The sequence below is a fragment of the Nerophis lumbriciformis genome, linkage group LG09, assembly GCF_033978685.3.
Source record: "Nerophis lumbriciformis linkage group LG09, RoL_Nlum_v2.1, whole genome shotgun sequence".
In the NCBI taxonomy this organism is placed as follows: Eukaryota; Metazoa; Chordata; class Actinopteri; order Syngnathiformes; family Syngnathidae; genus Nerophis; species Nerophis lumbriciformis.
In genome coordinates, this window is record NC_084556.2 from 20,257,025 (window position 1) to 20,386,541 (window position 129,517).

Consider the following 129,517-nt stretch of genomic DNA (forward strand, 5'->3'; position numbering starts at 1 on the left):
TTATTTATATGTAACAGCTGCAGCAAAAAAAAAAAAGGGCAGCATAAAATAGAGTAGATCCAGCAAAAAATTTACACTACAAACAAAGAGAGGTAGCGAACATAGAAGCGGTCAGTTTATAGACAGTTATCATCTATTGCTGTATGGCAAGTGATTATACAGCTGGATGGTGTGCGGAATTAAGGAGTTCTTGAATCGAACACTGGGAACGAAACTGAAGGAGCCTGTTGAAACTAGACACTGTATATTACTGTGCCTTACGTTTTATTACTGGTTGTGGAAATCTTGTCCACCACTGTACTCTGTATGCAAAGGCAAACTGTCCATCTTTAACTGCCCGAAGACTTTCTCGGATCGTTTCTATATATCAATGTCCACCTATCTGTGTTCTTTTGCGTGTAGAGACTCCAGTCATTACAACCTACGCTCACAGGATAACCTCCACATGTTGGTTCCTAGAGCCAACACAGAACTTGGAAAAAAAACATTCAGTTATGCTGCTCCCTGGTCATGGAATGACATCCACAAAGATCTGAGGCTACCAGAATTTATCACTTTGGGAGAGTTTAAGTCCATTTTAAAAGATTGAGAAACCAGTTCTCTTGGGAAATGTATTTGCTTTTAATTTGAATTATTACTTAATCGTTTTCAATTATTCTTGACCTGTTGTGGTATGACTGCTGTTGTATTGTCTTGTTGTAATTATTATTATTGTAACTTTGTTTGTGCCGCCCTCTTTGTCAGGTTGCTCTGGAAAAAGAGATTTTAATCTCAATGAGTCTTTACCTGGTTAAATAAAGGAAATTGAATTGAATTGGAGTATGAGCTCCACTGTCCCTCAATTGTCTGGTAGAGTGGGTGGGCAGGATTGTCCATGATGGCGAGCAGTTTGTCCAGTGTCCTCCTGTCCCTCACTGACACAAACGCCTCCAACTGCGTGCCAATAGTTTGGCCAGCTTTCCGGATCAGTTTGTCAATCTGGTTGAATTCCCTTTTGCTGGTGCTGCTCCCCCAACAAACCACTGCAAAGTACAGGGCACTGGCCACAACAGACTGATAAAATATCTCCAACGGCTTGCTGCACACATTAAAGGACCTAAACTTCCTCAGGAAGGCTCATGCCCTTCTTGTATACAGCTTTGCTGTTGTCTTTCCAGTCCAGTCTGCTGTTCAAGTGGACTCCCAGGTACTTGTACTGCCCCACTGCTGCCACCTACTGACCCTGGATTTTGATAGGCTCCACAGGGGTCATTTTCTTCTTTAAGTCGATGACCAGCTCCTTGGTCTTGTCCACATTAAGGGGCAGATAGTTTGCCTGAGACCTCTCCACAAAGTCAGCGATCAGTGTCCTGTACTCCAATTCCTGTCCCTCTCCGATACACCCGACCACAGCAGAGTCATCAGAGTATTTCTGTAGGTAGCAGGACCTGGAACTATACTGGAAGTCTGAGGTGTACAGGGTGAACATGAAAGGAGACAGGACAGTCCCCTGTGGAGCACCTACACCACTGACCACAGTATCCGACAGGGAGCGCCCCAGTCGCACAAACTGGGGCCTGTCAGACAAGTAATCCGTGATCCAGGAGACAATGGATGAACTGTCACCCATCCTGAGCAACTTGTCACTCATCAGAATTGGCTGAATGGTGTAAATATGCTCTGGAGAAATCATAGAACATGATACTCATAGTGCCCCTCCCACCATCCAGGTGAGAGAGAGGACGATGCAGCAGGTAGATAACAGCTGGTACCAAGCGCTCAGTCTGTGAGCATGAACTGATGAAGCCTCCTCGGATGAGAGGCAAAATGTCTTGTAAGACAAACCAAAAACACAATTTAATGAAAAGTAGGGTTGTCAAAATGAACGCGTACCGGTAATTATTAATCAGATAAAAAAATGTCATGCAATTAACAGAGTGCCTCCTCCAAAGTCCCTGTAATGTTGCTGGGTAATACATTTTGGACAGTTTGTCTAATTAGTGTCACAGACTGCAGGAGCAAACAAGTCAATATGAAAGACATTAAACAGCACGTTGGCCTTCTTCGTGGGAAATTTGAGTACAAAAGAAACATGCCGGAAACAAATATTATACACACACTGCAGGAAAACGTTTTCTTCCTCATCTCCAGCTTAAAATATCACATTAATAACAAACAACGTGGATAAATGTTTGGTTTTTGTGAACATGATTAAAGAGCCCCTCTAATGCTGACAACATTGGGACTTATTTCATAGTTGTGGACCCCTCACTAATGGACATGTACTCTACCAGGGCCACCAGGAGAGCACACAACATCATAAAGGACAGTACACACCCCCAGCACAGTCTCTTCAGCCTCCTCCCATCAGGCAGACGATACAGGAGCCTGAAATCCAGGACTATGAGACTGACAAACAGTTTCTACCCACAGGCCATCAGGCTTGTGAATGCTAACTTGTGAATGCTAGCCCCCGTTTTACTTTTGTCTTTTTGAACAAAAGACAGCTACCATGACCACCCCCGAACTGTGAACCATCACTGTAGACACTTTTCACCTTTGATCACTAAAGACACTTTACTGCTGTTGTGACCAAATGTCACCTCCATATTTATACTGTTGACTGTCAATCAGAATGTGCAATAATGTTATGTTACTTACTGTGCCTTGTATATACATTTTTATTTTTATTTTTTATTTTTAGCTAAGTATTGTGTGACTTGTTGAAGGGTGGACTAGCAAAGTAAGATTTTCAGTGTACGGCAAACCGTCTGTTTAACTGTGCATATGACAATAAACAATCATGAATCTTGAATCTAAAATTATGTCTATAGGTAAAATTCCCCTCAAAATAGACACAATAGCAATTTTAGGCTTGCATAGTATATGTTGTGGTAGCATCTTCATCCCGAATTATTTAAACACAGAATTTGAAGAAATTACAAATATGTCTACCAGATGCATTGTTGCAGGTTGTAGTAATACAACTAAGGAAAGAGCCAGCCTGCATACATTTCCAAAATATTGGAGCATGAGGAAAGTATGGTCCTCTTTAGCCAATTAAACTAGTGCAAAATTGGACGCACCAAGTGAGAAAAGTGTAATTTGCAGTGACCATTTGAATGATTCTGACTTTAAAGAAGATGGAAGTATGGATGGAAAGATTAAAAAAAAAAACTCAAGCCATATTCGATCATTAAAATTAGGAGCCCCCTCAAGGGGAGGAAGACTGAGTCCGAACCTGTGGAAAATGGAGAAAGAAAAGCAGGCCCGGAAATCAAAAACTAGAGAAAAAGATGTTAAGCCTTGTACTATTTAATTTTGCGTCCTATCCTACTGATGTGTTCCTCAAGAGCAGGAAAGTCTGTAAATTACAACTTTTATATTTATTTTTTTACACAGTATCAGTTTTGAAGTAATCATGGACCAGGGCGACAAAAACATGCAAATAAGTAAGTAAGTAAGTAAGTAAATTGTATTTATAAAGCGCTTTTCACAGATAAAATCACAAAGCGTTGGACAAAACATCCATCCATCCATCCATCCATTTTCTACCGCTTGTCCCATTTGGGGTCGCTGGAAACATAGGTGAAGTAAAACAACAATTACATTAAAACAGGGACAACATCATTAAAATAATACAAAGTGGATTACAATTGATAGTTAAAAAGTGCATTAACTAAAAGCTTTACTCAAAAGAGAAGTTTTCAAAAGTTTCTAAAAAGTGTCAACGCAGTCAAAATCACAGAGGGACTGGTGAAAATTGTTCCAGAGTCTGGGAGCTTTAGCCTGGAATGCCAGCTCTCCATGGGTTTTGTGAAATAAGTGATTAAAAAAATAATAGTTTTACATTGCCTCTATCCACACTTTCTATGTGGAAAAATGGGCAATTAATTGTGATTTAATAAAATTAATTTATTTGATGGAGCTAGTAAAAAATGTGTCTTGACTTAAAAATAACTTCTTAAAAAGAGGGATCGCCCAACACATTACTTTACCCTGCAAATTATTTGCCACTTGCCAAGATTTAAAATGTTATTTCTATAAATTTCCCTAGTTCTAAGGTCTAATTTTCTTATTTTTAGTCATTTTACAGCATCATCTTAATGTTAGCATGAATAATTATATTTGGTCTATTCTGCGTTAAAATTGAGAAAATAACTATTCAAATAAGATATGTTAGTTTACTCCACATAGAAAATCTTGTTTAAAAATTCAGCAACATCCAGAGGATGCTTAATTTAAGAATTGCATGTTAAATAATGCTTGTTTTCAGAATAAAGTACTTATTTCAAGATATAGAAATCTTAATTTAGGATGTTTTATAAAGTAAAATTAACTGGCTGCATAGACAGATCATTTTTCTAACTTTTAGTAATATTTTTCCTAAAATCTAGTCTTTTTATCTTATATTATGTCAGCTCTTTTTTGCAGTGTACAGAGTACTGTTGGAAACATCTGTTGTAAGAAAAGGACGCCAAAATAGCAAACGGGAACCATGTGGAAGTGAGACATGCAGATGGAAATCTGTTGACAAAAGCTTTGAAGATTTGAAATAGTGGACATTCTTTATTAGTGGGCATTCTTATTAGTGGACATTCCTTCTTATCGTGGCTTCATAGCAGCACAGGAGTGGACGACTGCTGAGTCCCTATTGGAGTCAAAACAAGTCCAACGGAATCCAAATTTCCTTACAAAAAAGATGTTTTATGACAGCTGGAAAAACAACGTCAGACACTTGAGCTCCCACTTCCGACATCATCACAGATGGCGCTAGTAAACAACTCCACAGGAGAAAGAGTTGAGCTGTGTTTAATAGAACCTTTAGGAAATGTACAGTAATTTGATTCATTTAAGCCTTGTTCTATGTGCCTTTTTGTCTGAGGAGAAATAAAAGGCGACATTCACATCACATTCACTCAATGTGCTTAGTGGCATAAGCTCTCACAGAGAGATTAAGCATAAAGCACACTTTTTTTTTTTATTGTGCAATATGGTGTGGAACATTTCTCAAAAATGACACCATACTTTAAAAAAAATGAGAACATGCATTGAATCAAGTCAGTATAATACATCTAAAGTATGTTTATATTCTGTACAAACTACCGTGTTGTGTTTTTTGGACTCCAAGTGTTTACATTACTCCTCATGCAGCCCCCAAATTGTGCAGAAACATGCAGCAAAGCACTGGCTTTCTTCTAAATTGATGTCAAAGAACTCTGCTGATTATCTATAAACGTTGTCATCGGGGATTTATTTTCCTTTAAAACTTGGCTGCAGAATGAATCAGCGTACTTTATATTGTACTTAACTCCTACGCATATTTTTCAATGACTTCTCTCTTTTTACTGTATTCACTTGCACTGCAAGACACAACCGAGGTATTCAAGTGTATTAGAAGCAGTTTTCAATAGGATGCAGTAGAGTTAAAGTTAAAGTACCAATGATTGTCACACACACACTAGGTGTGGCGAAATTATGCTCTGCATTTGACCCATCACCCTTGATCACCCCCTGGGAGGTGAGGGGAGCAGTGGGCAGCAGCGGTAGCCGCGCCCGGGAATCATTTTTGGTGATTTAACCCCCAATTCCAACCCTTGATGCTGAGTGCCAAGCAGAGAGGTATTGGGTCCCATTTTTATAGTCTTTGGTATGACTCGGCTGGGGTTTGTTGTACCCTACATCAACACCTGCCTGACAGCATTATGATCTTTTGTATAATTATTGTAAATAGCATGATTTGGGTTTTAACATACAATTTGACTTTTAAAAACATCTAGGATAAGATTCTCAAACTGTGGTACGTGTACCACAAGTGGTACGCGGGCTCTAGCTAGTGGTACGCCAAATAATCACTTAATTAAATATATTCAAACAGTGTTACTGTTCAAACTGTGTGTAATATTACAGTGGCCAAAAATATTAACAACCAAAAATATTTAACAAGTATATTTAATACCTCTGCCTTGTTTTTAATGAATATTTAGGACTACTACGCTATTTTAATGTTTGTCATTATGGTGGTACTTGGAAAGCCAAGTGTTTTCTGGTGAAAAAAGGTGAGAGATCCACTGACCTAGGCTACAATTAAAATGACAAAGCAAACAGTAGTGATGCGTAAGTGAGTGTGTGGCACACTCAGTAGCTGTATTGACACTGTGTAGACACTGTTGATGTGTCACGATGGCGCCGACACTGGATAAAAAAAGTCACTACATTAGACCTGGAAATTAAATTAATAGTTAGCGAATATGTTTTTTTATATTTATATATTCTGCACGAATAGCTGTGCAAAACATAATTTGAAACGTTCATATCTGGTCAATGACCCAAAGAGTAAACAGGAAGATAAAATCAAAATAATCCTCAGTAGTTCTATTTAGATCGATGATCGTGACGAAAACCACCACTACTATGACTTTTTTCAGTACGGGTTGTCACTCTAAGCTGAAAGACGCGCCAGTTTTCTGCTTTGTAGTCAAACGACACAGCAGCCTTATCGGTCAAATGTTTTTTTTCCTAAAGGTACACACACATCACTTCTTTGTTTTGTGATGCTTCAAAGCTTCAGTATTGTTTGACCCGTTACTGTCAAACAGTGACTTTAAATAATAGTTTGCCATTATTAGTGTTTGTATTTATGAAAATATGTGGCCCTGCGATGAGGTGGCGACTTGTCCAGGGTGTACCCCGCCTTCCGCCCGATTGTAGCTGAGATAGGCTCCAGCACCCCCCGCGACCCCAAAAGGGATAAGCGGTAGAAAATGGATGGATGGATGGATGTTTGCATTGTATTTATATTTACGCCCACCCATGTTCTGCTTATCCTCCAACATAATGTGTAATATCAAACGTAGATAAATCTGCAATAAAATATATACATAATCATACTACATAGTTATACATTCTTTTTTTTATGTTTAACAATGTAACGTTACATTTTTTTTTGTATTTTTACATATTGAATTATTAGGTCTTTTTTTTTTTTTTTCAATATTACCATATATTACATTGATTATGACCATATTGTTTTATCAGATGACAATACTGTATTTTTAAGTTTCAAATAAATAAATTAAATGAAAAACAATAACAAATAAAGCCTGGCCTTTTTTGATATAATTTTTCTATCCGTAATAATATAAATATTGCAGAATGTCCAAAGAGGGTTTGTTTTGTCATTTATGTCCCAGCTGTGTGACTCGCAGTGATGTTTCTCCGCAGCTTCCTTTGCCGCCGTCGCCTCCAAAGCAGAACGACCACAAGGAGGAGCATGAGGAGGCCGAGAGCGCCCCCTATCAGTCCTGCTTTGAGAGGCAGACTGTGGTCCTTAGGCTGGTACATCACACACGAGGCTTCGCTATCTCCGGCGTTGTTCAGCGCCACCACGCACACCTCGGAGAAGTTCTCGACGGGACCCACGCCGCCCCTTCGCCGCTCCCTCCCGAACCTCTGCCTCTCTTTCCCGCCGACCGTCACGCTGTAGGCCGTCACGTAGGACAAAGGGGCACACCAGCGCACGACCACGTCAGACCCGTTCCAAGCTACGGATTTCAGGTAAGGAGCCTCCGGCGCCACCAGGTGAGACGTAAACCCCGGACACAAGCAGTGATTGGCGGCTGAGAGCTCGGAGCACGGTGGTTGGTTCTCCGTGCAGGGGTTGTAGTCACATCTCTGCACGGCTATTCCTCCTCTCGGAGAAACGATCTTTGGCGGAACAGTGCTCGGTTCGTCCTCGATGTCGTAATAGTCATCCGGGGGGAGCTCCTCGTCCTTGGCGGGTATGAGGGGTCCTGCGGGATTGGACCCCGGCTGGGTAATGGAACTTTTAATGAGAGCCAGGAAGATGATTGTCAAGGGAAAGTTTCTGTTGGCAGCCATCACAGAGCCTGGAAATGGTACAAAGAACACTCATCAGTATCAATATGTACTTATATAGTCACTTTTACAGGAGGGAAATAATCATTTGATCCCTGCTCATTTTATAAGTGTCCCCTTACAATCAAAATAACATGAAATATATATCTACTTGTATTTGACCTATAAGTATTTCATCCTGGGAGGTAGGTAGTTTGGTAAACTCATTATACAAGATTCTCTCTAAATCGTGAATGTTTTGAGGCTGTCCCTTGGCAACTTGAATTTTGTGTTCCAAGTTCTAGAGACGGACTTCTTCTTGAGACACTCCTTGTCATGTTTTGGGTTTTTTCATGCCATCTTCATGTTCATCTCTCCCAAAGCCCAATATATCTGACAGCCAGGATGGTGGTTTTAGGCGTTACTCTATAACTCAAAACACGGCCAGTTGGGTTGAAGCTAAAGAGATTAATTTAGCAATGTTGTTATTGGTGATGGTACTCCATACTCTACTGAGATCATTCACCAGCTTCTACCTGGGATGGGTACTTTAGACATTTAAACGAAACAGAACCAATTCCTGGTAGCTGGTAATCGAAACTCTCCTTCGGTACTGTTCCCTTAGCATTCAAAAAAGCATTTACCGGTATTCATCCTCTGCTTAAATGACCTAACCTCGATTCTGACCTCCTGCTAAACTACCGGCCGGTGTCGCACCTTCTGTTTATCTAAAAAATCTTGGAAAAAATTGTTGCACAACTTCTAAATGAAGACTTAGCGTTTAACAATCTTTGTGAACCCTTCCAGTCGAGATTCAGGGCAAATCACTCTACTGAGAGGGCCCTCGCAAAAGTGACTATTGCTAACTATGAATGCTGATGCGTCATTCATGTTGTTGCTACTTGATCTTGGTGCTGCTTTCGATACCGTCGTTCATTACATTCTATTGGCACGTTTCGGTATGTCAGACTGAGCTTTTTCTTGGTTTAACTCCTATCTCACTGACAGGATGCACTGTGTATCCCGTATTAATGTCACTTCGAAGTATGTTAAGGTAATGTGCGGAGCTCCACAGGGTTTGGTGCTTGTCCCTGTTCCTTTTAGTATGCACTGCATATTTGCAAATAGGGTGTTAACTTTCACTGTTATGCTGATGACACCCAACTCTACATGCCCCTAAAGCTGACCAACATGCCAGATTGTCGTCACCTGGAGGCGGTCTACATGACATCAAACAATGGATGTCCAGCAACTTTTTGCATCTTAACGCTAAGAAAATGGAAATGTTGATTATCGGTCCTGGTAGATACCGGCACTTGTTTAAAGATACCACATTGAAATGTGATAACAAAACAATCGTACAAAGCAACTCAGTGAAGAACTATCCCAACTCTCTCGTTTGAGTCACACATTGAGTGAAACTAAAACAGCCTTCTTTTATCTCCGTAATAACGCTAAAATCCGGCCCATTTTGTCCACCAATAACGCAGAGATCATTGTACACGCGTTCGCTACGTCTCCTCTCCATTACTGTAACGTATTATTTTCGGGGCTCCCTATGTCCAGCTTTAAAAGATTACAGTTGGTAGTAAGAATGTACGATCATATTACGCCTATATTGGCTCACTCGCACTGGCTCCCGGTACACATAAGTTGCGAATTTAAGGTTTTATTACTTACGTACAAAATATTAAATGTTTTAGCACCATCTTATCTTGCTGATTGTATTGCACCCTACGTTCCATCCAGGAACCTACGTTCCAAGAACGCCGGCTTATCCCAGAGCCCAAAAAAAGTTTAGAGCGTTTTCTATTTAAGCTCCAGTACTCTGGAATGCCCTACCAGCAACAGTTAGAGATGCTACCTCGGTAGGAGTATTTAAGTCTCTTAAAACTCTACTGAATAGCTTTTAAATAGACTCTGTTTTAGACCAGTTGACCTGCTGCTTCTCTCTCTTTCTTGCCCCCTTCTCCTGCAAGATGGATACAGATAATTGATGGAGGAAGTGCTAGCTGTTTTAAGTCTTGACCTAGTGTGGACCACTCTTCTATGACCTGGATAGAGACCTCCTACGACCCTCTGCTTGCCCCCAATGAACTGGACTCTCGCATTATAATGAATGATGTCATTGTGGTTTGTGCAGCCCTTCGAGGCACCTGTGACTGAGGGCTATATAAATGAACTTTGACTGATACTTTGAGTTTTAATAAATGTTTGTTTAATAATAAAATCAGTTTTTTTAATTAACATTTAAAACTGAGTAATGATAACTGTGCTGTCCACTTGTTATATATTGTTTTCTTACACTTCTGAGTCTCATTTGTAAGTATTATGTAGCATACTTTGCATACAGGACTTGTTCAGGGTGTACCCCGCCTTACGCCCGATTGCAGCTGGGATAGGCTCCAGCCACCCCTGCAACCCAGAGAGGGACAATCGGTAGAAAATGGATGGATGGACTTTGCATGCAGTTGGAATTCCAGAGACACTAGAGGGCAGTAGAGTATAGGCCGAGCCAGAAAGTAGTCTTTGCTATGAAATTGAATGTACCAGTCTAGTCTTATGTTGAGCCCTTGAAATTGTTTGTACTGTAAGTATTGTACTTATAACACACCAGCCGTTTGATAACATACATATAAGTTGTGATTTTTATTGCCAAAGGTGTTGAAATCGCCATGTAAAATCGCTAATGCTAATTCAGTAGCATGTCTATGGCAGATTAAATATAAATTAACATCAACTCAGCACATTTTGGACAAGTGGAGCCTTACTGTACATTCAAGTGATTTCTATGAGACATACTTGCTTTGTTGGCATTGAATATTGCAACATTATCTAGCGGCAGTCCAACTGAGTCTGCTTTGGGGGCTTGTTTCCACTCCAAATGTTTGAGCCATTGTTTGGTCTGCAAGTGGTCCTGACATCATGGACAACAAAAATGTTGAAATATGGCACCGTTTGATTTTATGTTAATCGATTCTCGTTAGTACAGACAGAATTTGGTCAGTACCTGTATGAAAGTACAGAATTTAACACTAATTCTTTTCCTTTGCCTTTTTCATAAGCATTCTTACCCCACCGAATCAAATCTTGTATGAAGCTCCAGAGCGAAGGCCACTGACTGCCATCTTGTATTTGTTAAAATTTTTAGTTATGGAGCCAACCATATTTTTTTTGTTTTTTCAATCACCAAGCTTCTTGCAGAAAAGACAGGACTAATTTTGTGCTTCACGGGTACATAAAGAATCAGTGGCTTCATGTGGCCCCTTTTCAATCCAACATTACTAGTGTTTGATTTTATACGTTAAATTAAAGGGATTATGATTTTTTTGCGACATTTAAAAAACTTCCTTGTGGTCGACATAACATGTAATGGTGGTTCTTTGGTCAACATTTTGCATAGATTATTCTTTGCAGACTGTCTTCAAGCCGTTTTCCGACCTTCTCACCAGGATGTGTTTTAGGGAGGTTGGACGTTCCAACGAATAATATAACATATGTTACTTTTTGGAAAATTTTAAAATCAATGCTGGTGGTCTTAGTAAGCAATGTGTTTGTGAACAAAACCGCCAATCTCCTGCATCTGACATTAACATCTTACATGTGCCACTAGGATCAATCTTGGGCCCGTTATTATTTAGTAATATTTTAAATAATAAACAAATAAATGCAATTATTATTTGGGCCGGGACATTATAAACGTTTGCTTCTTTCTGTTCCCTTTTGGAAAAACATTTTTTCTTTTTTCTTCTTTTAATATTCCCATTGTTTTTTTATATGACTATATTGTATTAGAAATGCTATATTTGTTTTATTTGTTGAAATGAATACATTAAATTAAATAGTATGTACATCAATGACCTACCAAAAATGTGTCCATCTAATATATAGATGCACATAGATGATGTTGGTCTATATGTGCATACTAAAAATAAGCAGCAAGGCGCAGCTGCTATGTCAGAAGTATTAAGTTGGCTGAATGCTCCCACTTACACCTTAATGTTTCCAAATCAGTGTGTATATTGTTCTGCAAAAAAAAAAAAAAAAAAAAGTATTAATACTTATCCAGATGTATCTGTACTTGGAACAAAACTTAGGGTTGTGCAAAATTGTAAGTTTTTGGGAGTTTGATTCACTATTATCATATACAGTGCATCCGAAAAGTATGCACAGCGCTTTACTTTTTCCACATTTTATGTTGCAGCCTTATTCCAGAATGGAATAAATTGTTTTTGTCCTCAAAATTGTACACACAATACCCCGTAATGACAATGTGAAAAGTTTTTTAGTTTTTGCAAAAAAAAAATTTTTTTTTTAACTGAACAAATCACATGTACATAAGTATTCACAGCCTTTGCTCAATACTTTGTTAATGAACCTTTGGCAGCAATTACAGCCTCAAGTCTTTTTTAATACAATGCCACAGCTCGGCACACCTATCTTTGGGCAGTTTTGCCCATTCCACTTTGCAGCACCTCTCCAGCTCCATCAGGTTGGATGGGAAGCATTGGTTTTCATCCAGGATGTCTCTGTACATTGCTGCATTCATCTTGGTCTAGTCAGGGAGGTGACCAAGAACCCGACAGTTACTCTGTCATAGCTACAGCATTCCTCTGTGGAGAGAGGAGAACCTTCCAGAAGGACAACCATCTCTGTCTCAAACCACTAATTAGGCCTGTATGTTAGAGTGGCCAGAGAGAAGCAATTTCTCAGTAAAAAGTTTGCCAAAATACACTTGAAATATTTTCATTCCATGAGAAACTTGGTCAGATGAGACAAAAGATTGAACTCTTTAGCGTGAATGCCAGGCATCATGTATGGAGGAGACCAATACCATCCCTACAGTCCAGCATGGTGGTGGCAGCATCATGCTGTGGGGATGTTTGTCATAGGCAGGAACTGAGAGACTAGTCAGGATAGAGGGAAAGATGAATGCAGCAATGTACAGAGACATTCTTGATGAAAACCACTGCTTCCCATCCAATCTGATGGAGCTGGAGAGGTGCTGCAAAGAGGAATGGGCGAAACTGCCCAAAGATAGGTGTGCCAAGCTTGTGGCATCATAGTCAAAACGACTTGAGGCTGTAATTGCTGGCAAAGGTGCATCAACAAAGTATTAAGCAAAGGCTGTGACCACTTATGTGATTTTTGTTTAGCTTTTTGGAATAAGGCTGTAACAAAATGTGGAAAAAGTGAAGCACTGTAAATATTTTCCAGATGCACTGTAAGCATCAAGTTAAAAAAATCGGTGAATAAAAAAAAAATTCAAATATATAAGAAAATATTTAACAACAAACTGCCGAGCTTTAATTTAATTTAATGATTATACCCATATTTCAATTACTTTGTCAAAGTTATTTATAAAAACACATTAAAAGTGCTTGAAAAAAGACCCATCATGTATCATCATTGCAGAATACTCCTGAAATACTACCTAATCTTAAAGTATACAAAACTATTAACCTAGCGTCACCTCCTCCATAAACATTATAAAGAGAAATACCAACCGGACAACTAAGTCCAGCACCTGAGGGGACCGTTTAGTGCCGTTTAGAAAAATTGTGTTTGGCCAACTCTCACTTTCCTATGGACCCTATGGATTACAATACCTGTAAATATAAGGGAACGAGCAACACAAGCAGCATTTAATAAGGCTTTGAAAAAAAATGTCTGCTTTAGAGTCAAAATTGTAATCATCATTTATTGACTACTTGTACAAAAATAGAAGTGTTAATGTATATTATGCAATATGCATTTTATCAATTGTTTTATGAATCATGTGAGGTAAGTGTATGGCAGTGAGTGTCTACAACATCAGCTTCCCATCTAAACCTTGGAATTGTAATATTGTGTGTACTATGTTTTAAAATGAGTTTGTCCTATTTCTAATCAACTTGCCAAGGGACAGGAGATTAAAATATATATCACAGATTTACAAGTCAAATGTTCATTATTATGTATATTGTAAATATATTCATATAAATCTAATTTTATATTTCATATGTTTTTATTTGGGGCGGTATAGCTCGGTTGGTCGAGTGGCCGTGCCAGCAACTTGAGGGTTCCAGGTTCGATCCCCACTTCCGCCATCCTAGTCACTGCCGTCGTGTCCTTGGGAAAGACATTTTACCCACCTGCTCCCAGTGCCACCCACACTGGTTTAAATGTAACTTAAATATTGGGTTTCACTATGTAAAAGTGCTTTGAGTCACTAGAGAAAAGCGCTATATAAATATAATTCACTTCACTTTTTGTGGTTTGAAAGTTAAGCTCACACCAATTCAAACATTCCAGACAGTATTGCAGTAGTATTGCACAAGAGGCCCAGCAAATGCCTACACACACACACACACACACACACACACACACACACACACACACACACACACACACACACACACACACACACACACACACCCATGCAGGACACAATGAAGCCCAGTCAGCTGGATCCACTTACGGGAATACTGCAACTTCTACACAACGAATCTCATTCAAACACCTAAAATATCTTTAATTCTCTTCACATAAGTGGTCACATTTTTGTGCAAAAAAAAAAGTTCAGCTGAGTAGAATGCTGAAAACGGAGCTCCTACCTGTTAATGGTGCCGTAGATGCTCGCACTCCTATGAACTCTTGAGGAATCTGCTAGTGTGCCCTCCACTTGCCTGCTGCTCCTATTTATTTATCTGAATCTCCTCTAAAAAAAAAAAAGAAAAAAGAAAAAATCACCTCCTTCTTTTTGCCCTCCCACTCACTCCCCCCTCCCGCTCTGTTAGAGTAAGATGAGTGTGCATGCTATTAGCAGAGTTTGCTATCACTATGAAATCATTGCTGATGAGGCCAGCATGCGCATTACTGCAACATTGTGCACATTTTTGCCTCTTAACGAGCTCTTGTTTGCCTTAAAGAGGAGAAGGCGATTAAAAGAGAATGGCTGCGGTTCATTGAGGGTTTATCATTGCTGATGATGGCTGGTGGCTCACTCGTCTCACCTCAATAAAATGCAGGACTTTGCATGCAACACGACAACTATGTGTAAACTAAAGTTCGCCTGCTCACCAAATCTGGGAAATAAACGTGATCAGACTTGTCGGATGACAGTCTGCAAGGTCGCCTCTCTAAAATGGTTAAAAGGGAGTAAAAAGAGGGATGTTGAGTAATTTGGGCGGATGGAATCTTTGTTAACATCAGGAAAAAACATTTGGATTTTATGAGAGAACTAATAAAAGGAGCATTGTTGATGTCACTTCAACTATCACATCTGTCTTCTCTTATTTTTGGGACATACTCGGGGCTGTGTTGTCTATCTCTCTATCTGCACACATTAATTGGTGTGTGGGTGTTTACATGCACTGTGTGCACTACACAGTGTATCAGATACCAACGTGTATCACTGCTATACAAATAAAAATGTAAAGTCCATCAAACAGGAAATTTGACCTACTTCATAAATGCAAGCAGATGGTTACTTTTAGTGGGTTGTTTTCCACACAATTCACTGTCACCGCGTCAGTTTTTTCCCCGACCACATGTGAATGGCCAACATGGGCCTGCAAATGTTTTCATCCAAAGGGTGACTCAATACAACAAAGCATGTTTGTCCTCTGTGAAGAACAATCATCTGTATTTCAAACGCAAAACACTCAGACGAATAAAACCTGTTCAACTGTGGCGAGGACATCCTGCGCTTTGTAATTTGTTGTCTACAAAATGGCTGCTTATAGTGACCAGCGTGAACACAAGAGAAATACATTATTGCCTTTCGGTTCAGTGTTTTAACGTAACACATTGCACATTTCCACTAAATCCACCTTCATCTACTACTCACTGCCCATTTCATTCATGTACATGTCAATACATAGAGATTACTTTTTATCATATTTTTATTTTATTCATCTTGTTCTATGTGTTGTTTAATTTCATCGTGATTTATTTTTGCTAGTTCATGTTTCATGTAGCACCATTGCACCGAGAAAAAAAAATTAAAAAAATTTGTGTGTGAACCCTCACTGACAATGGAACAAAAAACGTTTCTGATTCTGTGATTAAACATTAGTTTGTTTTGGTAAAATGCAGGTGCAGCTTTCCTCGCCACATTTCATTGCTGTTTTTTTTCCCGTTTGTATCTTTTTTTACACATAATCTCTGTATTTTTTTACCTATTACCCATTTTCAGCCATAAACATGGTTAAATTAACTCAACATATCAACACTACAGTAGTATTTGCTACTATCCTCCTCAGTGTGTTGCTACTTTGTTGAATAGAGAAACTGGAAATTGTGATGGATCATGTTGTATGCATGCATCTACGAAATAAACTCAAACTCAAACTTTGCAGTGGTTTGGAAGCTTGTGTGTCTCTATGACCCTGTGTACTACACCGGAATGGGCTCGGCCCCCAGCTGGTTGCACAGGGTATAGGTCAGACGAAGAGCAGCACCTGGCCCTCCAGGTTGGGGGTTGGGCGTGGGTTGAACAATCCTATCCCAGAAAAAGATCAATGTTACATATTCACATACAAGAAACTCCAAAGTAACTAACGCCCTGGGTGAGGTTGAACCCACAGCTTGAGAAAATGTGACGACAAGTAGTGAAAGCCCTTTGGAAACTACTATGCCAGCGACCGTCATCTCTACCAGGACCACCACTAACATCAGAACATGAAATGTCAGAACCATGTTTGAAATCGGTAAAACCGCTGAATTGATAGAAAGATAGATAGTACTTTATTGCTTCTTTCAGGGGAATTCCCTCAGGAAAATTAAAATTCCAGCAGCAGTGTACAGAGTTGAGATCAAATTTAAAAAGTAAAAAGTAAATAATGGGGGTATAAATGGAAACAAAATAGAAAAATATTACAATAGAATAAAAATAAAAAGCAACAATGAGAATAAAAATATAACAGTAAAATAAGAATATAACAAGAGAAACTAGACAGTAGTGACCATGTTATGAAAAATTATTGCACTGTTATTGTTTTGCATCCCCTGTCATCCTAGTACCCCCCTCCCTCCCAGAGAGGAGTTGTACAGTCTAATGGCGTGTGGGACAAAGGAGTTTTTTAGTCTATTAGTCCTGCACTTGGGATGAAGCAGTCTAGCACTGAACAGGCTCCTCTGGCTACTGACAACGGTACGCAGAGGATGACTGGCATCATCAATTGGCAGCCGAGATGAGACGCTAGAACCTAGCTTTTTGGAAATCACTGAGTCTAGGTGGACAGGCTTTGGTCAGCTATAGCCACTGGGGCGATGGTGCTGTTCTCGAGCCACAAGGAAGCAAATGCGCCCCACAGCCAGGGAGTGGCCTTGATGTTAAAAAAGATGGCACACAGAGCTCTCATTGGATGGTATTTGCATAACCAACCGATTCTTGCTGACTGCTTCCGCTCAACAAACAAGACGTTCAACATGAATATCATCCAAGGCTGTGCCCTGACCACTGAGAGTGATGAGGACATCAAAGAGGATTTCTACAACAGACTGCTGACCATCATCCAGGCATGCCCAAGACGTAACATTACCGTCACCATGGGTGACTTCAATGCCAAGATCAGCAGCAAAAACCAGGGGTAATGGGAAAACAAGGGGAAATAAATGAGAATGGGGAGAGGTTTGCCAAGCTGTGTGCCACTACCAACCCGGGCGAGAGCTTCTTCCAACATAAACGGATACAGTGTCACTAGCCCTTATTACACAAAACCTATCGACTATTTCTGCATTTGGGAAAAAGATCAAAAGCTCTCTTGAAGATGTACAAGTCAGAAGGGGAGCGGAGGTTGCATCAGACCACCATCTTCTGGGCGCCCGCATGAAGCTCAAGCTGAGGCAGAACTGGTCAGGGAAAATCAGCCAAGACCAGAGCATACTTGCCAACCTTGAGACCTCTGATTTCGGGGGGTGGGGGCGTGGTCTGGGTGGGGCGGGGGCGTGGTTGGGGGGCGTGGTTAAGATATATATATATAAGAAATACTTGACTTTCAGTGAATTCTAGCTATATATATATATATATATTTTATTACATATATATATATATATATATATATATATATATATGTATATATATATATATATATATATATGTATATATACATATATATAAATAAATAAAAGAAATACTTGAATTTCAGTGTTCATTTATTTACACATATACACACACATAACACTCATCTAGTCATTGTTGAGTTAAGGGTTGAATTGTCCATCCTTGTTCTATTCTCTGTCACTATTTCAGAACACACACATTATACAAATATACATTATAAAATCAATAAGAAAACGGGAGCTCTAATTTGGGAGTCTGAATTAGGATCAGAAGTTCCTATATAAACATTGCGCACTCACGTCGCCTTTTTGTATTGATTACTGCAGCTGTGCACTGGATTCATTCACAAATACAAACTACAACTCACAAACACTTTAGAGTTAGGCTCCACCATCAGAATGTGTACTTAAACTTATAAAGATCACATGTAAAATTATTCAGTGAGTTGATTCACCAAAACTAAGCTGTTATACAGGAGGAAAAAGCACACAGGACGTTTCAATTGTTCACAGACTGGTCGCGCTCATCAGAATGACAAGACACTTCCGGTCTGCAGGTGATAGCATTCAATTGGGAAGAAACGCCCTACTGCCCCCTACTGACCAATGTGAATACTGATAAATGTGTAATGACAGCTCCAAAAACGAATTCAAACTACAAAATAAAATAAATAAATCAACACAAAAATGTGACACATTATGGGTGGGTCACATATGCATGTACAGTAGATGGCAGTATTGTCCTGTTTAAAAGTGTCACAACATTGCTGTTTACGGCAGACGAACTGCTTTACGGGGGACGAAAACTTGACTGCTGTTGTTGTGTGTTGTTACCGCGCTGGGAGGACGTTAATGAAACTGCCTAACAATAAACCCACATAAGAAACCAAGAACTCGCCCTCGATCATTAGCTGTTTATATTGTGGGAAAGCGGACGTGTGAACAGGCTGTCAACACGTCACTCAGGTCCGCATGGAGCTGGAGGGGGCGTGGCCTCCAGCTCCGCCTGAATTTCGGGAGATTTTCGGGAGAAAATTTGTCCCAGGAGGTTTTCGGGAGAGGCGCTGAATTTCGGGAGTCTGCCGGAAAATCCGGGAGGGTTGGCAAGTATGCCAGAGGTACAACATCACTGCTCTGAAAGAAACAGCTAGGCTACAAGAGTTTAGAACCACACTTTTTAAAAAGGCCCAGGTTCTGCAACAGCAGAACGAGGGGGAGACCATGGATGAAAAGTGGCAGAGCATTAAGGAGGCAATAACATCAACATGTCAGGAAGTGCTAGGTTACAAGAAGCAGGGGAAAAAAGAATAGATCTCAGCAGGGACCTTAGAAAGTATCTCTGAGAGGCAAAAAAAGAAGGCAGAAATAAATAATTGCTGTACACATGCTAGAAAAGCCAAAACCCAAGAATATTATTCAGAAGCAAATAGAATAGTAAGAAGCGGATAAGGGCAGATAAGAAAAATTACATGGAGGCACTGGCAACAAAAAAACTCTCTGGCAAGTTTAGCGGGCCAGTGAGGGACAGAGAAGGAAAACATATTCCAGGCATGCAACAGACATTCTCCATCAAACCTATCCAAGCAGCCAACATTGACCATCTTATAGTCTGTGATGTTCCAACGAAGGAAGAAATATATTAGGCGAATCTAGCGATTGACAAACGGGAAGTCAGTAGGGCCAAACACCATTTCTGCAGAAGCTTTGAAAGCAGTGACCACAGTGGAAATACTCTATCCCCTATTCCAAAACATCTGGGTTGAGGAGGACATTCCATCAGAGTGGAAGGAGGGTGCACACTCCCAAAGAACTACAGGGGGAAAACACTTATTTCAACCCATCCATTCATCCATCCCATCCATCCTTCCATTTTCTACCGCTCATCCCTCTCATGGTTGCGGGGGTGGCTGGAGCCTATCTTCTGTCAACCCCAGCTAAGATATTCAATTGAGTACCCCTAAACAGAATGAAAGATGCAGTTGACCCACATCTCCGAGATCAGCAAGCTGACTTCAGGAAGAAAAGATCATGCACTGACCAGACAACAACCCTGCAGATTATTTTAGAACAGTCCTTAGAGTGGAAGTCACTGATATATGAATTGTATTGACTATGAGAAGTCATATGACAGTGTGGATAGGCAGACCATCTGGAGACTGCTAAAACACTATGAGGTAACAGCAAACAATACTAGTATAATCAGGAAATCCTATGAATGAATGACCTGCAGAGTGGTTCATGGCCAGCATCTTACTAAAACTTTCCAACTGCAACAAGAGTGAGGCAAGGATGCTTGCGGTCACAGTTCCTTTTTCTGTTGGCAAAAGATTGGGTAATGAAGAGATCAACTGCCCAGAAGAAAAATAGTATTCAATGGACACAATTGGATGACCTTGACTTTGCTGATGAACAGGCACTTCTTTCCCACACACGGCGACAAATTCAGGAGAAGACATCTATATTTGCAACTCAATCAGCATGCCTTGGCCTTTTTACATACAACGGGAAGAGCCAGATTCTCAAAGTAAACAATAATAGCATGACCCCCATCTGTCTAGGCTATAGGTGCTGATGTAAATGTTAGTATGTTAGCTTTCCACTAGCTGAAGAATGTCGGGATCCTCTGAGCTGCCTCAGAACACCAAGATCAGGATCTTCAACATCCATGGTGAAGATTGTACTTTTCTACGGTGCAAAGAGCTGGAGAACAATGGTGAAAAAATTCAGTCCTTTATCAACACTTGTCTCAGATGAATCCTAATAGTACACTGGCCGAATACCATCAGTAATTTGGAGCTGTGGCAGCGAACAAAACCGCAGCCTGTGGAGGAAGAAATCCCCAGAAGACGCTGGAGATGGGTTGGCCATGCCCTTCGCAAGCCTGCATCCAACACAGAAAAACACACCCTCTTTTGGAATCCACAAAGTAAAAGGAGGAGGGGCAGACCAAGGAACAGCTTGCGCAGGGACCTGGATACAGATGTGTAGAGGTCTGGCCACATGGGGGCAGCTGGAGAAATTGGCCCATGAGGACTGGGATTACTGGAAAGCTCTTGTTCATGGCCTATGCTCAAAGTTGGGAAATGGCTGTAAGTAAGTTGCTACTATGTGAATATTATTGAATATTATTTAATGTCTGGAGGGCTCTAATATTGTTTAAAAAACATATTTGGAAGGTCGTAAACCGTTTTTTATGCTCTAGCTATGAAAATATTGGATTTATTGTTAATAATTCCTATTTTGCGAAAATTCATTCAACACGGTCAGGCCCAGAACCAATTAACAACGATAAACAAGGGTTTACTGTAACACTGAACACATTTTTTTCCAAATTACATAACTGTAAAAAAAAAAAAAAAAAAAAAAAAAAAAAGCCTTTCAAAAGATCAAATAAAGCTTTAAATTGTTTTAAATTGTGAATAATTTCTCTTGGTTTTCCTTTTATCAAACTAATAGAAAATATTTGGTATTTGGCACTATATACCATTTGACATTGCAAAGGATATTGCATAAAATGTGCCAAGTATTCTCAACTACCAGCAAGTTCATTATCGTGCACATAACAGTAACAGATTGCATGAGTTTTTTGTTTTAACTAATGATATGATGTATCTCAACACACGCTAGAGGTAATATGCAATCAGTAGCACATAGGAGCAAACATTTGTTATTTGTATGTTAAGTAAAGTACATTTGTATAAACTTACCACTTTACCAAATATACTTTTAAATTAATTACATTGAAAACTAATAAAAATAAATCATCAAACTGTCGCCTCGTTTTAGGACTGTACTTTCTGAGCAATCAACAGCGACCTCTAGCGTCATTATTTGCGAACAACACACCATTCATTCAAATAAATGTTTTGTGTCGTTTGTTTTTGAGAATGAGTACAACATTGGTACATTTTGTTGATTGATCGCTGTGTGACAATAATTGACACCACGCCATGGGAATACTTACTAACAACATCCTTAGACTGAGAGACCGACGATTTCACGGTGAATATAAACCTTACATGTAGATGTATGGTTTTAGACGTTGAATGCTAATTTGAGAGCATTTATGATTTCATTATGACGTCAATGCTTCTTAAATTGTATCTTATAAAATGTTACTGATTAAAAAAAAAACATTTTTATTTATAATTATAAATTATTAGCCTTACACTAACTAAATTTTAGATATCTTTTTTTTCAACAAGCACAATTAGTTCAGGAGAACTTTCGGAAATATGAACTGAAGTAAATTAATTTGTGTCATTAACGATACATTTTTTCTCTTTTATTTTATATTTGTTGTTTTATTCGCACCAAGTGTATCAAATTTATTTGGCAGCTCCCGCCATCAGTGTGTGAATGTGTGTGTGAATGGGTGAATGTGGAAATACTGTCAAAGCGCTTTGAGTACCTTGAAAGTAGAAAAGCACTATACAAGTATAACCCATTTATCATTTATTATTAGGAAAGTGAATGCCATATTTTTTAAACACCCCCCATAGATGAAGCTCTTGCCCAATCAGAGTTCAGATAAAGTGTGACGTCATATTTCTGCGACGGGCCTCAGTAAACAGTATCGCTGTGCCAGATTTAAAATGGGAGACGAATATACAGAGCAATGTTTACATCTTTTACGGATACGATGATATTGTCCCAAGTAATTTTAATGAGTAATATATAATTAGTTTACATAAACTGTGTTTTGAGGAATATCCACTGAAACGAAGAGTGTCTGTTGTAGGTAACGTTAGCTGGCTAATGCTAGCGTAGCGTGCGGACCCTGTTGTTTTTGTCATTGACGTCAAGCCAATGGAACAAACGTAAGTGTTGTTACCCGACTCTCACCTTCACTATCGACCTATTCTGATGCCCGTTTTAGTGGTCGTGTTAACAGAGCTGCTTTAAACAAACCAACTAAAGTTAAGCTATGACTACCAGGCGGGCAAGCTTAAGCTACTCCAGCAGCATGAATTTGAATAGTGGAAACCGCAAGCAGAGTATAAACCCTATTCCTGACAGGACCGGGCCAGAATCCTGCTACGATCGCAAGCCAGACAAGGCCGAGTATGTCGGCATGAGTATCACATCGCTGAAATCCCGCCTCGCCCCCACCATTCAAACTGCCATGTCGACTGCTGTTGATACTCTCCTGGGTGAAGTGGTGCTTGTGCTCAACGAGACCCATCAAGAGTTGCTGCACAAAGAACAAGAGAACGAGAGACTCAAACTGCGCCTGGAGGTGTCCGAAAGGGAGTTGAAGACTTTACAGGAGTGTCTTTGCAGCGCTCAGAAGCTGATCGACCAGCTTCAGATCTCATACACCGGCACTCAGAACATCGGTCAGTCGGTTTTTGTAGCATCGCTCGACCGAGACCATCAAAACCCTCGTAACGTGAATGGAGCCGGTGTTGACCTGGGTCTAAGTGGTTCTGTGGACGAAGCACTTCATGGGTTTGAGCCAAGAGATGAGTACAAATTATGCCAGCTGTCTATTCAACCAGATGGTTCTGTCACCAACCATGTTCTGGGCTCTTTTACAACAGACATGTGCACCGACACCAACACACCAGGTAAATAAATACGCTGTACAAAATTGTTAATTTGTGTCTTCAAAGCTATTGTTCTTCATGACGTGTCTGCTTTAGATGACAGGCAGCCCCAGGGTCCGGGGGAGAGTACCAGCTTTGAAATTAAAGTCGAGCAGGGACCAGTTTCAAGCTCCAGTCAGACCAACAGGAAGGACCTGCAGAATGACAACAGAGTGGGTGATGGAGAGCAGCCGTCTCACACCGTGAGCTTCATTCAAGTAGGAGAGGAGGGAGCATCCCAGCATTCCTTCACCCACTCTATGCGTCATCAAAGGCCCATTCGAGAATGCACCAGCGTCCTGCAGCAGGGTGTGTTGGATGGACAAAAGCCACTGGCGAGGACTTCTGGACCCAACAGAGGTGACAGTGTTTCTCAGGGGAGACCTGGAAACTCTGCCGGACCCTCTAGTGTGGACACTGCAGTTGATCCCGCTAGCGATCGTCCACATCATTGCTTAGAATGTGGGAAGACATTCCGTCTGATTTCCAGCCTGAAGAAGCACATTCGCATCCACACGGGAGAGAAGCCCTACCCTTGCAGCGTCTGTGGCCGCCGATTCCGCGAGTCCGGCGCCCTCAAGACTCACCTGCGTATACACACTGGGGAGAAACCGTACTCGTGCTCAGAGTGCGGCAACTGCTTCCGCCACTTGGACGGTCTGCGCAAGCACAGGCGCACGCACACCGGAGAGAAACCTTACGTGTGCTCCATATGCGGGAAACGTCTGAGCCGCTTGCAGCACCTCAAGCACCACCAGCTCATCCACACAGGCGAGAGGCCGTGCTGCTGCCCCTTCTGCAACCGCGCCTTCAAGGAGCCCGCCGCGCTGCGCAAACACATAAGGACACACCGCGAAGAGGGCGGACACTTGCCGGTCACAGCCAGCGAAGAACCGGATACAATTGATGACATTAACAACCTGCACCCGGCAGCTCCTTCTCCCCAGATGAGGTTTGGTGAGTGGGTGCCAGAGGAGGAAGACAACTCAGTTGTTGACTGTGTCTAGAAAGGTAAACACTGGATGATGGAAGACATTTGCAGTGGTGTGTCCCAATCATCTGTGTTTAAATGAGAAATGCTTATTGTTGGATTGACAGCTTCATTTTGGCTGTCTGAATGCGAGGATCTTTTTTAAAAAGCACTAACAAATGAGAAAAATTTTTAATAGACATTTGCTGGCCAAGGCACAGCGATGCAATACTAGCCAATAAGAAGCCTGAAGAAAGTCATTAAGGACTAGGCATAATATTAATATCAGTGAATCAGAGAAAGGGCAATTCTGTCTTGGAAAGTCAGCAAATTGGTACAAAAACTTTTTTTTTTTAAATAACTGATTTTGTATTGTCATTTTTTTTTTCTTGTTGAGGCATTTTTCTGCTTTACGTTCTTAGACGTTTTTAACTTCCTATCGCCGTTGTAGAAAACACATATGTTACAAGTTGGTCAGCTTCTTAACAATCTTGACTAAAAAGTTGAGAACATTGACAATTCTGAAAGTGCCTTGACTGTTTAAAATGATCAATATTGTAATTCTTACCTGGAATCCCTGAAATGTTTGATGGTTTATTTGCCGCCATAATCAATCTAAATGAAACTAAGAAAAGGGAGAAAGCACGAAGCGTTGAATAATTTTGATGTTATTGCACCAAATAAGGTGAATCTCTGTTTCTGTGGGAGGCGGCGTGGCTGGGTTGATAGCGGCCGTGCCGGCAACTTGGTGGTTGCAGGTTCGATTCCCGCTTCTGCCATCCAGGTCAGTGTGGATGTGTACTTGGGCAAGACACTTTACCCACCTGCTCCCAATGCCACCCACACTTGTTTAATTGTACATAATGGGTTCCACGATGTAAAGCGCTTTGAGTCTCTAGAGAAAAAAATACTATATAAATGTAATTCACTTCACTGTTAACTATTTGGCTCATTGACTAGAGTTACACGTTTCATATTCCTTTTTGCACACCTTTTCATTAAACAAACCGTGTGGAGTTTGCATGTTCTCCCAGTGACTGCGTGGCTTCTCTTCGGGTACTCCGGCTTCCTCCCACCTCCAAAGACATGCACCTGGCACGAGTGTGTGAATGGTTGTCTGTCTATCTGTGTTGGCCCTGCGATGAGGTGACCCCGAGAGGGATAAGCGGTAGAAATGGATGGATGGAATTATATTTACCAACTACTCATTCTATTTGCGGGTCATATGTAGTGACTTTTTTAATCCAACAGATGGCGCCTTTATGAAAGAGTCAGCCAGTGTCAGTGCAGTGTCAATACGGCCAGTAAGTGTGCCACACACTCACATAAGCGTCATTTATTCAACACTAACAAATACCATAATTAGAGGTAAATACACACAACACCAACTTTTGTACCATTTTTCCCTTGAAATGCAAGCTCACATTCCAAGTTGTTATGGCGCTTAACTATTCACATGTGTTCACTGCATGTGTTTTCACAGAACTTTTATCATTTTAATTACGGTTTAGCTCTCTAGTATGGCTTTTTTTGTAATTGATCATGTCCTTAGTCCATCTAGTTCCTGACAAGTTTCACTTTCGAGTTTTACTTTTGTGTTGTTTCTACCAGCCCATTGAAACTGCCTAAAAGCTAATATGGTCCAGTACAAAAATGAGGCTTTATAAAGCTAGTAATGATCAAATTGACAAACAAAGGAAAATGCCACCAAGTGTATTTTGATGCTCTTTTATGTTTGTAAATATGACTGTATTTATGTCATTCTGTCTAATGACATTGCATTTGTTGTTCATACTATTGAAAATATAAATATGCTAACTCATAGTGTAAATATACACTTAACTTTTTCCCAAATACTCCATATAGTCTCTTAAAATAATAATGTGTGTCTTTTTTCGTGTATGCTATATTGTGCTCTAATGAGCTCCTGCTATCGAAAATATGCTCCAAATGTAAACTATGTTGTCGTAAAGCCACAGTATGGCTTGTCAAGGTAGAGTTCCCCCCTGATTATACTGTACTTCTACCTTGTATGATCGTAAATAAGGCATTTGAATGAAGCTTTAGGCAAAAAAAACTAGAAGTCTGTGTTTATTGTGAAATTACCTTTCTATGCTTCTGTGCTCAAAATGTACCGTAGTGTATCCCTACCCCCTCCCAACATGTGCATTAAGTCCACTGTAAATGTTTCTAAATTAAAAAGGCCTTATTCATACTTGACCTTTATTGGAAAGACAACTTGTTGCCATGTGGAATTAAGATGCCCAAAGCTTAGTATACTCTAAAATTATCCGATGGTGTCCTTTACAACCTGGATCAGATGTCTCAAGTAACAATGAAAGGACATGGAGAGTTGGTAGGTACAGTACAGACTACGGCCGAAACAGCTCTAAAACAAACAGCAGGCAAGTTGATTAATTCGTATTATTTTCACAATCGAATCATTACTCTGAATGTAACACTTGTTTTTCACCACAGTGCCACCTGTTGGATCTAATGACGCTTGCGTTGGACACAAGTGATGCCTGCTGTAACCTGCTGCTACGTTGAGGTTTGTGTTGTGTTCAAAGACACTCGCCACTTGTATTGATGTGACCCTGTTGCATCACAACTGCTATGCCATACAGATGGTCGCGATCTGTGTAAACTGTACATACACACACACACACAGATCCCAAATAACACCGAAGTAAGAACAGCTGATGTGTTCTTTGGTGTGATTGCAAGTTCAGCACAAAATACATACTGTACTGTTCTGTAGTACAGTCTATATTATCATTTAAACACTTATAAAAAGTTTTACTGGAGTTCTTGCATGTCTGCAACCATCATATCTTCTCAAGGGACAATAGTGTAGAATTAAAACATGTATAGAACTTAGAGTAGTCACTGTACAGCTTGTATAGCAGTACAAATGTACCGCTCTCTGAAAATAACTCAACACTCAGCCTTTGCATTTCCCATTCATCCATCCATTTTTTTCCCGCCGCTTATACAAGTCCGGGTCGCGGGGGCAGCAGTCTAAGCAGAGATGCCTGAACTACCCTGTCCCTGGCCACCTCCTCGAGTACCACCGGGGCGTTACCAGGCCAGCTGTGATACATAGTCCCTCCAGCGTGTCCCAGGTCTGCCCCGAGGCCTCCTCCCGGCTGGACATGCCCGAAAAACCTTACTAGGGATGCATCCAGGAGGACCTTCTGCGTTTATTTTCTAATTGTCCTATATTCAATGTGAGCGCCATTGTTATCCAGCACTGCCTTAATCTTTTTGGGCATGGAATTCAAATGAGTTGCACAGGTTTTTTCTTTCTTAAAGTGTGTTTTGGTTCCTTTACAATACATGTTGGAAAATGACCATGCTGCCCAGTTTACCAAAGAATGTGTATCCGATGTTCTGGCAACGAGTGCTCCCCACTGGAATTCATGCTCCCCATATATGCGCATGCGTATGAAAGTGCTTCCCTTTGGAACTCTTGCTCCCCCTGTATATGCGTGTATACAGGGGGAGCATGAATTCCAATGGGGAGCACTCGTCGCCTAAACACCGGCTCTTTTCGTCATTGTACATGCTGGAATTGATGTTTCCCTCAATTAACCGTGGCTAAGTAGCACTAATGCAGCCCAAACTATGAGTTTACAACCACCATGCTTGACTGTTGACAAGACGCAATTATCTTGGTACTCACTTTTGTCGCGAGCTATTTAGACAATAATATGGGTGTGTTACTGTTGACTCCTTTTCCGTGGACAGTCGTACACCCATACTGCTGTACAAGCTCTACACTGACTACTCTTAAGTATATCCGAATTTAATATTGTGCCTTGAAAAGATGGGTTAAGATGAGATGTAATAAACATGGTTGCTGAAATGTGAGGAATACAGTCCCACACCTAGTGTGTGTGTGACAATCATTGGTACTTTAACTTTAACTTTTTTGACTTACAGTGGTGCCTCGGTTTTCAACGAAAATGTTTTCAAATATCGTCTCGGTTATCACACGGCCAAATATTGCGAGTAACAAACTAACCCACTTCCCCGTGTGTCATCCCACGGAAGCGAGAGCCCAAACAATGAAATTCCACATGGTTTGATGACACAATCTTATGTCATTAAAAAACTATTTTATTATTACACAACATGCCCCCAGCTTCGTCGCCCTTCTATGACATCATCACTGCTTGACATTTATTCTTTGCTAACACAGTCACACCATAAGCCTCTGTGCCTTTTTATTGAGTACGGCTGCAAAATAATAACAATAATCCACCATGGGGCCAAAGAAAGTTGCGAGTAACAGCACTTTGATAAAGAAGGTGGAAAAAAAGAACTCGTAGCAAAGTAGAAGGTTGTGAGGTGATCGTCTGTCTCTCCTCCCTTTCTTCGCAAACAAGAGTTTCAATGAAGCTAAAAGTGATGCGAAATGTTTTATTTACCAAATTTAGCTGTAAGTCATATGCATTCTGCAATGTTTTCCGCGTGTAAAACTATATTCGCGATAAAATGTGTTTTGTGTTAATAGTTTTGGGTGTCTGGATAGCATTAATTGGCCACGGATGAAGCGCTGGCTGTCCAAAGTCGGGACCCGGGGTGGACCGCTCGTCTGTGCATCGGTTGGGGACATCTTTCTGCGCTGCTGACCTGTTTACGCTCGGGATGGTCTCCTTTTGGCCCCGCTATGGACTTGGACGCTCACTATTATGTTAGATCCACTATGGACTGGACTCTCACAATATTATGCTAAATCCACTCGACGTCCATTGCACCGGTCGCCCAGGGGGGGGGGGGTCCCCACATCTGCGGTCCTCTCCAAGGTTTCTCATTGTCCCATTGGGTTGAGTTTTTCCTTGCCCTGATGTGGGATCTGAGCCGAGGATGTCGTTGTGGCTTGTGCAGCCCTTTGAGACACTCGTGATTTAGTGCTATATAAGTAAACATTGATTGACTTACATTACTTATTAGAAAAACGGTTTTGCTTTTCTTACAATTCCGTCGTCAGTCCAGATAATTTATTTGAGATTAAAAAAAATAAAAAAAGCAATACATACATATTCATACTCAGAATAAGCAACAATATAGTTGCGTGCACTCAGGTTACATAGCGGAAGCACCTTGAGCTCAAAAGGGGTAAGTAGAAGTAAACTACTTATGATCGCCTACCCTGTTTTTATATGGTCACATTTCATTTTAGCTGTTGATTGCTTGCATATACAATGAATACCACCATTTTTTACAGAAATCAATATCAAATTCTCAATAACTGTGATTGTGTCGTGTACATCCATGCTCATGCTCATACACCTCCAGTGCGCATGCATGCGCATGCATCCTGCGTGTGTGTGTGTGAGTGTTTTTTCTTGTTTTTCTCTCCTTGAGACATCAACAAGGAAAAGTACCTTCCATATGAGGACCGGTGAACAAATTAGGACTGAAATCATGGTCCCAATATGGAAAACCATTGCATCTAATAGAGCAGTGGTTCTCAACCTTTTTTCAGTGATGTACCCCCTGTGAACATTTTTTCATTCAATTCAAGTACCCCCTAATCAGAGCAAGGCATTTTTGGTTGAAAAAAAGAGATAAAGAAGTAAAATACAGCACTATGTCATCAGTTTCTGATTTATTAAATTGTATAACAGTGCAAAATATTGCTCATTTGTAGTGGTCTTTCTTGAACTATTTGGAAAAAAAGATATACAAATAACTAAAAACTTGTTGAAAATGTATTATAAATAAAGATTTCTACACATAGAAGTAATCATCAACTTAAAGTGCCCTCTTTGGGTATTGTAATAGAGATCCATCTGGATTCATGAACTTAATTCTAAAAATGTCTTCACAAAAAAAGAAATCTTTAACATCAATATTTATGGAACATGTCCACATGTCACAGCTGCATTACTGCTACGCTTTATTTAACCAAGCCTCCATTGTTTTCTACATCGATAGTTGATTGACAATTGGTGCCGTGTGGCACCGCCAGGTAGGGTAAACCATCATGGCATGGGGGAAACTCTGGGTTTATGGTAATGAATGGAATAGCCTACTTGATTTGATATTCAGTTTATGAACTTACATTCATATTTTGTTGAAGTATTATTCAATAAATATATTTATAAGGGTTTTTTGAATTGTTGCTATTTTTAGAATATTAAAAAAAAAATCTCACGTACCCCTTGGCATACCTTCAACTACCCCCAGGGGTACGCGTACCCCCATTTGAGAACCATTGTAATAGAGAATGTCTCATTTGCACCCCTGGTGGGGAAATCTATCAAAATTAGGGTGGTCCCAAAAATTAGGGATTTTTCAAATTGACTGTCGGTTTTAAAAGTGCTCCCTCTCTGGTCAACATATGAAATAACAAGTGTGTGTAAAAATTTTAAGTGTTCACCCTCTGGCCAACATATGTAATAAGTGTGTGTAAGAAATTGAAATGCGCCCCCTTTGGCCAAAATTAATTTAAAAAATAAAATAAATTTGTATATAGAGACATACTGTAATAACTTGAAGTAAATAATGAAGATTAAAAACCAATTACACACAAAACATTTAAAAAAAAAAAATTAACTAAAAGCTTACCTTTTTTATATTTGCAGGGACAAGCGGTAGAAAATGGATGGATGTATATATCATTAATGTTGTAAATATAAATTTTGTTATAACTAGAATTTTTTTTTGGAGGTCTCAAGAAGGGAACAAAAACAAGAATGTGTGTGTGTGTGCGTGTGTGTTTGTGTGTGTGTGTGTGCGCGCGCAGCAGAGCGTAACATACAAAATGTTGTCTAAGTGAAGTTCATACATTGCAGAGATTGTTAATTGTGATCCCTCTTCATTGGCATATTTTCTAAGTACACTTAATGTATACAATCTTTTAAAGTTAGGAAATGTAGTGATACTTTTTAGGTACTCTTCAAGTTCATTCCACAGGTCAACACCACGGTGTGTAATGAACGTGCTCTTCTGGGTAGTACGAACACGCTGTTTCCTGACCTAGTGGAAAGAACTACTAACAAAAACTTAGGCAAGGGCACGCTTCCTGTTCCGCACGGGGCCCATTTTGTGTAAATAATCGCCTGTAAAATGTCAATAACAGGGAGCCTTATATAAGATTTTATTCAAACGTATTCCTAGTCTCCTGATAAAAATATAGTGGCGAATTTCCCTAGATATTATCATTGTTGGCATGTAGCATTTTGCCCTGGACTAGTGAATTATTGCACTGGAGCCGAAACCCTGGTCAGTGATGTGTCAGGAAGATATTCACTTTGTTGTTTATTTTGCACAGATTAAAAAAAAAGAAAAAGAAAGATGAATTCCATCCATCCATTTTCTACCGCTTGTCCCTTTCGGGGTTGCGTGGTGCTGGAGCCTATCTCAGCTGCATTCGGGCGGTGGGCAGGGTACACCCTGGACAAGTCGCCAGCTCATCGCAGGGCCAATTGATTTCTCAAAATACAATTCTGCTTAGAGCTCCAATTTGGCCTGAACAGAGTTACTACTGTACTGTGTGTGGCACAAAAAGTTTATTCAAGCCTCAGTAAAATGCTTCTGTACTGTTTTATATCCTGCTATAGTCCAAGACAACTTTCTTTATGACGCGAGAAACATGTATAATAATACTAAGGTCGATGTAACTACTGTAAACTTGACAAACGTATGCTTTGTGTGTCTACCACATTATATTTGATTTGTGTCCCTGTGTGTTGGCAGTCAATGACGACAAAGAGAAATGTGAGAGCAGCCTGTGAACTCCATGCAGTCATTTCCTCAGCGCCTGGAAAGTAAACACTTTTTTTGGGGGGGGGGGTGTCACTTAACTCTCCTCATTGTCTGACTTTCCCTCTTGACAACGTGACCCTCACCAAATACCGCCTTCCTCCCCGGGGACGACTTTGGACGGCTGTACCAGACACACTTAACTTTTCCCAGGCACAAGAATCACAATTAGATAATGTCACTTTCAGGGGGAGGGGGGCTCCATACTGGGTGTTACGTCATCGCACTAACTTACTCTCTTGAGGTCTTTTCTATTTGCAGTGCACAGCTGCAGCTCTTGTTGTCAGGCCACGTGTGCTCATTGTAAGGTTACAGTTGCTGCTACATAGGTATACCATACAATCGGTATGTGTATCATTGATTACCGCAGTGCAGTTAGTAATATCTGCACTTCACCATTTCAACACAAAGTTAGCCATTAAAGAGACACAAAACCATAAAAGTAAAAGCATGGTTACAAGCAAACCACATCTATTTCAAAACTTGCTCTATGCTTGTGTAGTCTATTTTTATTGTAGTGTGCTGTTGTGTCAATCTGTTTATATGTTGAGGGAATGCGGATGGAAATGAGCCTCCTTGCTATAATCCACATTGTGTTATTGAGTTCATCAATGTCCCTTTTAAATAAATAAACAAAACAAAACTGCAAACTACAAATACATTAATGTATTATTATTAGAGGTGTCAAATTTTTATTTTTTGTAAAATTTTGATTAATCTCATTTTGGAATTTGGATTAACCATGATTAATCACAGATAATTACTTGCTGGCAGAATTAAAATTAGCTTAAGAAAACACACGAATATTTGTACACAAATGCAATTTTATTGTCAGAATGTCATCCAGGAACAATTTTACACATTTTACTTAAACGCCTGTCATTTATCTAAATAAAACTTGGTAACAGTTATATCTAAAGTTCTTTTAAGCTCTACTTTGGAGTGTAAGCATGCATTGATCTGATCATTGACCGTACGGCGGTTAAGATAAAAATACATTTCATGAATAATCTAAGTGTGTTCATAATAATGCATTATTTTTTGTGATGAATCACATCAGTTAACTGGTTAATTTTGACAGCCCTAATTATTATCGAAAAGTACAAACTGTTGGATTTAGTTCAACTTGTTAAAACACTTTTTCTCAGTTGATCTGATTCTCATGGACTTTGAGTTCAATGCACACTTTGAATAGTGTTAGATATTAACACCAGTAGTGTAAGTAGTCTATTTTTACATGTTATGGTGTTTTATAGGGATTTGTTGCACTAGATAGGCTATTGTTCATACCTAACAAACAGAGTTGTTTAGTATGTTTTAGTTTCCATTTACACACTTAATAATGTTGATGGGGAGGTGAATTTTACAACAACCTATAATTATATTATCGGCCGATAAATGCTTTAAAATGTAATATCGGAAATGATCGGTATCGGTTTTTTATTATCGGTATCGGCTTTATTCATTTTTTTAAATTATTAAATCAACATAAAAAAACACAAGATACACTTACAATTAGTGCACCAACCCAAAATACCTCCCTCCCCCATTTACACTCATTCACACAAAAGGGTTGTTTCTTTCTGTTATTAATATTCTGGTTCCTACATTATATATCAATATATATCAATACAGTCTGCAAGGGATACAGTCCGTAAGCACACATGATTGTGCGTGCTGCTGGTCCACTAATAGTACTAACCTTTAACAGTTAATTTGACTAATTTTCATTAATTACTGGTTTCTATGTCATTGTTTTACTTTCTTTTTTATTCAAGAAAATGTTTTTAATTTATTTATCTTATTTTATTTTATTAATATTAAAAAAAAAGTACCATATCTTCACCATACCTGGTTGTCCAAATTAGGCATAATAATGTGTTAATTCCACGACTGTATATATCAGTATCGGTTGATATCGGTATCGGTTGATATTGTATCGGTAATTAAAGAGTTGCACAATATCGGATGTCGGCTAAAAGCCATTATCGGACATCCCTAACCCTTAAGTCTTTGTTACTTACAATATGTTCCCCTAGTGTCCAAATAACTCTAAATTAAGTCTTTGTTACTTAGAATATGTTCCCTATACTAAAGTGTTACCGAATGATTAAAAAAAAAAATTAAGTATATGTTCCTTGCAGCACTGGCATGTACAAATACAATAAGTTGAACAGTTTTATGAGCAAAAAGTAGTCACAAGTGCAGAAGACAGTGATGTGATTTATCATGAGGGTGCAGGACACATGTTGACGTGGTTAGACGTGTGATGTGCATACAGTAAGTACAGTACAGGATATAGTTTATCTTTTTATTTCTTTCCAGAGTGACGTGCGCAGCTGGAACGCGGCAGAGGCCAGTGGTGCGTTCAAGGCTCGCAGTGGAGGTGGGGAAAGAAGTAAGCAAGAAGAAAAGCACTTCTGCTGCACCGCCTGCCTGCCTGGCCTGCAGCCAGACTTTCTCCACAGAGGGTTGGCTCGCTTCTCCTCTCCTCCCTTCTTCTCTCCCTCTCTCCTCTCCTCTCCTCGCCGCTTCGACGCACTCCCGGGAAGCAACAGGCGAGGAAGAAGGGACTTTTCGGGAACTTCCAAACATGCCACACGTTCTTCTTTTACGGACGGACCACGCCAGCACACCTGAGGAGTGATTTTATTCCACCTTGAGGAAATTCCACGGAGTTTTCCCCGTCGTATGTGACGTTCCACTCGGCTGTAGAAGCGGGCGCACCCGGAGCTTTGACGCGGATCGCCCCCCTCGGCTGGTGGGTTTCATGCGTCCGGCTGCGTGAGAGGACTCCGAGAGGGGCACCGGAGGATGCCACGATGCCCTCGTTGATCTGCCGCGTGCTTTTCCTGTGGCTCAGCGTGCACAGGCTGGCGCGGTGCACGGAGCGCGTGTCCACGCGCGAGCGCTTCAAGGTGGTCATCGCGCCGGTCATCTGCAAGCGGATCTGCCTCAAGGGTCAGTGCCAGGACCGCTGCGAGCAGGGCAACAACACCACGCTGATAGCGGAGAACGGCCAGGGGGCGGACACGCTCATTGGCCCGGGCTTCAGGGTCGGTGAGTGAACAACACCAGCTTTTATTATCACTTCTTGATGTACCGTATAGAAATAGGATGTTGGCTTTATTGTTGCATTTTCACCCCGTCAAGCTACTTCAATTGGCTATTTATGGCCATTTTCACACTTTTTTTTAAAATCAAACTTTACATGTGAATCTACAAAAAACGATTCTCGCGATATATATAAAACTTGTAATGAATACAACCTTTTCGTACACAGTACAGGTTACAAACGCTTCCACTTGCCTTATACCAGGGGTGTCTAAAGCAGTGTTTTTCAACCTCTTTTGAGCCAAGGCACATTTTTTCCGTTGAAAAAATCCGGAGGCACACCACCAGCTGAAATCATTAAAAACAAAACTCAGTTGACAGTAAAAGGTCGTTGTCACAATTGTTGGATATGACTTTAAACCAGGGGTCCCAAACTTTTTGACTCGGGGGCCGCATTGGGTTAAAACAATTTGGCCGGGGGCCGGGCTGTATATACATATATATATATATATATATATATATATATATATATATATATATATATATAGCGCACTTTCCGCGCACGCGATGATGTCACGTTATCTATGAGAAAATGCATTTTTAGACAATATGATTTGCCTGAGCGGCTAGGAGACACCGTGAGTAGCAAGCGGTACAAAGTGGATAAGAAAAGACATAAAAAAATAATATATTTATTTTTTTATTTGTATTTTTTTGTACTTGGGACTTCCTGCCGGCCTGATTTTGGACGCTGGCCGTAGTTTGGGGACCCCTGCTTTAAACCATAACCAACCATGCATCACTATAGCTCTTGTCTCAAAGTAGGTCTACTGTCATGACCTGTCACATCACACTGTGACTTATTTTGAGTTTTTTGGTGTTTTCCTGTGTGTAGTGTTTTAGTTCTTGTCTTGCGCTCCTCCTTTGGTGTTTTTTTCTCTTTTTTTTGGTATTTTCCTGTAGCAGTTTAATGTCTTCTTTTGAGTGATATGTCCCACATCTACTTTGTTTTAGCAATCAAGAATATGTCAGTTGTTTTTATCATTCTTTGTGGGGACATTGTTGATCGTCATGTCATGTTCGGGTGTACATTGTGGACGGCGTCTTTGCTCCACAGTAAGTCTTTGCTGTTGTCCAGCATTCTGTTTTTGTTTACTCAGTAGCAGTGTTGGGTTAGTTACTGAAAACCAGTAACTACTTACAGTTACTAGTTACCTTATTTCAAAAGTAACTCAGTTATTAACTCAGTTACTTACACCAAAAAGTAATGCGTTACTGTGAAAAGTAACTATTTAGTTACTTATTTTTTCTTCTTCTTTTTTTTTTACGGCTCCCATTAATGCCCTTTTAACCTTCATTTCAGTACTGTTATTGTACTGGAGAATAATACAGTCTGTTGATCAACTTGACATGCATTTGCATCACTGAACTCTGCTAAGCAATGTGGTCTACATACAACACACAAAGACAAAGATATGTTACAAAGGGCCAATTTATTTTAGGCCAGAACAAATTGACAAAACTATTTTAAATAGCTGCAACATAACATACATAAGTAACAAACCGCATAATAACAACATAGGAAGGCACACATGACATACACTAAGCCTAACCAGGCATTTTTTTCTCTCAAGGAATTATGAAATAAAATCATGTCTTCAGAAGATCAACACTGTAGTGAAGCCCAGAACACTCTACGCATTTCCCCAGTTTTAGTTTAGAGATAAGGAAAGATCGGCCTGGCCCACTAGGATCCCTCTTTATGTTTGTGAACGTTATAGTCTATACATTTAGAGTGATGTGATAATCAAACACTCTAGAAATCTAGAATGAAAGAGCAACAGTATATAAGATAATTGACAGAGTGTGTGTACCTTCAGTGCTGAATGATGAGCAGAGGCAGAGTTTGGAGTGTTTTCTTTAGCTCGCTTTCCATTTTTATGTACTCGCTGTCCAGGTGCCATTTGCCGTTTGACGCCCGGTATCATGCTAATTAGCTGCCTGAAAGCGGTTGACTCCACTGTACAAATAGCCTGCATGTCTTCTAGCACATACGCTGCAATGGCTCTATCAATGTTGTCCTGGATAGCAGTCCCTCTGTTAAAATCCAGCCGCTGTTGCTTAGGTGGAGGTGGAGGTGGAGGTGAAGTGTGTCTCTCTTTACTAGCTTCGTCAAAGCATGTTGCTTTGTAGCTGTTTCAGCAGATTTGAATTGCTGTTTTGGGCAGTAGATAGGATCTTTGATCCAAGACACAACTTACATTTAACTAAAATGTTATTTTCTTTGTGCTGGACAAAAGAAAAGTAGTGAGAATATCTCCATGTTAAGAAACTCGACTATGGCTCCACCATGATGTCTTGTTAGTAAACACAGACACGATATATAGCATCTTTATATATATTTTTGCAAAATATATAATGGCCTCTGCATGTTTAAAAGTTTGGATACCTCTGCCTTATACGCACGCGCGGTGAATAAGTATGGAGATGGCCTAAATACGAATTTTTAAGAATTGATTATTTAAAAAATATATGTACATTTTTTTCGTGAAAGATAATTTTTTGAAAATTATGAATCGATTAAGAGTCAGAATAAATTCAGATATGATGCACTTTTTTGGGGCAATTTTTTGTTTTGTTGGCCCGCTGCAAAATGGCGAAAAAGAAAAAAAAATGTACGGAAAAAAAACACTAATGTAATGAAACAAATCCGAAATTGTGTTACTAATAATTACTAATCATACGATAATCATATGCTGACACCAACTTTTATTGTTAAATATGTATAGCATCTGTTTTTATTTTTTGTTTTATTTTTATATTTAAAATTATGAATCGATTAAGAGTCATAATCAATTCAGATATGATGCACTTTTTTGCAGCACCCCAAATGTTTTGTACATGGAAATTAAATTGTTCAACAATTTTTTATTAATACTTTTTTAAACCTGTCCTGTCCAGCCACATGGGCAAATAATATTGTGGGATCTACAGTAGATGTATCCGCTGTACAGATGTACAGTACTTTACAAAAGAGTAGTGTAGGATATTTCTCTTGTTGCCTTATGTGTGTTTAACTGGATCAGGAGGGGATAGAAAGAAGAAAAAAGTCAGGGAGAGACAACAACAAAAACACAACAACAGAACTACAGTACATCCATCCATCCATTTTCTACCGCTGGTCCCTTTCCGGGTCGCGGGGGTGTGCTGGAGCCTATCCCAGCTGCACTCAGGCGGAAGGCGAGGTACACCCTGGACAAGCCGTCAGCGGATACAATATATACAAATATATTGACCAGTATTCATAAAAAAAATGAATAGTCAAGTACTGGTAAGCAGTGATAATAAAGTATTAACAATGATGTTTCTTACACTACAATTAAAACAATAATGCCAATATAACATAATTAGAACATCAATTTGTAAACCTTCTTGACTGAGCTCCCTCCAGGGCTTGAACTTGGTAGAGCTGCCGTGCAAGACAAGCACTAACTATGCGCCACAGTGGCAATGTTGAGAGAAATTTGCCATTATACACTCATAAGTGAGCAGGGAGGGGCTAGGAATACATTTGAAGAATACCCTTTTCATATGAAGTGCCCTGTCATTCATTAACTGACAATTTACATGCGTTTATTCACGCAAAACGGTGCCCTATACTCACAGCGCATGTTCTGTGTTTAGGAAGGGGCATTTATCGGTTATATATGGTGAGAGAGATGAAACCAAAAACACCATAAAACGAATGCAACTTTCCCATTTGAAAAAATGTTGCCATCACATAAATGCTGCAAGATCAAAAATGCAAAAAAAAAATGCTGCAAATGCTCCAAGCTCCAAAACAAATGCTGGAGAGAAATGCTCAACATACTGAGAGTAAGGATGGGCAATATGGCCTAAAATCTATATCGCAATATGTATGGCAGCATGTTGCGATAAGAATATACAAAGGTATCTCAACTTAAGAATGTTTAAGTTGAGAGCTGTCTCTCTCAGCTAATTGTTATGCTCTAAGTTGTGAGCAAAAACTAGAGTTACAAGCCTCCCCAGCGTTAGTTGGTATAGCGAATGGCACAGTGACCCCCGTAAGATTAGGTCCAAAACATCTGGTTTTACTAGCATTAGTTTATACTGTAGCTAGAGATTGACATAACTTCAGGAAAGAAAAAAGTGAGTGTGAAGAAGAAATGGATGATACTCATTGAATTAAAGAAATACATCATAACATGACCAAACGTGTCGCCAACTTGGTGAAGTAATATGAGCGTGTCACTGCTAGTCTGCACCATACTTAAGCAGAATGAGTCAAACGCCAGCCAAGTATGATTTTATGACTGAAATGTATCCATGAAAAAATATGAAGAAGATATTCTACAACTCTCCAATGTAGACACTGTACTTTATTATTACATTACTTCATAAAACTACTGTAGTTGTTTGTAGTATGGTCATTTCAGGACTATAAGCCGCTACTTTTCCCCCAACACTTTGAATCTTGCACTTTACACAATGCTGCAGATACTTTATGGACTTTTTCCAGGTTCATGAGCCACTTTGGCCAATCAGCGTCAAAATGTGTCAACTGTCCAACCAACACTTACGTTTGTTTCTTGTGTAGACAAAGCAGGAACATCAATGTGTAACAATTGATCTACTCTATATTGGTCAATCGACACGAAAGTCATAGCTCTGCATCGCTTAGATCTACTACTGTTCCGTCTGGGTAATGTAGTATTTATGAATTATGGGTTCTCAGTTTTCTGTGAAGCGCTTTTGAGTGTCTAGAAAAGCGCTATATAAATTTAATCAACTTGTATTATTATTAAAGTGAAACATTTAGCAACACACCGCCATCCTCACTTACTAGTTCACATGTATTTATATATTCATTTAATCTTTATTTATCCAGGGAAAGGTAACTAAGAACATATTCTCAGTTGCAAAGCTGCCCGAGCAAAGAGGCAACATTTGCCTGTTAGAGATGTTAAAGTGTGATTATAATTACTCATTCTCTCTCATTTATCAACAAAAATTACTATTTCTCTCTCAACAGTCTATAAATGTTCTTAACCTGCAGACGGAAGGGGTAAATATGTTGGAACATGAATTAATGTTTAAGATGTAGAAAGTACAGTAATTTGACAATAGGTTTTGAGTATGTACCTTTACTGCCATCTAGTGTCTATGTTTATGTAGTATAAAACAAGTAAAATATCAATACTGTAGTTTTTTCAATTTTTTGTTGAAATCCTTTGCTTGTTAAGGTTACAAATTCATAAAATCACAAGTTGTTTCAATTTTATTGAACAATTTTCTGAAAAAGTTGCTTCGAATCTATACACGTTAGGCCACAACAATCACAAAAAAGCCAGTGAAACCTTATAGGGACTGCTTAAAGGGGAACTGGAATTTAGCCTATCGTTCACAGTCATTATGAGACACATGACGATGGATGTTATTTAATTTTTTTGCATTGTAAATATTAAATAAATCTGATCAAAAGTCCGCTTACAAGAGAGGCTATGGGAGCCGCTGTACTTCGCCTATAAAAGCCCTTAAAAAACAACCAAACACCTCCATTAGGGTTTTATATACATTATGTAAGTATATATGTAATGTAGTAACAGACACATTTATCATAACACTTAATATTTATGTATTTTGATAATACTCAATCACAAAATGTAAATGGGGTATTGTTGGCGGGTTTTGAATGGTTAATTATTTGATTTTATGGGAGAAATATAGGTGCTCTCATTGGACTTTTGTTTACGTTACAATGCACTGAAAAAATGCCATCCGTCGTCATGTCTTTCATAATGATTGTGAACGATAGGCAACATTCCAAAAAAAAGTGCAGTTCCCCTTTAAGTCAACAGTTTAACTCAGGACATTTCCCTGCACGCTTCTCAAGCCAAGTCAAAGAGGATATCTACTTCATAGTCACAATAAAACTCACTAACACACTTTTGCAATATATCCTAGTTTGAATTTACTGCGTAGGAGTTATTTTGGTAATTATATATTAACTACGGTGGGCGACAGCGGCCAACGTGCAGAAAACACTTTTATTTTCGTGAACTCTCAGCATTTCACTCATGCAGTTTTGGGGGTGGGCGTGTGTTTTTGCCATCTGCAGCATTTATCCTGCAGCGTTTATGTGATTGCAGATTGCATTACATTTTATTTTCTGCATTTTCACGTTGCATGTGTTAATCAGTGTTTTTAAATGTTTGATCTTTTTGCCTCTGTCGCCCACCGTAATTAATACAGTACAGTATATCATTACCAAAATAACTTCTAAAGAATAAAAGCCCACACTCCAATATACTGTGTGTTTTAAGTCTGAAGCAGATCATCTCTGACTTGGATGGTGAAAGCTTGCTGGGAAATGTCTCTTTGACTTAAATGGGACCTATGATGACTTAAGATGTGATTGAAAAATAAATAGCTGTGATGTTCATCTTCAAGATACATACTTAAAAAGTGTACATTTTCAAAAGATAAATTCTGATACTTTTGGAGAAGGTGTGGCGTGGTTTTATTTGCAATCTGGGAACGCCTCCACACACAAACTGTAGACAGACAAAAAAAAAATGGTTATAAATTTAACTGTAGAGTAAAATTTACCGGAACTCTACACCAAAGCATATCCAAAATATATTATCTAGACCAGTGGTTCTCAAATGGGGGTACGCGTACCCCTGGGGGTACTTGAAGGTATGCCAAGGGGTATGTGAGATTTTTTTTAAATGTCTGTCAAAAAGAACTGTGAAAAGAAATGCAACGTTGCAATATTCAGTGTTGATAGCTAGATTTTTTGTGGACATGTTCCATAAATATTGATGTTAAAGATTTTGTTTTTTTGTGAAGAAATGTTTAGAATTAAGTTCATGAATCCAGATGGATCTCTATTACAATCCCCAAAGAGGGCACTTCAAGTTGATGATTACTTCTATGTGTAGAAATCTTTATTTATAATTGAATCACTTGTTTATTTTTCAACAACTTTTTAGTTATTTTTATATCTTTTTTTCCAAATAGTTCAAGAAAGACCACATTAAATGAGCAATATTTTGCACTGTTATACAATTCAATAAATCAGAAACTGATGACATAGTGCTGTATTTTACTTCTTTATCTCTTTTTTTCAACCAAAAATGCTTTGCTCTGATTAGGGGGTACTTGAATTAAAAAAATGTTCACAGGGGGTACATCACTGAAAAAAGGTTGAGAACCACTGATCTAGACCATAAAAATGGAGAGTACAATCTCGTGTTGTAACGATACCAATATTTTGGTACCGGTACTAAAATTATTTGGGTACTTTTCTAAATAAAGGGGTCCACAAAAAAATTGGCATTATTGGCTTTATCTTAACAAAAAATCTTAGGGTACATTAAACATATGTTTCTTATTGCAGTTAAGTCCTTAAATAAAATAGTGAACATACAAGACAACTTGTCTTTTAGTAGTAAGTAAACAAACAAAGGCTCCTAATTAGTCTATATGCAGTAACATATTGTATCATTTATGATTCTATTATTTCGTCAACATTATTAAGGACAAGTGGTAGAAAATTAATTATTAATCTACTTGTTCATTTACCGTTAATATCTGCTTACTTTCTCTTTCAACATGCTCTATCTACACTTATGTTAAAATGTAGTAATCACTTATTCTTCTGTTGTTTGATACTTTACATTAGTTTTGGATGATACCACAAATTTAGGTATCAATCCGATACCAAGTAGTTACAGGATCATACATTCATTGGTCATATTCAAAGTCCTCATGTGTCCAGGGACATATTTCCTGATTTTATAAACATAATATACACTTTTTTAAAACGAAAGAAGATGTTGTGTTCCAAAAAATATTGACATAATTATAGTAGTATCGACTAGATACGTGCCTGTACTTGATATCATTACAGTGGATGTTAGGTGTGGACCCACCCATGGCGTTTGTTTACATGTTGATGCCGGTGAGCTGCAGCGTGTAATGAAGCATGTTTAGCTATTCCTCGTCCTGCAGGGATGATACTTGTAGAAACTCACTTTATTTGTCGCCATGGAGGCGAGGATTAGTGATATAGAAGTGGCAACAACACTGCAGATGGCGGATGGACGTTAGACGCTAGCTAGCCGTGAGGGTGTTTCAGTGTTATAACTTCACCTTTATTGTTAGTTTTTAAGCCAAAATGCGTCTGTTCTCCCTTTTCTGTCTACACACTGTGTCTGCTTGTAAGAACTCCCTGATTGTGTGCCGGCGAACATGCTCCTCTGCTCGGGGTGCGGGACCGATATGTTTCAGAGACGTATCATACCAAAAATTATTCATTAGTATCGCGGTACTATACTAATACCGGTATACCGTACAACCCTAGTACAATCATTATATGTACCCTTTAAGTTGTAAGTCGCTACATCCATCCATCCATTTTCTACCGCTTATTCCTTTCGGGGTCGCGGGGGGCGCTGGAGCCTATCTCAGCTACAATCGGGCGGAAGGCGGTGTACACCCTGGACAAGTCACCACCTCATCGCAGGGCCAACACAGATAGACAGACAACATTCACACTCACTTTCACACACGAGGGCCAATTTAGTGTTGCCAATCAACCTATCCCCAGGTGCATGTCTTTGGAGGTGGGAGGAAGCCGGAGTACCCGGAGGGAACCCACGCAGTCACGGGGAGAACATGCAAACTCCACACAGAAAGATCCAGAGCCCGGGATTGAACCCAAGACTACTCAGGACCTTCGTATTGTGAGGCAGATGCACTAACCCCTCTTTCACCGTGCTGCCCTAAGTCGCTACATAATATATGAAAATATTAAGACATATACTACAGTCGTTTCTCGTTTATTGCGGCCATTTGGTTCCAGGCCTTACCAGGGTAAACACATTTCTGCGAAATACAAATATTATTCATAAATGTAATATTTTCATAGTTGGAAGATAAAAACTTTACAACCTTCTACATACATACATTATTTAACATCATTAAATACATCCCTTCTGTAAGAGTATTAGTAGTAGTAGTAGTAGTAGTAATAATAGTTGTTGTAGTAGTAGTAGTAGTAGTATGGGGACGACGTGGCGCAGTTGGGAGAGTGGCTGTGCCAGCATCCTGAGGGTTCCTGGGTCAATCCCCACCTTCAACCAACCTCGTCACATCTGTTGTGTCCTTGAGCAAGACACTTCACCCTTGCTCCTGATGGGTCATGGTTAGGGCCTTGCATGGCAGCTCCCGACATCAGTGTGTGAATGTGTGTGTGAATGGGTGAATGTGGAAATAGTGTCAAAGCGCTTTGAGTACCTTGAAGGTAGAACAGCGCTATACAAGTATAACCCATTTACCATTTAGTAGTAGTAGTAGTTTATTATGAACATGCTGACAAAGTTAAATCAAAATCTAATTTATTTACAATTCATGGTTTAACATGAAGAAGCAGAGCACTCTCCTTCACACATCCTTTTTTCTGACCCATGCTTGGAATAAGAAAGATTTGTCCAGCTATTAGCTAATACTAGCGAGTGAGACACTGAATGTCGTTCGAATTTCACAGGCTTCACTGTGGCATTCGTTATGGCATATATTGATGAGAGAAATCTGTAACTAACTCGTAATTTTTAATTGCAATTTACAACAAAAATAATTTGCAGATGGACGGACGGGTTGCTACATTTTTTTGGAAGGTTGGGCACTTACTGCTGTATTAAAGGGGCCTTACTATGCAAAACCAGGTTTTCTTACCTATTGGTACCTGTTGTTGTGTATTTGAGATCTGCATAAGTCCCGGAAATTTAATTTCAAACCATGGAGGGATGGAGGAGATATTTATAAAACAATCTTGCCTTCCTCATTTGCCCTTCTTGTGATGTCGCTGGTTAGGAAAAACGTCACCGGATTATCAATATATGTTATAAACTTAGAGTGCCTTGCGTGCGATCGCCATTGTAGTCCTTGCTTTGATCAATAAGCTCCTTATTTTTCTCTATCCTCCTGTTGTGGGGCAGACTGGCTCATACAGTCACATGCATCCTTTGTTGTTGCCATTTCTAACAGAAAGTGGCATATAGTTTGAATTTATATCTGTCAGTAGACTCGCTATGGAGGCGCTAAAAACTACAACATGGCTGACGGGCAGAAGACACAGTCAAAGTAGAGGCACATACTGTAAATAAGACCACCCACAAAACGGCGCATCTTGAAGAGAAGGTCAGAAAGCGCTTTAAAAACGGTCTATAAAACATAATCTGTGCAAAATGTTGACCAAAGAACCACCATTACATGTTATGTAGAACACAAGAAAGTGTTTTTAATGTAGAACAAATCATGATATGATCCCTGATTGTAATGTATAAAGTTAAAGTACCAATGATTGTCACACACATACTAGGTGTGGTGAAATTTGTCCTCTGCATTTGACCCATCCCCTTGTTCACCCCCTGGGAGGTGAGGGGAGCAGTGGGCAGCAGCGGTGGCCGCGCCCGGGAATCATTTTTGGTGATTTAACCCCCAATTCCAACACTTGATGCTGAATATAAACTTTATTTATTTATTTTTCCAGACATTTAAACATTTGACAGACAAAAAGAATACATTTATTTTTTTATACATAAAGTCTGGAATGGAATAGGCATCACAAAAAAAACATTAATCACAAAAAAAAATATGAAAAAGCTCCATCATATTAATTGTATATCCTTAGCATCCATTCTCAACATACTTTTTAGTAATTGATCTTTTCAAAATACTTGAACTAAAGTTTTACAGTCTTTTTGCTCTTGGTCCAACTTATTCCATACATGAATCCCAACAAAAGACACACAATGCTGCTTTGCACTCGTTCTCACGTATGTTTTTTTGAAACATTTCTTTCTTTTGGAAATTGTAAACACAGTCTCATTTTCGAAACAATCCCTGAATAAACACTGGTAACTTGTTATTGTTTATGTTATACATAAATTGTGCTATCTTAAAGTCGACCAAATCCTTTAATTTTAATGCTTTCAATTTATGAAAAGCTCTTTTGTTTCTGCCCTGTAAGCCACTTTATTAACAATGCGGATCACTCTTTTTTGAATGATACTAATTGGATTAAGATTGGTTTTATAAGTGTTTCCCCACACTTTTAGGCCATAGGTCATTTAAGGGAGATTCAGGGAACAGTATACACTATATAGTTATTTCATTTAACAGTTATTTTACTTTAGATATTATTGCAAGAGATTTACATAGCTTTTCCTTGATATAGTTGAAATGGGGCTTCCAACTGAGCTTATTATATTTAGGTACTCCTTTAGGTACTCCAATGAATTTTATTTGATTCACTCTTTCTATCATAGCATCATTTATTTTTACATATCTACATACTGTACATCAATGGCACAATTTCCAAACACTATACATTTAGTTTTGTTAACTTCTTTGTATCAAACCACTTCTTTAACATCCATCCATTTTCTAACGCTTGTCCCTTTTTGGGTCGCCGGGGTGCTGGAGCCTATCTCAGCTGCATTCGAGCGGAATGCGGGGTACACCCTGGACAAGTCGCCACCTCTTTATAAATAAAGTTGATTTGATTTGATTTGATCACAGGGCCAACACAGATAGACAGACAACATTCACACTCACATTCACACACTAGGGACCATTTAGTGTTGCCCAGAGGTGGGTAGTAACGCGCTACATTTACTCCGTTACATCTACTTGAGTAACTTTTGGGATAAATTGTACTTCTAAGAGTAGTTTTAATGCAACATACTTTTACTTTTACTTAAGTGTATTTATAGAGAAGGAACGCTACTTTTACTCCGCTACTTTTATCTACATTCAGCTCGCTACTCGCTACTAATTTTTATCGATCTGTTAATGCACGCTTTGTTTGTTTTGGTCTGTCAGACAGACCTTCAAAACGCCTGCCTTACTGGTGACGTTTCACTTCGTTCCACCAATCAGATGCAGTCACTGGTGACGTTGGACCAATCAAACAGAGCCAGGTGGTCACATGACCTGACTTAAACAAGTTGAAAAACTTATTGGGGTGTTACCATTTAGTGGTCAATTGTACGGAATGTGTACTGTACTGTGCAATCTAATAATAAAAGTTCCAATCAATCAATTATTTCAACCGTACATCCTGTCAAAAGCCTAAAGACTGACCGCACATGAGGACGTTTCTGTCTTCACAATAAAAGTGCCGCTCCATAGCGCCTGCGCTTTCAAAACAAGAGTCTCCGAAAGCCAGCGCAAACAAGCTAGCAAGCTACGGAGTTTGACGCCAATATATTTCTTGTAAAGTATATAAAAACGAATATGGAAGCTGGAAACTTTCATGTGGTATTAGACAGAAAGGAGGAACTTTTCTTCTCCTCCATTTGAAAACGTGGACGTTATCATCACATCATCTGATTACAATCAACGCAAGTCATCAGAATCAGGTAATACACCAACTTATATTCTAGTCTTCATGAAAGAAAGGAATCTATATGTGTTAAACATGCATGTATATTCATTAAAACACCTTTAACATGTAAACAAAAACAGCAAAATAAATACATATAAATGATATACTGTATATATCAATGTATATGTATCTATGTATATATATATATATATATATATATATATATATATATATATATATATACAGTGTATATATATATATATATATATATATATATGATATGAGTGTGTATGTTACTCATCAGTTACTCAGTACTTGAGTAGTTTTTTCACAACATACTTTTTACTTTTACTCAAGTAAATATTTGGGTGACTACTCCTTACTTTTACTTGAGTAATACATCTCTAAAGTAACAGTACTCTTACTTGAGTACAATTTCTGGCTACTCTACCCACCTCTGGTGTTGCCAATCAACCTTCCCCAAGTGCATGTCTTTGGAGGTGGGAGGAAGCCGGAGTACCCGGTTGTTGTTTAACAATAATAGTTCTTGTTCTACTGTATCTATTGATGTTTCTAGATTGTTACCACAACTAAGTATGTTTGTGTCAAGAGGGAATAAAATCAAATGTAATGTTTTTGAAACTAACCAAAGGTCATTCATATACATAAGGAACAAAAAAGGACCCAAGACTGACCCGTGTGGAAGCCCACAGGTCACTGTCAGCAGCTGGGAATCAGTGCCATTAATGTGGACATACTGGGATCTGTTCTTCAGATAAGTCTGGAGCCAAGAAAAGCCCACACTTCTAATCCCATATCTGTACACATTTTTTTTAGTAACAATTCATGATTCACTGTATCAAAAGCTTTAGTGAGATCTAGGAACACACCAACAGCATATTGTTTAATGTTTATGGCAGGGGTCCCCAATCTTTTTGACTCGGGGGCTGCATTGGGTTAAAACAATTTGGCCGGGGGCCGGGCTGTATATATATATATATATATATACACAGGTAAAAGCCAGTAAATTAGAATATTTTGAAAAACTTGATTTATTTCAGTAATTGCATTCAAAAGGTGTAACTTGTACATTATATTTATTCATTGCACACAGACTGATGCATTCAAATGTTTATTTCATTTAATTTTGATGATTTGAAGTGGCAACAAATGAAAATCCAAAATTCCGTGTGTCACAAAATTAGAATATTACTTAAGGCTAATACAAAAAAGGGATTTTTAGAAATGTTGGCCAACTGAAAAGTATGAAAATGAAAAATATGAGCATGTACAATACTCAATACTTGGTTGGAGCTCCTTTTGCCTCAATTACTGCGTTAATGCGGCGTGGCATGGAGTCGATGAGTTTCTGGCACTGCTCAGGTGTTATGAGAGCCCAGGTTGCTCTGATAGTGGCCTTCGACTCTTCTGCGTTTTTGGGTCTGGCATTCTGCATCTTCCTTTTCACAATACCCCACAGATTTTCTATGGGGCTAAGGTCAGGGGAGTTGGCGGGCCAATTTAGAACAGAAATACCATGGTCTGTAAACCAGGCACGGGTAGATTTTGCGCTGTGTGCAGGCGCCAAGTCCTGTTGGAACTTGAAATGTCCATCTCCATAGAGCAGGTCAGCAGCAGGAAGCATGAAGTGCTCTAAAACTTGCTGGTAGACGGCTGCGTTGACCCTGGATCTCAGGAAACAGAGTGGACCGACACCAGCAGATGACATGGCACCCCAAACCATCACCCAACCATGCAAATTTTGCATTTCCTTTGGAAATCGAGGTCCCAGAGTCTGGAGGAAGACAGGAGAGGCACAGGATCCACATTGCCTGAAGTCTAGTGTAAAGTTTCCACCATCAGTGATGGTTTGGGGTGCCATGTCATCTGCTGGTGTCGGTCCAAAATATTCTAATTTACTGGCTTTTACCTGTATATATATATATATATACTGTGTATATATATATATATATATATATATATATATATATATATATATATATATATATATATATATATATGTATATATATATATATATATATATATATGTATATATATATATATATATATATATATGTATATATATATATATATGTATATATATATATATATATATATATATGTATATATATATATATATATATGTATATATATATATATATATATATATATATATATATATATATATATATATATATTAGATATATATATATATATATATATATAATATATATACTGTGTGTATATATATATATATATATATATATATATATATATATATATATATATATATATATATATATATAGCGCACTTTCCACGCGCGCGATGATGTCACGTTATCGATGAGAAAATGCATTTTTAGACAATATGATTTGCCTGAGCGGCTAGGAGACACCGTGAGTAGCAAGCGGTACAAAGTGGATAAGAAAAGACAGAAAAAAATTATATTTTTTTAAATTTATTTTTTAAATTTATTTATTTTTAATACTTGGGACTTCCCGCGGGCCTGATTTTGGACGCTGTCGGGCCGTAGTTTGGGAGCCCCTGGTCTATGGTATTGATAGTTTTTCTACAAGGTCCACTAATGCTAAGGTAGTGGTCCAATTCTGTCTAAAACCCTACTGCTGTTGACAAATAATTTTTAGCTTTCCTATATAATTGAATAATCTTTTATGAAATATATTTTCCAGAATCTTTGAAAACTGAATAGAAATTGATCTATAATTAGTGAATTCCTGTTTATCACCAACCTTGTGAATAGGAATCACTTTTGCAGTCTTCATTCCTTCTGGAAAAAAAAACCTGATTGTAATAGTGTTTCTGACTTTCTTTATCAAAATGCTGCCATTCGTAACTTTCTTTGGCCCCGTGGTGGCTTATTTTGCAATATAACAAGCACAGAGACAGAGTCACCAACGAGTGGGATTCGTTGTTTGTGCTCTCAATACCGCCAAATCATACGAAAACGGAATAGTTTGTTAGGCGCAATGTTTGGCAAAAAAACAAAAACGGGGCAAACATTTTTTATTAAAAACCGAATCATACCACAAGTGGGGCGAAAGCAAACCGTATTTATTTTAGCTGATACCACTCGCTCATTTTGTTGAAAGCTCACACACAGCCATGAACACCCAATGAATGATAAAATAAGCTTGAGTTCTCTGCACTGTGGCAAAATGTTCCCGTATCGCCCTTTAATTGCGCAGCCAAGGCTCATTACATAGCACATAAATGCACTCTTAGATCTATACTTTTCCCTCCAGTGAGGGAGCAGCGTCTGCTTGGCGTGAGTGGAGTCTTTCTCCACTCCATCAAATCAACTGTGGCCGGGCACGGAGCCTAGCTGTCTACTTGTACTTGCCCTGCCCTCAAGGGACTGCACTCCTCACTTATAGTACATACTACATGTACTATATGTCCCAACTAGATCAGATAAAAGGGAAAAAAGTCTTAATAGTGGAAGAGTGAGCCATAAATGATAAACATGGTCCAGGTAAGCAGCTGTTAACCATTAGTCAGTGTGTTCCTTTATTCCGTCATGGTAATAAAATATAGTCTAATATCGTAGTAAAACAAATACTAGTCTGACATATCGGATGACAAACGACCCTGAGTGTATGTCTCTATGCATATACTCTCTCTCCGTCTGTGGAAGCCATTAGGGAGTGAACCTACCTTACTACAATTTTTCCATGATGAAGATTGTTAGCATCTCTGACAAGCAGTGTGTGTTCAGGGTCGTGTTTCAGATATTTGAGACATCATTTTCCCCTCTTCAAGTCGCTTTCATTTCCTTCAGAAGTTTCAGGGAAAAAGACCAAAATTATCCATTTTTGCATTCTCCCTGTACCCCCCCTCCGAAGAATCATGTCACTCGCCCTTGTGTTTATTTCTGCGCAGCTGCTGTAACAATAACATGCTGCTTACACTGGAAATATATCAAAGCTTTTTTTCAGATAAGCATCAAAACGTTTATTACATTTAGCAAGAATGTTTCTAGACTGTGGAATGCTTCACATGTCAAAAACATACATTGTTAACTAAAAGAGTCTGTTCCAGGGTCAAGCTGTGGTCATCGTAACACCTTTATATAACTATACAGGACATGTTTTAAGTAGCATCTAACCGTTCATAGCTATCACACAAATGAAAAAAACAGAAGAAACTAACTCTGTACTAACCAGCGTTAACTGATGTGGAGGTCAGGCATGACTACACATGCCTGGGAGGTGATTATTTTCCGGTGTCGTGCGAAATTCTGTATCCCTGAAATATTTTGTATCCCCTTACGCGGGAGCGCGCATGGGGCCAGAGCTCTGTGCCTTGTTCAGTGTTGTTAGCGATGTCAATAATACAAAATGTGGATTTTTACGATCATGCTTTGATTGTCAAAAATGTTCTTGGCGTAACATGTGACATTCCTACCCGAATAAAAATTTAAAGTTAAAGTACCACACTAGGTGTGGTGAAATTACCCTCTGCATTTGACCCATCCCCTTGTTCCACTCCCTGGGAGGTGAGGGGAGCAGTGAGCAGCAGTGGTGGCCGCGCTCGGGCGGACAGGTACTTTTTAGAGACGTATAGTACCGAATATGATTCATTAGTATCGCGGTACTATACTAATACCGGTATACCGTACAACCCATGGCGGCATGGCGTAGTGGGTAGAGCAACCGTGCCAGAACCTGAGGGTTGCAGGTTCGCTCCCCGCCTCTTAACATCCAAAAATCGCTGCCGTTGTGTCCTTGGGCAGGACACTTCACCCTTGCCCCCGGGGCCACTCACACCGGTGAATGAATGATGAATGATAGGTGGTGGTCGGAGGGGCCGTAGGCGCAAATTGGCAGCCACGCTTCCGTCAGTCTACCCCAGGGCAGCTGTGGCTATGAAAGTAACTTACCACCACCAGGTGTGAATGAATGATGGCTTCTCACTTCTCTGTGAAGCGCTTTGAGTGTCTAGAAAAGCGCTATATAAATCTAAGTCATTATTGTCATTATTATAACCCTACTACAGAGTAGACTCAATTCCATGTTAAAAAAAACCAAAACCAAAAAAACCATACATATTTTATGCCAGAAAATGTGTCCCACGTACGTCATTCAAGCTATGTACTAACATCATGTGGATTATATGTACAGACTTGGCATTGTACAAAACTTGTGAATTTATTAATGACAAAAAAAGTTAGTAGGTTATACATAATATTCCAGCATATTTCTGTGCTGCCATAAAATGTTTCCCCCCTCTATTTTCCTAAATTGATGTACTAACATCATGTGTTTTATTCTGTAGATCAGAGGTCCCCAAACTTTTTGACTCGGGGGCCGCATTGGGTTAAAAAAATGTGGCCGGGGGCCAGGCTTTATATATATATATATATATATATATATATATATATATATATATATATATATATATATATATATATATATATACACATTGTCTTTATAATCCGTTTTGTCATTTAACATCAATTAACATTGATGTTCATCAACATTTAACATTGTCACGTTATCGATGGAAAATGAATTTTTAGACAATATGATTTGCCTGAGCGGCTAGGAGACACCAAGAGTAACAAGCGGTAGAAAATGAATTAGAAAAGAAAGATTAAAAAAAATAAATTAAAATAAAATAAAATAAAAAAATTAACTTGGGACTTCCTGTAGGCCGGATTTTGGAAGGGGGGGGGGGGGGGGGGGGGATCCGTCCCGCGGACCGCAGATTGGGGACCACTGCTGTAGATACTTAGCATCATCAACAACAAAACTTGTGAATTTGGACTCATGTTATTAATCCCAAAAAAAGTTAGTAGGGGATACATAATATTTATAATCGTTGACATCGCTAATAACACGGAAGTGCTGCCGCTGTCTGAACAAGGCACAGAGCTGAGACTGTACATGTGTTTTGGGAGGAGATCAGAGATTGGCTGAGAAACAAGGGTGTGGAGATGTCCCCATTCTCTGTAGAAAAGATCAAATTTGGTATTTTTGTAAACGACTGTAACATAGAAATGTTTGTCATCATTATGCTCAAGGCAAAAAATGTTCTACATAAATGTTGATTTATGAAAGTAAGGCCTACATTTTCTAATTGGCTTAATGGGTTACAATTATCAATCAAATCTTGGAGAATGATTAAGAGTACAAAAGCCGTTAAATTGATATCCTTGTTAAAAACATTTTAAGTGATTTAGGTAGTCCTTTTTGTCTTTTTTTTTTTAATGTATTTATTTATTTTTTTCTATTATAATTTTTAAGTATTATTACTCTATCTGTATTTGCTTTTGTTTTCTTTCCTTGATGTTGAAAGTGCCTTGACTTTTGTGTGAATTATAAATGCATGTTTGTTGTTCAATGAAAATAAAAATAAAAATAAAAAAAGGCACAGAGCTCCGCCCCCATGCGCCCTCCCGCAGTAGGGGATACAAAATATTTTAGGGGAAACTAAATGTCTTGACTAGAGATGTCCGATAATATCGGCCTGCCAATATTATCGGCCGATAAATGCTTTAAAATGTAATATCGGAAATTGTCGGTATCGGTTTTCTTATTATCAGTATCGTTTTTTGTTTTTGTTTGTTTTTTTAAGTTAAATTAACATAAAAAACACAAGATACACTTACAATTAGTGCACCAACCCAAAAAAACCTGCCTCCCAAGTCTCCCCCACACTCATTCACACAAAAGGGTTGTTTCTTTCTGTTATTAATATTCTGGTTCCTACATTATATATCAATATATATCAATACAGTCTGCAAGGGATACAGTCTGTAAGCACACATGATTGTGCGTGCTGCTGGTCCACTAATAGTACTACTACTCAGTGGCCTAGTGGTTAGAGTGTCCGCCCTGAGATCGGTAGGTTGTGAGTTCAAACCCCGGCCGAGTCATACCAAAGACTATAAAAATGGGACCCATTACCTCCCTGCTTGGCACTAAGCATCAAGGGTTGGAATTGGGGGTTGAATCACCAAAATGATTCCCGGGCGCGGCCACCGCTGCTGCTCACTGCTCGCCTCACCTCCCAGGGGGTGATCAAGGGTGATGGGTCAAATGCAGAGAATAATTTAGTGTGTGTGACAATCATTGGCACTTTAACTTTAACTTAACCTTTAACAGTTAATTTTACTCATTTTCATTAATTACTAGTTTCTATGTAACTGTTTTTATATTGTTTTATTTTCTTTTTTATTCAAGAAAATGTTTTTAATTTATTTATCTTAATTTATTAATTTTTAAAAAAAGGACCTTATCTTCACCATACCTGTATGTCCAAATTAGGCATAATAATGTGTTAATTCCACGACTGTATGTATCGGTTGATATCGGTATCGGTAATTAAGAGTTGGACAATATTGGAATATCGGATATCGGCAAAAAGCCATTATCGGACATCCCTCGTCTTGACCCATCCATCCATCCATTTTCTACCGCTTATTCCCTTTGGGGTCGCGGGGGGCGCTGGAGCCTATCTCAGCTACAATCGGGCGGAAGGCGGGGTACACCCTGGACAAGTCGCCACCTCATCGCAGGGCCAACACAGATAGACAGACAACATTCACACTCACATTCACACACTAGGGCCAGTTTAGTGTTGCCAACCAACCTATCCCCAAGTGCATGTCTTTGGAGGTGGGAGGAAGCCGGAGTACCCGGAGGGAACCCACGCAGTCACGGGGAGAACATGCAAACTCCACACAGAAAGATCCCGAGCCCGGGATTGAACCCAAGACTACTCAGGACCTTCGTATTGTGAGGCAGATGCACTAACCCCTCTGCCACCGTGCTGCCCTTCGTCTTGACCCCTCAAATCAAAATGTTTGAAGTACAGAAAGTATATTTTAATATACCCATAACATGTACTTATGACACGTTGACAAAAGTATTCGCAGTGGCGTAGAAATCCAATAAAAAAGGCACACGCTACAACACTCGTATGATATAATCTTCCCTTTTTTTTCTGTCCCTCCGCTGTGTCAGAGGCTCCGCGAGCCCGCCCGCACACACGAAGACACACACGCCCCTCCCCTCAGCCCACAGTAAACCAGTGTCGACCAATGAAAAACGAGACTAAAAGTTGTCAGAAACGAAATCCAATCATATTTAGTTACGTCATGTAGGTAGGTGGGATATATTAAGAATGTATCCAATCACAGGTCTTTGATAGAGGACTTTATGACAGAGGGTGGGAGTTAGCGACAAAGGTGGGCCAATCAGATGCTTTTCCTTCTGAGATGAGGAAGTTGAAGTTGTCATCGGCAGCGCCCAAACAAAAGTGTGGATTTAACATGTTTTATCTACATTGTAATATGTGAACACAGCTATTTGATGCTATCAGCAGGCGAGCCATTAATTGGGACATGGACACAACTGTGAGTTAAATCTGTGTGTATTTGCTGCTTCAGGTGTTCTGTCGAAATATATAATATCAGTTGCTATTCCCGTTTAAACGGTGATGTAAACAAATATGTAGGCTACCATTGTTGGCATCAATGTGGACTTTCTCACACTGTAAGTGTCTACATGCACAATGAAGTAAATATGATTTAAAACAACAGGGGAACTGTTGACCCCCTGTTAGTTGCTACAGTAAAACACAACTTGGAAAACAAAAACATTACCATGTCAAGAGTGTAGGCAGTGGCAGTGTTGTTAGGTTTCTCTGTCTAAATAAGAATAATGCAGAAAGTTTGAGGCATGATGCAGCTGACCTGATTGATTGATTGATTGATTGATTGATTGAGACTTTTATTAGTAGGTTGCACAGTGAAGTACATATTCCGTACAATTGACCACTAAATGGTAACACCCGAATAAGTTTTTCAACTTGTTTAAGTCGGGGTCCACTTAAATTGATTCATGATACAGATATATACTTTCATATATACTATCATCATAATACAGTCATCACACAAGATAATCATCAGGGTGTATACATTGAATTATTTACATTATTTACAATTTGGGGTGTGGAGGAGGTGGGGGGGGGGGGGGTGTCAGTGTAGGTCTGACTTGTAGGATATGTACAGCAAGTAGTGGACATAGAGAGAGAGAGAGAAAGATCAGAAGGCATAAGAAAAGTATCTACATGTGATTGTTTACATTTGATTATTAACAATCCGGGGAGGGTGTTAGTTTCGGGTTGAAGTTGCCTGGAGGTGTACTTTTATTGCGGTTTTGAAGGAGGATAGAGATGCCTTTTCTTTTATACTTATGGGAGCGCATTCCACATTGATGTGGCATAGAAAGAGAATGAATTAAGACCTTTGTTAGATCGGAATCTGGGTTTAATGTGGTTAGTGGAGCTCCCCCTGGTGTTGTGGTTATGGCGGTCATTTACGTTAAGGAAGTAGTTTGACATGTACTTCGGTATCAGGGAGGTGTAGCGGATTTTATAGACTAGGCTCAGTGCAAGTTGTTTTACTCTGTCCTCCACCCTGAGCCTGCCCACTTTGGAGAAGTGGGTAGGAGTGAGGTGGGATCTGGGGTGGAGGTCTAGAAGTAATCTGACTAGCTTGTTCTGGGATGTTTGATGATAAACTAGTTTGAGATTGTTTGTATTATTCAAAAGACTACTGTACCTTTCAATCTTGTAAATATTGACTATTGTGTGTGTGTAGTCCTACTAAAGGTTAAATACATTTTAAGAAGTAGGCCATCATGTTAAGATAATGTTGCGGTGGTTGATAAAATGTGGATGAAGAATACTTTATTTGATTTATTTTACTTTCATTTTTTAGTTTCCCTCCTGAGAGATTGCTACTTTGTTGTGGTTAACCTAGTCTTCAGGTGGGACGCCCAAGTTGTACAGGTGTGATGGTAGAGGCCTGACAAAGGGCAATCCTCTTCTCCAGCTTGGAGTTGGACACACAGGTCATGATTTACTAAAGGTTTGCGTGTACTAAAACGCGTGCAAACTTGATAGCACACGAAAAGATAATCTACTAAATGTGTGCTAAATGGATTATTTCTCTTCAGTGAGCAGGCATCCAATCCATTTTGCATCCCTATCTTCATTAATATGAAAAATATGCTGATTATCAAAACGGCCACAATACTGGGAGAAGAAAATGCAAATCTAATTATTTATCACAGGCAATGTGATTTCGCAACCCTCCTCACCATTTTGAAAGCACTATTTTGAGTTTTATTTGGTAAATGTGAAAACACAGCTGCAGGATCAGTACTTGTGCTGCACAGACACGATAATCTCCATTAAAACATTCAACATAAAAATGTTTCTTATATGAAAAACAACTTTTTGAAGTATGCATTTTTGCGTATTGAGCAAACTCAGCCTCTCCCATGCACATTCAGCGGTAAAAAAAAGAAAGAAGAAAGAAATGGTGTCGATGTAGATGCAGCGCACGACTGCTTCTAAAATGCCCATAAAAAGTGGTAGATGTCTCCTGCATGTTTGAAAACATAACAAAACGTCACGTCATGATAACATGAATGTGCAGTAAATGAGAGTGTCTCCGTGGTGATGCCTCATGTAGTACAGGCAAAATCCTCATTTAAATAAGGCAGTCTGCACCACTTTTCAATTACACACATAGTCTTAGTAAATCACACACAACACATCCACTAATAGTACATGCTATTTTATGGATTGCACACGCTGTTTAGTGCGTGGTATTTGGATCTTAGTGAATCAGGCACTTAGTGTAGCTAACAACCAAATTATATGAAGAAGGCAATGTTACTACTTATTATAACAGAAAAAACGTGCTAGAGCAGCATGTACACATGATGCCCCGCTCACATTTTTGACTGCCCCCTCATATATGCCTCCATGTTCTCTTCTTTTTTTTCCTGCCTGATTTATTCAAATCTAAATACCACGCGGTTATTGGCGTGTGCAATCTATGAAATAGTGTGTACTATTAGTGGGCGTGTTGCGTGTGATTTACTAAGACTGCGTGTGCAATTGGAAGGTGGTGCAGACTGCCTTATTTTAATGATAATTTTGCATGTGCTATATGGGGCATCACCTCGGCAACACTCATTTACTGCACATTCATATTATCATGCTCTTACCTTCGACGTTTTGCAATGTTATCAAAAACGCAGGAGACATGTACCACTTTTTATGGGTATTATAGAAGCAGTCCTGCAGTGCATTTACAATGAAACCACTCTTTCTTTCTTTTTTACCGCTGAAGGTGCGCTCATTGGAGAGAGGCTGCACTTACTCCTCAAGACGCAAAAAAATTAATACTTAAAGAAGTATTTTCATAAAATAAATATTTTAATAATGTTTATAAAATAAATATTTTAATAATATTTTTTTTGTGTGGAAAAAAACAAATGTTGAAAAATACAATTGGACACCAAAACGCATCAATTTAATTTGTTGTAATTAACCCTTTAAATGTGCTGTTCGCAACTTCCTCACAGTTAAAAATTTCAAAGCTTATTTTACCATCAGTGGTTTAACAGAACACATTTGTTTGACAATTGTCTATATTTTTCACAATTATAAAGTTTATGTAATGACATTTTTTACCGGCCCAAATCAAATGATGTTACGGCGGTCACTCAACTGGTCTTGTCAACATGTACGCGCAGGGAGTGCATGCTCACATACAAAAGCAGTCCAAGTGAAGCAAAGAACAATTTGCAGGCATGTTGTAATGATAGAATATACATTAAATGACAGCTAACGCTCAATATCCAAATTGCTATTATTAGCTAACAACACCAAGCGCTATTGCGCATGCGTACGTACGTAATTACTTCATTAAATACGAGAAGCCGTAATAAGAAGGCGGGATATACTGTGTAAAATACATTGGAAAGTTAGCACCCTCTAGGCATTTGTGTAAATGTTGCAAACAGCCCCTTTCAGTCCTCTAGCAGCTATATAATTATAAAATGGTGTTGCTAAATGGATTTGTCAAAAAAAATATTATTTCTGACACACTAGTAGGACGGATGATTCTCGTTTGTCCATCGTCTGTCTTTTGCAGAGCGAGCACTGATTCTGCAGCCATGTGTGTAACTGTCAGTTTGCACATCCCTATTACATGTGTCAAGTAAAATGCAAACAGTGATGAGTGTTGATCAATCACATTGGGTGCACTAAATAATTATATTTGCATCTTCTCCTCCCAGTGTTGTGGGTATTTTGATGATCAGCGAAGCCAAATGGATTGCATGCCCTTTTCCGCTCACTTAGCAGACACAATCCACTTTGCACACGATTAGTAGATCAGCTTTGTGTGTGCTATCAAGTTTGCACGTGCTTTAGTACACACAAACCTTTAGTAAATTAGGTCCTTAATGTTCATTCTTTTTATCTTATGTGATTGCTTTGTCAGTTATTTAGATAATTAGTAAAATAGCTCAAAAGACTATTGGTGGATTTTCATTAAACTTTCTGGAAATGTCAAAAATGGGATAGGGAACAAGTCTTTACATTATGGGGTTGATCCAGATTATTTCTAACTCTGTTACCTTATGTTTTACGAGCTTCAACTTCTGTGTGTGGTCACACCTACTCCCATAGAGACAAAGATAGTGGATGACTGACAACAGGGTTCACTTAGTTTCTTTCATTCCACTGTAGATTGCTCAAAAAGTTGTGTGTACATTTTCATTAAACTTTCAAGAAATTACAGAAATTGGATAATATATGTCTGCTTTCACAACACATCAAAATATGCTTTTCAAAGAGGGTATTTCAGTGTGTTGTCTGTGTATCAAGAAGACTCTTGTAAATATTCAGATTAGCTAAAGCTACTAAAGTAGTTCCTCAACTTACGAATAAATTTGGTTCTGTAACAGAGCTTGCGAAACATTTAAATCTCAAATCAACGCCTCGCATTGAAATGAATTTAAATCAATATTAATACATATTGTATTAAAAACAATACAACCGAATATATTACTAACAACTACGATAGTTTCATGAAGTAATGTAATAAAAAATGGACAGCATTGGACAGTAGACATCTACTGTGTCTCCGTCCAGCTGTTTCTCCGTCAGCAGCTTCTCTATATTGTCATGGATAAATGTCTGCCGTTCAGATATTATTTTAACATTCTGCTTCATTATGATGCAGACTAAAAGTGATGCACTCAAATTGCTTTGCCAAGTTGAGTACACGCTGGGTCATGTTTTTGATGACTTTAGGGCTGCAACTAACGATTAATTTGATAATCGATTAATCTGTCGATTATTACTTCGATTAATCGATTAATAATCGGATAAAAGAGACAAACTACATTTCTATCCTTTCCAGTATTTTATTGAAAAAAAAACCCCAGCATACTGGCACCATACTTATTTTCATTATTGTTTCTCAGCTGTTTGTACATGTTGCAGTTTATAAATAAAGGTTTATAAAAAATAAAAAATAAATAAAAAAAATTGCCTCTGCGCATGCGCATAGCATAGATCCAACAAATCGATGACTAAATTAATTGCCAACTATTTTTATAATCGATTTTAATCAATTTAATAGATTAGTTGTTGCAGCCCTAGATGACTTATTTCTCTAATTCAATCAATATTATCCGCTTTTTCTCCTCAGCACTGTCCTTTCTTCCTTTCTAGGGTTGTAAAAACAAAGTTAAGTTGATCTCTAGCTATAAGCTAATGCTAGCGAGTAAGACCAGATGTTTTTTTGCAGATCTGTGACATTTCCTACGCCAACTCACAGCGATGATAACATTTTTGCTTTCAACTTTAAGCAATTAATCAAGAGGCAACTCTTATCTCAGTACACTCTTAAGTTGATGTACGCTGTGAAAAACCCATTATACCTACGATGTAATATTGTAAAAAATCATTGAACACATTCTTTAAATAAATAAAAATCTACCTCAACTGAGGCGCGAACCTTAACACTAAATGTTTTTGTTCTGGTACACTAAACACTTGACCACCACAAAGTGGTGACTGTTAAATCTTTTTACCATGAATCCTCGAAAATTAATCCAATGACAATGTCTGAAGTATTTGCATAATTGTATCAGTGTAATCTCCTTTTTAAATTGCTTTAAGTGAGAAGTTGCATGCTGTAGTTGTAAATTTGGATTCTGCTTTACAGGCACACTGTACTGTATTTAATGACATCATGTGCAGAGTTCATGGTGTTGTTTCCAAGTATAAATATAGAAGAAAGAGGGTTCACTATCAGCTCAGGAAAATAAAACACTACAGTCCCTTTAATGTTATTCCAAGGAGCTGTGATTTACTAGCCTGACGTGGCGTTCAACTCGCAGACAAGAATTATTATTTCATTCATATCCTGCCGGCTCTTCTCCTGTTGATGTGTTAGTGTCACATTTTGCAGCTGCTGTGTCAAATAATTCGAGAGTCACATTTTAAATTCCTGGAATACGCTTGGTCATTGCAAGGTGGAAAGTGCTCCTGTAGAAAGCACCTCCGCCTTGCTTTTGTCATCCAACAAAAGAAAAAGAAACGTCTCCTTTGCTGAGTTGTGGCTACAGCCGAAGGAAGGTTTTGTCGTCACTCGGCACATGAGATGTGTGTAGTTTTGTGCGAGGGGCTGGAATGTGTGCGTGAGTGGACGAGTGGAAATTTCTCTCCCTTGTGTTAAATCGGCGGCGGTTATAGAAGCAACAATATGAAGAGTTTTCCATATTTGTGACGTGAGCTCAGCCTGACCTGCTTGAGTGTGCAGAAATAGCATGCAGCGTGTACAAAGACCATTTGGGCTGATTCATGCCGAGAAGCACCAAAATATTGTTTTGTTACTTTCTTTCCTTTTTGGAGCTCTGCCAGCAGATAAATATCACCTCATGGCCATAATTTGATAAAATGTGTTTTAAGAGTCAACATCCTTGCTTTATTTATTATTTTATTTAGTGCAGAACTTCCAATGCTGGGATCCATGTTGTTTTTGAATGTGTTTTTAGAATCCTCGATGTAGAATCCTATTAAAGTGTGACTTTGTAGGCTAAATTGCACATATAAAGCAGATACAGTCAAAGGAGCCTATCCCAGCTGTAACCTGTGATATTTCTACATGAATAAATGCTTCTGATATTCTGTACATTACATATTGTTCAAGATAATGGTCTTCATATTTCTGCATGGCAATGTTAGAACCTTCCCTATCAAGTAATAAAATGTAATATTCAGGCTGCTCATCATTCTGTAATTGAGGACTCGACCAGAACATGTAATACAATAATTTACACATATTCCTCAACTGATGTAGTAGCATTTCTTCAGGTGCAAATATCACAGAATAACATTACAAAACATATCTTACAAATAGGGATGGGTACCTTTTCACATTTAAATCCTACGGTACTCACGGTACCTGGGAATCAATACCGGTACTCAACGGTACCAATTTTTGGTACTTTTGTGTGTGTTCATGTGGTAAAAAATATTTATTAAATCTTAAAATGTTTAAATGTAACATATTTATTTTTCTTTATCGATTGACCATCAAATATATCAAAACAATATCCTATTACTTGTATAGTAACATGTTTGCAATTGTTTTGCAAATGTCTTCAACATAAAAACACTTAACTACAACAATGCAGTGTTATTTTCTTAGTATTGGCCAAAATAAAACCTGGATCCATGTACTCCTTTTTTTTCCATCTGGAAAATATGTGATGGGGTCCATGGAGGCAATTAAGTTACAAACAAATAAGTAAAATAGGATGGAGAAAAATAAAGACCAATTTTTTTTTAGTTTTTCAAAAGTATTAAACTACAAATAAAGTGATGCAAAAACTTTACATTAACATTACAAAGTACAGTACAAGGAACGGAACTGATTATAACTATTGCAAGTTAAAATGCAAAGCTAACGTATTCTAATACAATAGACTTTTTACCTGGAGCAGATGTGGAGGATGATGATGTCGCTGTTATCGTCACCAAATTAACGCCATCTCTTCCCCGTGTTGTTGGCTGCAGCAGAGTCGCTAGAGGTGCCAAATGCAGGAGTTGCAGCTGTACATCTAACTTGGTTGCACGCTTCAGCCATGAGAAAAATCCTGGTTTGACCAGGTGCTTCCTCACATTGACCGCCCCTTGCGGTGATTTTGGCGTCAAAAAAGCAGCGAGCATAATCTACGTCGCCATCGCATTTGGGAAAGACGAGCCCCACTTTAGAGTGTTTTCTATTTGGCATGGTTGGGTTTTTGTCATGAAACATTGATGGGTTGCAAGATTACTAAGAGCATGTCCACTTCGGAATCGCCTGTTTTCTCTCTCAGCAAGTACTCGCCACTCGCAGGTGCTGATTCAAACAGACGTGACGTCACGCGCAACCCAGGCACTGAAACTTGGCACCGCCGGTTCGTACGTGAATCGGTACCTAGTAGGATGGGCTGGTTTTGGTTGGTGCCAAAAAACTACCAGATCCGGTGTCAATCCCTTTTGACAAAGCATGATCGTAGTGTAAGACATTTTTATTTTGTAAATGTAGTTAAACCGGATGTATAGCGTCGCGCTTTTATTTTGAAGCCAGAAAAGTAATTGGTTTGAGAAAGTGTCTTGACATGCTTTCGATATTGGATCGACTGTTGCAATAAAAAAAAAAGTCTCCTTTCGACTTCCTGCCGACCGTCTTTCATTTCTGTTGAGCATTTATGTCATCTTACTTACTAAATCAGTCACAGTCACAATCTAAATGTTATGTTACCACTGCACCTTAAAGGGGAACATTATCACAATTTCAGAAGGGTTAAAACCATTAAAAATCAGTTCCCAGTGGCTTATTTTATTTTTCGAAGTTTTTTTCAAAATTTTACCCATCACGCAATATCCCTAAAAAAGCTTCAAAGTGCCTGATTTTAACCATCGTTATATACACCCGTCCATTTTCCTGTGACGTCACATGGTGATGCCAACACAAACAAACATGGCGCATAGAACAGCAAGCTATAGCGACATTAGCTCGGATTCAGACTCGGATTTCAGCGGCTTAAGCGATTCAACAGATTACGCCTGTATTGAAACGGATGGTTGTAGTGTGGAGGCAGGTAGCGAAAACGAAATTGAAGAAGAAACTGAAGCTATTGAGCCATATCGGTTTGAACCGTATGCAAGCGAAACCGACGAAAACGACACGACAGCCAGCGACACGGGAGACAGCAAGGATGAATTCGGCGATCGCCTTCTAACCAACGATTGGTATGTGTTTGTTTGGCATTAAAGGAAACTAACAACTATGAACTAGGTTTACAGCATATGAAATACATTTGGCAACAACATGCACTTTGAGACAGCCCAATTTTCATCAATTAATATATTCTGTAGACATACCCTCATCCGCTCTCTTTTCCTGAAAGCTGATCTGTCCAGTTTTGGAGTTGATGTCAGCAGGCCAGGGAAGCTAGGGTCGATATTCTTCTCTTGATCATCTTCGGTGGCATAAGGGACGGTGTGAGCCAAGTCATCCAGGGGCTTTAGCTCGTTCGTCTGCGGGAACAAACTGCCGCCATAGCTTGCCGTGCTACCGAGGTCCTTTGTCCCTGAATTGCTCACACACTCCGGCAGATTCAATGGGGGTCTGGCGGCAGATTTCTTTGACTTTATCGTTGGAAATGCATCTGCTTTGAGTGTCGCAGGATATCCACACATTCTTGCCATCTCTATCGTAGCATAACTTTCGTCGGTAAAGTGTGCGGAACAAACGTCCAATTTCTTGCCACTTTCGCATCTTTGGGCCACTGGTGCAACTTGAATCCGTCCCTGTTCGTGTTGTTACACCCTCCGACAACACACCGACGAGGCATGATGTCTCCAAGGTACGGAAAACAGTCGAAAAAACGGAAAATAACAGAGCTGATTTGACTCGGTGTTTGAGAAAATGGCGGATTGCTTCCCGATGTGACGTCATGTTGTGACGTCATCGCTCCGAGAGCGAATAATAGAAAGGCGTTTAATTCGCCAAAATTCACCCATTTAGAGTTCGGAAATCGGTTAAAAAAATATATGGTCTTTTTTCTGCAACACCAAGGTATATATTGACGCTTACATAGGTCTGGTGATAATGTTCCCCTTTAACCGTAAAACTAGAGTTATTTATCCTGATGTCGTTTTTAAAAAAAAAATTTTGTCATGTTTTTGATCAAATAAACCGATTTGTCTTGTTAGTTTTTATTGACATAGACGTCTGTATTTATAAAGCCTGTATAAAATACATTTTAATACTCACATACGGAATCAAATGACGATCAAATTAAAAAAGGTGTATTCCAAGTGCATGTTATTATTAAAAACGTTAAGATTCTGTCAGAAAGCTGAGTAGTGGGGGTGGTGGCAATCATTCAATGATATAGATACATTTTTATCTAGTAATACAGTTGCAAAATCTGTCATGTTCATTTGTAAAATGAAACAGTAAACCACTCACACAGTGGCCACTCACTCACTTGGGATCTACTGGATTGCAAGCAGCTATGATGCAATACCAAAAAAAACCATAATGTCAGCTGTGGGATTTAGAACATTTGAGAGAATTTTTTTTTAATATGATTAATTTTATACATTTCCAGCATAGTTGAACAGTTATTTTTGTCAAATGTTCCCAAATGTTTTTGTCACCCCAGAGGCATCCCATCCATCATCATTTTACAACACCTTTTAAAAAAAATATATATCCTGTTGCTCTGCAATCTGTGTTTCTGTTGACCTGTTATGTCAGGTCTGGGCTGGTCTCGCTGAAAATGGACCTCATCATCATTAGCATATAGGTCTATTCTGGGATTTCTCATGTGGTACTCTCCAGTAGTTGGAGTGAATGATAGTAGTAACCATGCGGTTTGTTTTGCCTTCCCTCGGCACAGGTCAGAGGTCCATGGGAGTCTGAAAACGAAGACAAGTCTGTTAAATACAGTTCGGTTTTGCGCCGTGCCTATTTAGAGGATTTGTTTATTTTACCTTAAAGCCACCCCACACACATACTCCACTCGTGTTTTTGGTTTGGAAAAGACGCTAACACTCTCAAGCTCTCTTTTTAAAATATTTTTTTCAATACCATTGAAATACAAACTTGTAGATTACAATAAAACAGGATATAATATTTCTTAACTTCTCTACAATTACAGCATTTGCATCATAAATGCATATCCCCAGGGTGTGTCTGTGAATGACAGGAAGAAAAGCTGTGACTCACTTGAGAAGTTTGAGTTTATTTCGAACATGCATGCATACAACATGATACATCATCATTTCCAGTTTCTCTGTTCGAAAAGGAGTAGGAAGAAGCAGTTGCCACTTGTTTAGCATGTACAATTGTACCTCAGTTTACGAATGTCCCAACTCGCACGCTTTTTGGGATACGAGCTCTCTCTCGGATAATTATGTTTTGGGTTACAAACCTCCCCACCGCTTTTTGGTGTAGGGAATGCCGCAGTGAACACCGTAAAATTTGACCGAAATATCCGGGTTCGACTCACTAACATTGACGCAACTTTTTTCAAGGAGAGTGCTGAGAAGAATTAAAGAAAGAAATCATCAAAATCATGACCGGGCGTGTAGCCGACTTGGCGTAGCAATTCGAGTGTATCACTGCTCGTCTGCGCCATATATACTGAAGCAGAAATAGTCAATAATGCCAGATAAGAATGTTAAAATAATATCTAAGTGGTGGACATTTATCAATGAAAATATGGAAAAGCTGTTTGACGGAGAAGCAGCTTGAAGGAGATAATGTAGATGTCCACTCTTCAAGGTAAATGCAGTACATTATTATGTTACTTCATGAAACTAGCGGAGTAGTTTGCAGTACATTCTATTGTATTGTTTTTGATACAATAGTTGCTATCCCAAAATTAGTTGTTCTTGTTCAAAAGTATGTTGAATTGTGATGTTTTCAGTATTTTAGGTTACAAGCTCTGCCACAGAACCAATTAAACTTGTATTTATATAGATTCATTTTAATATAATTAAATCAAGCCAAATTACATAAAATACAGTGCATCCGGAAAGTATTCACAGCTCTTCACTTTTTCCTCATTTTGTTATGTCACAGCCTCATTCCAAAATGGAATACATTCATTTTTGTCTTCAAGATTCTACACACAATATACACCATAATAAATGACAATGTGAGAATTTTTTTTATTTTTTTTTTATTTATTTTTTTAGAAATTTCAGCATATTTATTATAATTAAAAACTAAGAAATCACATGTACATACTGTAAGAATGCACAGCATTTGCCATGAAGCTCAAAGGTGAGTTCAGGTGCATCCTGTTTCCACCGATCATCCTTGAGATGTTTCTACAGTTTAATTGGAGTCCCCTTATGGAAAATTCAGTTGGTTGGGTGTGATTTGGAAAGGCACACACTTGTCTATATATAAGGTGCCACACTTGACAGTATATGGCAAGAGCACAAACCAAAAATGAAGTCGGAGGAATTGACCTCCGAGACAGGATTGTCTCGAGGCACAAATCTGGGGAAGGATACAGAAAAATATCTGCTACCTTGAAGTTCCCAATGAGCACTGTGGCCTCCATCATCCGTTAATGGAAGAAGTTTGGAGCCACCAGGAATCTTCCTAAAGATGGCCAGCCGTCTAAACTGAGCGATTGGGGGAGAAGCGCCCTTGTCAGGGCGTTGACCAAGAACCCGATTGTCACTCTGTCAGAGCTACTGCACTTCTCTGTGGAGAGAGGAGAACCTTCCAGAAGGACAACCATCCCTGCAACAATCCACCAATTAAGTCTGTATTGTATAGTGGCCAGACGGAAGCCTTTACTTTGTAAAAGTTTGCTAAAATGCACCTGAAAGATCTTGGACCATGAGAAACCAAATTCTCTGGTCTGATTAGACGAAGATTGAACTTTTTGGCGTGAATGCCAGGCGTCATGTTTGGAGGAAAACAGGCACCGCTCATCACCAGGCTCCCCCCTACAGTGAAGCAGGGGGGTGGCAGCATCATGCTGTGGGGATGTTTTTTTCAGAGGTAGGAACTTGGAGACGAGTCAGGATAAGGGGAAAGATGAATGCAGCAATGTACAGAAACATCCTGAATGAAAACGTGCTCCAGAGCGCTGTTGAACTCAGACTGGGACGACAGTTCATCTTTCCGCAGGACAACAACCCTAAATTCACAGGCAGGATGTCAAAGAAATGGCTTCAGGACAACTCTAATTGTCCTTGAGTGGCCCGGCCAAATCTGCTGCGCACCGACGCTTTCATCCAATTTGATGGAGCTTGAGAGGTGCTGCAAAGAGGAATGGGAAAAGAGGAATAAGCGAAACTGCCTAAATATAGTTGTGCCAAGCTTGTGGTATTAAAAAAGACTTGAGGATGTAATTGCTTCCAAAGGTGCATCAACAAAGTATTAAACAAAGGTTGCCAATACGTATGTACATGTGATTTCTTAGTTAAAAAAAAATAAAAATTTCAACAATCTCAAAAAAAAACTTTTACGGGGTATTTTGTGCAGAACTTTGAGGACAAAAATGATTTTAATACAATTTGGAATAAAGCTGTAACATACCAATATGTGGAAAAAGTGAAGCGCTGTGAATAATTTCATTTTTGTTGAGACATAAATGACCTCTCCACAAGTGTGTGTGTGTGTGTGTGTGTCAATTTAAAAACGTTCCTAATTAGTAGGGGTGTGGGGAAAAAAATTTATTCGAATTCGAATCGCGATTCTCACGTTGTGCGATTCAGAATCGATTCTAATTTTTTTTAAATCGATTTTCTTTTATTATTTATAGAAAAACATTTTTTTTTATTTTTTTATTTTTTGGATTTTTTTAGTTAATCAATCCAACAAAACAATACACAGCAATACCATAACAATGCAATCCATTTCCAAAACCAAACCCGACCCAGCAACACTCAGAACTGCAATAAACCGAGCAATTGAGAGGAGACACAAACACGACACAGAACAATCCAAAAGCAGTGAAACAAAAATGAATATAATCAACAACAGTATCAATATTAGTTACAATTTCAACATAGCAGTGATTAAAAATCCCTCATTGACATTATCATTAGACATTTATAAAAAAATTAAAAAAGAACAATAGTGTCACAGTGTTTTACACTTGCATCACATCTCATAAGCTTGACAACACACTGTGTCCAATATTTTCACAAAGATAAAATAAGTCATATTTTTGGTTCATTTAATAGTTAAAACAAATTTACATTATTGCAATCAGTTGATAAAACATTGTCCTTTACAATTATAAAAGCTTTTTTACAAAAATATACTACTCTGCTTGCATGTCAGCAGACTGGGGTAGATCCTGCTGAAATCCTATGTATTGAATGAATAGAGAATCGTTTTGAATCGGGGAAAAATAGTTTTTGAATCGAGAATCGTGTTGAATTGAAAAAAAAAATCGATTTTGAATCGAATCGTGACCCCAAGAATCGATATTGAATCGAATTGTGGGACACCCAAAGATTCACAGCCCTACTAATTAGTATTTTGGTTGCTGTTTGGTTACTTTTTATGCTGAGCAGATGTAAATACTACTATAGTTATAGTGCTGGCGTTGATGCAATCTACAAAAAAGAGTTTTAGTCTGATCAACAATGGTTCTTATTAAATAGTGTATGCCATTGTGCCTGACTACAGAACCTAATGTTTGTTTTTAATACCCATACCTACTTTTCACCTGATAAATAGTTGTAGTGCTTTGGTTGCTTGGTATGTTCAAGACCCTGTATGGGCAAATAACAGGAGCCAGGAAATGTACTGTAGAAGTTTAGACTGATTTTTGAAGAGATGCTCGTCCTTTTTCCCAATTCACCCTCTATGTGTACCGTAGGCCAAGTGTTTACATACTGTACATCTCATTCTGCGTTTGTACTGTACATTTAATTAGGGTGTAAATAGAATGTTCCCTGAGACGGCCTATTAGAGGTTAAAAGCGTCCACACAAGGTAATAATCAAGTTGTGAGGCCACCACTGCAAGTCAAATCAAATTCCTCCTTGTCATCGCTTTCTGCAACAAAAAAAAAAGAAAGAAAGAAGAATAAAAAAAACAGTCAGTTGCACTAGCTGCAAGGAAAAGCATCACAGTAAAATAATGGTTGGAAAACAAAGCAGCAATTAGGGTTGTTTTTTGGGAATGTCACAAGTGAACAGTGTGCATGTTTGCACGTGGGAGTGTGTGCTTGGTGTTCAGGGGCAGTTTAGCAACTTGCAACTCAAACAAACGGCCTTCTTTACCATCTTTAACACTCTCCTCCCATTTAGAGGTGGGGGGGGGGGGGGGGGGGGGCGGTATTGGGAGGAGTTATTTAAAGCCACTCGGAGGAATGCGTGTTCCTGGGACTGCTGCCACAACGCACGGGACCCTGTAGCTGTAGCGATTAGCCAGGGTAAACAGAATAACACGGCCGGTGCCTGAGCTGCTGCAATGGCCTTAGCCCAGAGATATTCAACCATATTGTTTTGAAGGCCATATTTCCTGAAAGCTAAGGGCTGTGGGGCTGGACTTCGCACTTCACTGTTAGTTTTATTTTATACATTCCAAAGAGCCAGTGTCCTCTACAGTAGACATTTGATTTTGGTCTCTTTATTTTGTCAGAGTTGCAGGAGCGCTCCGCTGTTTTTAAGAACATTCTGCAAAAAAAGCTTGTCAAAGATCATCTCTATGACAACAGTATGGTGTTTTTAAAAAAATCTCCTGCAAAAATGTGAGTTTCTCACAAATGTTTTTAAACTGAAATCATGGGCCACCAGTTGAAAAGCCCAAATGATGAAAAAGAGAGGACCTAAATTGGAACCTTGAGGAACACCACTAGTATAACTAAAGAAGTTGAAGAAATGACTACGAACTGTAAACCAGCTACAACACCTTAGTTACAGTACACAAATCACATTAAGAAAAAAATTTGTAACTGCCACAAAAGAGAAGACTTAAGGGGGTGCCTTGAGGAACGCCTCTGTTATGTAAATGAGAATTTTAGACCCTATAGGTTCTATGTTTGCTAGTAATGTTAACATGTCAATGCAACAATCTGCTAATGTGTTTACAGTGGTCCAAGTTCCTCCTTACCTGTACAACAGGAGCACTCTAGTGTTTTTAGGAATTTGCTGCAAAAATGTGTTTCTCACATTTTGAACTGAACTTGGTCATTCCCATTCTGGATTTGGGCCCCCGTGCCCTTTTGACCATGCAGCCATTAGAGAGCTTTCACTTGTCTTATAATTACACTTCTCTACTTGTTTGTCTGCCTTCTGATGCTTACTCTGCATTTTTAGGACATCCTTAAAAATGTCAAAATCATGTCCGAGGAACCGTTGGGAGTTTACCCAGCTGAGGGCTACAAAAACAAAATGTTTCTGTGACATGTGAACGCGACATGTATAATTGGATAATTAGAAACCCTTTCTGGCACACGGTCCTGAAGGGAAGCTGCCAACTGAGTAATATTTGCGTACTTGGTGAGCATTCGTAGTAATGAACGCTGCTGGTGACAGTGGTCCACTCTGGAAAAGTGTTGGTGTTTGGATAGCGTAGGCTGAGGTCACTCAGAGTTTCTGGGACTTGATGAAGCCCAGAGAAGCCTGCGGTGGGTGTGAGGAGGGATGTGCACGCACTTTAGATGGTGATTATGTCATGGCTGAGCTGTGCCAGTCTGACTTACACCAAGTGGTTTTGTGCAAGGAGACCATGTGCTATATGGATGAAAGTATTGGGACACCTACTTCATACATTTCATGCAGGCATACAAAAGACCTTAGTAAGCTGAGGACACAGGAAGCTAAATTGTTTTGTGCTTTTTATGCACCCAGTAATCTGAAAGTAGTCCCATCCAAAGCCAGTCGGAGATAAAGCAGAGCGATTACAGAGCGCGACAAGAGGCTGCAAGCCAACTAAGGACTGCGGAGGAACGAGATGCTGACTAGTGTTTCCAAAGTAAAAATGATAGTTTGACGCCTTTGGACAGATGCTCGTGTGTCTCTGACTTAGGGTTTATGAGAGGATGGATAGCAGTTTCATATATGTCCAATAAGGACAGTTATCTTAGCTTTGCCTGGTTCTCTGGAAAAATCATCCACTTTAAAAGCTCATTAGTCAACTCAACATGCTCTTGGTTTAATCTTTCCAAAGGGGTTTGTGCCAAACTATTTATTTCGAAGAGACAGTTACATTCCACTGTATGTGTGTGCGCGTGCGTGCATGTGTGTGTGTGTGTGTGTGTGTGTGTGTGTGTGTGTGTGTGCAAAAATAGCCAGCTGTTTCTACTGTCATTGTTTGACCCTAAGAACAGTTAAGACAACTGTTATCAGTATCATGTTTTCCCGGGTTTGTCCGAGCCTGTGATGGCAGGATTTAAAATCCTGTAAGCGCAACAATTTATATCCAGTACTTCTGAACGTTTCAGATTAGAAAAAACGTTGTCACCTGTACACAGAGATGGATACCAAATTGTGTACTTTTGTGGGTACATTGCAAACCGTGCTGAATCCCACAAAATTTTAGAACAACATTTTTTTCCCCACGTATTCGCCACACTGGACTATAAGTCGTAGCTCTATATATATATATATATATATATGTTACGAAATGAGTTATTTACACGGAAATATTTTGTAAATCTTTATTTACTTGCCTTAATTGTTTCCAAACGCTGCCAGCAACACGGCAGTTAAACAGCTGATCAAATAAAACAGATGTCATCGTCATGGACCCACTAGTTGCGAAAGCTAGCTCTCCAATCAGCTGAACAGACTCAATTTCTCCACGGTGACGTCTGGGTGAATTTACTGAGGAAAAAAGTATCGGGTTTATAGTCCGGAATTTGCAGTAATCTTTGCTTGCAGCGAAAGGGTTGGGGGAAGCAGCGTATATAATGCTGTGGATACTTCCTGAATGTTTCAAACCACACATCGCTTGTCCATTGCTTTATTTGGACTCATATTGAGCTAGCAAAACTAGAAAATGTATGTAAAAAGGTTAAAAAAAAAACTTTAAAAAACACACAAAGTATCACTGTAACTAACAGCAGCACTCTGCTGACTGAATGAGCACTGGAGATCGATCAGCCCACCCACAATGAATGTGCTACCGGGCGCAAAAAGGCACACAATGAGTGGATAAGACAAGGTTAGTACACCTAAGAATATATTTAATACCTCTGTGGTTCGGAAATTAAAAAGTTTGTACAATGAGGTGTTTGTAAGTCGAAGTTTCACTGTACTTTAATACTTTTGTTACATGTGACTTCACCTCAGGTTTCAGACTTGGCACAGGCTCAAACACTTGTCGAGCAAGCAGGCGTATTTGTAGCTTTGCAATTATTCATGCCAACAAAGCCATTATGCCTGATAGAAAGCACTTGAAAGCAAAATATCCTTTTTTCAAAATGCTTTAGCTTGATGCTAATTTACCTTAGATATGCCATATACATGCTACTGATTAGCATTAACAATTTTACATGGTGATTTCAACATCTCCAAATTTGGCAATAAAAACTTACAACAAATATGCACATTGCAATCAAACAGCTGGGTAGTGGTTGGAATGTTTGGGCATCTCACTATTCGATTACGATACAGGAGCTAGGATTCGTTTAATAATCTTTAATTTATGTGATTGTTTATCTGATGCAGTTTTACATTTCATTTCATTTCACTAAATAAGCTTTGATTACCTGCAACTTTAAAAAACAGCAGTTGCAATAAGAATCAGTGTATTAAATTAATGAAAATGTGTGCAAAACTGGAACATCAGAAACAAACAGTCTAAACAAAAGACAAGACCGTCAGATTCAACTTAATTGCAAAAACTACTTCCTCAGTACGGCAACATATAGAGGACAAACTAAATTGAATGCATACTTGCAAATATGACTGAAAAGTGTAATAAAACAAGATATAACAACTGGACAGAACAGTTAAACATTTATTACCACATTACCACACAAAAAGCCTTGAGTACCGGCATTTATTCCCTAGAATTGGTAATGCATCAGCTCAAATGTAAGAGTTACCCATCCCTATTTTTGCACTATTGAATAGACAGATGTTCACATTGTCTGTGTATATAAATGGCCACACATATGTTTAACTTGGGAGTGTATGCTATCGGAAAGACAGCTGTATGTGATCAGATATTTAAATGACTTAAATAACAAATGCTGAAGTTATTCAACATATGAATGGACAGATGTTTACATTATGTATGTGAATGTGCATGTTTACATTATGTGTACATGTAAACGAACAGGTGTTTACATATGCGCATGGTCGTAGAGAAGTTTGCAATGTGAGTGTATGTGAATGGACATACCAATGTTTATGTCGGGTGTGTAAAGAAATGGACAGACAGATATTTAATAGTTGTAATAGTTGTGCTTCTAGTTTTTGATTAAATTCTCAACGCAACACATGCATTGACGCCATTTTGCGGTATTTGTAGTGTGATGTTTGGCTGAATCAGTGTGTTTTAGTCAGCATGGGCACAGTGCTTAAATGTTACAACAATATCAAAAGAACACCACTGGAAACTTGCACAACTCAACTTGGAGACACGGTGTGTGTGTGTGTGTGTGTGTGTGTGTGTGTGTGTGTGTGTGTGTGTGTGTGTGTGTGTGTGTGTGTGTGTGTGTGTGTGTGTGTGTGTGTGTGTGTGTGTGTGAGAGAGTAAGTGTGTGTGTGTGAGTAGAAGTGTGCAGAGTAGTAGACCAGAAAGAGAAACAGCTTCTATATTTAATCTGTGTGTGGGTTGGTTCAGACAGGCCTGTGAATCACAGAGAATGTGACTCAACTGGCGTCGTCATTTTTGCTAGTGTCTCATTCCCTTGATTGGGGGGCTGGGGAGGTGTGGTTACTGTGTTGCACAGTCAGTGCACAGGGGTCACATCAGTTGTGTGTGTATTATGCGCAGATTTTTCACTCGCTCCTTGTTTTTATGGCTTGTAATGTGTTGTTTTTGTGCGGGAAGGGTGCGGCCGTGGCGGCAGCAACGCTGTGGAGGGCTGGAGGCGGTTGTTATGGTGACGCGTTGTCTCCATAGACACTATGGAGTCACAGGGCACTGTAAGGGCAAACTTATTGTTCTTCCCTTCATTTTTTCATTTTTTCTTTCTTTCTTTCCTTTCCTTTTATTTGTTGTTTTTCACTGCCTTGGTCTCTTTCTTTACTTCTTCTCTACGCTACATCCCTTCTACTCATCTACTCAGTGGCCTAGTGGTTAGAGTGTCCGTCCTGAGATCGGTAGGTTGGGAGTTCAAATCCCGGCCGAGTCATACCAAAGACTTTAAAAAAAATGGGACCCATTACCTCCCTGCTTGACACTCAGCATCAAGGGTTGGAATTGGGGGTTAAATCACCAAAATGATTCCCGGGCGCAGCCACCGCTGCTGCCCACTGCTCCCCTCACCTCCCAGGGGGTGATCAAAGGTGATGGGTCAAATGCAGAGAATAATTTCGCCACACCTAGTGTGTGTGTGACAATCATTGGTACTTTAACTTTAACTTTTCTTCAAGCTCTTTCTTTAGCCCGTCCCTGGCCTCTCTTCTTTTTCATTCTTTCTTTTATTATTTTTCATTCATTCCAATCAGGAAGTCAACCACAAGGGAGGAAGGAGCACCGACACAGAAACAAACACCAAACCCAAGTAAAATGCAACAAAACCAAAACAGTCACGAAGGATCATGACGTCATCTGCCGTGGAGCCATTTTTCTTTTTAGAATATCAACATGTTGTAAAGAATTTTTTTTTTCTTTTTCTGTATACATGGAGAGAAAATAGAACACCACATATTTATATGAGTCAGATAACTCTTCTAGCGCTGACACTCAGTTAACTTTTTTTTCTAAGTATGCACCCCACTGTTATTTTCAAAGAAATACAACACATGCATCATAACCTATTAGTTTGTGTTCACGTGTTCTGTAATGGACTGCTGGAATAGGCTCCAGCTTATACTTCTTACTAAGAATTGACGATATATATTGTCGCCTCTTGCGATGACGATATATATCACAATATAATTTGGCATATAAATGATAATAGGATAACAGGTTTCAAAGGCTCCTTACATAACAATAGCTACCGGTAGTAGTTACTTTCTGTTGCAACATGGTTCTATCTACACTTCTGTTAAAATGTAATAGGCATTTATTTTTCCATTGTTTGGATACTTTACATTAGTTTTGGCCAATACTACAAATTTTGGCATTGATCCAATCAATGCCAAGTAGTTACAGGGGCAGTATTGGTCACACCAATGTTCAAACTTCCAATTTTCAGGATCATATACATATATATATATATATATATATATATATATATATATATATATATATATATATATATATATATATATATATATGTATATACGACTGAGAAGTCGTATACATATACATATACATATATATATATATATATATATATATATATATATATATATATTTATGTATTTATGTATGTATGTATGGATGACATGCACCTGGGGATAAGTTGATTAGCAACACTAAATTGGCCCTGGTGTATGAATGTTGTCTATCTGTATTGGCCCTAAAATGAGGTGGCGACTTGTTCAGGGTGTACACCACCTTCTGCCCGAATGCAGCTGGGATAGGCTCCAGCACCCCCCGCGACCCCGGAAGGGACAAGTGGTAAAAAATGTATGGATGGGTGTGTGTATATATTAGTGTTGTCCCGATACCAATATTTTGGTACCGGTACTAAAATTATTTCCATACTTTTCGATACTTTTCTAAAAAAAAAAGGAAACCACAAAAAATTGCATTATTAGCTTTATTTTAACAATAAATCTTAAGAGTACATTAAACATATGTTTCTTATTGCAAGTGTGTCCTTAAATAAAATAGTGAACATACTAGACAACTTGTCATTTAGTAGTAAGTAAGGAAACAAAGGCTCCTAATTAGTCTGCTGATGTATGCAGTAACATACTGTCATTTTTCATTCTATTATTTTGTCAACATTATTAAGGACAAGTGGTAGAAAATGAATTATTAATCTACTTGTTCATTTACTGTTAATACACACACACACACACACACACACACACACACACACACACACACACACACACACACACTCACACCAACTACAACTGTAGTCCAAGAACTATTAAAAAATTAGCTACTAAATAAATCATAAGTTACTCGCAAGTTAGTCAATACTGAGTTTGTTACATAGTTAGTTTTTTTGATAGAACACTTACTTATTCTTAATCAAGTAGTTATTTTGATGACTACTTTTCACTTTTACTTGAATCATATTATTCTAAAGTAACGACACTCTTACTTGAGTACAATTTTTGGGTACTCGACTCACATCTGGTCCTACGATGTGTAGTGTAGCATGTTTAGCTATTCCTTGTCCTTTTGTCCTCCAGTGATTACGATACTTGCAAGAAATTAGGTTCACTTGACAACATTAAATAGTGATTTACAAGCTGTACTGTGTAGGGACATTAGCTGCTCGCTTGCTAAAACCACATGCTTCATAACGCTACAGATACAGTATATAAGAGTAGAGAACGTTTGGAGTACAGTTCCCAGTTCCATGGTGAAAGAAAACTGAAATAATTGCTTCATCATCCCACTATCTCGCCATGCACACAGCTCCCTTGATGCATCCAGTTCACGCCTCCAACATTTGAATTGTAATAACACCCCGTCTCAGGAATGTGTTGGATCAGTAAAGACAAAGGCGTGGTTCATACACAAGACTCCTGTTTTGCAGACTCCCAAGTTATGAGTTAATGAGCATGTGAGGATCTTGAATTCTGTGGTGATGAAGAGTCCTGTGTAGATTCGTCCAACTTTGATTAGTTGTTGGTTGTTCGTAGGTAATTCGGTGCTCCCACCTTTTATTTCATTGACTGACACGCCAATTCATCTATATAAAAAAAGGTTTTGGGCTCCATATCACCACTTTGTAAGGAGAAACGTCACTTTGATTTTCACAAGATACAAATCAAAAATGCTTCACTTCTGAAGCCCTGAGGACAAACAAGACGGAATGCAATTATCAGTGTAATACAAGCAAGATGTGCAACTTGGAACCTTCTCTCTTTAATAAAGATGCCGACACTAAACTGAATTCAAGAGATTTATTGCATTAAAAACCTCAAGCGGTTGCTACTGTAGAAGAATTGGCTGCTTTGATGAAAAGAAGGATCATGGGAAATTGAGGCACTGTTGTACCATTTTCTCCCAAATAGTGATCTCACCTCGAATAGAAACAGTGGGGGGCAGCTATCATTTATTTTAGAGTATTGTATTGATTAGTTTGTTGAGTATTGGGATAAAACAAACTTTATAGTCTCAGTGCGTATTTGGGTAGATAGTTGAAATAAACTTTTTTTTCCCCACAAAAAATCTGTCCTGTCACTATAGTAAATGTTTGGGTAGGATTTTACCAAACAACACCAGTTTTCTTTTAAGTAATATAGACATTTATCAGAGCTGTTATCTATTCTATGGAGGGATGTAGTTAATCATAGAACTGGCACCCAATGTTATTAAAAAAGTATTGATTTTGAATCGTGTATCCTTTGGAATCAAGAATCGATTCTGAATCGAATCATTACCCCCAAAAATGTAATCGAATGGAATTGAATCGTGTGGTGCCCAAAGATTCACAGCCCTAATATTTAAAGGTCCGGGCACTCCATACTGTCCATATACTATACATTTTTATTAGTTACACCTAAACGATTTTTCGAAGCAACAGAGTATACATCTAAGCTTTATTCTAATTTAATTAATTAATTTAATTGATTCATTGTTGCTGGCCTATTGTGAATGTGAATGGGCTGCCCGATGTTTACATTGTATATTTGTGAATGGACAGGCTAAGTGGACATACCTATATTGATGAAAAGTAGGATCATGGGAGATTGAGTAAGTCTCTCCTCAAATATGATGATCATTTTTGTTGTATTTTCCAAATTGACTGACCAATGGACGGACTGAGTTTCACATAATGTTTACATGTGAATGGACATACCTATAATGATGAAAAGGAGAATCATGGGAAATTGAGTCAGCCTCTCCTCAAATATGCATATCATTCAAGCAAGTTGTAGTTTGCAAATTGACTGACTAATGTTTATATTTGATATGGGAATGGACAGACTTAGGTTCATATGATATTTATATGTGAATTGACATACAATACATATACTGATGAAAAGGAGGGTAATGGGAAATTGAGTCAGCCTCTCCTCAAATTTGCTTATCATTCTAGTTGTAGTTTGCAAATTGACTTACTAATGTATACATTTGGTATGTGAATGGACAGACTGACATTTGTGTGACGTTTAAATGTTATGCATGGATGGAGGCGAACATAATATGGGTACAGTATATATATGTACTGAATGATGCTGAAGTTGTGTGTTTGTGTGTGCGTGTGTTTGAATGGACAGACTATGGTTCACATGATGTTTGTAATTGAATGGACATACCGATGCTAGTGGAAAGGAGAATCATGGTAGGTCCATATGATGTTTCACCATACTCAATCTCTAATCGACAGTGCCTGAAACTTATACATTTAAACGTATGCCTGTCCTCAAATGTGACATTTACTATATGTTGATATTTTGTATGGGAATGGACAGACTGAAGCTCATATGATGTTTGTACTATACATGAATGGACAGCTGCAGGCGTACATTATGTGTGTGTGATGTTGAATTGAGCTCAGTCTGAGTGAGCGAAACAAAAATGGAAATTTCCCTTCTTCACGGGTGACAACATCAAATACTGTAGGTCCATTCACATGAACCCCACCCCCTCCTACTTAGACTTCAGAAATACTAGCCCAAAACTGCAATATAACTCCCAAACTCGCTTTGGGTTGCATTAGTGTGGCACTGACCCAGAATGTGCGACTTTAGAATACTCCTTCTTGTTGTGCTCCCCAGTCATTCATCACTCTTCCTGATCCAGCCTCTGTGGCTTTGTGTGGGATTGTTTGTCATTGTGTAACGTTTGCAGAAAGACAGAAAAAAAGAGAGGCTCTTTGGCTTGCACGGCTACGCCTGTTATCGTCATTTTCATCCCCCGCATCTTTCCCAGTTTCCTCCTATTCCCGATTCTGATGAAAGTGAAGCCACAGTCCAACTGTGGAGCTCTTATGTCAGGGGCGGTCTGGTAAACACTATTGCGTGTGTTCTGCTTACCTACTTCCTGCCAGGGCCAAGCTCCTCCATGCTGCAAGTTGTTGCCTGCATGGAGGTTAAGCACGGTCACATTGCGTTAGCGAGGTTGCTTGTCAAACATCCAGTGCAACGGTGTTTTTAAATGAAAACATTTGGTAGGCAACAAAATGTACCAAGGAAAACTGCAGTACTTTCACTTATTGTTGTATTTATTTTAACTGTACAGATTACACAAATCCTTTCGGATTCATTATGACCACGGGAAAAATATGACTTTCTAGTCACGTTGCACTTTTGCATGGCCACTTGTTTGACCATTAAATTGTGTGTATGTGAACGGACATACGGTATAGAGATTTTTCTAATGACACATGGAGGCTTACTTTATGTTTGTATGTGAATGGCAGCGGTATTTGGATTATATATATATATATATATATATATTAGGGGTGTAACGGTACGTGTATTTGTACTGAACCGTTTCGGTACGGGGGGGTTCATTTCGGTTCGGAGGTGTACCGAACGAGTTTCCACACGAACATATTAAGCTAAGCTAAAGTCTTAACAAGCTGCTCCGCTTCCTTCTGCCTGTCTCTGTCAGTACACAGCACCCAGCATTGTCCCACCCACACAACCATCTGATTGGTTACATACAGAGCGGTAACAGCCAATCAGCAGTGCGTATTCAGAGCGCATGTAGTCAGTGCTTAGCGTTTAGCAGGTAAGCATCAGGCAGCGGACTCTCCCCAAATTATAATAAACACCTTCCAGTCAACTACTAGTAACATCACTATGAGCCCGTTGACCTTCTAGAACAGTGGTTCTTAACCCGGGTTCGATCGAACCCTAAGGGGAGTCGGCCTCAGGGGTTCGGCGGAGCATCTGCCGCGGATGTCAAGACACACCCGACTCATCGTGTAAATAAAAACTTCTCCCTATCGGCGTATTATGGATACCCCCAAACAATGTTCCCTCTAATTTTCCATCTGATTTGCACGTGTGTAATTTGTTGTGAGTTTATGCAGTGTGTTGGTTTTGTTCTTTGAACAAGGTGATGTTCATGCACGGTTAATTTTGTGCACCAGTAAAAAAAACTTATAACTTTGTCTTGAATTGTAAAAAAACAAAAAAAACATTTTATTTTTCACTAAAGAAGGGTTCGGTGAATGCGCATATGAAACTGGTGGGGTTCGGTACCTCCAACAAGGTTAAGAACCACTGTTCTAGAAATATAATCTGCAGCTCAGCTTGCTCGCAGTCCTGGCTTGAGGTAAAGGCTAATTCGCTTTTAGCGTAACGTTAACTCATTTTGCGGTGTGTGTGTGTGTGTGTGTGTGTGTGTGTGTGTGTGTGTGAGTGTGTTACGGACAGCAAAGCCCTGTCTGTCTGTTATTTCACTTTACCTTTTTCTGTGTTGATTGAGCTGTGTTGAAGCAGCAAAAAAAGGACAGTATGTTAAATGAAGAGTTTCTGTCTCTGTTAGTTGATATAATAATGTAACTGCATCATAAAGCCGACATGAACTCCATGGTGTTCAGGGATGAATAGTCTCTCCTATTGCTATTGTACTATTTTTTCAGCTATAGTTACATTAATCACTGGTAATGGAGCAGCCTAGTTTTGAATGGCAGGGTCCCTGCTATCACATGTTGATAAAAAATATAACAATTACATAATAAAAATCAACTACAGGCTTCCCAAATGCTGTAATAAATTAAGCATGATGTGTTGACTTGAAACTGTTGAATGTTGCACTTTTTATATGTAGAAGAAAAGTTTTGTAATTTCATTTAATCTGAGCAACAATTTGAGGCAGTTTAATGTGTATTAACGTGGGCAGAATTATTATTATAGTGTTCCCAATGTTAAAAGGATAAAGCCATTGTTTACAAATTTGGTAAATAAATAACCAAAAAATTCATATTTTGTTGTTTTCTTACTGTACCGAAAATGAACCGAACCGTGACCTCTAAACCGAGGTACGTACCAAACCGAAATGTTTGTGTACCATTACACCCATAATATATATATATGTGTATATATATATATATATATATATATATATATGTGTGTATATATATATATATATATATATATATATATATATATATATATATATATGTGTATATATATATATATATATATATATATATATATATATATATATATATATATATATATATATATATATATATATATATATATATACAGGTAAAAGCCAGTAAATTAGAATATTTTGAAAAACTTGATTTATTTCAGTAATTGCATTCAAAAGGTGTAACTTGTACATTATATTTATTCATTGCACACAGACTGATGCATTCAAATGTTTATTTCATTTAATTTTGATGATTTGAAGTGGCAACAAATGAAAATCCAAAATTCCGTGTGTCACAAAATTAGAATATTACTTAAGGCTAATACAAAAAAGGGATTTTTAGAAATGTTGGCCAACTGAAAAGTATGAAAATGAAAAATATGAGCATGTACAATACTCAATACTTGGTTGGAGCTCCTTTTGCCTCAATTACTGCGTTAATGCGGCGTGGCATGGAGTCGATGAGTTTCTGGCACTGCTCAGGTGTTATGAGAGCCCAGGTTGCTCTGATAGTGGCCTTCAACTCTTCTGCGTTTTTGGGTCTGGCATTCTGCATCTTCCTTTTCACAATACCCCACAGATTTTCTATGGGGCTAAGGTCAGGGGAGTTGGCGGGCCAATTTAGAACAGAAATACCATGGTCCGTAAACCAGGCACGGGTAGATTTTGCGCTGTGTGCAAGCGCCAAGTCCTGTTGGAACTTGAAATCTCCATCTCCATAGAGCAGGTCAGCAGCAGGAAGCATGAAGTGCTCTAAAACTTGCTGGTAGATGGCTGCGTTGACCCTGGATCTCAGGAAACAGAGTGGACCGACACCAGCAGATGACATGGCACCCCAAACCATCACCCAACCATGCAAATTTTGCATTTCCTTTGGAAATCGAGGTCCCAGAGTCTGGAGGAAGACAGGAGAGGCACAGGATCCACGTTGCCTGAAGTCTAGTGTAAAGTTTCCACCATCAGTGATGGTTTGGGGTGCCATGTCATCTGCTGGTGTCGGTCCACTCTGTTTCCTGAGATCCAGGGTCAACGCAGCCGTCTACCAGCAAGTTTTAGAGCACTTCATGCTTCCTGCTGCTGACCTGCTCTATGGAGATGGAGATTTCAAGTTCCAACAGGACTTGGCGCCTGCACACAGCGCAAAATCTACCCGTGCCTGGTTTACGGACCATGGTATATCTGTTCTAAATTGGCCCGCCAACTCCCCTGACCTTAGCTCCATAGAAAATCTGTGGGGTATTGTGAAAAGGAAGATGCAGAATGCCAGACCCAAAAACGCAGAAGAGTTGAAGGCCACTATCAGAGCAACCTGGGCTCTCATAACACCTGAGAAGTGCCAGAAACTCATCGACTCCATGCCACGCCGCATTAACGCAGTAATTGAGGCAAAAGGAGCTCCAACCAAGTATTGAGTATTGTACATGCTCATATTTTTCATTTTCATACTTTTCAGTTGGCCAACATTTCTAAAAATCCCTTTTTTGTATTAGCCTTAAGTAATATTCTAATTTTGTGACACACGGAATTTTGGATTTTCATTTGTTGCCACTTCAAATCATCAAAATTAAATGAAATAAACATTTGAATGCATCAGTCTGTGTGCAATGAATAAATATAATGTACAAGTTACACCTTTTGAATGCAATTACTGAAATAAATCAAGTTTTTCAAAATATTCTAATTTACTGGCCTTTACCTGTGTGTGTGTGTGTGTATATATATATATATATATATATATATATATATATATATATATATATATATATATATATATATATATATATATATATATGTATATATATGTATGTATATATATGTATGTATATATATATATGTATGTATGTATACAGGTATGTGCATGGGCATACTATTGTTTGTATTGTGTGTTTATGTGAATGGACAGTCTGAGGTTTACATTATTTATTTTTGTGACTGGACATACCGATATTTGTTTTATGTATATATGTGCCTGGACCGACTGGGTTTCACATGATAGTTGTATGTAAATGGGCAGACTGGGGTTGACATCATAGTTTTATGTGAATGGACATACCAATGCTTGTGTTGTGTTTAAAGGTGTATGAACATACTATTATTTGTATAAGGTGTTTGTGAATGGACCGACTGGGTTCACATGATGTTTGTATATGAATGGACAGACTGGGTTCACATGATGTTTGTATGTGAGTGGACAGACTGGGCTTCACATGATAGTTGTCTGTGAATGGAAATACTGACGTTTGCATTACAGTATGTACATATGTGCACTTTGTGCAAGGACATACAAGTGTTTGTATATTGTTTATGTGAATGGACTGACTGAGGTTTACATAATAGTTTCCATGTGAATAGACATACCGATGTTTGTATTCTGTATACGGCATATGTGCATGGACATACCGGTACTATTTGTAGTATGTCTGTATGTGAATGGACAGATTGAGGTTTACATGATTTGTTTTTGTGAATGGACATACCTTCGTTTGCATTCGGCATATTTGTGAATAAAGATACCAATGTTTCTGTTATGGAAGTGAATATTGACACTGTGTGTGAATGGACAGGCAGACATTTGTAAATTAATTTGACAACTGTCTAACTGATCTGTACTTAATACAAATATATTGTTATTATTATTATTAATATTATATTAGTTTTACCCGAATGAAAATAAAACCACAAAATTAATTTCGGAAGAAAGAAACAACAACGCCATCTGCTGGATCTACTTGGGTACTACCCACTAATGCAAAGTCACCAGTGATCCAGTATGTCTGAGGATGAACATTTTCACTGTGCTCGCTTGCAGTTTTTATTAAGGACCTTTATCGCGTTTGCCTTTTGTCTTTTACTCTGTGAGGATGTCCCTGCTGGGTTTAAAGTGATTCAGGCCGGTAATTTTTCCCCAACCCAGACTCGCTGGCAATCCGCCCCTAATAGCTTCCATGTGGAGGCTCTCTCTCTCCTCTTGTCTTTTTGTTGTTTAAATGCAATTAGTTTAGTACACGTGTGTTTGGGTCACATTGAGTACAAATTCCATGTTCTGTCTCACATGAGACAATGGTGCATATGTACAAAATGGAGATTCAACTTTATATAATAGCAAACGCTGGCCAAGTTTCTCTTTCCCATACATAGACTGGGAGAGGATTCCCAGATTATGACTGTTAAACACATCAATGACATCACCTGTTTCCTCTGCCTTGAGGGAAGGGTCTGCTGTTTTTTTAGATTCCTTTATGCCTGTTCAATGTCTACTGAAAATGGTGAGTACACATGACCAAAACGTCTCCTCTTTCTGTGTTTCCACAGTTGTGTGTCCCCTCACCTGCATGAATGGCGGCGTGTGCAGCTCCAGGAAACACTGCCTGTGCCCGCCAGGTTTCACGGGCAGACTTTGCCAATTTTCTCTGCGGCACACGCAGCGGGTTCAGGCGGCGCGAGGCAACAAGCAGCCTGTCTACCCTGTTTCTTTAAAACCCGACAGCCAGAAACTTCTGGAGCAAGCGAGCATGGGACGCACCCAGTTGACTCAGACCCACTCTGTTTTCTCCATACCGTTGGCACAGCCGGGCCACCACTCCTCTGAAGGTACCGCTCGTGTGCCTGTGTTCAATGTAAAACTAGAGCTACAGGTGTACCTAATGTTGTGGTCAATGAGTGTTAATTATAGCTCCTTTAATGCCCTCCATGTGTGTTTACAGTGCAAATAAACGTACGTGTTCACCACACACCAGACACATCTGTGGTCATCCAACCTGTCAGCCAAGCGGACAACAAGCCTTTTCAGAAGACGAGTCCGCGCCCCACGCCCACGCGACACAAGCCCAAGGGGCGATGCTTCCAGGAGACCACCCCCAAACAAGCTGTGAGTTTATAAGTCACAGAGCTGACGATGTCTCTTCTCACCTCCAAGTGCTTCCTCATGTTATGTTTCATCACTGTAGTGCAATAGCACCCCGCTTCCTGTTCTGACCAATCAAGAGGATTGCTGCGGCAGCGTGGGCAACTCGTGGGGACAAAACAAGTGTTATCAGTGCCCCAAACTGCCAAGTAAGTATTGAGAAGACATACAGAACACCTCTGTAATTAACTGGCGACTAGGTAGGGCCTGTCTGGTTTTATGATGCAGATACCAATCATTAGTTAGTGAGATCGTCCGATACCAATCACATGGATTAACTAGAGATGTCTCCATTATGGGATAGGGTCTTTGGCCAATATTCACCTTTTAAAAAAAAAAAAACTTTTTTACTTATAAGAAATGTAGTTTATTTGCCACAAAAGAAGTGATGGCTCCACACTGTGTATGGACATACACAGTTAGCTGCTAACCACCTCATGTCAGCTGACGGACCAAGATATAATTAAGTATCAGCCGGACATCGTTTTTTTGTAATCAACATTGAAAAACATTAATTGGCATTGGCCGATCACACACCTTTTTTGCGGAAATTGGCGGATGCTAATGGCCGCATCTCTAGTTCAGAGTATACTCCGCGTGGGATAGGCCCCAGCTCATCCTGGACAATGAATGAATGATTATAATCAGTTTTTCAATAAAGGACTTGAAAATATAAAGTAAGCGTGGTTTTAAGCGCAACCCTTTTGGAGGATACTAATTCAAGTCCGGTACTTGTGGAAGTGAGAGGAAGAAAAGCTCTCACTATTTTGGTGAGAAGTTGTTTGGTGCCACCTGCTGGTTTGCACGCATAAATCTCTCAACCCTGAACATGAGACATTTTTTCTTTGTTAATCTTTTTTTTAAATGTTGTCTTATATATGAGTCAATTTGGTAGACATTTTTCATTTTTTGCAGTTAATGAAAACACGCATTTGACTATGAATGTCAGTGACGTTAAATGTAAACTAGAATATACACTTACTGACCATAACCTGCACAGTCTATTCATTGTGTATCACAAAACCTGCCTTTAACTCTATTTTTCATTGAGGTAATTGTTTACCCTTCTTTATAGTACTATAGAATAGAAGCACCTCTCATGGATTGTAGTAGTATACCACTACCTAAAGGGTACAGTACAGTAATAATAATAAACATTTCTGACTGAAAGTCAATATTAATGGTTAAACTAATGTGTGTGTTAACAGCTTAAAAGGTAGGATACAAGCATAGAAGAGTCCAGTGAACTACATGAATTCAGTGTATGATTGAGTTTTTTGATGTTGAGCACTATTTTCATACCCTTTTGCAATATTAATATCAACCCCATCACCTAAAGTCATCCTTATCTGCATCTTGTGTGTTCCTTGCAACAAATTCATCCGCGGTCGATTTACACCTTCCACAACTTAAAAAATATGGACCTAGATTTAAACTAGCTACTTGATACGTCTGTACATGAAAGTACGGGAAGAGAAAGCGGAAGCAATTACAGGAATTACACTCAGACAGTGAGACAGAGGAGGAGAATGTGGAAAATATGCCTTTTCTGCATCAGTATGTTCCTATTGGCTGCCCCGGTGCAGGACTGTCATCACATCGCCAGTGAGGTTGATTTTCAACAAACTCTTGGCTCCTTACATTTTTTCCACTGGACTATTATTCCAGCTCTCAGCTCTGAGTCACACAATGCAGCCCTTTGACAAAACCCAATACTGTATGTCTGGTTGGAATTTAGACTCCCATTCTGATTGCTGACCGCTTTGTTTCATCCATATCCATTTCGATCTTATTTGTACACTTAAATTGACAATACCGGCTATTTTCCTCCCAATTTGTGTTATCAATAGTTTGGTCTTTTATAAAACCACTCTTTATGTTTTTACTGCTTTGTGTTGCAAACAAATCAACTAATTTGGAATAAGAACAAGACAATTACATAGTTTTATTCCCAATAAAGATGTGGTCACAGCATTGTGAGACTGGATTTACTCCACAGAAGGCCTCATAAAAATCTAAGAAGGGGAAAAAAGTCATTTGTTTAGCAGTAAAATCTGCCCAAAAATCCCTCACTAGCTTTAACAGCTGCAATTTCTCAGACAGTACTGCCAAAAATACACCTCGGCACTAAAATGAGCCTTAAAATGTAATCAGAAGCTAACTTTTTATTGCTGCAATTTGATTATTTTGGGAAATAGACTTACTTGGTTCCTTGGTGCAAAGCAATACGTTTTTTTATGCTCTGTAAGTATACAGACTAAACTGAAAGGTGCTAATTAGTCAGTTTAGAGGTGTTGATGCTAACTTATCCTTGTGTGCTTCGCTGTTTCCACAGATGCTTCAGTCAAGCAGACCATTGTAGAAGATTTTGGCTCAACCTGCCCACAAGGTTATAAACGATTCAACAGCACGCACTGTCAAGGTAACAAGCTGGATTTAGATGATTTTATAGACAAGTCATTGCTCTCAGTTCCATTGCATGCTCATTTATATGATTTGTGACTGTGGAACCTTTTAAAGTAGAACACCCCTGAGGTTGTACAGTGTGGAATTCAAATAAAAAGTTGCACGAGACTCCGGCCTTCAAACCACCATCATGCACTACCTCACCGTCTTCTCCATAGGGATGAGTACTGAATTCGATACTTTGAAAGGTACCGACCGAAGTCAGTCTGTATTACCGGGTACCGAGTCACGTAAAATCAAACTGAGCTGTGTTTTGATGCCATTAGTTGCACGTGACGTGACATCCGGTTGCAAACTAGGTATCGGCTCTAGCACTTGGCCGGGAGACAAGCTGTCAAGCAGCACTCAGTGCGGACTCAGCCCGACTGCCTCTGGGTAATGTTACAATTTTCCATGCCAAAAAAAGCAATAAGAAGGCACTCAAAAGTATTGTAAGGCTCCACAGTGTTCAATATGCGCTAGTTTGATGCTAATTTACACTGCATTTGCCATAGACATGCTAAAAATCAGCATTCGGTAATCAAAGCTACAAACAAGATAATGCACATTACAATCAAACAGCTAGTGTGTAATAAATATAAAACTAACAATGTAAACACTTTGTAGGACTCAACAAAATAAAAGACTGGCACATTAAACTTGATGGTAAAGATTACTTCCTGACTAAGGCAACACACCATAGTCCAGGGTCGTGTATAAAGAGAATATGGCCAACTCGGTTTCAGACTATATCCTAAATTATTGGTCAAAAGTCACTCACGTGACCACCAACTTTGAGCTGGCCACAGCTGGAGCTATGGGTGTACTGCACTTCCTCGTTCAATATCTCTTTTAATTGTCGTGTTTATGCAATTCTGATAATTGTGTCTGTCCTTGAATGGTTCTTTAAAGTGAATATGATGGCTGCTTGGTGGATGAATGGTTAGAATGTTGGCCTCACAGTCAGGAGATCGAGGGTTCAAATATTTTTGGGGGTTATTCCGGTGTGGAGTTTGCATGTTAAGCTTCCTCCCACATTCCAAAAACATGCATTTGACCACTTTGTGAAATCAATGCACCCAGGAAGAAAGTTCCGGTAATGCTTAAAATGAGCAAAATACTGTGATTATTACATGATTTGATTATTTGTATTTCATTATTTCCTATGGAAAATCCCAACCAATCAGAGGCATAAAGATTTCACTGTACTGTACTCTACTGTGCCTACTGAATCCACAGTTTCAAATAGACTGATTAGAAAACACACCCAACGGTGTTTCAAAATAACCTTTCCATGTTTTTGCCCGCCCGCTACAGACATCAATGAGTGCTCCATGCAGGGTATCTGTCAGAATGGAGACTGTTTGAACACACTGGGAAGCTTCAAATGTTCCTGCAAGGCTGGCTTTGTCCTGGAGAGGAATCGATGTGTCGGTGAGTGGACATTACTGATAGAACATTCTGAAATTGGTCCTGGGAGTGAAAGTGTTGTGTTCTTTGTCAGAGTCTCCAGCCGAGTCGGCCCAATGCTTCTTGATGGCGTCCGATGTCAGAGGGTGCGAGCATGCCCTGCCCACTCACCTCACCAAGGAGATGTGCTGCTGCACTGTGGGCAAAGCTTGGGGGCGTAACTGCGAACGGTGTCCACAGGAGGGTACAGGTCTGTAATATACAGTACATTATACAGAATATGTACACACAATGTGTTTATGATGCCATTTTGCTTTAGGGTACAACTGTACTGCATCATATTCGGAACATTTACCTTAACGCATTTAGCCACATGTGAGGTGCAACATATTGTAAACACCTGTTCATGTGCAACTGCAAACTAATAAAGCTATTCTCAATAGTGTAGACTTTTTGTATATTTTCTCATTATGTTCTTTATATATATGTTGTGGGCAATTTGTGTATTGTGGAAACAGAAAGCTGTAACTAATTAATGATTCAGTTAGTTCAGTTATTTTAAGAGCAGATTAATAATTAATAGTGCATGTTGACACGTTGCTTTTTTTTTTACATAATATCATACAGAAATTGTGACTTATTGGTTTGTATTTTTTTGTGAATCAATGGATCTTGTTCCTTTCTTGCTGCATTTCATTTGCATAATGTTAAGATTGTAACATATAAATCACCAATGCATTTCTCTCTATGTGACACGCAGTTGCCTTTAGTAAGATCTGCCCTGCGGGCAAAGGCTGTGTTCTTCAAAATATAACAGAAACTGTGGCCATCCCTCCTTTGCCTTTCCCCTGGAAGCCGGACAAAGAAGGTGACTACCCCACTGCACTTTGTCAGCAATCTCATTGAAAACTCTCAATGATAAAATGTACTTTTCCTCCCTCTCCTTCCAGAAACAAAGCGGCCGGTAAGATTATTCCTGCTTTTATAATGTAACTTGGGCTTAGAGCATTGGGCTTTTTTTTTTACGATTTCTGATGGTCTTTTTAAACCAGCAGAGGCCACTAGAGACAACAACCGCTGTGCAGCAGGCTCCAACCAGTTCCCAAAGTCCTCGTGTTCCTGGTAAATTGCTCAGTTTTACACACGCAAAACATATTCATCTATTGTCTCCATGCAGATACAGTATGTATGTAAATTGCACTATGGACTTGGACAAATGTCAGCACAAATCAAAGTGTATTCAATGTTGTTACTTCAATGAAAGTACAATACATTTCTACTTTTTTGGGGGTCTGCAGTTGTCAAACCCACCCCTCCCACCATCATCAGAATGACCCATGGCAATGACCCCTTAGAGACCCAAACGAAAGTTTCACGTAAGTTCCCTGCAAACCTCTCCACCATCCTTTAAGGGACTTAAATGTAGTCTTTAAATGTAAAAATATAACATTGGGTTAAGTCCTCATAAATGTCAAGCTAACTGTTCTTACAGTATGTATTACCTTATTTCCTCTAATAGTGGGCCCTACTTGATTGGATGCTATTAGTCGCCAGGTGCATTATAATTCCAAGACAATTTTCCTTCATTTAAAAAATACTAGTAACTTCAGTTGGAGTTAACGGATACCCCGAAAATACTCAAAGTGCAACCGGGCGGGACTTTTGCGGCCCGCAGTTTTTTTAATCAACCTACATTTTAAAAGTAAATTACAGCAAAACGGTGTAATGCAACGGGAAAAGTTGAAATGCTAATACAGTAGTACCTCAACTTAAGAGTAAGCAATTAAGATTGGTTCTGTGACATAGCTCTTGATTCAAAACACACAAATCAGCATTGCTTATTGAAATGAATTAAAATCAAATTAATAGGTGCTTGGTCCCCAAAACAGCACAACTTTAACATGCTTTAAAAAAACAAAACAAAAAAAAAACCTTTTACATAAGAAATATTGTACATAAAGAACTCAATAGAATGTACTACAAACAACTACTGTAGTTTTATGAAGTAATTTAATAATACTGTACAGCATTTACTTTAGAAAGCGGATTTGTATGTTATCTCCTTCCAGATGCTTCTCTGTCAAACACACCGTCAATTCAACAGAGAGCTTCTCTATATTTTTATGAATACATGTCTGCAGTTTAGATAATATTTTAAAAGTCTTGGCTGGTGTTAAACTCATTCTGACTCATGATGCAGACCAGCAGTGATACACTCCAACTGCTTCGTCATGTCTGCTACATGTTTGTAATGATTTATTTCTTTAATTCAAAGATTGTCATTCACTTTTTCTTCTCCGCACTGTCCTTCACACTCACTTTTTTCCTTCCCGTGGTTGGAAAACAAAGTTATGTCCCTTTCTAGCTGTAAGCATGGCAAGTAAAACCGGATGATTTGGTCGGATCTTATAGGGGTTCACTGTGTTTACTACCCCACCAAAACGGCGGGGATGCTTGTTACTCAAATTTTTGCTTATGTAACTAAGTGCCAGCCAGGCTGGCTGGACCATGCGTACATTGGTAAACCTCACTCCCTGACAACTTCAAAAGAGTGTGCTGGCCGCTCGAGCTTTTAGCCTAGTGGCTAGCACACTTACTGTACCTTTCAATCGGGCGACGTGGGTTCGCGACCTGCTCGCAGTGGTGGCAGTAGGGGAAGATCAATACACAACGCAGAGCCGCTACACTTACAGCAAAACAATTAGTCGAGAAACAGGCTTTATTTCAAAACACTAACCTATACTAATAATGCTAATAATAATAATAATGTGTTTAATACATTTGATTGACATGAATAAGTGTAAATGTAATCAATTTCTCTTTGGCACACCTTGTTTTCAAACTCAAGCATCAAAACAAAAACAAAGTGGATCTTTTTATGAAATATTATCCCTAACGACCAGAAACAGGAACAGACTCAGCACAACAGCACCCCCGGCCACTATATGAGGAAATATGATACATTTAATTTGTATTAGCAAGCAAATGGGTCATTTTGTCTGCTCTAGGTTTAAAGGTATTTGAACACGTTTTCAAATACATTTCATATTCTTATGTTTCATAGAAGAAAATTGTTGCCTGATCAGTGCAAACTTGTTCAGCATGTTGCCAAACAAATTCTTCTTTAGTCTTTTTTGCTTTCTATGCTTTATTTGTCCCACGTGTGCTCTTGTTGCTGCTGTAGTAGGAAACTCACAGAGGGAGTTTAAACATTGAACATACAGTATAAACTCACTGGTTGATTTTAATGGCTTCTACAAGCATGACAGCTCAATAACGATCAGTAAAAAATATGTTTTATGGCAAGTGTATTGTCATTATGAAGCTGCACATTAATCAAATTGTCCTCCCAGAGTACTAACAAAGTGTACCCCATAAGGCGCCCAGTGAGTTTACAGTTAAACCCAAAGTTATATTTATATATAGCCTGGCTTGATGTTGAGTTAAAGAGAATTTGTTGGTGATGAATGGGTTGTCCTATCTAGTCTTGAGCGCAAACAGATCAAGAAGCAAAAGCTCTACCATCATCTGATCGATTCAATTCTCTGGATATTCACAGAAAAAAATGTCTTTATTTTTCTTATGCTGCTGCGCCTCCCCTGAAGTCTTCTGGCGTCTCCCAGGGGAGGACTGCCTCAGATTTTGAAAACGTATTCTCTAGTTTACACTATTAAGGCCCTATTCTACAGTTTGCGCTTACGTGGTTTTTTTTACACGCTTGAAGCTATGCACGTTTCTCTTATCCCTATTCTCCCACTCCGAATAAGTGCTTAAGTCCTGAATTAAGGGCAAGCTCATTACTAATGAGGTGGACTTCTGGCATGACACCTTTTTTTCTTGGTTGTGTGAAAATCATTGAACATGGAATTTTACCAACATTTGTGAATATCATTAAAATCCATGAAAAATGTAACACTTTAAATTTGAAAAGGCTGAATCCATGCAGGCTGTGCTATATATTGTATGTGTCCAACGTTAGACATCAATGTTGTCTCAATTTACTAATACAACTATTTTGCAACGTTGTTTAGAAGTCAATTTTAAAAATCATATATGTATCATCCTTGTGTCTGCTGGGATTCTTGTTACTTTAGTGTTAAGATATTTGTATTTTGTCATGTGTCTTGTGTATTCATGTTAGCATGTAAGCCACTTAGCGATTAGCTTGCGTCTGCAGGAGATCAGCAGTATCACCGGTCCTTGAGTTTATTTAAGTGCGGTTATTAATCACGATTTCACAATCATTTTAATTTTAAACGGTAATACTAACCGCCGGGGTTTTTACAGCAGTTTATCATTAATACCAGTAATTGTTGTTTCCCTAATCACTGTCCAGCCGAAATCGTTGTATGCATTGAACGACCCAGGATGTCCAAATGCTATATATACTCTGCTGTCTTGCGCTGTACGTCCTTCATTTCTTCCACTTGTGCAGAAACAAAGCAAGTAAATGATCTGCATTTTCACTTTTGAATGTTAATTTAGAGTGGTATTATGTTCCTGTTGTCCTGTTTCCAAGTGTATCAGTTGAAACATTTAGAAAAGATTTGATAGTTTTCTGGAAGTTTTCTTCAGTCATTTTACTATGTGTGGTGTACACTGCATCCAAACTTCAAGTGCAATATAATGTTTCACCTTTTAGGGGCGCTGGACTTATTGCGGCCTCAGAAGCAGGAGGAGCGAAAGTACTCAAGTCGATGGGAGAATACGCGGAAGGCCAGATTTAACAGGGTGTAAATGTTCTGTTTTTGCATTGCGCATTATTATGGTACTTACGGTTCAGCCACTCTTTTAATGTATTTACGGTACCTCCCTGCATGCATTGCTCTATGCGCGGGCTCCTGCAGTCAGTCTAATATGTGAACGGCAGTGGCCAGTTTGTTATTGTGTTCCCTGAATTTAAACTCAGTAAAATATACGTATACAAAGAAGAAGGCTGTCGTCATTGAATTATCACAGGGAACGCCCACGTTTAAAGGTAGCTCCAACCATCTTGGCTGAAGGCGCGCAGCCAGAATCCACACTATTGCACAGCGTTTTCGGCTTAAAGGGCAAATTCACTTTTTTGGGGAATTTTGCCTATTCACAATCATTGTGAGAGACAAGAAGACAAAATGTTTTAGTTTTTTGCGCTTTCTAACATATAAAAATCAGCTCGTTCTAGGTGGCCAGCAATGTAGATAATGGGAGCAATCAATTCTACCTCTAAATCACTTTAAAAATGCTTTCAAAAACCGTCAACAATACTTAATTTACGTTCCGTAATATGTATAATAACCTAGCTGTAGCGACACTGTTATTGTAAATAATGTAAATAATTAAATGTATATACTGTGATGATTAACTTGTGTGATGACTGTATTATGAAAATAGTAAATATCTGTATCATGAATCAATTTAAGTGGACCCCGACTTAAACAAGTTGAAAAACTTATTCGGATGTTACCATTTAGTGGTCAATTGTACGGAATATGTACTTCACTGTGCAATCTACTAATAAAAGTTTCAATCAATCAATCAAATTGTAAGAGCAAACACTGAGGAACTCTATCGTAGTAACACATTGGCATGCTTTGGTATTAGCCGTAAAAGCTAGCTACGGCAAGAGATAAGCTTGCTTCTACGTCAACACGAAACGCGTTTGAGTTTGTAATACACTACACTGTGATACGACACCAATTTGTACTGACTGAAAAACATGAACAATCGTATTACAGTATCTGTAAAGTATTAGCCCATATTTCATGTTTTGTTTGTATACAGCTAGCCAGACAGTGTATGTACTGTAGTTGTACTAACACACATGACGTACTGCGTGTATCATGATCGATATTAAAGTGACTCACTCGATGGACAGTTTGTCTGGTCCAGCTGGCCATGTACGTTTCCTGTTGATTTTGGGTAAGCAATCCATTTATGTCAAAATAGCCTGTCTCCAAGTTCCATATTTATAGCGTCAAATTCACTTTCATCCCCCTCTCCCGGCTTCAGTCTGCTCCAACGTCTCACTCTTCCTTTGTGCTCGCTTCTATGGGGACGGCGTGGCGCGGTTGGGAGAGTGGCCATGCCAGCAACCTGAGGGTTCCTGGTTCGATCCCCACCTTCTACCAACCTTGTCACGTCCGTTGTGTCCTTGGGTCACTTCACCCTTGCTCCTGATGGGTCGTGGTTAGGGCCTTGCATGGCAGCTCCCACCATCAGTGTGTGAATGGGTGAATATGGAAATAGTGTCAAAGCGCTTTGAGTACCTTAAAGGTAGAAAAGCGCTATACAAGTATAACCCATTTACCATTCTATAAGCAGCAGTATATTTAGCTTCAAAAGTATAATGTCGTAAATCCTAATTTGTCTGGAAATAGTCATCTTTGTTGTCTGTTACCAAGTCTGCCATGATTAGAACACACACGCGTGTGTAATTCTGGAAGTAGGATCACACATGTGGCCAGAAGTCAGACGTTTGCTGCTATGGAAACAGAAATCAATACGGGAAAGAAATCAGTCCCGGAAATGATTAAAATGATCAAAATACGATAAATATTGAACATATTACATATTGTTATGAAGGTGTCTGTTACTACATTATATATAGACTTGCAGCGTTTATATAAACGTTGCTGGAGCGTTTTGAAGTTATTTTAGAGGGCTTTGAAGGTTACGACGACGACTCCCATTAGTCGCATCTTTCAAGCGTTTTTTATCATCGTTAAAATCGTTAAAAAAAGACGTGTGTCCTTGTCTCATAATGATTGTAAAAGATTGGCAAAATTCCCCAAAAAGTACGGTTCCACCATAAGTCACCAGAATCCTTTAAAACGGTTCAATAAGATAAGTGAAATAAATGTGAAAAAATCTTAGCCTTTTGCCACTTTCCTGCTGAAAGACACTCAGTCACCAAGTAAAACAACTGCTTCAACTCAACACATTTGGTCCAGGCTATAAATAGTTTTGTGCTTAACTGTAAGTGTAACTGCCATTAGACGCTAGTAGAATGTTGTGTGTTCCCTCCCTGAAGCAGAGACAGATGAATGTAGGCTAAGCAGGAACATTTGTGGTCATGGAGAATGTGAGAACACCCTGAACGGCCACATCTGTCACTGTCACCCCGGCTACCGTCTCAACCCGCAGAGGAACATCTGTGAGGGTAAGAGACCCCGGTTGCTCCAGCGAGGATGTGCACACCTGGAAACATTTTTAGGGTGGAATAGTAGTGCCAGGACACGTGCATGCATGCCTTTTGCATCCTGTTACTTTTTTATTCAAGCTGCATTTTCCCATCACATTTGGTAGCTGATTAATGTGTGCTACAGTAGGGAAGGGATTCAAATGGCTCCATTCCTGGGTGCAACTCACGTGAGAGGAAGGTGGGGGGGTTAATCATTTTGCAATGCAGTTTGCTGAAAAGGATGGGAAGCGCCACTCTACATAATAACTGACGCTGCGGTTAAAGTTGGAACTGTGACGAAACACATTTTACGATATTCATCACTCGGCTACTCTATTCATCCACCCCCCATCCTCCCTGTTTGTCACCTTTCATGTGTAAGGTAAACCGCGACAAATGGGGCCCCATGAATCCCTTTCCTACTGTACATAACATGCACCGCACAGTCTCATCAGATCTAATACAACAACAGTGTTGCCTAAAAAGATAATGCTCAGTGATATGTTTCTTATTTCAGCAACTGCAATACAATTGTACATTATTATTGCATCACAATAATAAACAGGATACAGGATCAATATGTTTTACATACTGTCTTAAGTTTTGATGATTTATTTCCTTTCCAGATGATAATGAATGTGAGTCGGAGCCTTGCGGTCAAGGCAGAGGCCTTTGCGTGAACACCGAGGGCGGCTACAAATGTCACTGTCGCCCAGGTTATAAACACATGGTGCAGCATGGGAGGCTTAAGTGCGTTGGTAAGTCTAGCTGATGACTCCATTTTTTTGGGGGTGTCAAATCATGCATTTACTATGTGTCTTGTCCGTTTTGCAGATGTGAATGAGTGCTCCAAGCACGACATATGCGGCGCTGGAGGCCAGTGTGTCAACTTGCCAGGTTCTTATAAATGTGACTGTCACAGCGGCTTTAGGAGCAAGTCACACCGTCACCCAGTTTGTGAAGGTAAAACCACTCCAAACACAGCAAAACATTCAACATGTACGCTGGTCTTAACATTTTGGGGACCGGACTTCTTTTAGATATAAATGAGTGTTTGAGTCCAGACACTTGTCCGAATGAGCAATGTGAGAACACGCCGGGCTCCTTTGAGTGTGTTCCCTGTTTGCCTGGCCATGAGGTCCGCGCTGGAATCTGCTACGGTAAGTAGAGACTGCATTGAATAAACACCCTGTTAACCGGAATATTAGACACCCTGAAAATAGGATGACTATTTTTCAATTTATAGAATTTTTTTTTTTTTTTTAACACAATTAGCAAGTGGTACAAAATTACAATATTAAAGTACCGTATTTTTCGGAGTATAAGTCGCACCTGCCGAAAATGCATAATAAAGAAGGAAAAAAACATATATAAGTCGCACTGGAGCCTGGCCAAACTATGAAAAAACTGCGACTTATAGTCCGAAAAATAAGGTATATCATATTTCTAAGCTGCTTGACAATTTAATGGCTCAGAGATCAACATTATCTTAATATTAGCATCGTAACTTCTCAGCGATTGTTTGGTAACTTGCCCAAACTTTGATATACTTTTGTCCAGTGGGACTCTGTGTCAAGGATGCATCTTATGGCGTCACATTAGTGCCAAAAATCCGAGCGCATAAAAACTGTTATCGCGCGCTGATTCTCCACTTCGTGCGCGCGCGACACCATTTTGCGCGCGCGTGGTGCCTTTTTGCGCGCACGCGGTGCCTTTCTGTGGGCGCGCTGTGCCTTTCTGCGCGCTCTCTGTGTACTCCTGGCATCTCTACTCGCGCTGTCATGTTTCTTTTTGGCACTTTGGGGGCGGGTATGCTTAGACGGCCCCGCCTTTCTGATTGGCTGTGAGCATTTTTCATATGACCAATGATTCTCCAGCATAGCAATCTTACCTCGGACATCTAGCCTCAATCATTACATTGATGTCAATGGTACATGTACTAATTAAATTACCATAACTTGCTCGATTTTCGACCAATTTAACGGTTTGCCTTGTTACAAATCTTATTACATGTAGATATGGCCCTGCGATGAGGTGGCGACTTGTCCAGGGTGTACCCCGCCTTCCGCCCGATTGTAGCTGAGATAGGCTCCAGCGCCCCCCGCGACCCCAAAGGGAATAAGCGGTAGAAAATGGATGGATGGATGTTTCAGAATACATTATTAAAAGCTATTTTTAACATTTTAAAAACAAAATTCAAAGATTATTTCATTAATTTTATGGTTAATCAAAAGAAATTCCATAAATTAGAAAACAAATGTTCAAGAAGAAGTGAAATTATAAAATAATGTTATGGTTGGATGTTATTGCTGGTGGACCAGTTCTGGCTGAAAGATGTGATTATGGTGTTTGTTGTCTTATTATTTATTTGGGTCACATTTTGTATTACCCTGTATTGTGTTTATGTGGTATGAAATAACCTTCATCAGCGCGCAACATTTTTTTATCCACTTCTTCCTCCGTAAATCTTTATACATATTGACGATGACCCGCCCTGCTATACTTCTGATTGGCTCTGAGCATTATTCAGCATTTTTCGCCTGACCAATCAGAAAGAAGGGGCCGTCTAAGCATACCCGCCCCCAAAGTGCCAAAAAGAAACGTGACAGCGCGAGAAGAGATGCCAGGAGTACACAGAGAGCGCGCAGAAAGGCGTCGCGCGCGCGCAGAAAGGCACCGCGCGCAGAAAGGCACCGCGCGCTCACAGAAAGGCACCGCGCGCTCACAGAAAGGCACCGCGCGCGCAAAAAGGCACCACGCGCGCGCAAAAAGGCACCACGCGCGCGCAAAATGGTGTCGCGCGCGCAAAATGGTGTCGCGCGCGCGCACGAAGTGGAGGATCAGCGCGCGATAACAGTTTTTATGCGCTCGGATTTTTGGCACTAATGTGACGCCATAGCATCTTTCCAAGTCACTGGTGTGTGTGAGTGACTGGGAGAAAATCTTTGAAAAATAGAAGAAAAAAAATTCCCCAGCAGGTCTTGGAATAATCTCTCCAGGTCACTTGTGTGTGTACAGGTAAAAGCCAGTAAATTAGAATATTTTGAAAAACTTGATTTATTTCAGTAATTGCATTCAAAAGGTGTAACTTGTACATTATATTTTATCATTGCACACAGACTGATGCATTCAAATGTTTATTTCATTTAATTTTGATGATTTGAAGTGGCAACAAATGAAAATCCAAAATTCCGTGTGTCACAAAATTAGAATATTGTGTAAGGGTTAAATTTTGAAGACACCTGGTGCCACAAACTAATCAGCTGATTAACTCAAAACACCTGCAAAGGGCTTTAAATGGTCTCTCAGTCCAGTTCTGAAGCCTACACAAACATGGGGAAGACTTCAGATTTGACAGCTGTCCAAAAGGCAACCATCGACACATTGCACAAGGAGGGAAAGACACAAAAGGTTATTGCTGAAGAGGCTGGATGTTCTCAGAGCTCTGTGTCCAAACACATTAATGGAGAGGCAAAGGGAAGGAAAAACTGTGGTCAGAAAAAGTGTACAAGCGATAGGGATCACCGCGCCCTGGTCAAGATTGTGAAAAAAAACCCATTCAAAAATGTGGGGGAGATTCAGAAGGAGTGGACAGCTGCTGGAGTCAGTGCTTCAAGATCCACCACCAAGAGACGCTTGAAAGACATGGGTTTCAACTGCCGCATACCTCGTGTCAAGCCACTGTTGACCAAGAAACAGCGCGAAAAGCGTCTCACCTGGGCTAAGGAAAAAAAGAGCTGGACTGCTGCTGAGTGGTCCAAAGTCATGTTTTCTGACGAAAGCAAATTTTGCATTTCCTTTGGAAATCGAGGTCCCAGAGTCTGGAGGAAGACAGGAGAGGCACAGGATCCACGTTGCCTGAAGTCTAGTGTAAAGTTTCCACCATCAGTGATGGTTTGGGGTGCCATGTCATCTGCTGGTGTCGGTCCACTCTGTTTCCTGAGATCCAGGGTCAACGCAGCCGTCTACCAGCAAGTTTTAGAGCACTTCATGCTTCCTGCTGCTGACCTGCTCTATGGAGATGGAGATTTCAAGTTCCAACAGGACTTGGCGCCTGCACACAGCGCAAAATCTACCCGTGCCTGGTTTACGGACCATGGTATTTCTGTTCTAAATTGGCCCGCCAACTCCCCTGACCTTAGCCCCATAGAAAATCTGTGGGGTATTGTGAAAAGGAAGATGCAGAATGCCAGACCCAAAAACGCAGAAGAGTTGAAGGCCACTATCAGAGCAACCTGGGCTCTCATAACACCTGAGCAGTGCCAGAAACTCATCGACTCCATGCCACGCCGCATTAACACAGTAATTGAGGCAAAAAGAGCTCCAACCAAGTATTGAGTATTGTACATGCTCATATTTTTCATTTTCATACTTTTCAGTTGGCCAACATTTCTAAAAATCCCTTTTTTGTATTAGCCTTAAGTAATATTCTAATTTTGTGACACACAGAATTTTGGATTTTCATTTGTTGCCACTTCAAATCATCAAAATTAAATGAAATAAACATTTGAATGCATCAGTCTGTGTGCAATGAATAAATATAATGTACAAGTTACACCTTTTGAATGCAATTACTGAAATAAATCAAGTTTTTCAAAATATTCTAATTTACTGGCTTTTACCTGTATATGTGTACGTGCGAACTGAAAAAAAGCTATGAAAAACAAAAGCAATTTTTTTCCCCCCAGTAGGTCTTTTGTGTAAAGGTTTAATGTCTCCAAGTCACTTGAGTGAGTGAGTGTGAGTGAGTGAACGGAAGAAGAGCTCATTTTTCAAGAGGGTTTTAGTGTCATGAGTGCATCTCTCCAGGTCACTAATGTCTGTTTTTGGGAAAAAGAAAAGCTATCTTGTTCCCCAGCAGGTTTTTGTGTAATAGACTAATCCCTCCAGGTCACTTGTGGGTCTGTGTGTGTGCATGCTAATGTGTTTGTAAGTGAGCAAATAAAGGAGAAGTTCTAAAAAAGAAAATCCCTTTCGTCCCCCAGCATGTTTTTTGTGTAATGGATTAATCTCTCCGGGTCGACTGTGTATGTGTGCAAGTGAGTGAACGGAAGAAAAGCTCTGAAAAATTAAAAGCTCCTTTTTTGCAGTGGGTCTTCGTGCCATGGGTGCACCTCTCCAGGTCACTGCTGTCTGTGTATGTGAGTGACCGTAAGAAAGGCTCTGAAAAATTTGTTTTTTTCCCCAAGCTGATCGCTGTGTCATGGATGCATCTTTCCATGTCACTAGCACATGTGAGTGACTGGAAGAAAAGCTCTGGAAAAGCTTAAAAAATATTATTTATTTCCCCCAGAAAGTCTCTTGCGTAATTAATTAATTTCTCCAGGTCACTTGTGTGTGAGCGAGTGAATGAACAAAAGAAAATCTCTATTTTTTAAGCGGGTGTTGGTGTAATTAATTTATCTCTCCAGGTCACCGTGCGTGTCTGTGCGTGTGTATGTCTGTGTGTGCGTGTGTAAGTGTGTATGCGCGACTGGAAAAAAGCCTTGATAAAGAAACACTTTTTTCCAGCAGATATTTTTGTCATGGATGCATCTGTCCAGGTCGTTTGTACATACATATGGTTGTGAGTGACTGAAAGAAAAGCTCTGACTCGCTTGGGTAGGAGTTGTTTGATTGCACGTGCTCTGCCAAGCCCCAGACTCATTTATATATTTGATTTATTATTCAATTCAAAACATTCTTGTAATACCCGCATAGAGGCATTACGTTTCTATGTGATGATCTCGCATCCACTCGGAGTTCAGAAAATAACCAGACATAAATTAACAACAAATCTTTATGTGTTTTTCCACCAGACATAAACGAGTGCCAAAAACCTGGTATCTGTTCTAACGGGAGATGTGAGAACCTTTCTGGAACGTACCGCTGCTTATGTAATGAGGGATTCCTACCATCTGTTGACAGCAAGGGCTGCAGTGGTTAGTAAATTGATGAGTGGAACGCAACACACACAGGTTGCCATAGTGACATATGTCTACTTCATATTTTGCAGCACAGCATTTTTTTTTTCTTGAACACGTTCTAGTTTTGTTTCATTAATAATGCTATCAAAATAATTGTACCTGACTTTTGCGGTGCGCAGACATCGACGAGTGTGAGGATGTCAGACTCTGTGCGTACGGTCACTGCATCAATACTGAGGGATCCTTCCAGTGTCAGTGCTACCCGGGTTACCAGCGCACGCAGGAAGGCAGTCACTGTGAAGGCATGAATTATTCACCTCTACTTTATAGTTCGCATAAAAGTCCATCATTTACTTCGGCCATCTCCATTTCTAGCAACTTGCATTATGTCCCATTGTTGTCCCTCCAGATATCAATGAGTGCGAAAGGCCATCAAACTGTCAAAGGGGACGATGTATCAACAATATGGGCTCGTACAGCTGCGAGTGCCAGAAGGGTCACACTCTGATTGGAGGCCGACGCTGCCAAGGTCGATCATCTTAAATCCTAAGTGACCTGCGTGATGCTTCCCAGTTTATTGCTAATGATTATTCATTAATGGAACCTAGGATTGTAATGCAGTGTAAAGCTTTGTTTCTCTATAGGAAAGAGCATTTCCTCTTGTGTTGCATAACTATTATTTGTCATTGAGGTCTATATTTAAATTGTCTGAGCAAATACAACAATAACCCAATGTTTTCCTACTGTAATCTGCAAAAAAAAACATTCATTATCAACTCAGATGGTGTTTGGACAGGAATCACAAACTGAGATCTGGTGTTGTTTCCCTTTCAGACATAGACGAATGTGCCGCCGACAGAGGTCTTTGCCAGCCGTATGGCTCCTGTGAGAACAGGCCGGGCTCCTATGTGTGTGTCTGCAATCACGGCTATGTCCTCTCGAATGACAAACACAGCTGCGAGGGTAAGCTTCAATTCCCCACAGCATTTCTTGAGGCTCGCGTTCATCCCGGAGCTTTAACCAGGCCGGGACATTAGATTACTCCCTATCCCAGACTCAGATCAAACCAAATCTGTAGGCTTGTATACGTTTAAAGCACTGAAAATAGCAAGTCCCCAAAGAAACTGTGTGGCGGGGGGGGGGTTTGAATAAGAAACCATTTTAGTAAGTCCATCCATCCATTCTCTCCCGCTTGTCCCTTTCAGGGTCGCAGGGGGTGCTGGAGCCTATCCCAGCTGCATTCAGGCGGAAAGCGGGGTACACCATGGTGCCATCCTGTGTTTTTGTTAAAGTTAAAGTTAAAGTACCAATGATTGTCACACACACACTAGGTGTGTTGAAATCTGTCCTCTGCATTTGACCCATCCCCTTGTCCACCCCCTGGGAGGTGAGGGGAGCAGTGGGCAGCAGCAGTGGCCGCGCCCGGGAATAATTTTTGGTGATTTAACCCCCAATTCCAACCCTTGATGCTGAGTGCCAAGCAGGGAGGTAATGGGTCCCATTTTTATAGTCTTTGGTATGACTCGGCTGGGGTTTGAACTCATAACCTACCGATCTCAGGGCGGACACTCTAACCACTAGGCCACTGAGTAGTACCGTATTTTTCGGACTATAAGTCGCAGTTTTTTTCATAGTTTATGAAAGTTGCATAATGTTTTTTTCCTTCTTTATTATGCATTTTCGGCAGGTGCGACTTATACTCCAGTGCGACTTATACTCCGAAAAATACGGTATGTCTGATTATAATTGTGATAAAAAAATAATCACTTAATGGGCTTGAAGATTTTAAGTATCAGCATTGGTATTACCAATACTGCCTTTGTAACTACTTGGTATTGGATTGATACCCAAATTTGTTAAGTCGCAGACTCAAAGTCAAACCTGGGGTGTCCAAACTTTTTGACTGGGGGGCCGCTTTGGGCTTTAACAATTTGTCCGAGTGCCGAAAGAAAACTTCACACATGAAGTTAGAAGGGGATACATTTTATTTTAGCATATTAATATGCGCCTAGAAAATGTGTCCCCAGTACTCATAAGTACTACGCGAAATATACAGATTGTCAAAACCATTTATTTGTAGAGATGTCCGATAATGGCTGTTTTGCCGATATTCCGATATTGTCCAACTCTTAATTACCGATTCCGATATCAACCGATACCGATATATACAGTCGTGGAATTAACACATTATTATGCCTAATTTTGTTGTGATGCCCCGCTGGATGCATTAAACAATTTTCCAAAATAAATCAACTCAAGTTATGGAAAAAAATGCCAACATGGCACTGTCATATTTATTATTGAAGTCACAAAGTGCATTATTTTTTTTCAAGACAGCAGTTTGGAATTTGGGACATGCTCTCCCTGAGAGAGGTTGAGGTGGACAGGGTTGGGGTGGGGAGTGGGGGGAAGCGGGGGGTGTATATTGTAGCATCCCGGAAGAGTTAGTGCTGCAAGGGTTTCTGGGTATTTGTTCTGCTGTGTTTATGTTGTGTTACGGTGCGGATGTTCTCCCGAAATGTGTTTGTCATTCTTGTTTGGTGTGGGTTCACAGTGTGGCGCCTATTTGTAACAGTGTTAAAGTTGTTCATACGACCACCCTCAGTGTGACCTGTATGGCTGTTGACCAAGTATGCCTTGCATGCACTTGTGTGTGTGAAAAGCCGTAGATATTATGTGCTTGGGCCGGCACGCAAAGACAGTGCCTTTAAGGTTTATTGGCGCTCTGTACTTCTCCCTACGTCTGTGTACCACTCCGTACAGCGGCGTTTTAAAAAGTCATACATTTTACTTTTTGAAACCGATACCGATAATTTCCGATATTACATTTTAAAGCATTTATCGGCCGATAATATCGGCAGTCCGATATTATCGGACATCTCTATTTATTTGGGTAAAATGTCACAGGTTACATTATCAACAACATCTTTTACAATCAAGACAAGACATCCAGTTGACGCATTTAAGAACCGCAGTTTCTTTCATTCAAAAAGTTCAACTAATTTTTATACTTAGCAAACGCATCTCACAGGCCGGGTAAAACCGGATCGACTGTACATTTGACACCCCTGATATACAGTTTACAGGACAGTGGGAATAGCAGCACCACACACAGCGTAAACAGATAACAGAACAAGTACGGGGAAAACAATAGATGCATAACAATGCTGAAGAAATTATGTTTGATTGTGAATTGAGATGGCAATTTATTTTTGTTCAGCTCAAGTGTGAAATGCAAGGAAATGTCAATGTTGAGGCAGGAAAGGAATTAAGCTTTGCGTTTATGACACAGCCTAGCATACCAATATATTACATTACGTGTAACCGTGTTGTTCGAAGTCTAGTCATGTGATTGCCTATATTTGGTCTTCCAGCAGTTGAAATGCTAATGGATGAGAAGAAGGAGTGCTACCTGAATTTAGATGACACCGTGTTCTGCGACAGCGTCCTGGCCACCAACGTCACCAAGCAGGAGTGCTGCTGCTCCATTGGGGTGGGGTGGGGGGACCACTGTGAGATCTACCCATGCCCCGTTTCTCACTCAGGTACAACCAGAGCATTTTTGATAGCTACTGTATATTCTCTTTTTATAGATTCATTGTCATTCAAAAGTTAATCTGAGATGACCTCATTAGTCCACACTGATTGTTTTGTTTGCGGTACGTATACATGGTCGTTAAAAATGAATATTTAAAGAATGCATGTTGGGATACACATGACCGTGAATTTCTAGCCCCATATTGCTTTTGGGTAAAGGTTTAGCACAAATTGCTTATGATCATGTAATGTCTCTATTAAATCTGTTTTGTTGTCCAGCGGAGTTCCACTTCCTGTGTCCAAACGGGCAGGGTCTCTACTATGACGAAGGACTCATGTATAGCCGGCCTGCATACCAGGGTAAGTTTTGTGTCGTCTCTGTTGCACTTTTTCTGCCTCGCCTGTTTTAAACTGTTCCCGAGGACCCGTGCCCTAAAGCAGTGGTCCCCAATCTTTTTGTAATTGCAGACCGGTCAACGCTTGAAAATTTGTCCCACGGACCGGGGGGGTAAAGGTTATAGTTTTTATTTTTTTATTTTTTATTTTTTTTGTCATAAAAATATACAATCATGTGTGCTTACGGACTGTATTCCTGCAGACTGTATTGATCTATATCGATATATAATGTAGGAACCAGAAATATTAATAACAGAAAGAAACAACCCTTTTGTGTGAATGATTATAAATGGGGGAGGGAAGTTTTTTGGGTTGTTGCACTAATTGTAAGTGTATCTTGTGTTTATTATGTTGATTTAATAAAAATAATAAAAAAATAAAAATAAAAAAATGTTTTTTTTGTTTATTTCTTGTGCGGCCAGGTACCAATCGATCCACAGACCGGTACCGGGCCGCGGCCCGGTGGTTGGGGACCACTGCCCTAAAGAATATTTTGTTTGTCACCTTACACAACCATAGTGTTTAGGGGCCGGCCCTGTTTGTGACACTTGCATAATTATTACAGTTGTCATCGCCTTCTTCTTTTTACAGATATTGACGAGTGTTCCTTGTTCGCTGATGAAATCTGTAAGAAGGGCCGCTGTCAGAACACGCAGCCAGGTTATGAGTGCTACTGTCAACAGGGCTTCTACTATGACAGCAACCTTCTGGAGTGCATTGGTAGGTGTCTGAAGTGCTGCAGTGCTACTACTCTATGTTCATAGCTTAGCGTCATATCAGTATAACACATGACAGTGAATTCAACAAAAAATAAATTGGGTTCATAATTTTGCTCTATTGTTTATTTACTTGACGCCACATTCTGGTTTGCTTGTGTAAACAATAGACCCTGAATGTAAGATGACATGTTTTTTAGTTAACAAAACGAAACTATAAAACTTAAATAAAAGTGTAACAATGTAATAATAAATTGTTAATAATAAATAGAAAGTGTATGTTCAAGTGAGTGGGAACATTAAATAAATTATTTATGTATTTATATAATTGGGTGGAGGTAGTCTGGGTGAGGCTAAGTATTTCCTTCAAAATCAAATTTTTTACCACGTGACTAAATTTGTTAACTACTTCTACCAGCAACTGTAGTGACCTTGGGCTATGGTTGTTGCAAATGTGAAATTAAATGTAAAAAGAAAACATATATTTTGACACTGTTGTATTCTCTGTAGGGCAGCACGGTGAAACAGGGGTTAGTGTGTGTGCCTCACAATATGGTCCTTCTGTGTGGAGTTTGCATGTTCTCCCCGTGACTGCGTGGGTTCCCTCCGGGTACTCCGGCTTCCTCCCACCTCCAAAGACATGCACCTGGGGATAGGTTGATTGGCAACACTAAATTGGCCCTAGTGTGTGAATGTGAGTGTGAATGTTGTCTATCTGTGTTGGCCCTGTGATGAGGTGGTGACTTGTCCAAAGTGTACGCCGCCTTCCGCCCGAGTGCAGCTGGGATTGGCTCCAGCACCCCCTTCACCTCGAGAGGGACAAGCAATAGAAAATGGTGGATGGTTGGAATTATCTGTAAAAAAACCTCTGTTGATTTTATGCTAAAGAATTGGGCAGCTCAGTCGCCAGAATTTTATCGTAACAGTTACGGTGTTGTTGTTTTATTTTTGTTTTATTAACTTTAAATGGAAAACACTACCACTATTATCTTTACAGTAAAATTATCGCAACTGAGCTGCCTGCTTTTTTTACTGTAAAATATTTAGTCATTAATGTAAATGTTACTGTGAATGGAAAAACGGTAGCACTTTTATTTTTTTATATTCAAACAGTAATTCTGGCGATTGACCAGCCATTTTTTAACCGTAAAATCAGACTTTTTTTTTTTTTTTACTATTAATCTGTTCTCGCCTCTTCTGCCTCAGATGTGAACGAATGCCACGACGAGTCTCTATGCACAAATGGTCGTTGCATCAACACTGAAGGATCCTTCTACTGCAACTGTAAGCAACCCTGGACCCCAGACTCTAACAAGAAGAAATGTGTGCTAGCAGCAGTCGTTGGTGAGTGAGCTAGAATCTTTTCGCACCTTATAGTCATTCATCTACCCGAATCCGCAATGTTTATTTTATAATATCTTTATTGTGCAGATGTGAATGAGTGTGAAGACCCTGCCAATTGTAAGAACGGTCTCTGTGTGGACACACCGGGGTCTTACTACTGCATCTGTTCCCCGCCACTGACCCTCGCCATTGATCGGAACAGATGTGTGACTCCCGAGGAGCAGGCCGGTGAGTCCAGAACTTCATTTTAGAAACCGTCATCTCAGTGGTTAGAAAGAGATCTGTCTCCTAAATACCGCAAAACATATAAATCACATAATACAGTATTGGCTTTCTGGTGTGGTGCATTCTTCAAAATCACTGCAAGAGGTAAGAAATATGTGTAAAAAACGTTAAGAACAGGTACTATATACCCTTGACAATCGCTTCAGTCAATGTGCCACATTTACACTGCTTTATCTGTCCCTTACATGAGAGTTTATAGTCAAGTAAACTAAATAAAGAATTTAGCCATGTCCTGCTTGTACATGTGATGGTTAAAATAGCATGCATTTCTATCCCCAATATTGTTATTTCTTCATTCTGGTATAAGGAGTATACTTAATAGTACACCTTACATTGTCATTTTGCATTCTTCCTGCCTGTGTTGGTCTCAGCTACTTTCTCCCTTTACAGTAAATAACAATATTCACAATTAATTAGAAAACATCCCTAAAAGGTGCTGCAGCTTTAAAGTCCACCAATGGAGTTATCATAAATGTTAAAGCCTCTACTCAATTAACTGTAGAGTCATCTACAGTATATCGCTAATTCTAAAAATAAACAACTGCGGCTGTAGGCAACCTCTCAAAGTTGTTTTTTAATGAACTCCACTTGATGGCAGTAGCTGCATTTAGTCCAGCACCACAGGACACAATGTTGGTGTCCAGTGTTGGTGTGATACTTGTGCATGTTACATTTGCTGTACTCGTGTTTACAATAACCTTAACAGCAGTGTTAATGCGGGATAACAATTTGCTCCTTAGTTGTATTACAACATTGGTTCTGTTGCTGCTATGTTGTTCTGTGTACTTGATATTTGTTACAGACCCCTGCATGGGATTCTTTGTTTAGGCACTCGATTCCATGGAAGGCTGAGCATAAGTTGTAACAGACTGTTTTTTTTGGTGCAATGTTTCACTGTATGATAACAATAATCGGGGCAAGCTTTTGGCAAAAAAAATATTTTACTAAAAGTGTTGTGTACAAACACTGAGGTTACACTGTATAAGGATTTTTTTCTTCCACATTAATTTAAAGTAGCAGCTTTATAATAAATAGAAAATACATATTAGAAAGACAACAACACCATCTGGTTTGGCAGAGTTGCTCCTGGCTGGTACATCCACAATAAATCCGGAACCTGACATGGCCGAATAAAACAATTGCTCGGTTGTCAAATTCTTTAGCTGAAATATTTTGTTGTGTGACGTTGCATTGCTGTCACGTCATACTTTGTGTTGCTACAAAGTGCCTTCCTCTAACAGAGGTGTCAAACTATTATTGATTGAGGGCCATGTCACAGTTATGGCCGCCCTTAGGGCTGCTTGTAACATTGAATATACTGTGTATGAATGTAAATAAATAATCACATTATATTTATCATATTCTTTACTAATGGATAGCCTTAAGTAGAGGTGACAAGCAGATGTTTAGGTTAGGTGTGCCCCGGTCTGATATTGATATTGGTCCAATATCAATAAAAAGATTGGTCTTTTCTTGTATTTTAATCAATCATTTACAAAAGGTAAAAATGGTAGGCTATAGGAACTAGCAGCTACACAACAGCTAATCGTACTATAGCACAGGTTCCCCAACTTTTTTCTACTCAGGACCGGTTTAATGTATGCATTATTTTCACGGACGGGCTTTCTACATGTGGCAGATAAAACCAGCAAAAAATTAGTCTACAATTTGGCACATTAACATTTTATATGTCCATTAATGTGTATTATCCCATGTACTATAACAAAGGAGTTGTAATATACATCTATTAACAAGCTTATTGGTGGGACAGGCGAAAGTTAAGTCGGAGAAAATGCGGTAGTTTATAAATTAATTATTGTTTCTGTGCAGCCCGGTAGCAATTGCATCACAGACCGGTGGTTGGGGGCCACTGCAATAGCACACAAGCTTAACATACGGAATAACTGTCATTAATTCAAAAAATATTGGCGTCAATACAAACAAGTTTCAAATAATTCTACCTGTATAATATTTACACATATGTCTCCAAGGCAGAAGTGTATTTGAAAGTATCCATTAACAAATGTGTTTGCATCATTCAACTTACTCCATCATGAGCTTCATTTAATGAATTATTGTGGCCACCATGTGTTGCCAAAAAAACAATTACCACTGAACCTTAACTTAAAGACAGCTTAAGCCTGTCATAAGGTTTATGATAAATAGGTTAATGTATTTCATGCCTACCGTTGTTCACTGTTTGACTGATTTTACTTGATAAAACCTATTCTAACTTTCTACACTACAAAATGATTCCGGCTGAAATTATATCAGATTAATATCGGCCAAAATCAGTATTGTATCGGAAGTGAAAAAGTTGAATCGGGACACCCCTAATCTAGGCATTTGGCATTTATCTTTTGATAACAAAACATTTTTTGAAAATATAATGTTTGCATTATCAGATAATTATAACTTTTAGATCAAGGGTGTTTTTATTTTTTTCAGTTTTTATTTTAACAAAAGCATGTTTTGGAATATACAACAGTATTATTATAACATTTAAAAGATATGCAATTACATGCAGTATATGTAATTTTTCTGTCAAAATTAAAAGAATGAATACATTTGTTTATCAGATATTTGACTTTTTTTTTTTTTCCTTGCCCTTATGTGGACTCTGTACCGAGGATGTCGTTGTGGCTTGTGCAGCCCTTTGAGACATGTGATTTAGGGTTATATAAATAAACATTGATTGATTGATTGATCGACATATACAGTCCAGAATTACAATTAAACACATGTCAAATGTTCTTTTTTTCTCCCCCAAACAAGTAACCCAAAAAAGACATACAAAATATAATAAAAATAATAAACTAGAAGAAAAAACCACATGCATCTGTCAAATAAGTACAGGCAAATATTGACAGACAACTGCACACCTGAATGTCTCCAACATTGTGCAACAATACACAAAAGCAGACAAAAGGCTCATCAATGATCTGCCTTTCAATTACTTTTCAATTAAGCTTAAATTTGAGATCAGTCTCTTTTACATATTTTAAGAAACCACCCAATATTTCCTGAAACTTCACAGAACAACCATTTAATGTCAGCTTAATCCAGAAAATACAGAACATCTTTTATCCAGCAGGTTTGGCATGGAGGCGCTGTTGCCTTCCAATAAAGGGCAGATGACTGAGATGTTACCCAAATAGTACACTCGGAGTATTAAACATTTCAGTCCAAAAATTGCACAGGGAGGGGCAAAGCCAAAACATATGTATTAACTTAGTTGGAGGCTGTTGACACTGATCACATAATACCGATATTCCGTCATACTGACCTGACCTTGGTATAATAGCTACGATGTATTAGCTTGCATTGAATAAAGTTGTGTCTAGCACAAAAAGACTCATGAACTCTACTTAAAATCTATATTCAGTTCTCCTCACATAGGGTCACTCCTTCGTCACCCTCTCAAAGTGACCTAATGGAATTCAGAGACAAAAATGTTATTGTAAATACGTGTAATTGATCCTTTTAAAGTCAGATGTGGTGTCAAAAAACATCTGCAACTGTGTCAGTCAGGCAGTTTGGGAACTTGGGAAAAGTATTACGAACAAAACTGCGCATCTGTAAATATCTAAAAAAAAGTGTTGTTTAGAGAGTGAAAATGTATCACAAAGTTGCTGGAAAGAGGCAAAAATGTTGTCAATGTATACATCTTTAATGCTGTTGATCCTCAGACTTGACAATCTTAAAAAGGCACTATCGACAAGAGAGGGAGGGAAAGCATGGTTAGCAGTGATGGGTGCAAGACTACAAATTGTCTGTAAACCAAAATAGAGCTTGAACTGACCCAAGTTCTGAATGAGGTTTTTATGATTGGGTTTTTCATAAAAGCAGAAGTAGAAGAGTGGCTGGGAGAGTGAACCAGAGCCCTAAGACAGTGGTTCTCAATCTTTTTTCAGTGATGTACCCCCTGTGAATTTTTTTTTAATTCAAGTACCCCCTAATCAGAGCAAAGCATTTTTGGTTGAAAAAAAGAGATTACGAAGTAAAATACAGCACTATGTCATCAGTTTCTGATTTATTAAATTGTATAACAGTGCAAAATATTGCTCATTTGTAGTGGTCTTTCTTGAACTATTTGGAAAAAAATATAGGTTTTTATTTATATTTATATATTTTTGAATTGTTGCTATTTTTAGAATATTTAAAAAAAATCTCACATACCCCTTGGCATACCTTCAAGTACCCCCAGGGGTACGCATACCCCCATTTGAGAACCACTTCCCTAAGAGATACGGCTTTAGTTGAGTTAGCCATCATAACCAGCCATAACGGAGGGGGATGAAATGCTTCATACTGCAGCCAATATTTAAGACTTCTAATGTTGGTGGCTGAGTAGTAAAACCTAAAGTTTGGTAGTGCTTATCCTCCCGACGATTTGGGTTTTTGTAAATATTGTTTACGGAATCTGTGAGTCTTTTTATTCCAGATGAAGTCTAAAATCTAAAATTTAATTTACGAAAGAAGAACTCAGGGAGAAAAAGTGGCATACACTGCAACAAATTAGGAAAATACGGAAGTACAATCATTTTACTTAGTAATTTAGTACATTTAATAAGAAAAATGAAGTGCTGTATTGATGCACATTATGTCCATTATGTTTGACACTTGTGGTCTAGCACAATGAAAGTGGACTAAAGCTGAGCATAAGTTGTAAAGTTCAAACTTACAGTTGTGAAAGTGAGGCTTTGTGGTTATAACTTGTTTAATTTTGAGTCCGCTGCCATATAACCCAAAAGCCTTCATGACAATACATTCCAGCTGTGACTGATCTTAATGTGGTGCTGCTTTCCATGAACACCTGGAAAGTGTGAATTGACTATCATTCAGTAATGACTGACATGTTGGTGATGACAAAGTGCTGCTAAAGGAGTACCCCTGTTTTATTGGCTGCGCGCTCACACACTATTTCTATGTTTGGGGCATGCTGTTGCTTTCCAAACCTTACACAATCTTCATGGTATTATTGTTTATTGTTGTTGCAACTGTCTTCTAATCAAGAATCAGGGCATGACTTGCATGGCGTATATACGCAGGCAGGGGGTGGACATTCACTCCCTGGACACTTAATTAGACACACAAGCACAACCAAATCAAATCCAATAAAAGAAGTGACTTTAAAAAACACATCATGCCTTTGCAAAGTTTTAGGTGAATGGATTGATATGATATGAAATGAACCTAATGAAGTGTCCAAGGAATGTTTCATAAAAGCTTTTGTTGATTTTACTGAATCAGCACCTGCCAATAAGAGCGGGCCCCAAACAGATGTTCGTACTGTAACCAGTGTCTGTGGTGCCCTTTACAGATGTGAATGAGTGCCAGGATCCCTCCTACTGTAGGAATGGGAGGTGTGAGAACACGCCCGGCTCCTTTCACTGTTTTTGTGACCCTCCTCGCACCTTCAGTGCGGAGCTGAAACAGTGCGTCTATGACGGTGGGTAAATTCAGCATCCGCCCGTTTCAAGTCCCCATAGACACCTGGTGCTTCTTTTCCAATTGTGTTCCATTTCCTCCCAATTTTGATGGCTTTGTGAGATTCGTGATTTGCTTAATTTATCTGGACTGGTAAATACCTTCTTATTGAGCAAGTAAGAGATCATATTTAGTTGTGTTATATACCGTATTTTTCGGAGTATAAGTCGCACCGGAGTATAAGTCGCACCTGCCGAAAATGCATAATAAAGAAGGAAAAAAACATATATAAGTCACGCTGGAGCCCGGCCAAACTATGAAAAAAACCGGCGACTTATAGTCCGAAAAATACGGTCGTCACTGGCACTCATTCAATTTTTTTTATATGCAAGATTAGAGGACTTTATAAATGGTAACAGTACATTCGTCCCTCTTTTATGTTAATTGGAATCTAATATTTTCATAACCTGAAGCATAAAAAAAACTGTCTACAACCTTTTAATCAGTTTTTCAACATTAGGAGAGCCCTTTAGACATGAAATAACACAGTTTAGTTACCTTCACACTCTTTTAATCTAATCTAGTAATGCTTCCTGAGGCTGAGCCAATCAGTGGCCACGATACTGAACAACGTGCACTGATTGGTTTGGTCTCCTCTCGTGGCCTATAATAATGTAGTATCGATATTTTTTGTTTATTTAGACATTTTACTTCCTTCTTAATTTAATTTATTCTTAATTTAGGCCCATAAATTGTACAATATGCTTTAAAAAAATTAAATATACAAAAAATAATAAAAATAATTATTATAATAATAAAAAATGTGCTGAAGCTGCAATATTTGAAGTGTGTTGTGTACACAATAATAAACTACTATTAAAGCAATACCCTTCAAACCTGAACATTGTTATTTTTGTAAAGGCATTATTTGAGTGAATAGTGTGCCTAATGAAGTGTCCAATGAGTGTATATGCAGTTATGGTGATCAATTAGTTCAGCTATTGTCTTATTGAAAGGTCAAAGACTGTCTATATGAAGATGCACGTGACAGTATGTAAGTTGTTGCGATTAAAAGTCATTTTAAGTAAAATGCATAATGTTAACACATTAGGAAATGGCAGATGCAATAATGAAAATGTTTCTATTATATTTTTCTCTTTCTTTTCCAGGATACAGTTCTGATTGAACCACTGTTTCCTCTTTTTCTCCTTGTTTTCACCAGATCGCACGGCAGCCTACAAGGATGTGTGTTTTTTGCAGGTGGACGAGGGCTTGATCTGCACCGAGCCCAGAAGCGTCATGTTGGTGACCTACTCCGAGTGCTGCTGCCACTACGGCCGCGGCTGGGGGCCCGAGTGTAACACCTGTCCACCGAGAAATTCAGGTGAGCGACCCTGCATTAATAATCAACTTTGCTTCTGCCGGCGGTTTCCCTAAAGACGACCGCTTTTTCCAAGCAGAGATGTTCAACCATTTGTGTGAGATGCACCTGGAGACAGAGTCTGATGGAGAGCAAGATTTCCTGGCAGCTTTTGCTAATTATAATCCAGGTTGAAGCATACACTCGCCACCCATGTCTTTTTTTCTCCTCTCTGTCTCACCTTGTTAAAACGATCTCTCATAGGTGACAGTTCAGAGGAGGACTCAGACGAATGCAGCTGTACAAACGGTCACTGCGTGCGCTCCTATCTGAGCACCATGTGTGAATGTAACCAAGGATTCAGGTTGGACCACTCCCACACCCGCTGTATAGGTCTGTATTTGTTATTGTCTTACATTTATACAAAACCCAAAACCAGTGAAGTTGGCACGTTGTGTAAATCGTAAATAAAAACAGAATACAATGATTTGCAAATCCTTTTCAACTTATATTCAATTGGATAGACTGCAAAGACAAGATATTTAATGTTCGAACTGAGAAACTTATTTTTTGCAAATAATCATTAACTTAGAATTTAATGGCAGCAATACATTGCAAAAAAGTTTTTGATGCTCTTCAGGTGGGGATGTCTTTCCCATTCTTGCTTGATGTACAGCTTAAGTTGTTCAAAAGTCTGGGGTCTCCGTTGTCGTATTTTACGCTTCATAATGCGCCACACATTTTCAGTGGGAGACAGGTCTGGACTACAGGCAGGCCAGTCTAGTACCTGCACTCTTTTACCTTGAAGCCACGCTGTTGTAACACGTGCAGAATGTGACTTTGCATTGTCTTGCTGAAATAAGCAGGGGCGTCCATGAAAAAGATGTTGCTTGGATGGCAACATATGTTGCTCCAAAACCTGTATGTACCTTTCAGCATTAATGGTGCCTTCACAGATGTGTAAGTTACCCATGCCTTGGGCACTAATACACCCCCATATCATCACAGATGCTGGCTTTTGAACTTTGCGACTATAGCAGTCGTGATGGTTCTTTTCCTCTTTGTTCCGGAGGACACGACATCCACAGTTTTGAAAAACAATTTGAAATGTGTACTCATCAGACTACAGAACACTTTTCCATTTTGCATCAGTCCATCTTAGATGAGCACGGACTCAGCGAAGCCGGCGGCTTTTCTGGGTGTTGTTGATAAATGGCTTTCGCTTTGCATAGTACAATTTTAACTTGCACTTACAGATGTAGCGACAAACTGTAGTTACTGACAGTGGTTTTCTGAAGTGTTCCTGAGCCCATGTGGTGATATCCTTTACACACTGATGTCGGTTTTTGATGCAGTACCGCCTGAGGGACCCAAGGGCACAGGCATTCAATGTTGGTTTTCGGCCTTGTCGTGCAGTGATTTCTCCAGATTCTCTGAACCTTTTGATGATATTACGGACTGTAGATGGTGAAATCCCTAAATTCTTTGCAATAGCTGGTTGAGAAATGTTGTTCTTAAACTGTTCGACAATTTGCTCACGCGTTTGTTCACAAAGTGGTGACCCTCGCCCCATCCTTGTTTGTGAATGACTGAGCATTTCATGGAAGCTACTTTTTCGCCCAATAATGGCACCGACCTGTTCCCAATTAGCCTGTTCACCTGTGGGATGTTCCAAATAAGTGTTTAATGAGCATTCCTCAACTTTCTCAGTCTTTTTTGCCACTTGTGCCAGCTTTTTTGAAACATGTTGCACGCATCAAATTCCCAATGAGCTAATATTTGCAAAAAATAACAAAAGTTTACCAGTTCGAACGTTAAGTATCTTGTCTTTGCAGTCTATTCAATTGAATATAAGTTGAAAAGGATTTGCAAATCATTGTATTCTGTTTTTATTTACGATTTACACAACGTGCCGGTTTTGGGTTTTGTACTTAGAAAGTACACAGATGCATGCAGTACCAATGATTGGTCAGTCATATTGCTTCCCTTTCTATGCAAACATCGGTCGCTCTATCAAACTACGGCCCGCAGGCCAAGTGCGACCCGCCAAAGTCTTCATGGCCCGCGGTGTATTTTAGCTAAAATTGTTTCCTCTGCAAGTTAGTTTGAATTGGGAAGTTTTGGCAGCACTCATGTCGACGTCGATGGAATCACTAGTTAATTACCAGAAGTTTGTTTTCAAGAACTTCCATCAATATAAACTGTATGACCCAATCCAAACAACTTTCCCCACTCATGGTATAAATGAGCTATAACCAACAAATAAAGTCAACACACGGTCACACATAACACACATCCTGCTTATTGGACTTTGTGGACATCATAAAACACGTATATATGATTAAAAATTACGCACATATATATATATATATATATATATATATATATATATATATATATATATATATATATATATAGATATATATATATATATATACGGTAAATCCATTAACGTGCATGATGGGTAATATATGCAAAACACTCTCTCCCCACTTCCCCATGTTTGGAGCATTTTAGCTGCTTGATATTTCTGATTGATTACAAAACTTTAAAGAAGTCATCAGATAAATTCGAACTTTCACATACTCATATTCTTTTTTTTTTTCTTTTTTTTTTGTCCTGTCCAGCTTCTCAGGCAAATCATATAGTTGATGTAGATGCCCATATCGGCTGTTCAGATTTACTTTACAAAAGAGAAGTGTAGGATACTTCTCTTGTTGCCTTATTTGTATTTGACTTTATTAAATGTATTTATATTATCATTTGGTGCAGCCAGGCCGGAGCAGGAGGGGATAGAAAGAGAAAAAAAAAGGAAGACAGAGGGGGAAATTGTGGGGACAAGAGGGGGATTAGACAGAGAGACAAAAACAACAACAGCAAACACAACAACAACAACAACAGCAACAATATCACATACTCATATTCAATATTTTATCGTTTATACTTCATATCGCATTGTCGTCACGGTCTGGTGGAAGTAGTAAGTAATTGCGATGTGGCCCTCAATGAAAACGAGTTTGACACCCCTGATCTATTTTATTTTGCGAACATCAGTCGGTCTTTATGTCATTCCTTACCTATAGCAACACCTGTGATTTGTTCAGTCATGTAATGTTATTGTAATGTGTCTATTGGTCAGTGTATTTATTAGTCATATATGCAGCACCATTGTGTGGTCAGTCATATTATGTCACTTTTTATGCAAATGTTGGTCAGTCGATATCAGTCACAACGTGCAGCAGTAGTGATTTCATTCAAGATTCAAGATTCAAGATTGTTTATTGTCATATGCACAGTTAAACAGACAGTTTGCCGTACAATGAAAATCTTACTTTGCTAGTCCACCCTTCAACAAGTCACACGGTACTTAGCTAAAAATAAAAAATAAAAATAAAAATGTATATACAAGGCACAGTAAGTAACATAACATTATTGCACATTCCGATTGACAGTCAACAGTATAAATATGGAGGTGACATTTGGTCACAGCAGCAGTTAAAGTGTCTTTAGTGATCAAAGGTGAAAAGTGTCTACAGTGATGGTTCACAGTTTGGGGGTGGTCATGGTAGCTGTCTTTTGTTCAAACATATCGCAAACATTCCATTACTTGGTCAGTTGTCTCACCTTCTATGCCAACATCGGTCGCTCTAAATGTCAATCATGCTTTGAAACATTTCATTTAATTACAACAGAGCTTCAATGTTTGTTTCGGTGTTTTCTCCCCTCCAGACGTTGACGAGTGTACAGAACAAGGAATTCGCATGAATCCATGCAAGAACGCTCGCTGTGTGAACACGGTGGGCTCATACAAGTGCTACTGCAAACAAGGCTTTGTGGCCACGCGCAGGCCAAACATATGTGTCCGCCGCAGAACCCAATAACCCTTGGCACGTTGCTCTTATTTATCCATTTGTATGCAACACACACTCAAGCACTGTGCACATGCTGTACATACGCCTGTCTTTGAAATGACAACACAGAACTGTGTACCCACAGTCAACTTGGGAGGAGCCATGTCATAGCAAACAAGATGTAAGCTCCTCCCCTGTGCCTTATTTTACTTTTTGTTTATTGATAAATGTAAATTATATGTTTTTGTAAGTAATTATTTCAAACTTGCTCATTTTTGCTTAGCCCATTTGAGATTTGTACATTGTAAGGAGGCCAAACGCTTCTTTAAATCTTCGTCCACATTCATTATATTTAAGTCTAAATTGCCCTCTTTTGAATTGTATTATTCGAACGCAGATTGTTGATTTTGTGTTATTGTACAGTTTGTGGATTGAGAGTTGCTGTCCATTTTTTTTGTTTATGTAAAATATGAGAGACCTGAAGTTTGTGTATAATTTGACATGTGCACCTAGGGGAAAAAAAGACCATGCACTTAGCAATGAATGGGAATGTTTGCCAACTGTAGCCGACTTTGGTACGCCAAGAATGTTTTGCTGCATCAGACCATTTTGACAACTTGTTAGGATAAGAATTTTAATAATAAAAAACATTTCAACCTGTTTGTGTATTTACTTTGTACAGTTTGTGTTTAGATTTGAGGATTTGCTTGGGCATTTAGATCACTGATATATTTATTAAACCTGCATTGTGCTGGCAACTTTTTCATCAATCTTATGAGACTTCAACATAGTCTGCCTCTTTTTTAAGTACCAAGTTTAAAAGATGGATTTTCCTTAAAAAAAAAAATTATAGTTTGGAGAATCTTGAAATAACTTGGGCTGTCAAAATTAACGTGTTAATGTAGATTGACCATCATTATTAATCTATCTATATAGTCATTTTGCTCTTGCAAAAAAACCATAAATATAGATTTAAAAAATAATGATATTTAGTCATGATTAATCACAAATAATCCACCGCAACCCTGTGATTAAAGGGCCCCTCTAAGGTTGACAACATTGACTCTTGTTTTTTAGTTCTGGACCTAAAATGATGTCTACTTGTAAAATTGCCTGCTGATGTCACCCACAGAAGACTGGAGGCAATTTCATATTGTGTAGAATGTGTTTGGGTAGCATCTTCATCCGGACTTGTGTTATTTTCACACAGAACTTGAAGTAATGATCATATATGTCTGCCAGATTGATTGTTTCAGGTTGCAGCAATACAACTAAAGAAGCCTGCATACATTTCCAAATAATGGGAATATGAGGACAGTATGGACCTCTCCAGTCTAATTGACTCACACAAAATGGGACGGACCAATTGAGAGGAGTGTAATTTTCAGCAATCATTTGAATGATTCTGACTTCAAAGAAGAAGGGTTTTTGTTGGAGTTTGGATGGAACAAATCTAAAGACTCAAGTCAAATGCCATGCCAAAAAATCAGGAGGACTCTCAAGGGGAGACTCCGGCGCTCAAAAACTAGAGAAAAAAAAGGTAAGACACACACAAATATATGCAAACAGATTCAATCCAACAAAATATTAACGATAAATAAATGAATAGATAAGGTAAAACTTAGTTAAATTTTTGTCCAGTTTTAGATCTCTGATTTTTGCTACAAAGTCAATTGAGTTCTGGCCATGATGTGGAGTTTTGCCACCCAAAGGTGCTAAGATGTTGGCCACATACTTAACAATATTGTATGTCACAGAGTTAATGCTGCTGACAATAGGTCTGAGGGGATCCCCATCTTTGTGTAATTTTGGAAGGCCATAAATGCCAGGGATGGTGGGTATAGGTTGATTGGCAACATTGAATTGGCCGTAGTGTGTGAATGTGAGTGTGAATGTTGTCTATTTGTGTTGGCCCTGCTATTGTCCAGGATGTACCCCGCCTACCGCCCGAATGCAGCTGAGATAGGCTCCAGCACCCCCTGTGACTCCGAAAGGGACAAGCGGTAGAAAATGGATGGATGGGTTTCTTGTGGGTATAATCGGTAATACAATGCCCGGTTGACGGCTTCTGACTTTTGTAGTATAAATATTTGGGGTTCTGGCACCAGCCGCGAGACTAGATCTGACCAATCTAGTCTATGAGCATGAACTGATGACGCCTACTCGGATGAGAGGCGAAACGTCTTCTAAGACAAAGCAAACAGTCCAGTTGCGATCTATACTTGACATGTTTACTGCCCACTAGGGGTGTGGGAAAAAATCGATTCGAATTCGAATCGCGATTCTCACATTGTGCGATTCAGAATCGACTCTCATTTTTAAAAAATCTTTGTTTTTTTTAAACTTTATTTTATTTTTATTTTTTTTTTATTTAATTACTCAATCCAACAAAACAATACACAGCAATACCATAACAATGCAATCCAATTCCAAAACCAAACCCGACCCAGCAACACTCAGAACTGCAATAAACAGAGCAATTGAGAGGAGACACAAACACGACACAGAACAAACCAAAAGTAGTGAAACAAAAATTAACATTATCAACAACAGTATCAATATTAGTTACAATTTCAACATAGCAGTGATTAAAAATCCCTCATTTAAATTATCAGACATTTATAAAAAAAATAAATAAAGAACAAAAGTGTCACAGTGGCTTACACTTGCATCGCATCTCATAAGCTTGACAACACACTGTGTCCAATATTTTCACAAAGATAAAATAAGTCATATTTTTGGTTCATTTAATAGTTAAAACAAATTTACATGATTGCAATCAGTTGATAAAACATTGTCCTTTACAATTATAAAAGCTTTTTACAAAAATCTACTACTCTGCTTGCATATCAGCAGACTGGGGTAGATCCTGCTGAAATCCTATGTATTGAATGAATAGAGAATCGTTTTCCATCCATCCATTTTCTACCGCTTATTCCCTTCGGGGTTGCGGGGGGCGCTGGAGCCTATCTCAGCTACTTTTGAATCGGAAAAAAATTGTTTTTGAATCGAGAATCGTGTTGAATTGAAAAAAAAAAATCGATTTTGAATCAAATCGTGACCCTAAGAATCGATATTGAATCGAATCGTGGGACACCCAAAGATTCACAGCCCTACTGCCCACACATGAAGATGTTCCTCATCCTGTGAGCGCAGAGAGTCACTGTGGCGCCGTAGCCTCTCCATGTCCTGCTTTCATTCTGTCTAAGCATGATGTAATTTAGATCTAGAGCGGAAGGGTGACTTTGGGCAACCAGTTTAGGTAGATAAGAAAGAGAGCGTGAGAGAGAAAAAAATGGCTGAGCAACAATTACAACGGAAATAGCAGATAGGTGGCCTTTTGAGATGACTCCAAAGGTGCTGAGAGGCTATAAATACATTTTAGTGGGTCACGCTGCCCGGAGAGTAACCTCCATTCTGCATCTGCTCAACTTAGGTCAGTGTTCTGCAGATTTTGTGGAAGCGAGTGGGACAAACATGACATTGCAAAATGACTCCTATTTCTCTCCGTCTTGTGGGTAAAGCAAAAACTTATTTTTAGACTTAGACTACCTTTATTGTCATTCAAATTTGAACTTTACATTAAAGATAAGAACGACATTTTGTTGCATTAGCTTGTGTTAGTGCAGGATAAAAGAGCAATAAGGTGCAGAGTGTTTGCATGTACAAAAGAAGGTGCAGATATAAATAGATTCCTGTACAGATAAATATATTGCACTTTTGCAAATGCATCCATGTGCTGTTGAAGGCAGAAGTCATTTATTCCTAAAAGCCTATTTCGAAAAAACTTGTACCGGTAGTTCGGAATTACATTTGAAAGGTGTTGAATTTGGCTCCCAATTAGAATAAACAAACATGGCAGTGAAATATTTTATAATAAAAACGCTCTGTTATTTTTTATTTTGGTTAGCATCTGCTGGGTAGCAGTGTAAAAATCATAGGTCGTCAGCCCCCTAGCTTTTTTTGTAATTGCCTGAATTCTATGCATCTTTTTCTGCAAGTTTCTGCAAAAGTTGCAATGTTTTGAGTCTTTTTTTTTTTTTTAAACATTGAATCATCTTCTGATTTTATGAATTGTTTTTTTGTTTTTTTAATGTTCTTTGCAACCTTAAAGGGGAACTGCACTTTTTGGGGGGAATTTCACCTATCGTTCGCAATCATTATCAGAGACAAGAAGACAAAAGTTTCTTCTTTTTTTTTTCCTCGCTTTCTAACATGTAAAAATCGTTTCGTTCTAGGTGGCTAGCAATGCAGCTAATTAAAGCAATCAATTCTACCTCTAAATCACTTTACAAATGCATTCAAAAACCATCAACAATATTATGTTTACGTTCCATAGCCTGTATAATAACCAAGCTGTTATTACGTGGGAAGGTAATAACAACCTTCCCACATTGTTATTGTAAGAGCAAACACTGAGGAACACTTTTTCTATCGTAGTAACACATCGACGTACTTCGTAGTAGCCATAAATGCTAACTACGACAAGAGATAAGCTAGCTTCTACAACAACACGAAACGCGTTTGAGTTTGTAATGCACAACACTATGATAAAACACCAATTTGTACTGACTGAAAAACATGAACAATCATATTACAGTATCTGTAAAGTATTAGCCCACATTTCATGTTTTGTTTGTACACAGCTAGCCAGATAGCGTATGTACTGTAGTTGTACTAACACACATGACGTACTGCTTGTATCATGATCGATATTAAAGTGACTCACTCGATGGACAGTTCGTCTGGTCCAGCTGGCCGAGGACGTTTCCTGTTGATTTTGGGTAAGCAATCCATTTATGTTGAAATAGCTTGTCTCCAAGTTCCATATTTTTAGCGTCAAACTCTCTTTCATTCCCCTCTCCCGGCTTCAGTCTGCTCCAACGTCTCACTCTTCCTTTGTAATCGCTTCTATAAGCAGCACTATATTTAGCTTCAAAAGTATAAGGTTGTAAATCCTCATTTGTCCAAAAATTGTCGTCTTTGTTGTCTGGTACCAAGTCTGCCATAATTAGAATACACACTCGTGTTTGATTCCGGAAGTAGGAACACGTTGCCAGAAGTCAGACGTGTGCTGCTATGGAAACCGAAATCAATGCGCGGAATAAATCAGTCACGGAAATGATTTCAAATGATCAAAATATGGTAAATATTAAACATATAACATATTGTTATGAAGGTGTCTGTTACTACAATATATGTAGACTTGCAGTGTGTATACGAAACGTTGATGGAGGGTTTTGAAGTTGTTTTAGAGTGCTTTGAAGGTTACAACGGTGACTCCCATTAGCCGCATCTTTCAAGCATTTTTTATCACCTTGAAAATCGTAAAAAAAAATAAAATAAAAAATAAAAAATCAATCAATCAAAGTATATTTATATAGCCCTAAATCACAAGTGTCTCAAACGACATCCTCAGCTCAGATCCCACATAAGGGCAAGAAAAAACTCAACACAATGGGATACAATGAGAAACTGCTTGGCACTCAGTATCAAGGGTTGGAATTGGGGGTTAAATCACCAAAAATGATTCCCGGGCGCGGCCACCGCTGCTGCCCACTGCTCCCCTCACCTCCCAGGGGGTGATCAAGGGTGATGTGTTAAATGCAGAGAATAATTTTGCCACACCTAGTGTGTGTGTGACAATCATTGGTACTTTTTAACTTTTAACATTGGAGGGGACCACAGATGTGGGGACCCCCCCCCCTGGGCGACCGGTGCAATGGACGTCGAGTCGATCTAGTTAATAGTGTGAGAGTCCAGTCCATAGTGGGGCTAGTTAATAGTGTGAGAGTCCAGTCCATAGTGGGGCTAGTTAATAGTGTGGGAGTCCAGACCATAGTGGGGCCAGCATGGGATCATCATGAGTGGAGACAAATCAGCAGTGCAGAGACGTCCCCAACTGATGCACAGATGAGTGGTCCACCCCGGGTCCCGACTTTGAACAGCTAGCTCATCATCTGTGGTCACCTAATAACCTCTCCACGCAGGAGAGGGGGCAGAGCAGAAAAGAGACGGTAGATCAACTGGTCTAAAAAGGGGGTCTATTTAAAGGCTAGCGTATACAAATGACTTTTAAGATGGGACTTAAATGCTTCTACTGAGGTAGCATCTCTAACTGTTAGCGGGAGGGCATTCCAGAGTACTAGGGCCCGAATAGAAAACGCTCTATAGCCCGCAGACTTTTTTGGGGCTCTGGGAATCACTAATAAGTCATCAGAAGTTTTCTGATGACTCTGCAATAGTCGGGTGTATTAAAGATGGTGATGAGGAGGAATACAGTGCACTGGTGGAGGACTTTGTCACATGGTTTGGAAAGAACCACCTCCAGCTCAATGTGACGAAGACCAAGTAGCTGGTTGTGGACCTGGGAAGGAGGAGGAGTACTCCGGCGACCCCTGTTTCCATCAGGGGGGTCGATGTGGACATGGTTGAGGATTATAAATACCTGGGAGTACACATGGACAACAAGCTGAATGGGTCAAAACTCGCTGAGGCACTCTACAAGAAGGGACAGAGCCGCCTCTACTTCCTCAGGAGGCTAGGATCCTTCAACGTCTGTACGAAGATGTTGAAGATGATCTACGAGTCGGTGGTGGCGGGCGCCTTCTTGTACGCCGTGGCCTGCTGTGGCAGCGGGCTGAGAGCGAGGGACGCAAACAGACTGGACAAGTTGGTAGAGAAGGCCAGTAACGTGGTGGGAGTGGAGCTAGACTCTCTAGCGGTGGTGTCAGAGATGAGAAGTCTAGCAAAGCTCATAGCCATTATGGACAACACCTCCCACCCACTACACTCGGAGCTGGCGGAGAGAATGAGCACGTTCAGTGGAAGGCTCAGACTCCCAAAATGCAACACGGAACGACACAGGAAGTCATTCATACCGACAGCCATCAGACTGTATAATGCATATTAGTGGTGTGGGAAAAAATCGATTCGAATTCGAATCGCGATTCTCACGTTGTGCGATTCAGAATCGATTCTCATTTTTAAAAAATCGATTTTTTAAAATTATTTATTTATTTAAAAGAAAAACTTTTTTTTTTTTTTTTTTTTTAATGAATCAATCCAACAAAACAATACACAGCAATACCATAACAATGCAATCCAATTCCAAAACCAAACCCAACCCAGCAACACTCAGAACTGCAATAAACAGAGCAATTGAGAGGAGACACAAACACAACACAGAACAAACCAAAAGTAGTGAAACAAAAATGAATATTATCAACAAAAGTATCAATATTAGTTAAAATTTCAGTGATTAAAAATCCCTCATTGCCATTATCATTAGACATTTATAAAAAATAAAAAAATAAAAAAGAACAATAGTGTCACAGTGGCTTACACTTGCATCGCATCTCATAAGCTTGACAACACACTGTGCCCAATATTTTCACAAAGATAAAATAAGTCATATTTTCGGTTCATTTAAGAGTTAAAACAAATTTACATTATTGCAATCAGTTGATAAAACATTGTCCTTTACAATTATAAAAGCTTTTTACAAAAATATACTACTCTGCTTGCATGTCAGCAGACTGGGGTAGATCCTGCTGAAATCCTATGTATTGAATGAATAGAGAAGCGTTTGAATCGGGAAAAAAAATCATTTTTGAATCGAGAATCGTGTTGAATTGAAAAAAAAAAAAAAGATTTTGAATCGAATTGTGACCCCAAGAATCAATATTGAATCGAATCGTAGGACACCCAAAGATTCACAGCCCTAATGTATATGTTCCTTTTTGACTGTATTTGAATGTATAATAAACTGTATTTATATTATTCACATATGAATAGTCTGTATTTATATTATTCACATGTGAATAGTCTGTATTTATATTATTCACATGTGAATAATGCTGTATAATAGACTGTATTTATATTATTCACATGTAAAAAATACCTAAGTGTTTATTGTTTATTGTGGCCGAACTGTGGTGCCGAAGTACTTTCTATTCTATTCTATTCTAATAAGCCGGAGTTTTTTGAATGCAGATTTCTTGCCGGGACATATGGTACAATACAATCAGCAAGATAGGATGGAGCTAGACCCTTTAGTATTTTATACGTAAGTAGTAAAACCTGAAAGTCGCATCTTAAGTGCACAGACAGCCAGTGCAGGTGAGCCAGTATAGACATAATATGGGAATAAGAGGTAGAAAATGGATGTATGGATGGATGATCAACACTAAATTGGCCCTAGTGTGTGAATGTGAGTGTGAATGTTTTCTGTCTATCTGTGTTGGCCCTGTGATGAGGTAGCGACTTGTCCAGGGTGTACCACGCCTACCGCCCGAATGCAGCTGAGATAGGCTCCAGCACCCCCCGCCACCCCAAAAGAGACAAGCGGTAGAAAATGGATGGATGGATGATCAAACTGTCTTGTTCTTGTCAAAGGTCTAGCAGCCGCATTTTGTACCAACTGTAATATTTGATCTTTTATGTGTTCTTGTCTCTCATAATGATTGTGAGCCCTCCATCCATCCATTTTCTACCGCTTGTCCCGTTCGGAGTCGCGGGAGATGCCGGAGCCTATCTCAGCTGCATTCGGGCGGAAAGTGGGGTACATCTTGGACAAGTCGCCAACATTCACACTCACGTTCACACAATAGGGCCAATTTAGTGTTGCCAATCAACCTATCCCCAGGTGCATGTCTTTGGAGGTGGGGAGAACATGCAAACTCCACTCAGAAATATCCAGAGTGCAGGATCGAACCCAGGACCCTTGTATTGTGAGGCAGACACACTAATCCCTCTTCCACCGTGCTGCCCCGATAGACAAAATAAAAATAAAAATAAATTTAAAAAAAGGAAAACAAGCAGCAGCTTTTTATTTATTATTTATTAATTTGAATTAGAACAATGCATATTAATAAACATAGAG

General features: G+C 39.2%; 3 protein-coding genes and 1 pseudogene across 9 annotated transcripts; 3 read left to right on the forward strand and 1 right to left on the reverse strand.

Moving 5' to 3' along the window:
* Nucleotides 1–1,531: 1,531 nt before the first annotated feature.
* Nucleotides 1,532–14,561, reverse strand: LOC133607576 (leucine-rich repeat neuronal protein 4). The gene is made up of 2 exons (XM_061962333.2): nucleotides 14,433–14,561; nucleotides 1,532–7,868 (listed from the first exon to the last, which is right to left on the reverse strand). The coding sequence occupies exon 2, from the start codon at nucleotides 7,858–7,860 to the stop codon at nucleotides 7,162–7,164; it is 699 nt and encodes a 232-aa protein (XP_061818317.1). The 5' UTR covers nucleotides 7,861–7,868; nucleotides 14,433–14,561; the 3' UTR covers nucleotides 1,532–7,161.
* Nucleotides 14,562–15,383: 822 nt separating this feature from the next.
* Nucleotides 15,384–20,980, forward strand: LOC133607248 (uncharacterized; annotated as a pseudogene).
* A 1,155-nt stretch (nucleotides 20,981–22,135) lies between these two features.
* LOC133607574 (uncharacterized) lies at nucleotides 22,136–26,640 on the forward strand. Of its 2 annotated transcripts, XM_061962332.1 has the most exons (3): nucleotides 22,137–22,703; nucleotides 22,903–23,453; nucleotides 23,529–26,640. In XM_061962332.1, the coding sequence occupies exons 1-3, from the start codon at nucleotides 22,693–22,695 to the stop codon at nucleotides 24,476–24,478; spliced, it is 1,512 nt and encodes a 503-aa protein (XP_061818316.1). In that variant the 5' UTR covers nucleotides 22,137–22,692; the 3' UTR covers nucleotides 24,479–26,640. The 2 variants fall into 2 exon arrangements, with proteins under 2 accessions (XP_061818315.1, XP_061818316.1); XM_061962331.1 differs by having other exon boundaries at nucleotides 22,136–23,453.
* A 7,966-nt stretch (nucleotides 26,641–34,606) lies between these two features.
* Nucleotides 34,607–121,293, forward strand: ltbp3 (latent transforming growth factor beta binding protein 3). 6 transcript variants are annotated; one of them, XM_061962327.2, is made up of 29 exons: nucleotides 34,608–35,277; nucleotides 86,200–86,478; nucleotides 86,592–86,755; nucleotides 86,835–86,940; nucleotides 89,127–89,213; nucleotides 90,554–90,670; nucleotides 90,741–90,896; nucleotides 91,407–91,514; nucleotides 91,597–91,610; nucleotides 91,699–91,768; nucleotides 91,945–92,022; nucleotides 97,662–97,787; nucleotides 98,435–98,566; nucleotides 98,643–98,771; nucleotides 98,849–98,968; nucleotides 103,607–103,729; nucleotides 103,894–104,016; nucleotides 104,124–104,243; nucleotides 104,549–104,677; nucleotides 107,089–107,259; nucleotides 107,531–107,611; nucleotides 108,239–108,367; nucleotides 109,570–109,707; nucleotides 109,795–109,935; nucleotides 115,316–115,444; nucleotides 116,645–116,806; nucleotides 116,883–116,972; nucleotides 117,047–117,175; nucleotides 120,512–121,293. In XM_061962327.2, the coding sequence occupies exons 1-29, from the start codon at nucleotides 35,040–35,042 to the stop codon at nucleotides 120,661–120,663; spliced, it is 3,741 nt and encodes a 1,246-aa protein (XP_061818311.1). In that variant the 5' UTR covers nucleotides 34,608–35,039; the 3' UTR covers nucleotides 120,664–121,293. The 6 variants fall into 6 exon arrangements, with proteins under 6 accessions (XP_061818314.1, XP_061818311.1, XP_061818309.1 ...); XM_061962325.2 differs by having other exon boundaries at nucleotides 34,609–35,277; nucleotides 97,659–97,787; XM_061962326.2 differs by having other exon boundaries at nucleotides 34,609–35,277; nucleotides 91,702–91,768; nucleotides 97,659–97,787.
* Nucleotides 121,294–129,517: the final 8,224 nt, after the last annotated feature.

Excerpts from the sequence above, each read along its gene's own strand:
- LOC133607576 (XM_061962333.2), bottom strand. The coding sequence starts at position 7,860 with ATGGCTGCCAACAGAAACTTTCCCTTGACAATCATCTTCCTGGCTCTC.
- LOC133607574 (XM_061962331.1), top strand. The coding sequence starts at position 22,811 with ATGACTACCAGGCGGGCAAGCTTAAGCTACTCCAGCAGCATGAATTTG. Across the intron at positions 23,454-23,528 it reads CACCGACACCAACACACCAG|ATGACAGGCAGCCCCAGGGT; the intron begins GTAAATAAATAC and ends TGTCTGCTTTAG.
- ltbp3 (XM_061962325.2), top strand. The coding sequence starts at position 35,040 with ATGCCCTCGTTGATCTGCCGCGTGCTTTTCCTGTGGCTCAGCGTGCAC. Across the intron at positions 89,214-90,553 it reads CAACAGCACGCACTGTCAAG|ACATCAATGAGTGCTCCATG; the intron begins GTAACAAGCTGG and ends CGCCCGCTACAG. Across the intron at positions 109,708-109,794 it reads TGTGCTAGCAGCAGTCGTTG|ATGTGAATGAGTGTGAAGAC; the intron begins GTGAGTGAGCTA and ends TTTATTGTGCAG.